Here is a 110,763-nt window from a genome sequence, read left to right on the forward strand (position 1 = left end):
CAAAAAAGAAACATCAGTTCATCCACTCAATCATGCATTAATAATCCATGCAAAACATCAAAAGAAACAATCTTGCAGAGGCCAATGTGGAAAGAGAAATATCTCAAAAATCATCCCCAAAAAACTCTAATTTGGGAAAATTTAGAGCACCCAAATGGACAGAAAAGGGAAAAGAAGCCACCTTTGGGTAATTCAAAGCTCTAGAACTTCCTGAAATCCGCTTTCCCAGGTACTAGAGTGCGCACAGATCCGATAACGCCAGCAAACGAGATAAAAGAAAAGAGAATTTGACGAAACCCAAGACAAATCAATCGAATCAGAAAGCAAATCGAGCAGTATAGTTCCTGGGGGACAAAAAGTTGGACAAATAGAACGATAAAATCGGGAGAAGAGAGACTTCGAGTTAGGGTTTCTACAACGACGAGGGATAGAGGACGATGAGTCCTGAGAGGTGGACGGGGTTTGCAAATGGTGCTAAATTAATCGGACTTTCTGAGTAAGACTCCATTGGAACCCTAGTTGTCGAATATGGAGCCCAATTGAACGACGAATCCGGGCCCACAGTGTTTTTTTTTTTGTTGGTAAATGTAAATTTGTTAATTTATAGAAAAAACTAGATTATCTAATGTTTTTTTTATATATATAATTAGAATTGCATTACTCAAAAGGCAACGCACCCAGAAATAATTACACCCCACTGCCTAATATAAGGTGCTAGCAACATCAAGACATAAAATGGATGTGAACCTAGGCATACCTCAGCCATCCCACAAAAAAGAATAAGCACTCAGCCTAGAGTAAATACCTAGCCAATTAGCAGCAAGATTTACTTCTATAAAAATATGATTAATCATCACTCTTTTGAAAGAATAAATCATGTGTTGAATATCCTTGACAAGGTCTTTTACGATCTGGTTACGATTAGGGGTGCAAATGAGCCTCCGGCTTAGGCTCGGCTCAGTTTAACTCAAGGTGAGTCCGAGCCGAACCAAACCGAGCTCGAGCCTGAAATGAGCCTATTATCAAACCTCATTCAAACCGAGCCGGATCAAGTTGGACCAAGCCAGATTGAACCCAAGCCGAGCCAAAGAAGAAGGAGGACGAGAAGGAGGAGGAGGCGGTGGGCTAGCAAGGCACCGTGGCTGCTTGCCGCTGCCAAAGGAGGAGGAGGCGGGCACCATGGCAGCTTGCCGCTATTGAAGGAGGAGGCGGCACCACGACGGCTTGCCATTACCAAAGGAGGAGGAGGCGGCACCGCTGCTGTAGAAGAAGGAGAAGAAGAAGAAGAAGAAGAAGAAGAAGAGAAGAAGAAGAAGAAGAAGAGGATAAGGAGGTGGGGCACCGTAAAAGAAGAAGAAGGAGGAGGAGGAGGAGGAGAAGGAGGTACACTATGGCGGAGGACGAGGCGACACTCTTTTATACTGAGCCTGAGTAAGCCGACTCCAGCTTAGGCTCGGCTCGATATTGATTTCTAGCCAGTTTTAGCAACTCGGGCTTGGCTCAGCTCTAATTGAGCCAAGCCGGACTCGAGCTTCAGCCGAGTTAAGCCCGAGCCAAGCCCAAGCTGCTCGTTGAGCTTGACAGCCCTAGTTACGATCTCCCTTTTCAAGAAGTGAGATTGGTTGTTTTGAATCTGTTTCAAGCATCAAATTCTAGATGTTGAGACTTTGGATGTTCCAGCGCCTCACATACAGCCCAAGCTTCAGCAAAGAGCACAGACTCACATTTGATAGGAGCTCCACCTGCTAAAAGAATATTAACATCAGAGTCTCTGAAAAGCCACCCTTCTCCACCCACACTATTGGTCTAATCAAAAGTACCATAATAGTTGGGCTTAACCCAAAATTGTGAAGGCGGAGACCAATAGATCAAAGGTAGAGGAACATGCTTTTGTGAAAGATTATTGCTCAAGTTAAGATAATCCATAGTCATAGCAATAATTGTGCGCCAACAAGTGTAGGGAGGAAAGGAAGGCAAGTTGAAATATGTTGCATTTCTATGCTTCCAAAGTTACCAGAATTGGCAAATAGAGAAAGTAAAAAGACCTTTTGATCTTTAAGTAAGTTCCCACCCCCATGTTTAAGCTAGTCTCCATTTTAGCCAACTACCAATGAATGATAGGTGAATGCCCAAGACAGACAAATTAAAGTCCCAGATTTGCTTAGCAGTGCTAACAAGTAATCCAGGGAACGATTACTAGAAGATGATAGTTAGGGTACTCAGATATTTGAGATACACAACTATCTATGGATTGCTCTATTCAAGATATCCAACAGTACTTGAAGGGTACAATGATGCAAATTAAATTTCTGATATAAAAGATATCAAATCCACGAATGGATATGTCTTTACACTTGGGGGTGCATCTATTTTAAAGAAATATTCTAAACAAACATGTATAACTAGATTTACTATGAAATCTAAATTCATAGCATTAGATAAGGCTGAAAACGAAGTCGAGTGGCTTCGAAATTTCTTAGAAGATATTCTTATGTGGTCGAAACCTATGTCTGCAATTTGTATTCATTGTGATAGTCAATCGGTTATAGAAATGGCATAAAGTCAAATGTATAACAGCAAGTCATGACATATATGTCGTAGGCATAATATAGTGTGACAATTAATCTCAAATGGTATAATATCTATTAATTATGTGAAATCAAAAGATAACATTACGAATCCGTTAACAGAAGGTTTAACAAGAGATCAAGTGTATTGTTCATCGAGGAGAATAGGTTTAAAGCCTACCACCTAGAGTAACAACACAACGACAGCCCAACCTAATTGACTGGAGATCCCAAGATTTAGGTTCAAAGGGACAATCGTGTTGTGGTTGTATTCTCTGAAATCACTAAGGAATTAATTTCCTACTCTTTCCTATGATGACATTGTGATAAACTTGTACTAAGTGTTAGTGTAAGCAATATTTTTAATGATCCTTATACTTTGGAATCTAAGTAGAGTATGACAAGATACTCTTAATAAGAGGTTATCTATATGAGTGTAAAGTGGGCCGCTTCTATGAGATGACTAGGCTAAATCTCTAAAGCACCCAAAGAATTATCAAGTGCGCCCAAGGTCGAAATGGACACAATATATAGAACCGACTGTACTGAAAAGAAGCTACGTAGATATTATTGTCTTGTTTTATACTAAAGCTGAATAGTTCAAGACATCATGTTCACTGTTTAGCGTATAAATCAATAATACTTTACTATGGAAGGTTTAAAGCTAAAAACTATCTATTCTGATGCGGTACTTTTTTGTTATACTCTTAATTAAATCTGCATTTCATATGCATTTACAGCCAATCATTTATGTGGAAAATTATTAGAAATGTCATGTATTTGACATAAATATTTATTAACTTTGAGCTAAGTTTAAGTAGGGACCACACATTATTAATGATAGATTAATGGTGGAATTAATTTAGCTTAAAAAGTATTTTATTATCATATATTCACTTAGTAAAATCCATGAAGAGAAGTGAATAAAAATTGGCTCTAAAGTGTGTATTTTAGTAATGGAAAATAAATAAAAGTGAGTTTAGTAGCATATTGGATATTTGAGAAATATTAGTATGGTATATAAGTGACAAACTTCTTATGAGTTTTGGGCACTAAAAAGGGTACCTATTTTATGGGTAAATATTACTATGCAACTTAACTCATATGTGTGCACTGTGTGGCTCGATTTGGTTCGCGCGTGCGGGTCAACTCCAATTTTAATTTTTGCCCGTATCAGGTTCAAATCTGGTATGGTTCGGGTTGGTTGGTTGAACCTGCCCGAAGTCGAAGTAGTGTGTCCTTTCGATTAGAATAGTTAGTTAGTTGAATCCGAAGTGGTGCGTCCCTTCACTTCGAAATTGTTATTCGATTTAGACCCGAAATAGTGCATCCATTCGTGACCAGTCACATCCCTTCGAGCTTGTTTAATCCTATAAATAGGTTGTTAGTCTACATTATGTTTTTACTGAATTTTGGTTCATTTCTTCTAAGTCTGATTCAAGTCTTAAGTTTGTATTTAAGAGAAAATACAGTATGATTCAAATTCGACAAGGCATTCGAATAGTTGCTTCTTTTTGGGTGTAAGACAGTCATTGTATTCTGGGAGACCGACATCCACTATCCAAGAAGCAATTGGTGGAGGACAAATTAGTTTAAAGAAGATAGTGTCCAGTACTAGACTCGACTACAGATTTTATATTTTATAATCTGTAAGTTTATTTTAATTTATTAACTTATTTGAATCAGATTTCTTGTGACTTTTGAAATTATATTGTTACCGCCAGCACTATCATTTGGAGGCAAATTAGCCCTTATTAATGGTGTTCTTAGTTCTGCTCTACTATATTATCATTAATTTTTTATTGATAAGTGGGTAGTCAAAAAGATTTGATCAACTGGGAAGCAGATTTTCATGGAAAGGGACAAATTGTAATGCCATTGAATATTTGGCCAAGTAGAAATGGGTTTACAGAAAGGAGTTTGAGGGTTTGGGCATTATGAATTAGATGAAGGTGGCCTTATTAGCAAAATAGTGGATCAGATTTGGGTTGATACTGTTTGCCAGAGATATTACAGACAGACAAATAAGGATGGATGAATTTAAGTTGTTGATTTATAATAGCACTGTCAGATTTTTGGAGGGGGTGTTACACTTTGGGGCCTCCTTTGAAACTGATAAGTATAGACTTGTAGATATGTAACATGAAAAGGTTTTAGAAGCACATTTAGTTAGATTGGCGAATGCTTCCTGTCTTATTTTGTTTCCTACCGTCCAAAATATAATATAACGAAATTTAAGTCTGATGTGCAAAGAAAACATAAGGTGGACCTACCGTCCAAAATAGAAAATAAAGTCTTTTTGTATGGCAAGTCACTCTCTTATATATCAGCTATTGTGAGACTTTAAAAACTATAATTCCCTCTCATCGATAGAATTTCTAAAGTAAGGATCTTTAAATTATCTTCTTGTCTTACCGTAGTGATATGACTTGGATCCTATCTTATAAGGATACTTTCGTTTTATTACTATTATAATTAACACTATTTATTTGATATAAACTGAAAACATAGTTCATAGTTGTACCTAGGAATGGGGGTTGGGGGTTTTTTTTTTCTGATCTTTTACAGCTTTTGGCATCAAATTTTAATGGAATTTTTTATAACCGGGAAAATTAATTTATAAAACGTTTTTTTTTTAATTATTATTTTTAAAATAGGGCCAGATTTATATGGACATAAAGGCTCTCTTGGTCTTATTGCTGCTCCTTTTCCAGCATTTTCTCCTAGAGCCCTTTCTGGCCTTTGTTCTTGGACTTCAATTACTTCTGAAGAAACTTGTTGTGAGACTGAAGAAATTTAATAGATATTCATTTAAACATATGCATTAATATGGGAGACTTCTTCTACTCAAGGCTTTCATGGGGTGTACTCTGATCCATAATTTTAACAAGGTAGCATGTTAGAATTATATTTCCATCTATACAACAAAGACAAGGCAACATGTAATTTAACCACTAGTTCAGGCACATAGCTGCCGGACAAGTTTTTTCAGCTTAGAAGAAGATTTTCTAACCTTGATGAATGGAAAAGAGAAAAGAAAATAGAAAAGATCAGAGAAGAAAAGAAGAGAATGTCTAAAACGAAAATCTAACAGCAACCAAATAAACTCATTAAACAGGGTGCTCCAAATACCAACAGAAGTATATACATCTTTTCATATCAAAAACATCACATGATACAAAAAAAAAGGCAAAGCGATTACACCAGCATATAACAGCAGCTTGAGACTCCAAAAGGCCTTTACATTTCAGAACATTCTAGCCTACTTAAGAGCAAAAAAAGGGTATCTCATTTCACCAGTGTTTTTGGGGTATAAGGTGCAGCTCTGTGCTCCATTCTTGCCATAGTCAGCTCCATGTTTCGTTTGATCATATCATGCAGTAACCTTTTTGCTGTTGATGCAGCTTTACGTGGGCCATCAACCCGTGCAGCAATGTCATAAGCTGCAATCCTTAAGTCTTCTGATGCCCTTCTACTTGGTTGGTCTCTGAGCAAATCCAAAAGCTTGCGAGCTCTCTTCTGAGCTTCCTCTGTTCCCTCCACAGTTAACAACAGAAGCCCTGGAATTGCCCCTTCTTTAAGGATAAGCTCCTTATACTTCTGTGGGGAACTACAACATAAGGAAAGCAACACTCCCACTGCACATTCTGTGCTGAGCAAAGAGCCATCTTCAACGGTCTCTACAAGTGTTAGGATCCCTCCATCTAGGTCCGAGATTGAGTTCCTTCCTTCTTCTGTTTTGGAGAGAATTTCCAAAAGGGAAGTGGCCTTCTCAGCAAATTTAGAGTATTTCTTGCAGTCTTTCAAAAGGGTGAGGAGAGGCTCAGCAGCGTCCACAGGAAGAGTAAGACTAGAACTATCTCTGCAGGTAGAGAGGTTATACAGGGTTGTGACAGCATCAACCTTTCCCTGGATAGATCCAGATATGAGGATCTTAACCAAATATGGAACTGCTCCAGAGGTAGCAATAGTTAGTTGATTAGATGGTGAAGCTGAGAGTGTCAGAGCTGCTGCAGTGGCTAATTCTCTTAGGCTGCTGGTTTCAGATCTGAGGAGCTCTACTAGATGGGGAAGAGCACCACTCTTTACAACGGTGTCCTTGTTTCTGAAAATAATAAAGATGAAGATTTCAGCTTCATTTCATAGGTGAAGAATCCAAATGTGAGTAAGATGTAAAGTAAAAACATATTAAAAATGCAAACTAGGAAAACATTCAATTTATAACGTCAAGTCACTATTCATCCAAATATTCACCCAACACTGTGAGACTGTTGCATTAACCAAGTCATATAATTAACTCAACAAGTCATAACTTGGAAGACATTCCAAAATTTCTAGTAATAAGTACACAAAATTTTCCTTTTTTACGATGCAGATAATAGTGAAGAAATGTGCACTGGAACACGTATTGGTGGGATTCAAGATACTACTGGGAGGCCTGTTGCAATTGTTTCTCATAGGAACAATATTTTCAGTCTAATAGATGGACTATACCACAGGTATATGCCAATACTTACAAAAAAGAATGGTGATATAAGCATCTTCTGAACTGATCTACAGTAGTGCAATATAGAAAAGGAAAGGTGGTAAGCAACAGATTCCCAATTTACTCAAGAAATCCTTGATATATGTTGAAATTCAGGATATAGATCGATAACCATAATGGAACATAAAAAAGGGCATTTACAATGAAACTCATAAGTATAGTTGTCCTACAGGTGTCCAACCCATGATAGGTGTTATCGCAAGCAAAAATCTATTATTGCTATAGAAGTCTATGCTATAGTAGGTTGCTATTAGACCTAGAAGCTAGTAGTATTGCGAGTCTCTATTTATAGGTGGGTTATATATTCCTCGTTATATGGTTCCTATAGATCATCTTCCTTAGTTATAATTCTGCTTATGTTATCCACCACTTTTTCTAAAAACCTTTTATTTTAACGTTGCTATTATCAAATAGCTATTAGTCATCTTTAAGAAATGTTATCTTTCCAACTATTCTTACAAGTTGTTAGAGAATGATGATTTTATCTTTATTTTCTAATGCTCCTCTTCACTTTTAGGCTTTAGACATTTTAGTATGCCCATGAAATAGACTTGACTTAGACATGTGGAGGTCTTTATTTCATTTAATAGACAAGATAGGCTTTGCTGCTCTAATACCATATTAATTCGGCGGCCACTTTGAAAGCTTAAGATGTTAGAAAATGGTGGTTTTACTTTTAATATTCTAATAAGAAAATTATTAATTATAGTCATCTTCACAGGCCACCTATTGAACATTTAAACAATGTTCACTTCATGAATAACATTTTCTTATTCCATAATATAACTCCTTATTCTAGAGTAATAGCTAAACATCATAACATATTTATTCTAAACTACAAATATTATTCATCAAAATTACATCTTATATTACACACTAACTCAATTACTAATTTACCCTTGATATCTATCCCATCAACCTATTTTATGTTAAATCAAAGGATATTCATGGTAAAACACATTTTTCTCATCTCTTCCTTCAATTTATATCAAATCAAATATAATCATTACACCATTACTCCAAAACACAAGTGAACACAAGAATAATTATTCTTAAAATAAATACCTCATTTTGATAATAATAAAGATAAATACCTATTCTAGAATTAACCTTATTGTTTAAGTAAACGAGGCCTTAGGGGTCATAAGAGTGACAATCTTAAACGCAACATTCCAACCCAAAAACCACTTGAGACTTTAAAATCAATTTAAGTTTAGTATTAATGTTCATGCGATAAAGGGGATGACCTTTTCAACTTGTATAAATTACAGAAGTTGTGTCTGACATGCTTAAACAGTAATTCAGATCAGAATACAAAAGCAGGCTCACTCGTCCAACAATATAATATATCTATTATGTTTGTGGTTAGGTTAATTGTGCTTGTGTGCTTGTGACCAGAAAACCAATTCATCTATTAACTATATCTTGTTTGTATGGCATATCAACCCTAATATTGCGTAGATGAACTTGAAATACCGTTTCGAGCAACGTCAATTTGGTGTTAGATAAGTTGTGATCTAAAAAATACAAAAGCTCAGTTGGGAGGTTGTTATATATCCCTAGGTCTCTCCCTCTCTTCCATATTATGATCATGGACATATCTCTTTCTTACATCACTATAGAGTACAAAACACAACTCTATATTGCAATGTGTGCATAAAAGATAGAAGAAAGTTCCACAACAAGCTGTTAACATAACTTCAAATGATATTCATAAGATGTCCAACCAGCCTGGAGCCAGCAACGATTAGATCTATGGACTAGATAAACATTTATTACTGACCTCTTCAAATTCTAATTTCTAATTTAAAATTTTCATAGAAGAAATTAATTGGCACAAACAAACTCTAGTAGGCTAGCTTATGAGTTCAATTAACATTTTAACTTACAGGATGCATAATGGGGCAATCAAATGAAGTCTGAATTGTTAATAGAAAAGGGCCTTTTGAATAAAGAAGTGGGGCCACCTTCTATTTAAAACCTTCTAAATTTTGTTTCTTTAATATTTAGGGAATTCCTCAATAAGTAAGTAACACATCAAGTATCTTATACATAAATAGGAGAAAAGGTTGTCACAGATCTTTACATCTTCTTATCTCATAATTCCAGAGCAGAGCACGCACGAGCTGTTGGAGAAGAAGACCTGCTATTTTGTAAATAAGCCCTGTATCATTGATACATGGACCGTACTTTTACTTTTTAACACATATCAGTGGCATCTGCATCTTTACTGAGACACCTTTAGTCAAACCGTGCTACGGGGGAGGGAATGACCGATTCCGGTGATTAGGAGGAGAGAGGAGGATCTGACTATATAATCAGAATCTCCAAATCCCTTGTAACCACCTCATTCCCAAATTTTTCCACCATTCAATGAAACAGCTCCCGTTCTCAGCAGAGAGGGAGGTTAATCCATATCGTTCTAGGTTAAATTGCTGCATAATCCAGAGGGATCCGGGCGATTAGAGTCTTATCTGCTGCTGTCCGGGTCTCCGATCCTGACATTATTTTGGAGGAGATCGTATGTATCTAAACTCACCGATGTATAAATTATCATAAATCCCCCACCTTTATCCTATCCTTGTTTGTTCTTATCCCGCAACTATCGGGCAACTAACAGAAGAAACGCTATTTGACTGCCTACTCTCAAGAATTTTTCTTTCCTTTTTTCTTTTGAGAAATTAATAGGGAAAGACCAACTTTAAAGTTACGAAAAACCTAAGTAGACATCAGTAAATAGAAGTATAGAACCAAGCAATCAACACAGAGAGAGAGAGAGGGAGAGAGAGATCACCTCTCATTGCGGACAGCGAGGTTGAGGAGCGCGAGGAGGGCGGACTCGCGAGCGTCGGGATCATGCGAAGGGAGCATGGCCACAAGGGGCTCCACCACCGCTGCCACGGCGAAGGCGGACCGGGCCTTGGCGGATGACCGCGCGAGTCGCCGAACCTCGCGAGCGGCCTCCACCCGGCCAGCGGCGTCGCTGGCGGCGAGCCGCCGAGCAAGGTCGTGCACCTGGGCCAGCTTCTTGCGGTGCCGGCGGGATTGGTCCCCCTCCCCACTACCGCTAGGGTTAGGGTTCGGGTTAGAGGTAGGGTCCGGCGTCGAGCTAGGGTTAGGATTTTGGTACATCGGTTACGCAGTCAGCCCCCTTCTCTCCCCCCGTCTTTCTCTCTCTCCCTCCATCTCTCTGAAGTGGGTCATTTCGCGGGAAAAAAAGGACACAGAGGTACACGTTCCGCAATCTGATTTGATCGTTATGGATATTTGCTGTTCTGGGTGCGTATATTTCCTGAGGGTAATGCCCACTTGCCGAGTGCCTCTAAACGGAGTCCAGGCGAAATAGATCACAAAAATCTACACACGATCAGCTTAAGCAGATTTAGAAATGTTAAAATTATTGAGAATCAATCTCCATAATTGTCTTATCAAACCCGTTAGGTTAAATGATAGGTAATAAACATCAACTCAAATTCACCATAATAAATTGTCACTCGTAGAATGCAATAAGGACCCTAGGATTCAATAATTAGACTTAGTTTCAAGTAAGTTAGTCTATTATACTCGACTAGACGCTAGGGTCTAACCCTTTTTTTTTTTTGCATTTAATATTTAGGAGTTAGTTAGACCCAAGCTCCTCAAGCAAGGGTCGACCTAGTTGATTCAAGTAAGTTCAATTGTGTTTGTACTTCGATCAGGGTAGCTATCTATAAGAGATGTGGTGTGCACCCTATGGGATCACTAATTGATGAATGAATTATTTTCTTGCTTTAGGAGTAGTTGTTAATTAGCTTTCACCAACTCTAACTCACCACCACCCACTACCACCATCACTGAGCACTACCTCCACCCCTTTCCACCATCATGCGTAGCTACTCTCTCGAGCCTTCCGAGCGCTCTACCGTGCAAGTATCCCTAACGATTGCACCTCTAGGATCGAACGGTTATAGAAATGGGCCAAACCAGAGGTAGGTTAAATCAAATTGAATGTTGACAAGGCATTTCATCTGAGGTCCAATCGAGATGGTGCAGACGTGGTCCTTTGGGATGAGTCTAGCATACTATTAGTATTAGAATGGGCATCGGTGCTATGCGAATCGACCATGGACCCGTTAGCCCATTTATGATTTGATAAGCTATTTACTACACGATAACTTCTATGACTCAAATAATCCATTTATCACTCGAATAATATAAATAAATTTGTCTATAATACAAATAAATCTTTGTATAACCCAAATAATTTATATATCTTATATAACACATGAAATTCAATAAGGCTCTTTATGCTCCGTGTAATACATTTAATAAATAGATCAAATTCACATTTGCTTGAATTGACTCAACCGAATCCAATTGTTACCCCTAATTAAGGTACATTAGAAAAAATATTTGACTGGGTAAGTAGTTTAAAAGATATTTTAGGCATGGCTATCATCTTTTACATCATCACATTATTATTTATAATGCTTTTTATAAATAACTATTTATCTTTTTTAAGCATAAACTTATCAGTTAGTAATTCATCAAAATTAGGTTATGCTATCTTAAGATACATACGCTTATCGATTGCAAAATACTCTAAATATTTTTTCATTCACAAAGATTGCCCTCTCTGAATTCAATAACCATCAGATTTCTGGGTTGTATGATAATGTACTCTCAAAGACTAAATCGCCACCACAGGCTTCCGTCTCCACCCCTTCTCTTCGAATAAGCTTTTGCAAAATTCTCGAATCATTGGCCTTGCTGTTTGGCCAAGGAATTTGAATGATATTATCTCACCAATTTAATCAGGCTATCAATAAATTTTCACTTCTTTTAGAGTGAAAATAAAATTTGATGAAACAAGATCAGAAACATGTCTGACCCCAAGGCCCTCTCAAAAGTTGAGGTCGAAGATTGTTTCCAAGATCTCTTCTCTGAAAAAGTTAGCTAGGGTGTGCAAGGAGGGAAGAGATGAAGGTTTTGCAGTGGAATTCTAAATAGATACTAGACCAATTGACTCCACTAGCAAGAGGAGGGAGAAGGTTTTGCAGTGGAATTCTTCCTAGCGCATACCTGGTTGGAGGTGGAGATCCAATCAACTCAGAGGGAAGAGATGAAATTCTTTTTTCTTTTCCCGTTCACTTTTGGATGCCACTAAGCTCACATTCAAAAACAGAATGTCTAACCATGTCATTGTCCAAAAGAGAAGACACCTCACAAAACCTTCTTTCTTAGCATTCTTGATGCCTCTGAAAGTCATAGGCACGCCATGAGATAATATTCTACTTGAGTGTCTAGAGCTTAAGGTGGACAGAGGCCACTATCAGTAAAAGTTTCAAATCACATTTTTTTTTTTTAAATAGAATAGCTTTTATGGCTTATGAGTGCCAAGAGAGTCAAGGCAGACTAATGCGTGGTCAAAGACTCGGCAAGTAGGGCTAAGCATGTGAAGTGAGAGAAGGCATGATCTTGGTACAAGAGGAGTGTTCTGTCCTAAAATTCTTTAATGATATCTCATGGGAGTAAGTCCCCTTTAGAGGCGCTCTATCACACGAGAAGGCGATGAGGACAACATCCAACTGTTGATGCTTGGCCCACCACAAGCATGAAGAAGAAATGGACAGGGTTAAACAATTGATCTTTTATATATAAACCACATTGCATTACAAAATAAAATATTAATTATACTATCACATAAAATTCACAAGCACAAAATATAAACAAGAAACCATAAAGACAGTCACAAGGGGGCCCTCCCTTTTGCTTCCCTTTGTCATTAATGTACTCCATGGCCATAATGTTCACTAGTCAAGGTGAAACAAATCATTTTTCACCTTTATTCTGAAATATGAGAGGGTAAATCTTCTTTTGGACTTTCGACCTATTAGCCTTCTCAACTGTAATTTTAGAATAATCATGAAGGTTATTGTCAATAGGCTAAGATTATTGATGATGAGCGATCTTATCCTCCATAGCCAATTGACCTTCATTAAAAGGAGATCGTTCTAGACAGTTTTGTGCTAGCCCATGAGCTCTTTTCTTTGAACTCGCAGATCAGAAGGCTGGTGGTCCTAATCAAGCTTGATTTGGGGAAAGCTTTCAATTGTATGAGGGATATCTACTTCTATTCTTTATAAGTAGCATTGTGTTCAACCATTAATTATCCAATTCCTACAACCTTGGACGTGGTTAGCAAGTTAACTTCCTGTCTCTTTTGCTATTCATCATGGTTGTGTATCTATTTTCTCGACTCCACAAAATGCACACAAGGGTTCTCATCTAAGAATTGGGGTTGTCGATCAACATGGAAACCTCAATTCTCTAGTTTGTCAATGATATATTCCTCCAATCAAATGCTAGTACTAACTCAATCTCAACCTCAGGTATAACACGAGGTTGTTTGAACTAGCAATAGTCTCACTACCAACTTGCATAAGTCTTGCTTGTATACCCTATCTTTGGATATTGCTACCTTTTATTAGGCTATTATTGGCTGCCTAATAGGCCACATCCTAATTAAGTACTTGGGCCTCCCTCTCAAGTCGACTTTTGTCGTCTCTTAGGATCGACAACCCATCTTGAATGAGTATGAGAGAATGCTTGGATGGCCAGAACCCTTTCCATCAAGTCAGGATTATTTTGCTCAAGGTGATGTTTGCCTTTCCTTTTCTACAAAGGTTATTTCTTGTATTGTCACCTTTTGAAGAGGTTTTTCTTTGAAAGGGGCAATTTTTTTATTTCTAGCTTCCAATGCAAAATTGCATGAAACAAGTCTTCCTATCGAAGAACTTTGACACCTTAAGTTTTTAGGATTTGAGTTTTAACATCTCCTTTCTCAGCGAGTGATAGTCAAAGCTCTCAACCCAACCCCTTCTCTATGAAAGGACATGCTCTTTAAGCTACACAAGGAGGAAGATCCAGTTCAAGGATGTCTCCGCAAGATGCTTAGCAATCTAGCATGGGGTTCTAAGACGACAACTCTTCTTTTGTCGAGGTCTTTTTTCATTAAGGAAGAGGTAGTGGGTAAACTTTTTGGGCTGTCAGATAGAGTGAGGGTGGTTCTCTGCAATCCCTCTTCTCTCTAGCTTTCTTTTCTTCACCCCAACAAAGTTTGCTATTGTTTGAAGTTTCATCCCTAAAACAACCTAAAATGTTAGATGACCTCACCACTATGGATTATGATTTCTCTTTTTCACCTTCTTATGGATCCTCCCTCCCATGAACGACTGCCAAGAGATTGACCCCATTAAAATGCTTCTCTACTCACTCTTTCCTAGGTATCCTCTCCTCGAGCTTTACTTTGACAAACTAGGATGGTCGCCCATGGAAGCAACCCTCCCGTTCAAGATAAAAGTCAATCCTCTAGCTGGCCTACCTTAATAGTGTTCACAAAAAGTTTTTGATGAACCGATTGGCCACCATTTGCAATAAAATCTAGAAAACTTTTCAAATCACACCCTACATTTTCAAGATTTTTTAGCTCTTTTAGGATTTTATAATTAGACCTCTCATTTTTTCTATTAATTTTAAATGACACTCAAATAGTAAATCAAATCATTTTCAAATGGAATAGCATTAGAAAAATTCCAGAGATATTTTAGTTAGTAAATTAATAGAGTTATATAAATCATAAATCTGGGCTAATAATAATTATTTAAAGTAATACCAGGGTATTATATAAAAATTATAGAAAAAAATAAGGGATCTAATGGCAAAATTCTCACAGATTTTAATTGAAATTGAGATTGAAAAAAAAGACGTTAATTGAAAACTAGCAAAAATATAGAGTGTAATTTAAAAATTTCTCATAAATTGAATTGTCACTTTCATTAAAAAAAAAGAAATAGGGTTTTTGCAATTTGATTAGTTAATTTTTTTTATTTATAATAATATACTCTAGTATACACTAGATATGTAAATTATGTGCACTTTATTATAACGAAATATATATTAATTATAAAGAAAACGCATGCACTCAATTTTATATGTTAAATTAAAAAAATAAAATGTAATTAAATTGCAAAAGCCCTGGATAGATAACTAGAAGCCAATTGCCAGATGAATTCAAATGAAATGCTACAAGATTTAATTTCCACCAGCATCTGAGGAAAAATAAATAAAAGTTCTCTCACTTTGAGAAATATATGATATATCTACATCATTTAGCTGAACATATAAAATAAAAGAGCATTTACTGAAAAATATTTGGCAGCAGTTATCAGACAAACAACAAGAAAGATACAATACCCTCAGTTTTCTCCTTTCGCTTTCATTTTCTTTCCATACCGAGAAATGCAAAAGTGAATATGAACTCTTCATTCTTCAGCAAAACTGTACTAGATTATTCTCAAAAGGGAAGAAAGAAAAATAACTGTACTAGTTCAAGTTTTTTATGACTGATAGAGATGCATGGGAAAATAGCAGACATAGAATTAAGCTAGTATTGAGATATGGCAATTATAGCATTTCAGGCAGATGAAAATAAAAGTTTGCATCAAGAAAGCAAATACATCAATACATTGTTCAATTATCTCAACAAAGGAAATTTGTACATTATATGCATGCCTCCTTCAGTTTTCATCCATGGCCTAAGGAAAAAAGATAGGACCCTTTGCAAGTTTTTGACTAAATTGGTCTTCTTAAGTACTTATTTTATGTATTTAATATACTTTAAATTTTAAATATGAGATTAAGTAGGTTTGGGAACAGTTGACCTTAGAAATTTTTAATTCTCAAAAAAATTTAGCAACAGATTTAAAATAGTCAAAAACTCCAAGGACTGCTCATTATATATGTTCTTGTTACTTGACTGACAGTGATAAAGATTTGCTCTCTGTTCTCAATTATCGTTGGTCCAATTGAACTGCGAAGTTAAGTTGTGGCCATCGATAAGCACCAGCAGATGAGCCCAACATTCCAACAGGATCGACTATTGTCTGGGACTGCTGGAGTAGTGGATGAACAGCTGCCAAGCAAGTCTGACTTGGTTGATAGATTCCAGTTTCTGCAAGTGTAAAAGTCAACTTCTGTCCCTATACAAGTCCATGGAAGGAACTAGGATGCAGATCTGATGAACAGCAATAATTCATTAGTTAAAATTGTTACAGCTCGTACATTAGGAATGGTCAAAAGTGAAACACCCATTTTTAAAAATCACGTATTCCTAACATAGAGAGTTCCACATGATTCTCATGTGACCTATCAGTGAAATAATCTCATAAAGTATCTGGATAAGTTTAGAAATACCATAATAATCCAACAAATAATCCAAAGTTATAATTATCACAGGCCTCAACAAGCCTCTAGGAATACAAGTTCATACACAAATTTTAAACATAAAAATCCTGGCAGGAGCTAAGTCCAACTAGAAATAATAGGATAAACAATACTAAATAGGGAAATCCGTATCTTCCATAATTAGCTCTGAAATATTTCCACTAAAATGGCGGTGAGCACGGGGCCCAGCAAGTATAATCCAATAGTAATCTATGAATATTGTATTGCTGCTATTGCATGATAAAGAGAAATGCAAATCAATAAACATGTCAAGGAATGTGTACATTATAACTTTTAATAACTTTTATCATCATAGCTCAATTTACATAAAAATCCACACAAAACCGAGCCACTAATGATATGTCTCACAAAGCAATATAAAATCGAGGAGGACTAGTCATCTAGCGGTATTATCGCCCATATATGCCTGATGACGCTACATATAATCGGTTGTCTGTGGCTACCAGACTAAGGACATCAGTCGTAGGCTCATTAACACCGCTCTAGTAAATCATCGCACAAAGCAGATTCATCACATTCGGCGAGTAAGAGCACACAGCTCGGTAGACGCCCTAACCCTACGTCCTCGGGTATGGCTAGAACTATAACCCTACCTCTCAATCATCTTTTCTAATATCATACTAGACTGGTCTCCAATTAGGGCAGTGTAATCACTTGAATGCTCCGCCAGTTAATGATCTCAGGTGTAAACCGCTAATATAATACTATATAATACACTCTACCCTTAACCCTAGGTTGAGTGGGTAAGAGGGGCACTGCCTAGTTGGGACTCGACTAACAATGATACGTGCACGTGGTGTCATGACTTCTATTATTTATTATATCATGATCATGAAAATAACATGTATTATAAACAATGCATAGAGCCTATCATACATGTGCAATAAGTAGTAAATAATACTAGTAAGAATTTATATGTAATTAATACAAATATGAAATAACATGTAATTATTACAAGTAAGAAATGACATTTAATTAATGCAGGTAAGAAATGACATAACTATACATTTTTCGTAGACTAAGATAGGGTTCTACTCACCTGGAATATCTCTGGAATCCGTCTCACTCTCATAATAAGTCGGTCCCTCCTAAATTTCGAGATCCTCCCCGCACAGTAATGGGTCTAATAATTTATAGATAAAATAAACATAAGAATGATGAACTTATAGGACTAACTACCTTGTTGTATAAATTAAGTTTGATTCTTTAGGTCCGAAAATATTATTTTGTATTAATTTAAAATGGTCATTTATGGTAAAATTAGAGTCATTCATATTTGTAGGTGTCGAAGATAATTGAAAAGACTAATAAATTCAAATGCCTATTTTAATTATGCATTGTTCCTAATTTTATTAATAACATGGTTGAGAAAATAAAATAAATGTAGCTAACAAAAGTTAAAGAAAATAAAAGACTAATAATAATTAGCCTATGATCCATATGTTGGGCTGGGCTTAAGGCCCAGCATTGCTTAGGTGAGAAAGTGGGCTGCTAACCTACCTATAGCCCACTAGACTAAAGGTGGTGGACTGGGCTCAAGAGCCCAGTCCATTAGGGTGAGGAGATGGGCTGCGAGCCTACCGCAGCTCACTAGGCTCTAAGGGGTGTTGGACTGGACTCAAGGGCCTAGTCCAGCAAGGTGAGGAGGTGGGCTGCCTTATCGCAGCTCACAAGACTTTAAGGTGTATTGGACTGGACTCAAAGGCTTAGTCCAGCACGGTGAGGAGGTGGGCTGCGGCCTACCACAACCCACTAAGCCGAAAAAGGGGTGGACTGGGCTTTGGCCCAGTCCAACAAAGCCTTGGTAAAGGCTTGTGGGTGTGGGCTGCGGCCCACCCCACAGCCTAAATGAGAACGCGGTGGGGGTTGGCTCAACCCCCACCCCTTCTCATCGTCTTCTTCCTAGAGAAGAAAACAGAGGAGAACAGAAGAAAAAAAAGAAGAAAGTGGTGCTACTGCCGGTGATCCCCGTCGCCAGCAGCCCAGCTCCATCGGCTCCCCAAAGTCGACGTGGTCGACTTGGGTTGCAAGTAAGTCTGAACCATCGCCCGATGGTGAGAATTGAGGAACTCCATGGCCGGTGGCCATGGAGCTTCCTAATTCAGTGAAAGATGGGCTCGAAGCCCTCATCCCGAGTACCCACCTCTTCCATGTGAATAGGTGAGTTAATCGAGACTGACGAGCAAGGCCACCACCGCCGGTGGTGGCCGCTTGTGTCCAAGTAACCCGGTGGTAGGAGGTGACATGGCATTGCCTCCCTCGCGCCTCGTGGGTACCCAAACATGAATATATTCATAATTAATCATGATTTACTAGGCAAAATTCAAATTAAACTAAATGGGAAATGGAGGCTAACCCGAAGATTGAGATGAGGGGGTTTTGGTTGGTTGTCGGCGCTCCGGTGACCCGCTGTCCGCGATGAGGTCTTCAGTGGCTCGGAGGAGAAAAGAGAGAAAGGGGTGGAAGAGCGAGAGAGAGATAGTGCGAAAAGTAGAAAAAGCTCGAGGGGAAAGGGATTTAAATAGGGATGAGACGGAGAGGGGAGCGGAGTAGAGTTCAACTCCACTCCGACACATTTCTCTCCCACCTCTCGCAACTAACTATGAGAGGTGGGGGGGAGGAAGAAGAAGAAGTCAACGCATGCGCTATTTTTTAATTTATTTTTACATGGGTGTTACAAAAAACATCAATTAATGTGGAAGCATTATTACATGTCACAAGAACTTTATTTGACAGAATATTTGTCTTCAAGGATAACCCATTTAAGAGTGACATCTCATCCAGGTTAAGATTGAATCTTCATAATAAGTAACAAATTTTATATTCATAGAAGTTTCTCCTTCACTGTGCATTGTAGTACATCTTTGGCAGTTGTCAACACGAATAGTCAGTAGAAGTTTTGAACGTGTTGACGATTGACTGACAGGGCACAAATTAAGAGACTTTTGATGCCATAAAGAGGTGATATATTTGTTGTTATAAAAGTCCAAAATCTCAGATAATAAGGAAACCAAGACCTATAGTCATTTGATCTAATCTTCGTAAATGCAAAGAACTAAAATGATCAAAGGTTACAAGATTGTTTTCTGGAATGGTTGTCAAGACAAGAATCATGGACTAGAATTACTGATTATTTGAGTTGTGCTTCTTTCAACACTTGAAAGGCACAAATTGTGAAGGAGAAGTTACTGGCAGTCATGGAATACGAGTGTCTCCTCAAATTATGAAGGCTCAAATTCTTTCAACACACAGCCCCTCTACTTCTCTCTTTTTATCTCTCTCTTTCCATTCTTCCCAATGTATCTCCACCTTGATCTCTCTCCCCTTCCCCATTGTCGACGGCTCCATGCACCTTAAACCGTCACTGGGACACCGCTGCCAAACCTTTATCCTCATCGGTGAACCGTTCTCCTCCTTCTCTTCTCTTTTTCTTGTATGATGAGTTAACATTGTATCAAAATAAATATCATAAGTTTGAATCATGTTAAACTCACTGTCCACTTCTTGAACCTCTTAAAATCCTCAAAAGTTTAGAAGTAAGAAAGAGTGCTAAAATCTAAAACATTAAAACTTCTGTTTTCTAATAATTTAAATTTTAAAAGTGGTTGGATTAACACTTCTCTTCATGTCTTTTTGTCAGATAATTGCTTTCCTTACTTCTACATGATCTTGATTTTAATTAGTATAAGTGTTCGGTGGAACCTAATGTGGGTCATCAAATTTTAATTTATGTAGTTCATTCTATTTATGTCACTATGAGACAAAACCTAAAATGGAATTTTCTCAATATTGTTTGTAGACACCTTACTATCAATATTGCAGCCATATATAATTTTCTTGTCAAGGTGTATGGTTTACTTGTTAATTGTTGGATATTATTTTGGTATGACATAATGGATTGTCATCTTAGACTATCTTAGCACTACTGAGCTGAGCTCGAGCTAGCTTGATTGATTGAGAAGTTGAGCCTAAGTTGCTCTAACCCCAACTCGAGTTTGAGCTCAAATCATTCCTTAATACCCATATCAATTAGCTCAAGCAGGCCATGAGTTTATTGGCTTTTTGTAGATGTGATCATTGTGTGGATCAAGCTAGGTCAATCGGGCTAGGTACCTTATTCTTATACCTACCTACGAGTGAATCAAGCTAGGAAAGAATAGTCTAACTCATTACGGCTCATAAACTCGTGAGAGAGTAGGCTCAAGCTGTGCATAATGAGCCATACTTAGCGAGCGAGCTTTTGCATCTCTATATGGATCGAGTGAAATTTGTATAAAGTTTCATTCTCACTTATTAGTGATCAATGAGCCCATATTTAATATATGATTTTTTGTATCATTTCTTATTTCTAAATGTGCTTCTTCTTTAGGGCTTAACAGATGTTGGGAGCAATCAGCATAGCTCCTCTGTAGCATGTGGACCTAGATCGTGCAAGTCTCATAGGAGCTCTGTCACCTCATATCCTTCTCTGAGCATTCCAGTGAGCTTACAAGTTAGGATTTTGAGCCGGCCCAGCTGAGCCTAGCTTTTGTCGTCTAGGCATCCATTATAATTTTGGGCTCACATCGAGTCAAACTTAGCCCAATTAAAATTAAGTGGGTTCGAGTTAGGCCCATTGAATCACCACTATCTACTAAACAAGCTAATAAGAAAATTAAACTCTTAATTTTTCTTATTTTATTTTTTCTATCATGGGAAAGTGCTAATAATTTGATCCATCTAATAATAACTTTATTACCGTATGGAAAAGAACAAAGAACGGAAATGAGTTTATAACAAAAATCTTACTACTATTAGGTGGCGTTATAACTTACAAGTCCTAAATTAGTTTAGTTATGCTAATATCTTAAACTTAAATAAGCTAGCCTAAGATAATTTAGGCTAATGCCGTGTTCGGATGTAAATCAATATAGCGGTATAACAATTTTTACTTGATGTCACATAAAAAATAATAAATTAAAAAAATAATTTAGCAAATAACCAAAATATTCTAAAAGACGCTGAAATAATAGTTGATTTAAGTAATATCTTTTTAAGAGCAAAACAATAACTAAGAAGAGAGAGAATAAAAATTATTAAATTATTAATTTTGAGACAAACTACTGTTTAGATACTAACTAAATCTAACATAACCCACATTATATTAGAATAAAGTTATGTTCTTATATATATATATATATATATAAGCCAATAGTCCAAAGCAACATTGTTCTAGATGAAGGAACCAAATTCTGGTGCAATGAAGAATGATATAGAGAGAGAGAGAGAGAGAGAGAGAGAGAGAGAGAGTCTTTGATCCTCCGAAGCTCTTCTCTCTCGGCAATCTAACTAGATGATGGAATTTGGAATGTTGGAATTTTCTAATCTTTGTTGACTTTACTTCTACCATCTTCTTTATATTATGATGCCATGAACTTTAGACTACAGAGAGAAAAAAAAGGAGCAATCAAAATTCTTTATATATATATATGTATATTATGATGCTATTAACTTTTGGACATGATACCCACTTTAATGATCTAAGCCCATTCTTCTTTGTCCATGCATTATTACATACAATAAACCTTATATATAGTTATGTATACGTCTACGTGTGTATGTATGAAAGAATATATGTCTATAACTTTATATAGTTTGACTTCATGAAAGCTTAGAATGATCGAATTGGAATCGTTATTCCATCACATGTCGCCACGTAATAAATTTGATTCTTTCTTTTACCACTTATTCGAAAACAGAAAAGAAAAGAAGATTCTTTCACTATCCTTAGCTAAGCGTACATATGGATGATAAGGATGATGATAGAGATGCTCATTCTTTTCGACTTTATTTGAGGCTTATGTTCACATACACTTAAGACTTTCTAAACTATCATTTTATTATACATTCTCTAAATTATATAAAAAAAATTATTTAATTAGTTTAAGAGGTTGTATATTAATATTTTGTTTCGTAGTTTAAGAAATGTACATGAGTATAAAATATAGTGATACTTTAAAGATCTCTAAGTAAAATTATCCAGTAATAAATATCTCGACTAAATAGATACAAAGGCCTAATATAAAGAATGCACACCGTCGAGGGAGATTTTAAAGATATGATATATATTATTGGTACATTACCTAATAATTTTAAACTTTTGGATCAAATATAGTCTTGAATATAATTCTGGCTTTGATCCACTGAGAGAATTTTCTTTTCATCTTGTTCTTTGGCCCAGGCTAGAAGTGTGGCGAGGACTCCATCTAGAGAGAGCCACCAGGAATCTTTGACAACTATGAACTTTTGCTAGGGTTTAATAAGGACATGCCATGCATCTCAATCTCTCCTAGAGGAGTTCTTTCTGCATGCTAATTTTCCATGAGTTAAAAAGAATCTTTATCTTAAATTCTGCATGGTTTTCACGAAAAGCTGCATGAGTTCATCCTCTCTTTTGATGAAGAAAATTTACATCCTCCCATGTCTAACTTTGGCACATTCACTAAAATCTTATTTTCTTTTTGATATAATATCATTTTAACAAAAAAATATATATTTCTAATAGCGAGTCTAAAGTATTTATAAGACATTTGTGTGGCGGTCTTAATTAAATCTTAGTTAAAGACACTGATAAAATATTAAAGATTATATGAATTACTATGATTCATACTTTACCTTATTGCTTTGTCTGAAAAAATATTTACCGATAAAAATGTTCACCCTAATATTTCTCAAATTATCAAAATATCCTTTCAGAGATAGCACTTTGATTATCTACAGAGATATGAACATTTTAAGATTAAAAATATAAAGATTAGTTGAGGAGAAATGAAGCAAAAATTACATACTAGGTCTTACGGGCATTGAGGAGAGTAACTTAAAATTTTAAAAATATCGCTTTGAAAGATTGAATATTTCCTTTTAGATCTTATATATCAAGTTGATGTGGATTAAAATTAACCCAATATATTAAACATGCTTCTTTTCTAATAGATAATGATTTTTTTTTGTTCCAGAAAAAAAAAACAATAAGATATGGTCTGAATAATAATAAGCTCATAAGCTAGTTTTTTTCTCTGCAAAATTTTTAACTTTGTATACATATTAGAAAAAAAGAACACTAATTTTCTGTCTTTAATTAGGACTACTAATAGAAGTCATATTGGCTATTTTCTCTGGGTAGAGAGAGAGAGAGGAACCTAAATTTATAATACTTTAAGTATTATGTTTATATAAAATAATGGTAATTAGAAAAGGTCTTTACTGGACAATGCAATAAGTTCTCTTAGTTCTCAAAAGAGAAGAAAGCATCATATTAAGTGTTGTTAAATTGGGAATGACAAGCATATTATTCCTTTTGATCAATCCTAACTCATGAAAGTTTATTTTATGCGATAAATTATAAATCTATAGACTAAACAAAAGATTCATAACCTTCCAAGTAAACGGACAACATCGGGCTAAATCAGCGGCACAACTCACTAATGCCCTAGTAGTGAAGATCAACAAATTCATGGAATTTAGCAGCCATTTTCATGTCAATAATTCACAAACTTCACAGAATTTTTGCTATGATTTGTTGACCCATGTAGAAAGAACAATACTATATGTATACCAGTATAGGCTGATCATAAAAAAAACTCATATAGTTGTAATCTAGGAATCACATATAATTTCGTCAACTTAATTAATTTCTTAAAAGAATCATATCATTGAGGTAGTCGATTCGAATTAGCTTGTTCCTACCCACTGACTCAGATCAAATGAATTTTATCATGATAGAAGGAATCTATATATTGATGATGTGACCAACTCAAAGGGGGAATATTAATTCTACTATTAGTGTTAAAGAGAGAAAAGAAAAAGAAAAGAATTAGAGATTCTTTGATCCTTTTCCACATTATTCTTCCTACTAAGGAAGAAAAGTCTTGTACGAAATTAGAGCTATTCTTCTAGCTAGACAATCAGCTTTTCTTAATTTTTAGGACAATTTATAAAGAATATGGACTGTTATTGATAAATTTCCTTAATCCCTAATGTTTAAATAACATACTTGTCCCTAATTGATAGTCTAGATAATGACATGGTATTTTGCTTTCCACCTTGCATCTTTGCACCATCATAAACTTCTCTTTGACGGGTAAGAATTGCAGTCTTTTCTACTTCTCTAAAGCGATCGCATATATTGATGCTAAAAGAATGTTGAATAGTATTTATCATATTCAAATTTTAGCGGCATCGGTTTAACTGACAGTGCCGCCCAAGATAACGGAGGCAATCGCTTAAAATAAAATTATAATTACCTTTGTCTTAGTCCCAAAAATGTCTCTGTGTGTAAGTATTTTGGCTCCAATTTTTTATTTCTTTTATAGTTTGATGAAAAGTCGGTAGACTAATATTTATCGGAGATCAAAACCCTAGCAGACTTTAAATACTAAAGTTTCGTTTACTTTAAAAATAAGATAAATTCTAGAGGATATATATCCATCTTTGTTATTTTTAGAATAAGATCTTTATTCTAGAAATCTTGTGTTTACTTATATTTTATAATAAATAAGAGTGTAATAATTATTTTTAATATGATATAAATTGAAAGAAAAGATAGGAAAATATGTTTTATTTTTTAAAAAATTATCATCAAGGGTAAATTAATAATCAGATTAATATATGGTATACAATATAATTTTAATAAATAATATTTATATTCTAGAATGAAGTTATTATGTTATTTAGCAAAGTTGTATTACAAAATAATAATAATAATAATAATAATAATAATAATAAAGCATCAACAACCAATCTAGACCCATCTAAACTAGAGTTCATCAAAACAACTCAGCACCAGTTTAGCTCTCTTTTGAGCCCAGTCTAGCAGAGAAACATAGAGTTAATTCTATAGATAAGTTCCTCAGACCTCCTTTGATTCGTAGAAACTAAAAATTCTAGTGTTCATGTCAAGTACGAGGTACCCAATACAAGCAGCCCACCATGCATGGCTTCCACTATTGCCTTTTCTCCTCGGCCATTCTTCTATTTATCACTTAAAGGCTAAGTTCCGTTGAAAGAAAGGAAAAAGAAGCACTTCGCTAATCTAAGTTTTGTGATTAGGGCTGGTATAATTATCATTTCCCATTGTCTCAGTTTACTAACATGGTTTTATGATGGAAAGATGCTGATATAATTCTATGAAACTCACCTTATACAAACGAAAAATTAACGAGGGAGATCGTTTGCTTTGGAATAGAATTAACTTTATTCTGACGTAGTAACTGAATAATAACTTAGCTTCTTTCTTTTAGTATATTAATTTATTATTCTATCTCCTTTAATTTAATAATAATTTAAAATTACTATTTTGCCCCTCAATTAGACAAATACCTAATTGCTGCTAATACTATCGCTTTACATCCAATCAAGAGTATTTTCGTCATTTGGTTTAAAAAATATCATCAATTCTCAATACAAATTCAGCATTCTTTATTATTTAATATTAAATTTATTATATTAATATTCAACTAAAACAATGGAATAACTTATACTGTAATTAACTCATTTTTTTGATATTAAAAATTAGAATACTTCTTCGAGAATTAGTCTCATTTCACAATTTAATACTGCCTAGTAGTACATTTAGACCTAGTGAGTAAGATGGAAGACTTGAAAGGCTTGTTCGGGAACAAAGTGAATCAATCCTAGTCATTAGAGTACAAAGCAAGAAATTCCAAGTAAAGTTAAAATTTTGATGCTATGATTCCAAAAGTGCAAATAATTGGATCTTCAAATCATTCACGAACAAATTTGAAATAAAAGGTCTATGTTTTTTCCCCCTCAAAACCAATTAATACTAATTCAGCTCAAAGTTTAAAAGTTCTTTTTTATTTTTTAGTTCCATTATCAAGTTGGATTAAGGCTAAGTTCCTCACATGTGATCTTTGATGCCCACCAATCCACCATGACAACCGCAATAGGAGTTAGCACTTATGCTAATGCGCTCATCTTGCTAATGATTCAAGGATATGATGCCCACTTAAATGAATCTAATCCCATGTTCTTGTGCATACCTGTACTTAATATCCCTTTTACAAGCTTCTATTCTTCTTGAGCTAATGCAAGAAAAGGAAATCTAATATCCCTACTCTTAAGTAGGGCTGTCAAGCTTGACGAGCGGCTCGGGCTTGGCTTCGTTGAAGCTCGAGTCTGGCTTGGCTCGGTCAGCCCGAGCTATTATAACTAGCTCAAAATTAATATTGAGTCGAGCTTGAGCTGGAGCCAACTTGCTCAAGCTTAGTTCAATAGGCTCGAGAGCCTAACTAGCTATAACTAAGGATACGTGGCATAAAGAAATATTGCCACATCCCACCCTCACCCATCATGTCACCCTCTCCATCCTCACCAATCATCCTCAAGTCCCACACCCACCCCACCCTCACTCTCACCCTCACCCTCATCCACTCGATCACCACCCATAGTCTCACCTCACGTGCCGCCACCTCTTCCCTCTCTATCGACCATCGACAAGCCACCACCACGGTGCCACCTCCTTCTCTCTGTTGGCCTCCTCCTCCTTCGTCGACCTCCTCCTCCTTCATTCGTCTCTGACTCCTTCGGCAAGCCGCCGTCCACGCAGCCACCGCCTCATCCTCTAATCGAGCCCGAGCTCGGCTCGGACTTGGTTAGGCTCAGCTCGAGCTCGGCTTGAATTGAGCTAAGCCGAGCCTGAGCAGAATTATAAGGCTCGAAAGTAATTTCGCCGAGCTTGAGCCAGAGCTGGCTCGCTCAGGCTCAACTCGTTTACACCCCTACTCTTAAGTGTGTGTGTATATATATATAGCCTACTAGAATGTTTCCGTATATATTAAATTTATGAAGTTTCGAATAAAAAAGAATAATTTTACTTAAATTATTTGAACTATCACAATTTCCATATATAGTTGAATACTTGTTTTATCATATATACTTTTTTTCCCCTTGAACTATTACTCATTTTCATAATGATCCCCTAAACTTTTTTTTTTTTGTTATATAATGACCCCATAAACTATTAGAAACATCTCACTTGACCCCTTCCATTAGAGTTCTGTTATATATTTTCATCCAAATGATGTCATGTAGTAATCAGGTGACAAATACATCACAATTTTACCCCTTATACATGTGCAAGTCACATGCAAGGTCATGAGAAAATTTTAGGTGTTACCTATCCTCATCCTCTCCCTCCAAAGTTGCAATCACCTATTCTTACCTAGCCCATCACCATAGTCGTTGTCTCCATGGTATTGACCGTCATTGCCTCCTCTATAGCCCATTGCCATAGCCACTGCCTCCACGGTGTTGATAACCATTGCCTTCTCAGCAGCCCACCATCTGTCGGGAGAGGTATGCTCGAGCTTGGATCCACCATGCTCATCTACCACAGCTCTAAGATCATGAGCAAGATTCACATCCTCTTTGACTTCAACTATATCGAGATCTCCACTAGAGCTAGATCTTGAATCGGCAGCTTGACCGCCGCCTTCGGCCAGTATGGCCGATCAAGGTGAGACAAATCTGCCACTACTTTAAGACCTGATTGCCATTGCTGGCAAGGCCGTGAAGCTCAACATCACCAACCTGGGGCCCCTCGTCCTTATCCTCAACAAGCAACTCCTCGACTACTTTTGCATCCACTATGGCAACCGTGCCATCATCCACTAGCTGGAGAAGAATATGTAGCTCCTCCACGTCCAATCGAGCCCTCAATATGGCCCTCCACTGGTTTAGAAACACCTCCTCGAGCTCCATCTAGTATGAGCTCACCTACATCGAGGCCAAGGGTCACATTCAAAGAGGCATCAAGATCTTGTAGGTTGACTTGGTAAGCAGCTTCAAATGTAATAATAGGGTTGATTGAGGTGGGCTGGTGTTGACAGTGATTGGCACGATGAGTGGATGGAGTTGGGGAGGTGTTGTCATTGGTGGACATTGAGGTGAAGGGAGTTGCAAGTTGTTTTTGGTAGCGGCGACGGGAAGTCGAGGGGGTCGAGGTTGGTGGGTTGGGGGTAGGGGTGAAAACGGGTCAGATTAACTCCGACCCGACCCGCTATCCGACCCGACTCGGATTGGATTCAGATAAAAAATTTCTATCCGACTCGGATTCGGATTCGGATACGGATAGAATTTTTGAAAAAAATTCGGATACGGATTCGGATACGAGTCAGATAAATTTTTCGGATTTGGATACGGATATCGGATATCCGTTTACCTGCATATTTTTTTAAATGATTTACAGTTTTTAGTTTGCTTATTTAAATAGTAAGTATTAATATTATTACTAATAATACATTATATATTATTTATAGAGATTAATTTCTCTAATTTTATATATTTGATATACAAAAAAATTATTTGTTGTAAAACTCTTAATAATTTTGTGTTAATTATATTTAAATAAAATATTATAATTATTTTAAATTTAATCAATATCCGTTTAAGATCCGATCTTTTATCCGAAAATTATCCTTAGGATATGGTTTTAAATTTTGCTATCCATCCAATATCCGTATCCGAATCCATATCCGAACTAAAAATACGGATCCGGATATGGGTTGAGCACTATCCGATCCGTATCCGATCCGTTTTCACCCCTAGTTGGGGGCAATGAGGGGGAGAAGGCATCTCGAAACTTTGTTATAAACTAGATCTGGACTCATCCAAATATAATAAAATTATAAAAATTTAGGTAGTGGCAGCCTCATGAGTTAGAGTTCTAATGACTCTAGTTTTACCTAAATTGAAGGTTGAAATGAAAAGATATAAATAAAAGAGTGGAGCAAGATCAAAATGAGATAAAATAGTAAATATTCAAAGTTGTGACGATCGTTGGGAAGGGGCGAATGGCCAAGGATAGAGGTGGATGGTTGTAAGATATGGTGGCTCGTGAAGATAATGGTGGCTATAGATTGGAGGTAAAATTAAAATTTCTAACTTAAATCCACTTTTAGAAAAATAAACGGCTATGATTAATTTATTACTACTCTTAAATTATCTTACTATTATTCCTAAGATAGTTTAAGGCTAAAACATAATTTTTAATTCATCATTACATACTTAAATGATTAAATAAAGAAGCCTGCTCCTCTATATAGAGAACGAGTACAATAAATCCTACTCGGACTAGCCCTAAAAGCTTATACGATTTGAACTATGATTTGTCTTATATGCTTACATGACTTAATAAGACTTGCCTTAGATGCTTATATGACTTAATTAGACTTGTCTTTTGAGGCTTACATTTTAATTAAACTTGCCTTAAAAGCTTACATTTTAATTAAACTTGCCTTAAAAGCTTACATTTTAATTAAACTTGCCTTAAATGTTTACATAAGCATAAATTAATTAATAAAATAAATAGACTCAATCTATCAAGTCGATGCCCTCGATCCGATTAGATCCAAATCGTATCAAACCATTAGGGGTGGAGATGAGGCTATTTTAGGTGGGCTGGTGGTAGTGACAATCGGCATGAGTGGGGAAACAAAGAGAAGAGGAAGAGAAGTGGAGAGGCACGAGGGCAATAAAGGATTTTTTTTTTAAAAAAAATTTAATATTAGCTAAGCCTTTTAACTATCCATCATCATAAGTGGAGGAGTAATTTGGCCAATACACTAATTTCGTCAATAACGTCAAGGGATAAGGTATTTTTGATAGTTCAAGGGGTTTGTTATATACTAAGAAAAAAATTCAAAGCGTTATTATATATCAGGAAAAATTTCAGGTGTTACTATGAAAAAAGATGATAGTTTAAGAGTGAAAAGAGATTATCCCTAAAAAAATTACTTAAACTTTTTGAACTATCACAATTTTCTATATAAACAAAAAAGAATAATTTTTGTTTTAGAATATTAGATGTTAGATTCAATACCTGAATTGAACCAAACTGTTAGGTTAAATTAACTATATTAAGAATATTGCCTGAATACTCTAACCTAACCTAAACTCACCTTAACATCGAGAAACCTATCTCCTTTAAAACTTAAAAAATAATAATAATTAATCAATAAAATGCCAAACAAATGGAACCCAATACGAGAATTAATACATGAGTTTTATTCAATTAATTTAAGTTTGAAGAACTAAAATATAGTTCTTAAAAATTTTAAACGGGACGTAGCTTTCTAATAATCAATGGAATAAAAGAGTGGGTAGAGGAGAAAAGGGTGGAGGAGAAGACACAGTCGAGAAGGCCTTTAATTTCCTTCTACTTCTACGTTCAAAATTTTGGCCAAAAGAGGAGTATTATCAATCCCTAAAGAAGAAGAAGAAGAAGAAGAAGAAGAAAAAGAAGAGCACTTCGGATATTTTATTATACAAATAGTTTAACCTATTCCAACTTTTTCTTTTCTCTCTTTCAATGTCATCTATTCAAACAGTGTTACTGTTAAGCCAACTTAGGATTTATAAATATTAAAAAAATACATAATTTAAGTTATAAATACATGAAAAGATAGGATGTTAAATACAAAATTCCTTACATGGAACACTTTCTACGTGCTATGAGGACATGCATGCAATGCATGCAAGTACTTCTCATGTCAATTTTCTCTTCTCCCACACCTTCTTCAGCTTACATTTGTAGGGAGAAGAATCTCAATCTGAAATTTTTTATGCTTCCATGATAGCTCCATTACTATCTCTTGAGATAAGATATTGCATCCACAATATCCATGGCTTAGTTTTGGACAAATCCTTAACTTGATACATCAAATAAACTTTTCTCAAACTAGGAAATGACAATAAAATATTTGTCATGAATTATTTTGCTTCTTTAGTCACACCAATATTGCTGCTGCTGCTGCTGCTGCTCTCTCTCTCTCTCTCTCTCTCTCTCTCTCCCCCCATGATACAATCACCACTAGCTTCTCTCATGAATTTAATATCACTCTCAATTCATATGCTATCAATATAACCACATTGTGGCCTTCATCATCATGGGGTTGGCACTAGTTTTTGTTTATCTCCATTATTACCATTACCAAACTTTTGACTTCCTTCTCTACCTGTTTGTATCACCATTTCTTTATTGACATCTAATATATATTATATTTCCATTAACACTGGTTTTGGTTTGTTAACAATGCTTATTGAACGCAAGTCTCATATTTCTTTTTTCTCTTTTGATGATTTGTGCATTTCAAACGCGATACAAACATTAGGCTTAATTTCAGTATCTGTGAGTTTGAACTATGTGCGAACAAACTTCGAACACTTGCCATTAGGTTTTGGCATTCTGCGTCGTCGAACGCATTCGAATGATTTCTCTTTGTTGATTGCATTATCTATAGGTTCAATAAACCATGAATCTTCACCTCTATATACTTATCTAAGCTAATATGCTGTAATTTGACATCCATTCAATTAGAGTGGATACCAAAACACAGTTTTTATTATAATCTGATGAGAAATTTGATAGCTATTAACCAGCGGTGTTTGCTCAAAATTGTAGATAGTTTCATACATGCAGCATTTATATAACTCCAGCAAAGATAACTCTATGTAATCCCTTAAACTGTGCTTATAATGCCATGCTATCGTCGAGAAAATAAAATAATAACTAAGAGCATATACATGGTATTGGAATAAACTTTAAACAACGTGATCATCTGATCACGTCCATACCACTGATACGAATCATGAACGCTAAATCCCATTAAAAATATAATACTTTTTATTATGATAAAAAGACCATCTACATTTTAGATAATTGTAAATTAACTCCTCGTTTTATTGGGGGTATTTTTTATAAAAATGACTACCTCCCTCGGTAGATAATCAGGATATTTAATATATTTTGATAAAAAATATTCTTGTATTCTATGTGAGAAAAAGTTAGAAAGAAAAAGGATATTTAATATAAAACAAATACATGAATTAAATTAAATAATATACATAGAAGTGATTAGTTTGCAAAAATAAAAAGAAATTTAGATATTTGGATTAAAAAAAAAGAAAAAAGAAAAGCGATTTGGGATTCGCTTAATTTTTCTTATTTTAAACCAATCAACTAACTATTAGTTAACTATTTCCCCCGTCATGTAGTGTCGCCTTAAAAGGAGAGGAGAGGAGAGAAAGAGCGGAGACATCTCGGAAGCCACATCTCTCTCTCTCTCTCTCTCTCTCTCCTTCTTCCACCTTTGATCCGCCCGAGAACGCCATATCCAATTCAAATTTCAGCTCAAACCCTAGATCCAGCTCGAACTTCGCTTCCTAATCTGGCCTCGAAAGAATGGGGAACGCCTCACAGGACGCGATCAAGCAGCTATCCATAATGATGGACCAAGGTCTCCGATCCAGACGCGACGCTAATTTCGCTGAACATTTTTACATTTTGGCATTTTGGTTTGTTTGGTTTTTGATGTTGTTGGGATTCTCCCTTTGTTGTTTGATTTGATTGATGCAGAGGATGACGGGCTGAAGAACACGTTTCAGGTTTGAATCTTTGTTAACTTCGTAGATCTCGTGGGTTTTGATAGAATTGAGCATTGTCTACCTGTTTTTGCGTTAAGATTTGAATTTTGATGTCATTTTAGTCTTGTAGTACTTGTGGAGAATGTGATCGGATCTTACAGTTCAATCGGTTGCTTTATGGATTTTTCAGTACTGTGATATGATGATGTTAGTATTGTGCAGAATTGAGTTATGAAGAAGTGATCTACGTGGTTATCATGTGCTTTGATGGAAATTGAGCTATTTATTCTTTTTTTTTTTTGGATGTTTTTTCTGCTGCTCATCTAGATATTATCATGACAGAGTGCAATGCCTTGTAGTATCCCTGGGGACTTTTCTAAATTTCATGGTTACGTGCGTAGGAACTGTGATTTCTATGAGATTTCACCGATGAATGCTCCTTGATTCTTGTATTAGAGTTGGAATTGAAGATTTCTTATATCACTAAGACAAAGAGCTTTTAGATTGCATTTGTACCGATGTAGTTTATGACTGTGGTCGTAAAGGCACCCTATTTATTGATGACGGGATGGAAAAGAATTTTGTGAATTCCATTGCTTCCACAGTTTGCTATTCCTGCCAGTTAGGAGTCCAGTTCAGTTCTTCTCCACCTTAATGTTTTTTATTTATTTATTATTTATTATGTTTTATGAATTCTCATACTTGGTTCTCTATTCTATGTCTTAGAGTTAATGGCTCTTCCTTTATATGGAAATGTAGAGGAGCTTCAAAGATGGTCTAGCAATTCTCTCTCTTTGCTGTCTACTACTTTAACTTTAATAAAATGTGTATTTGCCTTAATTTATGTCAATAGAGTCCAATCTAAGTTGACATGGCTACAAAGAGAGGTGGATTATTTTTTATCTTTACTTTCAAAGGATACATGAATAGGTGCAATATATGACTTGTGATATCTGTTTCTGCCTATATTGGTCATGCTTTTTAGGTTTAATTAACATTTGTAACAACATGCATCCATTTACTTTTAGGTTTTAATTTTTCACATAAACATGTCAGATCAAAATGTAAAGTTCCATCTATAGCTTTCTATAACAGAATGAAGAAAGTTTAGCCTTTTCCAACTTCTCGTTGATCTTGGATTTATCTCTTAGAGTAGTTCTGCAGCATGCCAGATTCATCAGAGACAGTGGTCATTCCAGATCTTGTTAGTGTTCCAACAATTGTGGACATGGTTGCAGAACATATTTACTTTTGCATTTTGTTTGTTTACAAAATGTCAAGATTCAAGAAAATTTCTATTGTTTGTTGTGTTTATAAACTAGCAAACATTATGGAGACGAGTGTAAAGCACAAGTACAAGAAGGATCAGTTGTAATGCATATTTTTGAATCGAATGTCTTCTGATGATGTAGATGAATGCAGTTATTCTTGGAACTGCCCATCCTTCAAAGAAAGTTGAAGCCCTGTTTGAGATTACAGAAATCAGTTCAAGCTTGTCAGCTTGTTGAAATGGGGAGCGGGAAACTTCTTCTTTTACAGCTCTAATGGATTCACATTCTTACTGGACTTCTCTAATATGGTGACAGACATCTCAGATTATTACAAGGATGATCCCAAATAAAGTTAAAGAATCTTACTAGCATGTAACATTTGATTATTAAGACAATGAGATAATGAGTCACTTATTCAGGCTTTTCTAATGAATATCTCATCTGTGTTTCTTGAATGACCACAAAAGAAAGGGGCAAAGGAATATTTAAAGATCTTTTATTGATTTCACTTGTTATTATGTTAGGGATTTGCAATGATTTTATTTATGTCATGATACTGAATATATAAGCCTTGTCCTTGCACTAGCAGGCTTTATATGTGCCAGTATTATGATTGGCTCAACTTGTTCTATTTTGTCTTTTAAAAATTTCTATGGTTGCACTAGCAGTCCTTTTCTCATGCAGTTGAAACTTTAATCTTTGTGACTGTAGAATTGAAAAACACAGTTCCTTATTGCTACCCTTTCATTTGCAGAATATGCACCAGGGTTATCCAACAGAAACATTGGTCCGCTTCCTTAAGGGTAGAGAATGGAATGTCGCTAAAGCTCATAAAATGGTGATCCTACATATTTGCTAGTTATAATAGGATCCTTCATTCATAATAGAATAACCTATTTAATCGATACTGTTATGACTTGATGTTAACTTTTACTAATAACATTATTCTCATTATTGCCACAGCTGGTGGACTGTTTGAATTGGAGGATACAAAATGAAATTGAAAATATATTGGCAGTGAGTATTCTTTTCCACTACATGATATATGTTATCCTTGATTTTTTTAATGGACTAATAGAGCACTTTGACACTTCGGAATTCTGTTTTTCATAAAAGATATAATGCTGTTTTTTTTTTAAATTTTAGGAGGGAAGGTTTATTATCTTTCCTGCTTTGCAATTATGATTTTACTGTTCTTATTTAGCAGGTATAAATGTCCAATATTACTGGACTGGCCCTATCCATTTTCATTAGTATTTATTGCTAATGAAAATTCTTTAAACCTTATTAAGGATGAATAAAGTTTCTGCATCAAGTGAAGAAATAGAAATAGCCAAATTGTATGATAAAGAGAGAATTTATTTAACTTTCATCATTTCATGCTATCTAGAGCTTGATATACAGGATCTTAAATCACCCCAACCTGCGTGTCACTTTTAAGGCTAGTTAATCTTAATTGGCTTAATAAATAACAATATGATGACCTTGAGTATCTTTTTTTTAATGATCCTGTTGTCAATGCAGAAACCTATAATACCAGAAGATTTATATAGAGCAGTACGTGACACACAACTTATTGGATTATCAGGATACTCAAAGGAGGTAGAACTAAACATTTAATACTTAAATTTTTCTGTTTTTTAGATACTATATTAATATGTATTGCAAATAAACTATTCACTTATTGAATAGCCTGCAATTTTTTCCATTCATAAGTAACTTGTGTCAGAATTTTTCATGCACATACAGTGTCTATGCTAATCATTATGACTACGATGGTACTTCTTGCTGTTTGGTATTATAACATATTTTCTCCAATTTTAACAAATGTATCCATTATTTCAGGGAATTACCATTCTCATTATTGGTGCATAAGGTGATCCTAAAGAGAATAGTTGGGTGAAAAACACATATATTTCTCCATTTTCGTGAAGTATTCCTTTTCTGTAGAAAGATAGGAAAATGAAATCAATAAATATTAAGAGAATCATTCTCTTTATACCTTTATGATTACATGTCAATAAAACATCTGCCTATAGAATGTGCTAACAAACTTTGACCATAAGGACATGAAACATGAAGACTTATTTAAGCAGTCCGAGGTGCCCAACAGGGCACTGCTTTGCGTCAGGTTGTTACTGGGCTTCACATTTACCACTTCCAAGTGAGTCTAGCTTATTTTAGTAGGAATCTTGTAATTAGCGGGGAATTTGTTTTTCCTCCTTAAAACTTCCTAAAAAATTTCTTGTTATAAGTTATAGTTTGAGTATTGTGGGTAGTTTGACTATGCTAACCCAAATCTTTCTTGAGCACCACTGTATCAGTTGGTTGGATAATTTCTGTTAAGTTAGATGTTATTCACTTGAGTTGCTGGTAGTTCATATGGTTGGTATGAGCATATTTTCATCTTCCTCTGCATTACAGTTCTTTGCATTGTAAAGCTATTAAATTAATTAAAACTAAAAGCTCGAAATATATTATACCTAAATTGCACTAGCAGTGGATATCATTTTCAAACATATGGCACATAATGTCCAAATAAACTCAGATATGGTTGAAAGATTTAATGTGAAACGGCTCATAATATTTTGTTGAGTTAAGCAAACAAAGTAAACTATATAAAGGTTTTTCAGCATTAACCTCTAAAGTATCTTTCTTACAGTTCATACTTTTTAATTTATACACCCTCTTAATAAGATCAGGCAGAACTTTGAAAAAGTTCATTTCAGTGTGCTATATAAAAGATTCCACGGATCGATAAATCCAAAAAGTGAGTATTTCCTAGATATGGTTTTAAATATCAAAATTAGATTGACTTGGTAAATACCTGTTTCTGTGCGTGTCTCTAATATTCGGAATGTTAGGGATGTTTGGTAAGGTAATTTTATTCTTCTTTGGAAAAGAATCATGTAACAATGAGGATATTGTTTCACAGTTGTGTAACTTCAGCCTGTGACCTTCTTAGATTCTTCCCTTTAGTAGCCTCAGACAAAGTATTATGACCAAGACTTACTACTAAATAATGCTATTGCTGACACCGACAGAGCCACATATAGCCAGTGGGGACCATATAACCCTCCCCCTCTTGACTTCAGAAATTTTAGCGAATTGTAGATGGAGCCTCCTCCATCTTGTAGCCACAGACGAAGTATTATGACCTAGACTTACTACTAGAATGTTCTATTGTTGACACCGGCAGAACACATATAGCTAGTGGGGACCATATAACCCTTCCCTTCTCAACTTCAGAAATTTTAGCAGATTTTAGATGGAGCCTCAGTTTTTGCATATAATTTATTATTTAATTAATAGATCCTACTACCCCCCCCTTTGTTGTTGATTATAGAGTAACTAGTTCTCCTGATATTAGTTTGTTTCTTTCTCCTTCAATGCTTGCATATTATCTTCAGATTCTTCACTACAAAGAAAATTTCTAATTTTTTAAAGATGTTATGTTTCTCTATCTTATGATATGCCCTTCAAATTCACTATATGTTTCATTGTTTCTGCATTGAGTTCCTTTTCTATTTGAGAGGCAATCTATAATTTAGTAAGCGTTCTTGTCTGCATTTATGTTGATATATTTTATTAGGAACAATAACTGTACCAACTGTGGGATCTGTGCCTGTAGTAGTTACCTGACTTGATATCAGTATATTGAGGGTATCAAATCCTGCCTATCCAATGTCATGGCAACTTTTGCTGATCTGTATTAGCGTGTCCAATATGGGCCTATTTGGCTACAGAGTCATTCTGATTCATGCTAAGAGGTCGGCAGCAGTGTGTCTGAAATAAGACAATGCTTAGTAGAAAATAGACTTTGTAGAAAATAGAACAAAGTCAAGAAAAGCTGCTTTTATGACTTTGTTATGTTCTTTTTGTCTCCAACAGGGAATTCCTGTTTTTGCAATTGGTGTTGGACTCAGTACATATGACAAAGCATCAGTAAGTGCCACTATGGTTTTACATTCTTTGAATATTCAAATTATTTACCAGCTATAAGATATTTGGTGAAATATAGAAATTTATCATTTAAGTGCAAGCAAATGATTTGGAATGTTTTTTTCAGCTTTTGAGTAGTTTGTATTGAGCAGGAGTGCACTAGTTCTACAGCTTCCATCCATTCGACTATTCCATATTATTTTCTCTTCTAGTAACATGTAAAATAGTGCCTCTTAGGCAGTATGTCACTATATTGAGCAACTAGTTGATGCCCTCAATTTTTTAAGTTTGAGCTGTGTGTTCTTGTAGCATTTTGGGCATACCTTGTTTTTAAGAACTGTTTGTGTGAACAAAATTTTTCATCTAAATGATTGATATATTCTAAGTCAATTGGTTGGTGAATGCTCTTTTCAATGGTAGAATCAATATGATTATCTCTTTCTGCTTCTTCATAGCTTATGGATACTTGTTTTGTTTTAATTCTTTTTGAAAAGATTACAACAACTAAGGTAAACAAAGATGGTTTCTACAAGAAAAAGGAAATTTCTTATTTTGGACCTCGATTTACTTTAACAGATAAATTTATCAGCATAATGGGAATTCACGGAGCTAATTACTTAACATGTAATAGGAAATATGGAAAGAGTATGAATTTACGAGAGAAATGAAGTATCACACAAACGCACACACTCTCTCTCTTATTGTTGTTCTGCAACAGTAAACAGGGGGGAGTTAAAAGAGTGAGAAAAAAAGAGAGAAAGAGACGAGAAATGAAGAAAACAAAAGAGAAATAACTCACCTGAGTTCACTAGAGTGCAAAGTAGTCGGTGAAGTTTGCCAGATGAGCTTGATGTAGCACGAGGGATTAGAGGAGTATGTGTGTGAGTAAAAGATGAAAATTTGAAAAAAATATAATTTGGGGGCATCAATTACTGATGTCCCTCTAGGTCAATCAATTTTAGATCTAATAAAAACTTAAGCTATTAGAGAATGATAATTTTATATTTTACAGTTTGGCAATTCCCTCATTTTGAGTTTAAGACATTTTAATGGGTCCAAGAAATGGACTTGAATTAAATGAGTGGAGATTTTATATTTTAGATAACATATATGCCTAATAGGATTCGAACCTAAGACCTGACTCTTGATACTATGCTAACTCATTAGTTAATCTAAAAGCTTAAACTGTCAGAGAATAATAGTTTTCATAGTTTGTATTCTAACAAGAGCCAACCTAAATCCTTTAAAAAGAACTATTTTGGCCAACTTTGACCAATATGACCGATCCCGATCTAGCTAGGATGGCCAAAACTAGCTAATACTAGACTGAAACTAATCAGTACACTTGTTTCAAGTTAAGTGGCCAATCCCAATCCATTTCGGCTGATCCGTATCAGGATCGGCCGAAAGCGAGATCCACCATGATTATAAGAATCCATATCTTACATGAACATATCGAACTCCAAAAGAAGTGTTTCCTCGGTTATTTTCCATTTTTCTAGAAAAAAAAGATTTTTATTTAGGTCTTTGAACTTTAATGCTGTGATTATAGAGCATAGTTGGCATAATTTTATATTGTTGAAAACTTATTATTTGATTGGAATTTAAAAAATGTAAGCGAAGCATACGCATGCTTCATGTATACTTGTATATTGTATCAAGAACCATAAGTTAAAATCCTTCTGTTTCTCAATCATAGAGTTAGAATTTAAAGATAAAAATCATCATTCTTTAACAACTTAAGCTTTAATTTATTTCGTGATAACTGATTTGCATATAGCAATCATATTTTCCAGCTGAAAAGAAGTTGACAATTTTAATAAACAGCTGTTATGATGCCCCATATCTTCCTGCTTTACTAACTTGCATTTTACTTGCTTAGGTCCACTACTATATTCAATCACACATTCAGATTAATGAGTACCGTGATCGTGTAATTCTGGTAAGTAACAATCAACACATTAGGGTGATTTAAGCTTCTGCACCTTCTTTCTTATAAACTTTCATGTCCTTTTCTAGCCTGCTGCGACAAAGAAATATGGGCGATATATAGGCACCTGCCTGAAAGTCTTGGACATGTCTGGTCTAAAGCTTTCTGCAATGAGCCAAATAAAGGTATGTTGTTGATAATGGTAAAGCAATTTTATTTTCTGTTTTCCAGTGTTTTGTAGGAAGCCAATGGTACTTCAGATAAGTTGCTGTTGTTGGGATCAAATGTGCAAATTGTCCATTTTTAATTTACATGTTTTTTTATTTACAATTCTAAAGTTGAAAATTGCTTTGACATAAATGACAGTCCTGTCAGTCCCCCAGTCAGTAAAAGTGAATAACTATGTCATTCTCTATCACTTTATTGTGCTTATAGCTATTGATGGAACAAAAAGTACGAGAAGCCTGTGTCCTGATAAACTGCACGGATCCTTTCCCTCCATTCAACTTGATCCTGAGAATAGCCCTAGTCTACCGGGGGCATTTGGTTATCAGAAAGTACTTTTAGTCTTTGTTTTCCTCCTGTGGTACCTTTTACTTGAAGGGAATGACTTCTCCTTCATGGCATGGTATGCAATCTCTATTGGGATGTTCAAACCTTCTTAATGGTAAGATGTTTTGAACTATGGAGATGTTCAGAGCCAGAGGTGACTGCATCGAAGCTTGCCATAAATGTGGCATGCCTATCAACAGATCTTATAGCATTGTATTTCATGCCTCAATATTGATCCACAATGGTGGACTGCTTCTAGGAGATGTCAAGAGGGGTCCCTACAATGCCCCATGCTGGCCAGCATGATAATTCATCGACAACATCATACATTAAAGAGAGGAGCATTTTACTAAAATAGTTGCCTTGAGAAAGAGGCAAAATGATAGCATTTAATGGTAACAAAAAGCTATGCATTAAGTAGAGCTGAATGGAATAGAAGGATCCATATACACCAAATATGGATTTGCAAAGTACTTAAAAGTAAAAACAGAACTAGTGGCTTATTGTTATAACTATTAAAGGTTACATTATCGTCTTCTTTCTCTAGATAATATTGCAAAAGACCTATATTGTTAAAAATATAGCAATACTGAAGTTGAAACATGATGTTTAAAACATAATCTGATTGAACACATCATTATTGACGATAATTCAATAATGAAAAAAAATCAAAACTAGTGGAAATGTTCATGCTGGTTTCCTATCTGTGCTGGATTAGTTGGGTCATTCACATAAAAAAACCTTATAATTTTTAAATAGCAAAAATAGGCCCTTGTGTGCATATCTTATGTAAATTCATTTCATTATAAAAAAATATGTATTTACTATAAAATATGAACATATTCAGTTTCAACAGCCAAATCTTGTAATTACTAAAACTCAAAGGCTTTTTTCTGCAAATAGTCCAGATTAGTTACTTTTTAAATCAAGTATGTCTTTGTTAGGCCTTTCTGACTTATACGACATGTCAATGAATGACACACATGCTATTTGTAGCTTTCTAATTACCTACAAGTCATGGTTCAGCTGGTGCTCTTTTTTCTCTTTATTTCCCATTACTTGTGGTTCATTTACTTTCAGTTCAAACATGCTTCATTCTTTTGTTGGTTTGGGATTAAAGTTTGTAATCAGCTAACCTATAGTTTTGCTCTATGTAAAACCATGTTGCTGGTGCAGAAATCATAACCTTTATTTTCTATGCCTATCTTTTGCAGTTACTGACTGCAATATCTACAGTTGATGACCTGAATTATCCAGAGAAGACAGACATATATTACATTGTTAATGCCCCATACATATTTTCTGCGTGTTGGAAGGTAACAACGTATTCTAGTTTCACTTTGCATGGCTTCTTTTGTCATAATAAAGGTAATCCATACTCTCTAGCTGTAGATCTTTTTTTTTTTTTTCCTTGCACTGATAGTGTTCTCCAATTGGTTGACCAGGTTGTGAAGCCTCTTTTGCAAGAAAGGACACGAAGGAAAGTGCAAGTCTTGCAAGGCTGTGGTAGAGATGAGTTGTTGAAGGTAACTTTCTGAGTTTTTCTGATATTGAGGACATTGTGGATTTGAATTTGGCTTAAATGATATCTAAACTTTAAATAGAAGAAAACATGGATAAGGATAAGCAAGGTGAGATCTCCTCCAAGCATTCAAAGGATAAAAAGTACCCAAAATTTCCCTTCCACATACTAAAAAGAGGAAAGTTACAAAAACCCGTGCTGCATGGAAAAAATCGAAGCATATGAATATTAAAGAACATAAGTAAATTCAAAATAAGAGAGACATATAAATAAGGTGATTGCTTTCCTTGGATTGAATCTTCAAACTCTCAACTACCTTTATTACCGGTTGTGTTCACATTAAGCAGTGGTTTTTAGTCATGCGCTACCCTTTTTAGTTACTCCCAAGTAAATAAAAGACAATTTCTTTATGGCTCTTCATCCCCTTGAACTATGAGCCAAATATCATATATATACCCCTGAAATACAAAAGAGTACAATCTATCCCCTGAAATATGTAAAACACCATCTCTGCAAGTTATGCTTTCAACAGTATAAAGGGCAAATTGTACTTTTACTCTTCAAAAGTGCAATGAGATATCAGATTATAGTCTATGGGGTGAAAGTGTAATTTAGTATTTCTTCTTTGGAATGTTCCAGCATTAGTTTAACTGAACAGAATGTATTATATAGAATAACTACACTCTTACCATAAGCTGTCCCCAAGTAGAAGGATCAAATACATTCAATTTGCTCCAGGAATTGACTATAATGTTATATAACTCCTTTTATCTTTTAAGAACAGGGTGGGTGTTTTTTAGCTATATACTACACAATGACCTATATGTGTAGAGCTGAGAGTTGACCTAAAAGATTCTACAGAAAGATGAACTCTTTCCTGGCATCAAATGTACTAAGGGCATCAGTGTCAAACAGAACCACGATATTCTAGGTGTCCATGCCTAAAACTGCACGTATAGTGAAAAAGTGATGCTTCTTTTACTTGTCAATCAAGCACATCCAATTAAGAAATGCTAACTTTTTTGTGGTTGATTTTTTTTATTTCTGTAGGCTACTAATTTTTCCACTAGTTTTCTAGATGACTTGTTACAACTAAGGGTGGCAATTGGGTCTGGTTAGTCGGGTTCCGATCGGGTCAAGATACTATAAATATGAATACGACTCGTTTATTAAACATGCCAAATTTTCTAAATACAAACATGACCCGTTTATCAAATAGGTAACACAACACGACCCATTTAATAAACAAATTATATTTTTTATACAAGACATTTAACCCATTTACACAACACACGACACGATTAATCTGTTTACACTTCACACATGACAAGATTAACCTCTTCACACACATGATTAATCACCCATTAGCACAACACAAATCACCCATTAACACCTCACCAGTTTATAAGATTACTAACCAAACTAACAAAAAAATTAATAAATCACACAATTACACAAATCCAAATCCAACAAATTTACAATATTATGGCAATATTTAGTAAAAAAAAAAATTCAATTAGCTCGGCATCCGGCGATGGAGGCATTGGCGAAGCGGTGGCAAGGCTCCAGGAGTAGACCTCCACGGCGATGGAGTCCCAACTCTAGCTCCCGTATTGGCGAGCTCCGGATTTGTCGAGGAAGATGAGGCGGTCGATGCGGTCGGAGACGGAGATGGAGACTGAGAGATAGGGAGGGCTGGGATGACGCCGGAGAGGAGGTTGCTCCTCTAGTCCCCTAGATCTCCAAATCTGCCAAGAAAGACGAGGCAAGGAAGGATCCAGTTTGTGCGGCTAGAGAGGCGGTCGGAGGAGAGTGAAAAGTAGCAGAGGGAGGAGGGGAGGGTGGGGATATCGTCGGAGAGGAGGATTTTTTTTTGTATGAACCGCCGAAGAGGATTGTGAAAGATAGCAGAGAGGAGGGAAAAGGGGAGTGAGAGGGAGGAGAGGAGAGCGGTATGTCGCCGAAGAGGAGAGTGAGGTAGTGTTGGGGAGGGGCTTGTCGATTGTGGAGTGAGAGGTAGACAATGGAGGGGAAAGGATGAGGGTTGATTGCGATTTGGTAGAGGCAGTTGGGTGAGATGGTGATAGTGTGAGATAGAGTAAGGTAGGTTAGAAGTTTTGTTTATATATATTAGCGGGTTGCGGGTTGGTGGGTTGACTCGACCTGACTCGACCCGTTACTTAAACGGGTTGAAATGGGTTACTAGTATAAATCCGAAGACGACTCGATTATTAATTGGGTTAGGCTGGTTGAAATATTTACGACTCGAACCCAATTAGACTAATCCCAAACCCGATTAAGAGCCAGGTTATCGTATTAGGTTATCGGGTTGGGTCAATATTTGCCACCCCTAGCTATAACTATCTTTTCTTTGTGCTTTAAATGAACTATGAAAAGATTGAAACTAGGCACACTGACATTATTGTGGATATGATATCGGAAAGAAAATAATAACAAATGAATGGAATTCTGTATTTAGGAAGCCAATGAACGTATTTGCACCAACAAAGATAACCTTTATTCTTTTTCAACTATTATAAATGAGAAAAAATTTAATGTTCCCTGGAGAAAACCTTTTTGTTGGTTACTTTTTCAGCCAGTCATACTAATGATGTACATTCTTCACCTGTTTAGGAAAATATATGCTTTAAGATCAAGTTTAATAGTAATATTCTGTTTGCATACGTGAGGCTCCATCTGGTCTGGGACAATCAAGACATACATAGTCTTAAGTTTCTGTTGGTTACTTTTTCAGCCAGTCATACTAATGATGTACATTCTTCACCTGTTTAGGAAAATATATGCTTTAAGATCAAGTTTAATAGTAATATTCTGTTTGCATACGTGAGGCTCCATCTGGTCTGGGACAATCAAGACATACATAGTCTTAAGTTTCTCATTGACATACTGTTTCCAGACATTTGTTTACTTCTATTCTTAAATTATAGGCAATTTTCTGTCCAGTCTTACCATCTGTTAACTGCTTAATTTATTAAAGGTTAAAATGTCTCTCAAGAAATTTCGATCTTTTTTGCAGTAAATTTTGTTTTCTAGATTAAGTGAGTTATTAATTAAATATTTAAATTTAGCACTGGGCGCAATCAAGTTAGTTGTGCCCAGGGAAGTCCCTACTATATATTGATATTGTCATATTTGGCAAAGTGGCATACAATCTGTTGGAAGCTATATACTTATTGCTCAGGTACTCACTGTGCTGCAAGTAAAACACCCTAATTTTACCTTGATTTTATATCTTTTTGTTCAGTCCACATAGGAAAACTGCAAATAAGGTGCACAATTTCAAATCAACAGAAACGATCTGAATGTTGGAACAGAAAACTGAAAACCATACTTGGAAACTTTTTATTGCATCTAATATTTACCAGTAAGATGTTGCATGTGGCATGCGCAAGCAATCTAGTACTGATGTAAGTATTGAAGTGCTTTACTTTAGGTTTCCACTTATCTCAGCTGCCCATAGTTCGTATATGGTTGCCTTGTCATGTTAGGAACTTAGGATGTGAATATTGTTTAAGCTTCACCATAATGCTAATCATCTGGTGTAGCCTGCTGTAATATTTAGTTCTCTTGTGTGGAGATGTGAAGTCAAACCATAAAGATCTTTCATATAATTTTACTTATTTTGCCTGACCATGACATGCTGTACCTCCTCAAGGATGGTAACTTTTTAATTAGTTATCCTCTTTATGTTTCATCCTTACTGTCTTCTATATCTTGCATCATAATAACATATGTTGGTTGCCATATATAGATTATGGACTATTCATCCCTCCCCCATTTCTGCAAAAAAGAGGGTTCGGGTTCGTCTCGGCATTCATCTAATGGAGCTGCTGATTGCTTCTCCTTTGACCACCCTTTCCACCAACAACTATACAACTACATCAAGCAGCAAGCATCAAGCCAAGATTTCATTGTACCCCTGAAACAAGGATCCTTCCATGTCGATGTGCCTGAACCAGACCCAGAGGACAGGATGATTGTTAAGACCATAGAGTCCGAGTTCCACAAGATTGGGGACAGCAACGGGCTAACCCACTCCATTAACGGCCTTAAGATTGATAGAGCATGAGAAGCAGTTGATTAGGAGATATCTGAAACTGCAGCAATGATAGTTTTGGATTTGCTGAGGCGATTAAATATGCCATAAATCAGTTACTTTCTTTGTTGTTGATTTGACCCTCAAAGATATTTGGGGTATAGCAGCAAGTAATTACAATTCCTCAAAGCAAGCTGAATTGGAAATACTTGAAGAGGGCAATAGAGGCCTGTAAAAGCCAACAGTTGTGGGGAATTTTGAAATTAGTGTATCTTATATGATATTAGTAAAGCTTTTAGAAGTCCTGTACCACCATATGCAAATTGAAGTATACCGTGTACTCATGAACTACTCTTTCTGATGAAATGAATAAAAATATTCAGATGTCATAGAGGGTAGTACTAGTTGAATTTTTTTCTCTCTGACCTGAATATTTCAAATTTATCTCAATGTCTTCTACTACTACTTGCATGGCTACTGGAAGACCTTTGCATCTGCCTCTCTCCAAACTCTCTTTCTTCTATATATTTATGGAGTTTTGGGTTTGATTTACAAGGTTTGTAGTAAAAAACTGACTTTTTTAACAGGTAGAAATAAGCTCCTCATTATCGAATTACAATTTTAGGTCTTTTTTACTAATTTAGCTCTAACAAATTAAAAAAAAAATTATAGTATGTTAAAATAACATAACTAATACCCACAAAATTATCTCATTACCTTATTTACTAATTTAGGCCTAACATACTAAAAAAAGACTTTTGTATCTTCATGATTTCCTAGATACCTACTCCATTCCATTTTTTGTCTTCTTTCCTTCTTCTATCTTTCTCCTCTCATTCTTTTGTCATTTTTCATCTACTATTTTCATCAATAACAATTCAATTACTCTTTATCATCTAAAATATTCTCATTTGGCAATTCTAGAAGATAGTTTATTCATTTAATATCTCTCTTATCTTGTTCACTATACATCTTCCTCGTCTTATTCGTTGGTGATTGAAGTATTCTCAAAGACAATCTAGAGATCACATACAATGTAAGTACATAGATTCTAAATGTCATCGATGTATATTATATATAGTGCGTACTATGTTGTGTCTATACGAGGCTATTAATTTATATAAAAACACTCTTATTTTTAATATAGAAAGTTTGGGATCTTGGAACTAAATATGTTATTTTATATATGAGATATACATCTTTTTGTAATGAAATACACATATATTACATACGAGATGCGTAGAAAGACATATACAATATATGGTCGAGAAAACTAGAAAAAAAGTAGCAGTATATTTTTGAAAGTGCTATATATTGCAACAAAAATAAATATTATGCTAATAGAAAATAATCATGAATGTAAGAGAAAGGGGAAGACAATATGTAATAAAGCTATCAAAATATTTAAATTTTAAGTTATAGATATTGAAAAGATTTATATAGTCAATCTAGAAAAGAGGAAATTCACATATAATACATTCAGGTCAATTTAAAAATATGATTATTGTAATAAATAGTTCATTGCAAATTTATTTAAAAGCACTTATTATAATTAGGTATTGATTACTACATCAAAAGAATTTGGCCTAGAGGTGATACTCCTAATCATCCAATTTTGCTCCTATAGTAAAGGTGAAGTTTCAACATAGACAAAAATAGAGGCAGCTATCACTTGCGAGGCTCAGGCAGATAGCAATAAGAAAAAATAAAAATAAATGTTCAATTTGTTATGGAAATAGACATAACAAAATAAGTTGCAAAATAAGTTGCAGCCAAACTACGCGTGTTCGAGGATTGACATAGTGACATTTTAATATTTTGTATTATCAAGTACATGATATACATTTTGTGTAATTAACATAATATTTTGGTGACTATTTAATTTTGCTCAAAAAAGTTGTATCACCTATTGGAAATATTGCTAATGTTTGTATATTATTCTGTCAATATTTTCACTACTCTAATTTTGTAGAGCTACCGCTAATTAAAATTAATATGTGCACAACCTATATAAAGTTTGTTGTAAAATTAGGCAAGTTGTGCATTGAAAACGATGAAAAAGTCTTACGCATCACGCATCATGTAAGTAAATTATACGCACTGCCTATATAAATGTGCGCTTTAAAATTAGGTAAGATACGCATTAACAATAGTGAGAAATTCTCACGAATCACTTATATAAATTATATACACTCTCTAAAAAATGTGAGATTTATAATTAGGCAAGGTATGCATCAAGGTTCCAAAAATCGGTATCGGGATTGGGATCGGTCGTCCGGAAAAATGATATGTATCGGCTATATCGGCCATATCGGCCGTATCAACCACCTGTATCGGATCAGACTATTTTAATAAAATAAAATTCTATATATTATTAAAAATGTTGAGAAATTTCTAAAAATTTAGAAACAATTATAAGAAAATTAAAAATAATAATTACTCACATATAAAGCTTAAAAAGTAAAAATATTTTTTCCTCCCCCTCTTCTTTCCTATCCCTCTAATTGTTAGTCTGAAGTATCCATTCTTTCCCACACTCTTTTTTTTTCTATCTTTCTCTCTCTCTTTCTCACCCTCTTTTTTTTTATCTTTCTTTCTCCCTCACTCTCTCTTCCTTTTTCCCCCTCTCTCTCATACCTTCTCTTTTTTTCTTTCCCTCTCCCTCGCTCTCTTTTCCTTTTTCCCTCTCTCTTTCCCTTTCTCTCCCTCACTCTCTCTCTCTCCCTCTCTCTCTCTAGCTGCTGCTGACAGCAATAGCTGCAACTAGGTTAGCAGTAGACAGCTGCCTGCTACAGCCGCCTACAGCCGAAACCGGATCGGGATCGGTCGAAATTGGAAACTATGGTATGCATTGACAATAATGAAAAAATTTTACGCATCACCCATGTAAATTAAACGCCAGTCTATACAAAATGTGTGCTTTAAATTTAAGTAAGTTATGCATTGATAATGATGAAATTTTTTTGCTTATCACCTATATAAATTGGCAAAAAGAATTTTTTTAAGTAATAAAATATATAGTTGTGTAAAAAGATAAAATGTTAAGAAAATAAAATTTAAGATAAACATATCATCCTTAGGCTTATTTGCCAAATATTAAGGGGATAAGACGATAGTGAAAGATTGCATATATTTTAGATCTAACACTATTATATTAGTCTAGGTATGCATCTAAACCTAGTAAAAATTATACACATCACTTATATAAAGTATTCTTAAAGAGTATACAAAACATGGACAAAAATTTTAGTCAAAGTATGCATCAAAACTTTAAAAAAAAATTAACATGATATTAAATAGAATAGAAATCAATCCTCTTGATAAATTAACACTCACAAATTTTAAAATACAAATATGTGAAATATATAATTTACACGTATTTACTATACTTAATATACGCTATATGGTTGAACGAGGTATGCATCTAGACTTAATAAAAAAGTAACACGTATCACATGTTTAACTTATACATGTCGACTATGCAAAATATACATTATAATTATAAACAAGATCCATATCAAGTTTTATAAAATACGCCATGCATCACTTATGTAATTTATACGTATCGCCTATTCAAAATGTACATTGCGAATTTTAAACAAGGTATGTATTGAGATTTCATAAAAAAATCACACATCATTTATGTAATTTATACATATTGTGTATGCAAAATTTGGGATCTAATTTAAAAAGAGTTACGCATTGAGGTTTCATAAAAAACGTCATACATCACCTATATAATTTATATGCATCGCCTATGTAAAATATATGCTATAATTTTAAACAAGATATGTATTGAGATTTTACAGAAAACATCATGCATCACTTATGTAATTTATACGCATCAACTATGCACAATATATCTACAGTTTTTAACAAGGTAGGTATCCAGCCCTAAATGAAAGTAAAAATATCACTATACTATAAACACATATTTACACAAATTAAAAATTTGTATATGTTTAACAAACTGAATGTACTCATCTTTCAGAAGTTAAAAAAAACTAATAGAAGATCAAAAATATTGCACTCATGTTTTAGAAATTAATACATTGAGATTGTAGAAATTTGTATCTATTTCCTTAGCAACAAAAAATTAAAAAAACTACATAATATTATGTCCAAATTAAAAGGTCTGTATCTGTTTAACAACATTTATGCACTCATCTTCTAGAAATTTGTATCACTTTTTATAATAAAATACTAGAATCATCATTAAGTATGTAGCCGGATTTGCTAACCACTTATGATAGAGTATTTATTGACAAACACATATAATATCATATGACGAGTAAGAATATGAACTACTTGTTGCTTATTGATAGTAGTATAATTATTGCATCATATGATGGTGGTAGTTCAAGAGAAATATTAAGAGGATTTAAAAATATTAAAAGAGTATAGCGTACCAAATATGAATAAAGTTTATAAGTTACGTATCAAATTGGCTCATCTATCTTTCTTTAACTCATATTATATCTCTAGTATTTTTCTGATGTTATTGTGCTCATTGTTAGTGATATAACTTTCTCTGAGGGTATCCAAAAATTTAGTCACATGTTTCTTAAGAAATGACATTTTATTAGAATTATTGAAATAAGTATCAAACTTTTTCCTTCAAACTGTTTCCCTTTTTAGGAGTCATATTTCACTATTCTTTCTCACTTATATTTCTTTTGTAATTCCTATTATTGTATTATCTGATTGCCTTGCTATTTTTATCTTGGATCATTGCCAAGGAGATATAAGATCAAACAAAAATAATTAAAAAATAATTAAAAAGAAGAGAAGAGAACTATGAAGGAGAGAGACCTCCATCGCAAATTTCAATTAAGCAAAACAATATAAAATATTTATAATATCTTACTTTGTACATCATTTAAAATTAGGAGAAAAGCTAAAGAACAAACTATATGAGTCAGCTTATCTGATCGAGACATAGCTAGAAAAATACAAAAAAGAAAAAAAATATATATAAAAGGAAACAAAAGTCTAGCTAATAGGATTTGTAAATCAAGGAAGAAGGTATTAAAAAGTACCAAAGAGTCTTAGTATAAAAATAAATTAACTAAATTACTTCACACCAAATCCTTAAAATAGACATAACAAAAGAGATCAGCAAGAGGTCACTCAAATAATTAAATTTAAAGAAATAAAAAATGAGAAAATAGAACTCAAGAAGAATTACTTTACAAAAACTTCACAAATGACCAAATGAGTTTTGAAACAAATATCAAACTCAATTTGAATATAATGAGTAAAATTGCAAGAAGAATAAAAAAAAAAGAAAAGAAACAAAGCAACAACAGTGTGATGATAGTTACTCATGAGAGAGTAGAAACCTTCAAGATGGTGCGGGCAGAAGGCAAAGCACTCACGGGTGCAAAAAAGAAGAAAGGAGGAAGAGGAAGACAGGCTCGATGCATAAGAGAGAATGTTGGGGTTGATGATAAGAAGAAAAAAATCAATTTGATATGTGTGAAAAAAATAACTAAAAGAAAAGAAAAGAAAAGGATTTTGAGGATTTAGATATTTAAATTATTAATAAATTAGATAAAATGGTTGGGTTGAGTTAGAGAAAGAATAAATTGGGCTTAATTAGTAAAGAAGACTCAAAATTATAATTCGATAATGGGAGAAACCTATTTCTATAAATTGAAAAACTGAGAGGCTTTTTGGGTGTAAATCACTCCCATAAGATAGTAGACATTATTTATTGTTTCAGAAGATTTAAAGATTTGAGATATCAAACTTTTAAAAAAAAGTGTGCTTAAAATGTCATTCGGTAACATTGACAATAAAATTTGATACTACATAGAAATGATCACTTCACATAAGTAAATAGTCTTAAGTTAAGGAAACATATATCATGCTAGTTTTGGTTTCTTAAGGTTAAAAAACAGAAATAATCACGTTTGAGACGTTTGAGAAATAATCATGTTAATTCAAATAATTTCCATTCATTAAATTATTTAAAAGAAATGATTTCTATTACAATATTACAGAATACAAACAAAACCATTCTTCTCTTCGTGTTATTTGACATCTATGCCTAACTAGAATAGTTTGTCATTAACGATGACAAAAAAAAAGCATATCTATCATATTCAAAAGAATTAATCATTCTTATTGCATCAGCACTTCTCGTCCTCTAACTTGGCCTGTTCAAGTTCAACTAGTGCCAGCCATCAAGGCAGCAACTGGTTTGTCCAAACTGCAGCTATTACCATATGTCTCCATCTCTATCTTATCTTCTAAGGAGTAGCAAATGTTCTGAAATGTAGGAAGCTTGCTCTCAAATAAGGGCACATAGGCATCAACGCTTCCATCTTCTCCGAAGAAAGAAGGCACGACAAATAGCAGTCCTTCCATGGGGAAGTAGGACGGAATGAAATAGAAAGGCTTGCCCCCACCGAAGTCCATGAAGCGCATCGGAAACCCTAGCCAACTGTTTACGTCCACGTCCGGATACAAGGCCTCGGCATCCGGATCCGTCAACGGTACTAGATCCTCCTCCTCCACTACTTTGGAGCTCGCAAAGTCTATGAAGGACCTAAAGTAGCGATCATTCAACCTGGTGACCTGGCTATGGATAACCTCAGCCGCGTAATGCAACGGACTATTGACGAGCTCGCCAACCTTGCTGCTGCAATATGCCCATAAGACCAAGTTGCCGAAATACTCTTCAGGAACCTCCGGGTCCATCCTGTGGCGGCCGTTCACGGCTATGCGAAGGCGAGTGGTCTCCCCGGCCTCAACGCCGCGAGCCATCGTCACCGTCCTCCACAGGTGAGCCATCAAGCTCTCGAATGTGCTGTACTTGGTATTAGCCCTTGAAGAGACCTTGTCCTTCAGCTTGGCGATGAATTCTTTTGTGAAGTGCACCCTGTGAACGACAGTCTCCTCCGTCGGCTTGTATCCGGAGAGGAACCTAGTCCCCTTGGGCCTGTACTCCGCCATACGATGCTCAAATTCAATTTGAGGCGGGTCTCGGGGTGCGAAGAAACTCGTGCGGTCATGCATTGGGCCTGCGCCGATGTCCAAACCTCGACATGCGCTTGCCCATGAGACTAGAAAGTGGGTGGTTCCGTAGCCATCGCCAAGCTTGTGGTGGAAGGTGAATCCCACGACAAGTGTTCCGCAAGCAAAACGTGTGAGTTGAACCTGGGCCAACTCCTCCACACCCCATGGGCTCGGATGTAGGCCGAGCAGTGCCGGCGACGGCTCGGATGTCATGACATCGTCGTGGATTGCATCCACTGAGGCCTCCACGAATCTCACTCCCTCGTCGTTGAGGATGATGGCAGGATTCCCATCGGCGTCCTCTCCGAGTCTCCCGGCCCACTCCCTGAAGGTGGTGAGGACTTTGGCGAGGCTGCTCTCCCACACGGAGTTGGGAGGGTTGGGTGCACGGAAGGCGCAGATGGCAGCGAAGTGGGCGTCGTCGGTTACCTTGTCGAAGAGACTCAACTTGACAAGTTCAGGGGTGGTACTGGAATGAGGATCATCAATACCCTCGTAGGCAGGCTTGAGGAGTCTTGAGCTCTCAATCTTCACTTCCATCTCTAAACCTGGAAGAGCTAGTTGTGGTAACAATTCAGTAAATGATAACTTATGTGTTAGTTACAAGGCTATCTAAGCTTGTTCTGTTGGTTGTGATGTTTGTGCGTCGAGTGACTAAGGACTATATAGTGAAGAATTAAGTGCCCGTGTCAAAGTTGGCAGCAGTTGAAACAAGTAAAAAATGGAAGATAGTATTGTAATATATTGACCCTTTCAAATCTTTCGGGCGGTCCTTGCGGACTTCTATCTATATAATGATACTTCCGATGTAGCTTAGTTGACATTAAGCTGCGTATTAGTTGCTCTCGACTAAAGTGGGGTCAATTTTATGGGGCGTCAGTCTGAAACAAAATTACAAGAAGAGACGTTTTTCGTTGAAAAGTTCAAACCCATCAAATAATCTGCAAGTCGTTTCGATCCATTTTAATAATAGTCGATCTGCACTAACAAAGAAGCAGGAGAAATAATGGTCTGCAATACTATTGACTGGTCAATAATTTTTTTTAATTTAACTGGTCAAGTCTTGCTTGTCTTATTTTTGCTCGTATCCTTTGGATAATGCGCTTTTCAAATTTTTATCACTTCCCCCAAACAATTTTAATATTCTTCACTTCTATTATGGGGCTTGTTGTTAAGACACTTGTAATCTTTAAATCGATGGCTCGCCAAAGTCTCAATTTGATAGTTTTAATTGCTGCGATAGTCTTTTTAAATCAATTTTTATTTAGTTTTCTCATCTAGACTTGATTGAGAGTACAACAAAAATTTACTATATTAGGTTAGGTAGCTCGTAACTTTTAATCTTCCCTAGTAAAGTATTATCGAATCTATTCACTCACTAATGAACATGATGTTTCAAACTATTTAATTTTTTATTTAAACAAAGGCAATAGTACTCATATGACTCCTTTTTAATACTATTGATTCTATATGTTGTGTCCATTGATTTTATACTTCTTATTAAAAGTATCTCACCAGACTTCACTTAGTTTCTAAGGTATAAGAGTCATTAGAAGCATTGCTTACTCTAACAATTACTATAATATTATGCACCAAATTTGGATCGATCTGAACATAAAGAAATTGTGATATTTTATATGGTAGTAGCCTTGTGAGTTGGAGTTCTAATGACTTTAGTTTTACCTAAATAGGAGATCTGGATGAAAAGATATAAATAAAATAGTGGAGCAATTTCAAATAGAAAATAATGGTAAATAACCAACGTTGCGACGGTCGTCGGAGGGTAGCAGAGGGCCAAGGGTGGTGGTGGATAGCCGTATCATAGGGTGGCTGCTAAATAAAGATGAAGATGGTGGTTAAAATTTAAAAGTTTAGGAGGTTTTACAATTATGATTTACTTCTAAAAAGATAAGAATGATTTAACGGCTATAGTAAAGATAAATATGAGATAATGAAATAACTTAACTTAATCTTCATTCCAAATTTCCCCTGATCAACATATAACTACTCCTATTTATAGGAACAGAGTCCTAACAGATTGGATCTATATACGGATTATTCAATTTATTTAAATTTAAAATAATAAGATAAAGCTAACTAACCAACTTGACTCTACTCGACTTGATTCGACTTAACCCATGTGGTCGGATTGTAATAATCCACCATGCTTCTAACACTTTATCCTTAAGGTGACTAGTATGCGAGCTGGATCTTTCGGTTAACATTGTGCTCATAGGCTTATAGGTCTACATGTAGATACAACTCAGTTCGATAGCAAGGGCCCACAGGTTCATTCCACCGGTCATCCTTGAGCTCCAAGTTGTGCTCATGACCTCCTAACTGGTTCATGCAAGTTGATCTAATCGAATCACGAAGATTTAGCATGCCTCAAGATACATGCACTTCATATCTTCCACTCAATAGCCAAAAACCTAACCCTATGGCTAAAATTAGATTTCGGCCTAGGGGCGCTGCTATGGGCATTGACCGCAGCTAGATAAGGTTGTGGGTCGCCGGTACTCGACCTCTAGGTGGTCCTTGTGGCGGCGAAGTGATGGCGAGCAGCGCTGGAAGCCTATTATCAAGCTCAAGCTCGGGTTGAAGCAACGGTGGCCATAGCGCATGGTTGATGGGTCCCTTAACCCCCGGTGGCTGTGGTTGGTGGTCGTAGTCCCACCCTGTAGAGCCATGGCGACGGTGAGGCCTATGGAAACCACCCGCAATAATGCTACGAGCGTGGCCATGAGGTTCGACCATGCAGTGGTCTCCGACGGCTGCGGTGGCCATCGTTGGGTGGCAGTAGGCCCGAGGAAGTTGACTGTGGCCGTCAGTGGTCGTTGGAATGCCAAACTCGTGGCCACCTACCGTGGTTTTGTTGCAGCAAGATGGGTCATCGATGGCGCTCTTCTAGCCTTCTACTATGGCTACCGTCAGCCTAGCTCGGGTGTGGAGGTCCTGTGGAAGGGACTGGATCTGGCGGTAGGGGTTGAGAGCTGCTGGATGGCCTCCGATGGGAAGCTAAGGTTTTCATCCCAAGACTGAAGGCCGTCTTTGTTAGCTGCTTAGACATCACTACGGTGGCGGGCTCGGCCTGCAGGGATGTGAGGCGCTCCTCCTCCACTAGCGGAGGGTTTTTGATTGTTTGTTGGGTCTCCCCTCCACCTCCCTCATGGTTTAAAGTTGATTGGCATGGTTGGGCTATTTTCGCCATAACTAGTAGTACTGGCAGCATTGGTTGGCCATGGTGAGCTAGGAGAACTGCCATCAAGGCTTGGATTGAGTCCTTGATGGCAGTTTGGATCTCCTTCACGATCCTTTTAGAGCTCTCCTTCAATTCAGACAAAAATTCTTTAAAAAATATATTTGCCCATGCTAGCGGCACATCTTCGACAGTTGCTGGTGATGGAGAAACCCCTATAGAAACGGAGATGAGTTATTAGTCCTCCATGTTGATCCGTTCTTGTTCGTCTTAGTCATATATTAACCATCTTCAGAGGAACGTTGGCTCTGATACTAATGTTACGCACTAGATCTGAACTAATTTGAACATAAGAAAATTGTGATATTCTATATGGTGGTAGTCTCCTGAGTTAGAGTTCTAATGACTCTAATTTCACCTAAATCAACGGTCTTGATGAAAAGATATAAATAAAATAGTAGAGCAAGATCAAATATGGTAGAATAATAAATAACTAATCTTGCGACGGTCGTTGGAGGGTGGCTGATGGCCAATGGTGGTGGTGGACGGTCATATGGTAATGTGGCTGCTAGAGGAAGATGGTTGCTCGGGTTTGAAAGCTTAGGAGATTCTACGGCTATGATATACTCCAAGACGAGATAATAAAATAACTTAACTTAATCTTTATTCCACGATTCCCCTAATCAACACATGACTACTTTTATTATAGAGTCCTAGTGGATTGGATACACATGTAGATTATCCGATTTATTTAAAATTCAAAACAATAAGATAAAACTAATTAACTTGACTCGACTTAACTCATGTGGTCGGATCGTAATATACAAGTTTATTACTATATCATCATAGAAAAAGTGTAGGAAATAATTCCTTAGCGATTTTAGAGAATGCCCTCACAATTCGTTTGTCTTTTTGAACCTAAATCTTGGGACCATCAATCAATTAGGTTGTGTTGCCATTGTATCCTTACTTTCGGTTCTAGACTTTAAATCCATTACCCTAGATGAACAATAAACTTAATTTTTTTTTGTTGAGTCTTTCTTTAATAAATTTGCGATATTATTCTTTAAGCTCAATTGTTGCAAGTTCGTGTACACAATGTATATGTTATGACTTGCCATTGTACATGTCACTATATCCCTTCTTATAGTCAATTAATTGTCACAATATATGCAAATTACTAATATAGGTTTTGATCAGATAGGAATATCTTTAAATATTGCTAGATATCATTTTCTTCAAGCATGGACTCTAGGCCATGTTCATCTCTTGCTACATTTGATAAGTTTTATTTAGGGAAGTTAATTTTGATGTAGATTTACATGAAAATATGTTCTCAAGGAATGACGCGATCCTAGACTAATTGTATTCTCGTGTACCTTAGAATTATCTAATTTGTAGAATAGAAATTAATATGTATAACTATTATGAGCATAACTAATGAATATACAACTAATAGTTTTAGGTCCAACTTTTGTCCTTTTAGGAATTGAACTTGTAATCTCCAATAGGCACCCCCACACTCTTCAGAATTTATAACTAGGTTTTCGACTTTTTCATAATTCATATAGTGTTTTATCTAATTTTTATGAGGTAACTGATTGAGAATGCGGAAAGCAAAACTTCCTCCCCACGAATTCTAATTTAAGTCGGAATTTATTAACGTGACATTTATCATTTCTTTCAAAGTTTTATTCTTATAGTCAAGAATATCATTTTACTATAGAGTCTAAGGAGTCGTTATTTGAGAAATAATTCTATGTTAAATAATATTTGTGCAAATGGTGATTCAACATTTATCATTTCTTAGCATTTAGATTTTTCTGCTAAATTAATTCTCAATCTCAATTTTGAAATGTATAAACATTTCAAATGTCTTGTTTTTGCTTCTTAGTGAATACATATAATAGTATCTTATACAATTGTTATTAATTATAATATATTTTTTTCATTACTGATTTGAACAAATTTTAAATCACATACATTCAGCATGTATAAGTACTAGAGGTTTTATACTTCATTAATTAAGTAGAATAAAATAAAGTTAGCCAATTTGATTCAGATTTAACTTTTCATATCTTCTTTAGACTGTTTAGGTTTATGCAAGAGAGGGACTTTAATTGAGGCCATCCAGAGTCCACCATCCAGAGTCTAGTTACAATAATTATAGGAGAATCTTGTACTAAGTTTGAAAGTGAAATAGATTTATCTAAAATATTAATTAGATTTGTGATTTTTTTTCTCTTTAATGATCATTAAGAGACTTTTTTTTTATTTGAAAAAATTACATGTCTAGATTCTTTGGCTCCCACTCTATTTCGGATTTATGATTTACGTTAATTACTTTGTTTTGGTCATCTAGCTTCAATTTTGATTTCGCTTTTCAAACCAAGTAAGATTTGACATTTCTTAGCTAATTTGACTTAGATTTAACATTTTATATCTTCTCTATTTAGACGGTCTAAGTTTCCTATATACCCCAAGATTTCACAAGTAATAGTTATTTAGAATCTTGATTTGATTTTAAGTATGATCTATAGGAGTTCCTACCCACTTGAGCGAATTGCTCTACTTCTTGGATCTGAATCTTGACTTCTTTTACGACCATCGACCTCATAAATTAAATCTTCTTTTACTTTTAAGGTTAAAAATATAACCCACTAATACACTTTTGCACTTTAATAGGAGCATGATTTGCATCATTTATTGTCAGAAGTTTCACATTTGATTTAAATAATGATCAATATTTTGAGAGAATGATCAAATATAGAGTACGAATGGAACTTAAACAGTAGTAAGTATATACGAAGATGAACGTTTAAAATACAATGAACCAACAATAGTATATATGGGGTTTATTGTTTACTAACAAATTAGATGAACAAAGAAGACAATGATAACCAAAACTGTTACAAATACTTATATTAATAGTAGTAAGGCTTGAGATATCTCGATAAACCTAAGAAGTTGACGAAACTTAAATTGACAGAGGTTTTATATTTTTAGACAAAAATGGGTACTGTATAATTTCAGCATGCGACCTCTTATTATAATATTGTGTTAATTTACTAACTACTTTAAAAGCTTAAGCTATAGAGAATAGTTATTTTTATATTAATATTCTAGTAGCTCTGAGGTGATTGTGTAAATTGTTCAATTAATGTTAATTTATTTTTTTCCAACATCATCCATATCTGAATAAATAGTAGTTAGATATGATGACAGCATTTAAATATGTTAATTCAAATAATTTCCATTCATTAAATTATTTAAAAGAAATGATTTCTATTACAATATTACAGAATACAAACAAAACCATTCTTCTTTTCGTGTTATATGACATCTATGCCTAACTAGCATGGTTTGTCATTAACAATGATAAGGAAAAAAAATACATCTATTATATTCAAAAGAATTAATCATTCTTATTGCATCAGCACTTGTCGTCCTCTCACTTGGCCTGTTCATGTTCAACTATTGCCAGCCATCAGGGCAGCAACTGGTTGCTCCAAACTACAGCTGTTAGCATAAGTCTGGGTCTCGATCTTATCTTCTACGGAGAAACAGATATTCTGGAAAGTAGGAAGATTGCTTTTGAATAAGGGCACATAGGCATCAACGCTTCCATCTTCTCCGAAGAAAGAAGGCACGACAAATAGCAGTCCTTCCATGGGGAAGTAGGACGGAATGAAATAGAAAGGCTTGCCCCCACCGAAGTCCATGAACCGCATCGGAAACCCTAGCCAGCTGTTTACGTCCACGTCCGGATACAAGGCCTCGGCATCCGGATCAGTCAACGGTACTAGATCCTCCTCGTCCACTACTTTGGAGCTCGCAAAGTCTATGAAGGACCTAAAGTAGCGATCATTTAACCTGGTGACCTGGCTATGGATGACCTCGGCCGCGTAATGCAACGGACTATTGACGAGCTCGCCAACCTTGCTGCTGCAATATGCCCATAAGACCAAGTTACCGAAATACTCTTCAGGAACCTCGGGGTCCATCCTGTGGCGGCCATTCACGGCTATGCGAAGGCGGGTGGTCTCCCCGGCCTCAACGCCGCGAGCCATCGTCACCGTCCTCCACAGGTGAGCCATTAAGCTCTCGAATGTGCTGTACTTGGTATTAGCCCTTGAAGAGACCTTGGCCTTCAGCTGGGCGATGAATTCTTTTGTGAAGTGCACCCTGTGAACGACAGTCTCCTCCGTCGGCTTGTATCCGGAGAGGAACCTAGTCCCCTTGGGCCTGTACTCCGCCATACGATGCTCAAATTCAATTTGAGGCGGGTCTCGGGGTGCGAAGAAACTCGTGCGGTCATGCATTGGGCCTGCGCCGATGTCCAAACCTCGACATGCGCTTGCCCATGAGACTAGAAAGTGGGTGGTTCCATAGCCATCGCCAAGCTTGTGGTGGAAGGTGAATCCCACGACAAGTGTTCCGCAAGCAAAACGTGTGAGTTGAACCTGGGCCAACTCCTCCACACCCCATGGGCTCGGATGTAGGCCGAGCAGCGCCGGCGACGGCTCGGATGTCATGACATCGTCGTGGATTGCATCCACCGAGGCCTCCACGAATCTCACTCCCTCGTCGTTGAGGATGATGGCAGGATTCCCATCGGCGTCCTCTCCGAGTCTCCCGGCCCACTCCCTGAAGGTGGTGAGGACTTTGGCGAGGCTGCTCTCCCACACGGAGTTGGGAGGGTTGGGTGCACGGAAGGCGCAGATGGCAGCGAAGTGGGCGTCGTCGGTTACCTTGTCGAAGAGGCTCAACTTGACAAGTTCAGGGGTGGTACTGGAATGAGGATCATCAATACCCTCGTAGGCAGGCTTGAGGAGTCTTGAGCTCTCAATCTTCACTTCCATCTCTCAACCTGGAAGAGCTAGTTGTGGTAACAATTCAGCAAATGATAACTTATGTGTTAGTTACAAGGCTATCTAAGCTTGTTCTGTTGGTTGTGATGTTTGTGCGTCGAGTGACTAAGGACTATATAGTGAGGAATTAAGTGCCCGTGTCAAAGTTGGCAGCAGTTGAAACAAGTAAAAAATGGAAGATAGTATTGTAATATATTGACCCTTTCAATGCTTTCGGGCAGTCCTTGCGGACTTCTATCTATATAATGATACTTCCGATGTAGCTTAGTTGACATTAAGCTGCGTATTAGTTGCTCTCGACTAAAGTGGGGTCAATTTTATGGGGCGTCCGTCTGATACAAGATTACAGGAATAGACGTTTTTCGTTGAAAAGTTAAAACCTATCAAATAATCTGCAAGCCGTCTCGATCCATTTCAATAATAGTCGATCTGCAGTAACAAAGAAGAAGAAATAATGGTCTGCAATATATTGACTGGTCAATAATTTTTTTTAATTTAACTGGTCAAGTCTTGCTTGTCTTATTCTTGCTCGTATCCTTTGGATAATGCGCTTTTCAATTTTTAACACTTCCCCCAAACAATTTTAATATTCTTCTCTTCTATTATGGGGCTTGTTGTTAAGACACTTGTAATCTTTTGCTATGATAGTCATTTTAAAGTTAATTTTTATTCAGTTCCTTTTATGAGTTTAAATAAATAAATATATGACATCTAAAACACTTTTTGAGCTATTTTAATTTTATCATTAATTTATTATTAATAATATGTGGATCCCATTTAAATTTGGGCTCAAAGTTTATATGAAATTCATGTTCTAAATAAAAGATTGTTCCCACGGTCTCCCACACGAATGAATTGGATATAAATACATATGAAATATAGATATGATTAAGAGTACAACAAGAATTTACTATATTAGTTTAGGTATCTCCTAGCTTTCAATCTTCCCTAGTGAAGTATTATCAGATCAATTCAGTAACCAATGAATATGATATCTGAAACTATTTAATTTTTTATTTAAACACAGGCAATAGTACTCATATGGCTCCTTTTCAATACCACTGATTCTATATGTTGTGTCTATTGATATTATACCTCTTAATAAAAGTATTTTACTATACTTTAATTAGTTTCTAAGATATAAAAGTCATTAGAAGTATTGCTTACTCTAACAATTAGTACAATGTTATGCATCATATGTAGATTGATTCTGATATAAGAAAATTAAAATATTTTATGTGGTGGTAACTTCATGAGTTAAGGTTCTAATAACTTTACTTTCACCTTAACAAGAGGTTTAGATGAAATGATATAAGTAAAATAGTGGAGCAAAGTCAAATAGGGATGAACAGTAAATAATCAACGTTGCGGCGGTTGTCGGAAGGTGGTGGACGTCCAAAGAAAGTAGTGGATGGCTGTATAATAAGGTGATTGCTAGAGGAAGATACTGGCTAGGATTTGAAAGCTTAGGAGGTTCCACAGCTATAATCTATTCTTAGAAAAATAAAGATGATCTAACGGCTATGGTAAAGATAAATATAAGATAAAATAACTAATAAAATATCTTAACCTAATCTTCATTTCATGATTCCCCTAATCAATACATGACTACTATTTATAGGAGAAGATCCTAGCAAATCCGATTCACATATAGATTATCCAATTTATTTAAAATTTAAAATAATAGGATAAAACTAATACATTTTGCTGAAGTCTTTTCTTATTGTAATAGTTGTTTATTTTCAAAAAAATAAGATTTCTTTAGTTCGCGTTTGAATGCGGAAGAGGGCATGTCTAAACGCCCTTATGAACACCTATAGGCGTTCAGATTGACAAAGGACGCAAGATGTGCATTCAAATGCGCTCGGCCCCGTTCGAACATGATCGACGAGAGTCTACTGTTTTTAGGGTTGATAATTATCATTTTGGCTTGTTTGGTTAGCCTCTTAAGGTTAGGATGACAACTAAAATCATTATGATGAATGAGTATTAATTTCTATCTCCCTTCTATCCTCTCTACCCTAATCTCCTTTCGCCTTCCTTCAAGCTTTAGCCATGCGCCATCTCGACGTCAATGTTCTTCTAACCTCCCTCGTCCATCGAGTCCTTCCTCCTCTTTGAGATCTCGGCCACTTCTCCCCCTTCATCCTTATCCCTTAAACTCTACAAACCATCTACCATCATCTCCACTATCATTCATAACCTTATCATCACCTCGACCGTCACCACCACCATGACCCTAACTCTTGCGTATTTTCATCCCAGTTGCAATCTGAATCTGTAAAGGGTGTAAATACTAAAAATATAGATTAGGAAGTTATGGATCTATCACCCTTAGTTTATAATTTTCTAACTACGAAAGAATAATTTATGAATATTTTCCATCGGTTGTGCGAACTACTTTCCTGCACCCGATCCAGACATTGAAGAGGATGTTTGTACCTATCAAAAACTAACTAACTTGATTTTACTCGACTTAAGTCGACTTAACCCATTTGGTCGGATCATAATAATCCACCATATTTCCAACACCTTGTTCTCAAGGTGACCAATATGCGAGCTGGATCTTCAAGTTTACATCGTGCTCATAGGCCCACGAGTCTGCATGCAAATATGACTCAGTATAACAGTGTGAGCCCACAGGTTCATTCCAGCAGTTGTCCTCGAGCTCCAAGTTATGCTCATGGTCTCCAAACTAGTTTGTGCAAGTTGATTGAACTAGATTGCAAAAGTTTAGCATGCCTCAAGATACGTGCACTTCATCTCTCCTACTCAATAACCAAACACCTAACCCTAGGGCCGAAATTAGATTTCGACCGAGGGGCATTGTTATGGGCTATATGGGCACCAGCGGTGGCTGGACAAGGTTGTGGGCCACTAGCAGTCGACCTCTAGGTGGTCCTTGCGGTGGCAGAGCGGTAGTGGAAGCCCATTATCAAGCTCAGGCTCAAGTTGAAGCAAGGGTGGCCATGAAGCATTATCGGTGATCCTTTAGCCCTCGGTGGTTATAGTTGGTGGTCGTAGTCCAATTGTCGTGGAGTCGTGGTGACCGCGAGGCCTATGAAAGCCACCACGCCATGGCCTTGCTCAAGCAATAACGTCGTGAGCGTGCCTGTTGGGTTCGACCAAGCGGTGGTCTTTGGCAGCTATGGTGGACACCATTAGGTGGCATTCGGCTCGAGAAGGTCGACCATGACTGTCGGTGGTCGCTAGAATACCAAACTTGAAGCCACATGTCGTGGTTTTGGTGTAGTGAGGAAGGTCATCGACGACGCTCTTTGGGCTTTCTATTGTGGCTGTTGTCGGCCTAGCTTTGGTGTAGGTGTCCTATGGAAGGTACCGAACTTGGCAGTGGGTGCCAGGAGTGGCTAGATGGCCGCCAGCGGGAAGCTAAGGTTTTTGTCCCTAGCTCCTACCGCAGGTAAAAAAGATGACTCGGGGGTCATCTCTATCGGTTGCTTAAGCGTAACTACAGCTGTAGGCTCACAGGGATGGAAGGTGCTCCTCCTTGACCGAAGGAGGGATTTTGGTAGATGATTGTGTCTCTTGTCCACCTCTCTTATGGTTTGAAGTTGATGGCCATGGTTGGGCTATTTTCGCCATTGCTAGTAGTGCTAGCGGTGTGGATTGGTAGTGGTAGGCTAGGAGAACTGCCATCAAGGCCTGGATTGAGTCATTGATGATAGTTTGGATCTCCTTTACAATCTTTTCGAAGCTCTCCTTCAATTTGGCCAAAAATTCTTTAAAAAATGTCTTTGCCCACGCTGACGACTAGTCGTCGATTGTTGCTAGTGGTGGAAAAACTCTCATAGGAACAGAGATGATTTCATGGTCCTCTATGGTTGATCCCTCCTCGTTTGTCTTAATCACATATTAACCAGCCTTGTAAGTTAGGATTTTAAGGGCTCTAATTTCACCTAAATCAATGGTCTAGATGAAAAGATATAAATAAAATAGTGAAGCAAGGTCAAATATGACAGAAAGGTAAATAATCGATGTTGCAATTGTTGTTGGAGGGGGGGCAGACGGTCAAGGGTGGTGGTGGTGGACGATCGTATAATAGAGTGGTTGCTAGAGAAAGATGGTACTAGAGTTTAGAAACTTGAGAGGTTCTACGACTATGATCTACTCTTAGAAGGATAAGAATGATCTAACAGCTATGATAAAGATAAAGACGAGATAATAAAATAACTTAACTTAATCTTTATTCTACGACTCCTATTTATAAGAATAGAGTCATAATGGATTGTTTCCACATGTAGATTATCTAATTTATTTAAAATTTAAAATAATAAGATAAAGCTAACTTACTTTACTCGACTTAACTCATGTGGTCGGATCGTAACATACAAGTTTATTACTATGTCATCATAGAAAAAGTATAGAAAATAATTCTCTTTGAACCTAAACCTTGGGACCTTTAATCAATTAGGTTGTGTTGCCATTGTATCCTTACTCTTGGTGCTTGACTTTAAATCCATTCCCCTCGATGAACAATAAACTTAATTTTTTTTTTCAATCTTTTTTTAATGGATTTGTAATATATAACTGTTAAGTTCAATTGTTGTATAGTTTGTCTCCACGATGTATACGTTGTGACTTGCCATTGTATATGTGATTATATCCTTTCTTATAGCCAATTGACTATCACAATATATGCAAATTACTAGATATCATTTACTTCAAGTACGGACTTTAGGTTATGTTTGTCTCTTGCTACATTTCATAAGTTTTTTAGGGAACTTAATTCCAATGTAGATTTACATGAAAATATGTTCTTAAGAAATGACACACTCCTAGACTAATTGTATTTTCATGTACCTCATAATTATCTAATTTGTGAAATAGAAATCAATATGTATTATTATTATGAGCATAATTAATGAATATACAATTAATAGTTTTAGGTCTAACTTTTGTTCTTTTAGGAATTGAACTAGTAACCTTTGGTAGGCACCCCCCACACTCTTCAAAATTTATAACTAAGTTTCGACCTTCTCATAATTCATATGGTGTTTTACTTTTAGGGTTAAAAATACACTTTTGCACTTTTATATGAACATGATTTGCAGATTGTCGGAAGTTTCAAATTTGATTTAAGTAACGATAGATATTTTGAGAGAATGATCAAATATAGAGTACAAACGGAACTTAAACATTAGTAAGTATATACGAAGATGATCATGTTTAAAATAAGATATACCAACAATAGTATATATAGGGTTTATGGTTTATTAACAAATTAGATATTGAAGAGGACAATGATAACAAAAACTGTTAAAAATACTTATATTAACAGTAGTAAGGCTTGAGATATCTTGATAAATCAAAGAAGTTGACAAAAGTTAAATAGACGATGGTTTTATATTTTTAGACAAAAATGGGCATTGCATAATTTCAACCTGTGGCCTCTTGTTATGATATTATGTTAATTTACTAACTATGTTAAAAGCTTAAGCTATAGAGAAAAGTAATTTTTTTATATAAATATTGTAGTAGCTATATGGTGATTGCTTTAAATTGTTTAATTAATGTTAATTTATTCATTTTTTCTTTTTTCCAACATCCTCCGTATCTGAATAAATTGTAGTTAGTTATGATGACAAAATTATTTAAAAGAAATGATTTGTAAATTAATTCAAGTAATTTCATTCATTAAATTATTTAAAAGAAATGATTTCTATTACAGTATCACAAAATACAACAAACCATTCTTTTTTCATATTCTTGACATATCTCCCAAACTAGTAAAGTTTGCCATTAACAAGGATAAAAAAACACAAATATTCTATTCAAAAGAATTAATCATTCTTATTACATATAGCACTTGTCGTCCTCTCACTTGGCCTGTTCATGTTCAACTAGTGCCAGCCATCAAGGCAGCAACTGGTTTCTCCAAACTGCAGCTTTTAGCACTAGTCTGGGTCTCGATCTTATCATCCAAGGAGTAACAAATATTCTGGAAAGTAGGAAGATTGCTCTCAAATAATGGCACATAGGCATCAACGCTTCCATCTTCTCCGAAGAAAGAAGGCACGACAAATAGCAGCCCTTCCATAGGGAAGTAGGACGGAATGAAATAGAAAGGCTTGCCCCCACCGAAGTCCATGAACCTCATCGGAAACCCTAGCCAGCTGTTTACGTCCACGTCCGGATACAAGGCCTCGGCATCCGGATCCGTCAATGGTACAAGATCCTCCTCCTCCACTACTTTGGAGCTCGCAAAGTCTATGAAGGACCTAAAGTAGCGATCATTCAACCTGGTGACCTGGCTATGGATGACGTCAGCCGCGTAATGCAACGGACTATTGACGAGCTCGCCAACCTTGCTGCTGCAATATGCCCATAAGACCAAGTTGCCGAAATACTCTTCAGGAACCTCCGGGTCCATCCTGTGGCGGCCGTTCACGGCTATGCGAAGGCGAGTGGTCTCCCCGGCCTCAACGCCGCGAGCCATCGTCACCGTCCTCCACAGGTGAGCCATCAAGCTCTCGAATGTGCTGTACTTGGTATTAGCCCTTGAAGAGACCTTGGCCTTCAGCTTGGCGATGAATTCTTTTGTGAAGTGCACCCTGTGAACGACAGTCTCCTCCGTCGGCTTGTATCCGGAGAGGAACCTAGTCCCCTTGGGCCTGTACTCCGCCATACGATGCTCAAATTCAATTTGAGGCGGGTCTCGGGGTGCGAAGAAACTCGTGCGGTCATGCATTGGGCCTGCGCCGATGTCCACACCTCGACATGCGCTTGCCCATGAGACTAGAAAGTGGGTGGTTCCGTAGCCATCGCCAAGCTTGTGGTGGAAGGTGAATCCCACGACAAGTGTTCCGCAAGCAAAACGTGTGAGTTGAACCTGGGCCAACTCCTCCACACCCCATGGGCTCGGATGTAGGCCGAGCAGCGCCGGCGACGGTTCGGATGTCATGACATCGTCGTGGATTGCATCCACCGAGGCCTGAACGAATCTCACTCCCTCGTCGTTGAGGATGATGGCAGGATTCCCATCGGCGTCCTCTCCGAGTCTCCCGGCCCATTCCCTGAAGGTGGTGAGGACTTTGGCGAGGCTGCTCTCCCACACGGAGTTGGGAGGGTTGGGTGCACGGAAGGCGCAGATGGCAGCGAAGTGGGCGTCGTCGGTTACCTTGTCGAAGAGACTCAACTTGACAAGTTCAGGGGTGGTACTGGAATGAGGATCATCAATACCCTCGTAGGCAGGCTTGAGGAGTCTTGAGCTCTCAATCTTCACTTCCATCTCTAAACCTGGAAGAGCTAGTTGTGGTAACAATTCAGTAAATGATAACTTATGTGTTAGTTACAAGGCTATCTAAGCTTGTTCTGTTGGTTGTGATGTTTGTGCGTCGAGTGACTAAGGACTATATAGTGAAGAATTAAGTGCCCGTGTCAAAGTTGGCAGCAGTTGAAACAAGTAGAAAATGGAAGATAGTATTGTAATATATTGACCCTTTCAATGCTTTCCGGCGGTCCTTGCGGACTTCTATCTATATAATGATACTTCCGATGTAGCTTAGTTGACATTAAGCTGCGTATTAGTTGCTCTCGACTAAAGTGGGGTCAATTTTATGGGGCGTCAGTCTGAAACAAAATTACAAGAATAGACGTTTTTCGTTGAAAAGTTCAAACCCATCAAATAATCTGCAAGTCGTTTCGATCCATTTTAATAATAGTCGATCTGCACTAACAAAAGAAGCAGGAGAAATAATAGTCTGCAATACTATTGACTGGTCAATTTTTTTTTTTTCAATTTTTTAACTGGTCAAGTCTTGCCTGTCTTATGATTGCTCGTACGCTTTGATAATGCAGTTTTCAATCAATATTAGAAAAGATTACCTAGGACTTGAGCAGAGTAATCTAGCACTTCTCCCAAACAATTTAATATTCTTCTGTTCTGTTACGGGGCTAGTTGCAAATACACATATAAATTTTATTCTTGATCTATTTGCCTAAATTATTTCCCAGCCTCAATTTTAAATTGTATAAACATTTATAGCATATACACATAATAATATCTTGTGTAATTGTTAATAATTATAATAAAATATTTTTTTCACGTCTAGTCTAAACAAATTTGAAATCAAATACATCGGTATCTATAAGTTCTAGAGGTTTTGTTCAACAGAATAAAACGAAGCTTAGCCAATTTAATTCCACACATGTTTGATATTTATTATGAATTAAACATCCGAAGTATCTACCCACCACACTTTAGAATTTCCACCAACCATGGTGATTTCAAAGACAATAATAAAAATGTGCATACCATCGACATCAGAACGAGGTAAGCCACCATCGCACCTTTCAATTATTTATGTATGTATTGTTTCAATTGATCGGAACCGGATATGGCATGAGTTTAGTTTTTGAGACTATATTAATCTGTCTTGGTGTGTTGTTGGTGATTTTAATTATATCCTTCATTCATGTGACAAACTTGGAGGGTCTGCCTGCATCTCTATTTTCTCTATTAGAGCCTTAAGTTCCTTTATTTCTAATGCTGCCCTGATCGATCTTGATTTTTCTAGTTCTCCATATACATGGTGTAACAATAGACATGGTGATGCTTGTACTCTTGTATGTCTCTATCATGTTTTTGGAAATGCTAAATTTGTATCTTATTTTACTAAGATTTATGTTAAGCACTTGCCCTACATTGCTTCTGATCATGCGCCCCTTATTGTGTTTCTTGACTCAACTGACAATTTGTGCCAGCCTCTGTTTCAATTTGAGTGGTTCTGATTTGAGTACCCAGAGGTTAGAGAGATTATTTTTGATTATTTATGTTAAGCTCTAACTTGGCGATTCTCTCACGTAAGTGTACGACCATCCTCCGCTAAATCAACTTAAAGTGGTAGAGTAAAGCCTAGGATCAACTAGCTTAAGGGAGGTGATGAAAATTCTACCTTTTTCCACTTGACTACCAAGATCCATAAGCATAAGAACTAATTTTTGAGATTGTAGACCACTTTAGTCATTTGATCAGTGACAAGGTTGGAATCCAAAATGAATTTATTAGCCATTATAAGGATCTTTGGTGCTAGGACGTCGGGGAAGATGCTTCTCCAAATCACTATGATCCCATGTATGAAAGTTGTTTGTGATGATGATTTTACCAAGGATTTTATGCTTGTGAAGGTGAAAGAGGCCTTATAGTTTATAACTTTTAGGGAAGCTCCTGGGCCTGATGGATATCATGTTGATTTCTATAAACATTTTTGGGATATTATTGGTAATGATCTTTTAGAGGCTATGCTATTTTTTTCGACATTCTAATTCTCTACCTTAAACTTAACATCATACTTATGTGATGTTTATCCCTAAGAGGGAAAATCTTAATAAGGTTATAGACTTTAGACCTATCCTTGCTACTAGGATCAAGTATGTCATTGCCTCTTTGGTGGGACTTGAACAAACGACATTCATATTCGGTAGACATATACATGATAACATTGCCTCTGCTTAAGAACTTGTTCATTCTTTGCTTCTTGCTACTTTAAAGATGATATTGTTATGGTGAAGGTTAACCTCAAGAAAGCTTATGATCACCTAAAATGAGAGGTTGTTCTAGAGGTTATGCTTCAAATGGGTTTTTTGGTTGTCTTTGTGAATTGGATTTTTACTTGCATGTCCTCTACGTTGCTATTTTAATTAATGGCTTACCTTTATCTACATGTCGTGAAAAAAGAGGTATTAGGTAAGGGGATCCTCTCTTCTCTTACCTTTTTATTCTTATCGTTGATATTTTTTTCTTATTTGATAAAAGATGATATCCTAGTTAACAACATCAAACTTTTCTTGATAATAGCTCATCCTCTATTAGTATTAGCCACTTGATGTATGCTGATGACATATTAATTTATCTCAAAGTTAGTGATCTCTACTATAATAACCTGATACATGTTTTTAACAGTTTGAGTATGATTATAAATCTTAAAATTAGTTTTGCAAAGTCTAAATTTTATTATAATCCAAAGCTCCATGTTCTACATCAAAGCTACCTCCTTAGCATCCTTAGTATGCAAGAAGGTAGCTTCACTTTTCAATACCTTGGAACAAAAATTTCCCCCAGTAGAGTGTTTACATAAGAAAATAAAGAGTTTTTGGCTAAAGTTGAATCTAAGATAGTGGGTTAGAAGTGCGCCTCGCTCACTCAAGTAGTGCAAGTTACCTTTTTTAACTCAATGTTCAACTCTATGTCAATGCACCTCTTATCCTCCTCCTAGATGCCCTTTGCTATTGTTGATAGTGTGGCTAAGCTATCCTATAAATTTCTTTTGGAAAAATCTAATGTCACTCAAGGGCTTAATCTTGTTGGTTGGGGCTTGAATGGAAAACTATATTTCACATATTTTTGGCACTAGCCTTTACGAGGACATCCTCTCTATGCAGCTCCCTATAAATGATAGATCAGACTGTTAGGTTTGGTTACCTAATCCCAAGGGTATTACTATCACCAAGTCTATCTATGCCTTTCTTGATAAAAACACTATCCATACTCCCTCTTTATAGGTTAGGTGGAAGAATCTACGGGACTTGAGTGTACCTTCTAAGGTTAAAATTTTCGTTTGGAAACCTGTTAGGCCAAGTTGCCTATTTCCGATTTGCTAAATCGTTTGCATATTGGGACGATTAGCATGTGCCCAAACTGTGGGGTTGTGCCCGAGACTATTAGCCACTTGTTTTATAATTATTCCTTTGCTATCAAGTTGTGGGCTTATGTAGAGACTTACTGTGATCATAATCCCTTAAATTTGTACCTTTGGGATAACAGTCTTTGGATCTTGTATTGGAGGAAATGGGCCCGACAGACCCAAAGAAGAGATTATATAATGTTGTGCAAGCTATGGCTCATTTGCAAATTTGGAAAAGGCACAATAATGTTACATTCAATGAAACCCGTGAAGAAGACTTTAACATTTGGATTGCCAAGTTACCTTATTGTAGAATATAAGCAAAAGATGTTTAGATCTATCAAATCTAAATCTTCAACCCTATTTATTAGGTGGGTTCCCCCATCTCAAAGGTGGGTCAAGTTAAAAACTAATGCCTCGCTTATTGATATTTACAAGGTTGGGGGCTTAGGTTTCTTGGCTAGGCTACCTAATAGGAACCTCATCATTGCAAGAAATTGATGCTCTCATTTTCGTTCCATCTTGGTTGCTGAAGCAACAAAGGCCTACACGCGATAAAGGATTTGGAGGTAAACTGTCTAATGATTGAATCTAATTTTCAACTCTTAGTAAACATGGTCAATGGCAAAACAACTGTACAATAGATAATCAAGTCCATTATAGTTGATATTTGTATTCTCCTTGGAAACACCAACATTTTAAAATTAATCATATTTATGGCCAAGCCAATCAAGCATCTGATTGGGTAAAACTTAGGGAGCTTTTAGGGCTTTGGTTGTACTTGGTCCAAGGCCTACCTGCCTATCTTTTTGTCTCACCTCTAATCTCAATGGGGCTTTTTGTAATCATGAGCCCTTTCAAAACAGAAGAAAGAAACCTAGCAACATATATAATATTCAATCTTGTAGATATCAAATGAGCTCTTTTAGCTCCATCATCTCTCTTTAATTTTTCATTTAGCATATGTGGTGTAGCCACAATCTTGTAATCTTGTATTTTAAATTTGTTCAAGATATTCTCCATATGATTTTTCTTCACTATGGGAAACTTCAACTCCCAAAACATAATGCACTACCTTGAGGTAAGTCATCTCATACATCTGCATCATATCCTTTTTTAAATTCTTTTAGCATCTTCTCATTATAGCTAATGGATATAAGATCATCAATATATAAAGAGAATAAGAACATTATTACCTTATAATTTTCTACGTTCATAACTCCTCAACAACAACAAAAAAAAAAAAATCTTGGAGATCCCACTCTCCAGCTTCTCCCTCCCTTCCAAGAGCTTCTGCCCCTCCCCCTCCTTCTCATCCTTCTCTCCTTGACCTTTTCTCTCTCTCTTCACTATCCCCAAGTTACCTACCATCTCCAACTACTTTCTGCACCCGATCTCTTCCCTGTAGCCCCTTGCCTTTCCTTACTACCATCACTTCCCATCTCTCCCTATAGCCAAATCTCGCTGTTACCCTAAACCCCCCACCTCTTAGCCCTCTTCCCCTAACTCTGTCCTACACCACCCGTTCTCCAATCCCTCTCTTGCTAGGAGTGCCTTCTCATCAATGGCTGACGATGAAGATCTGCTCCATAGCTTCTCCTCTCTTCTCAAAGAGGACGCTATGGAGAAAACAATCCCATTAGTCAAGGAAAATATTATGCTCAACCACAACCCGAGCTTATGTCTCGTTGGAAAGCTAATCACTAACCGCCCCTTCAGTCCAATGGGGCTCAAGGCCTCTCTCACCAAAGCTTGGTCTCCAGTTGGCACCTTAGCCTTTATTGAGATAGGGAACAATGCCTTCCTGCTATCCTTTGAGTTGGAAAGTGACGAATAGGAAGTTTGAGTGGGAGCTCTTTGGTCAAACAATAGGGATCTCTTTGCCCTAGACAACTTTACCCCAAATAAACCCCGTGAGGCTTGGATCTTCAATCATTCTGAGTTTTGGATTCAATTCCATAGGTTGCCACTGGAATATCTTGCAAACTCAACAGCTAAGGCGCTTACAGCAAGGGTAGGCACCCCAGTCATCTCAGACTCCTTGGACCTGACTAAATAGGCGAGGTTCATTAGATGTAGAGTAAACATAAACATCTCAAAATCTCTAATAAGCTCGCTCTTAGACTCTCTCTTGGATGGGTCTTGTCGAGAGATACAAGTGAAATATGAGAGGGTGCCAAGGTTTTGCTCTTTTTCCAAGAGACTTGGGATGATCTCACTAAATGCATGTACCATTGGAGATTGGAATCCAAGATAATGCTAAAATAACCTAAGCACATTCGGCCCAAGCTTCTCACCTTTCTCCGGCCTCGGTTCACCAACCTAGCTGGGGTGCAAGGCTCACTGGACTCAGGAGCCAAGGGTGGCTAACGTGCTCACTACTAAAGTAACCTATCACACCTTAGTCCAATTAAGAGCAGGAAAGCCTACCGCAGCATGGAGCCCCTATCCCTTCTAATAGAGGCAAAGCTTAGACTAGTTAAGCGTCGAGCCAAGGACTGCCCTTGCCTCGGGATCTAGCACGAGAGGAGGGATGGATCACTCTAGATCCACTCACCATCAGACACGTCAATAAAATGACCAACATGTCACCTGTCACTAATACGATTAAAACCAGTGGACAATCGATCGTTGCCGCCCTCGAGAGGAATGCCACAGAAAGGGATAGTTCACTAGTTAACATCCCTGTCAGAGATGCCTACATCCCTTCTCCCTCCTTGACATGTGCACCTAGCGTGACAAGTAATCTTGTTAGCCTAGCAAACAACCACATTTCACACATCCATATTTTCATCAGATCCCTAGCCCAACCATCCCCACCCTCACCATGCTACGTAACTCCACCACCCCCATGCAAACCACATGCTCACCTTGCCAACTAAGCCCCAACAAATGAAGCTCCCCTCCAATCCGGGCAAAAGGGAACTCGGGCCGGAATTGAAAGAACAACCTCTATTGGCTCCCCCCTCTTAGGCAGGCTGTGGAAAACTAGGAATACTCTACCAGCTTGCAGCACACCTACAATGAGGGCAAAACCCCATCTACGAAGCAGATAAGTGCAAAGTCAAGCCAGTCTACCAATAGCACAAATGCCCTGCTCAATTCGCCAAGAAAAGGAAAGCTACCATAGACCTCGCCCTGCATCCTAAATAGTCATCACCTCTTGGCTCTCCCTAGCAATTCTCTGAGAAGACAATCTTTTCAAACACTACGGTCATGGTGGCAAAGTCTAATATGCTGCGGGATAAGAGATGAAGATCTTTTCGTGGAACTATTGAGGGTGCAGAGGCCCGACGATAGTTCAAAAGTTGACAAGCATCCTCCACAGCACCAAAGCCAACATTGTGTTCCTCTCGAAAATGAAATGCGGCAAAACAAAATCTTTGGAAATCATCTCTTATCTTCCTCTAACCAACTACTACTTCGTCCTCTCGTCAGGCCATGCAAACAGGCTCTAGATTTGTTGGGACAGTCTTAGTGCAAACAGAAGTCCTGTCCTCCACACTAGCGCCATCTTTGCTAGGAGGACCCGGTTTGAATCAGGACTTGGTCCTTTGGGGGGGAGGGGTGTCTATGGCGACCTCTATCACTCCACCAATGATCTACCTTGGACTCGTAGTGCTCCATCTACTAGCTATATCAAGCGATCACAACCCTCTTCTTTAGACTGTGTTCTCACGCTCTTTAAAACGTAAAATGTTCAGATTGAAAATTGGTGGACCACCTTAGAGTCATTTCTACCCACTTATAGAAAGGTTTAGAAGGACTCTGATTTACCGAGGGTAGTTTTCTCTGAAAAAACCAAAACTCTAGCTAAGCAACTCAAAAGCTAGGTCATAAGCCATGAAAGGAATCTTAGAAGAAGGATCAAGGCAATTGAAGAAGAAATTGTGAGCATTCAAGCTGTCAGCCCTATTGAGGCCAACTGGGACTATGAGAGTTCTCTCCAAAGTATTCACGACGACCTCCTCCACAAGGAGGAGGTTTACTAACACCAAAGAGCAAAATTCATATGATAGCCACAATGCGGAAGAAAAAAACTTTATAGCATCATTCAAGCTGTCGAATGATAGTTGGACCACCAACCAAAAAGAGATCAAGGAAGCATTCATAAGCCACTTTAAGACATTGTATAATACAACTAATCCATCTTTTGTCCTTAACTACATGTAGCGCTGAGGAATTCAGGTCCCAAGAATTATAGCAAACATTGGAACTGAGCTCACTGTTGTGCCATCGGAGGAAGAAATAGTGGAAGTGGTGAAGAACCTAAGCCTCGACAAGGCACCTGGTCCTGATGGATTAAGTGCAAGGTTCTATTAGATCTTCTAGAGTGAAATGTAGCTTGCTGTTAATAGCGAAATCAAGAGATTCTTCAACACAACCAAGATAGATGAAACTCTCAACAGAACCATCATAACCCTCGTCCTTAGAAAAGCTACTTCAACAATGGTTGGGGATTTTAGGCCTATATTCCTGTGCAACACTCTCTACAAAGTTATAGCCTAGATCCTAGCTTAGAGAATCAAACCTCATCTCTACAGCTAAAAATCCTTTTGTGCCGGGAAGACAAATACTGGATAATCAAATAATAGCCTAGGAGATGGTTAGCTACCTCAAGCGAACCAAAAGCAAACTGAGTTTCTTTATGATAAAAGCCAACCTCTCAAAAGCCTTTGATAGAGTGGAGTGGGCTTTTGTAAAGGACACTCTTAGGCTATTGATTTCTAGTAGGTTTCACTGCCCTTATCATGGAGGGTATAAGAACCTCCTCTCTTGTCGTGAATGTTAACAGATCTGCCGATGGCTACTTCAAACTAGCTACAAGTATTCGATAGGGATGCCCCCTTTCCCTCTATATTTTCATCATGTGTTCGAACGTGTTGTCTATCTTAATAGAGGAGAAGCACTCTCTCAAAAGCCTCGATGGTGTCAAGATAGCTAGATTAGCTCCTTCCCTCACTCACTTGCTCTTTGCAGATGACCTCCTACTATTCAGTAGAGCAACATTCAAGAGTATCCACGCTGAAAGAGGTTATCAACAAATATTGTGAAGTTTCAGGGCAAGCCATAAACTTTGAGAAGTCTGCAATTCACTTTAGTAAGCATGCTACAGCTATAACTAAAGACCAAGTCATAGGTGCTCTAAAGATCAAGCAACTATCTCAGGGAGATAAATACTTAGGTAGTCCCTTAATCATGTCGGGCTTGAAGAAGGAAGCTCTTATCTTTGAAGTGGAAAGGCTAAAATACAAGCTTACTAGATGGAAATCAAGTACTCTTTCACATGCTGGCCATCTGATCCTTATCAAAACTGTGCTTAGCTCTATTCCTATCTACTTTATGTCAACAATGCTCTTCCCTAAAACCACTCTCAAGAAGATAAGCAGTATGCTCAAGGATTTATGGTGGGGCTTCACTAACAACAACCTCCACTTATACCTTAAGAGGTGGGACAAATGCTGCAGACCCACCACCTTTGGGGGTCTAGGAATAAGGCACCCAAGTTGGCCAATCGAGCCCTTATCACAAAGCTGGGATAGAGGTTTATCACGGAGCGCAATAGCATGTGGGCAAGGATAATTTAGGCTAGGTATTACCCTAGGATGCCGCTAAAGGTTCTGCACCCTCTTAGTTTTGGAGGGTTATCATGCAGATAAGAGAAGGGCTCTAAAAAGGTACCATATGGCTTATCAACAACGATGCATCAGTTCTAATCAGAGGCGAGCCATGGCTGTCGAGACATGATCTGTCTAAGGTGGAACTACCTGAGGGCATTAGTAAGGTGGGTGATTTGATACAATGCAACATTTGGAAGGAAGATCTCATAAAATCCATCTTTACGGTAGATATAGCCGAGGACATTATGAATTTGTTTCTAAGCACCAGCGCAGCAGTGGAGGAAGATAGACTAATCTAGACCCCAACCAAGAATGGCCTTTTCTCTACTAATTTGTTTCCAATGGCAATTATGACAGTTCCTCATCTAGTGAGGAAATTAGTAGTATCTGGAAAATAATCTGGAGGTGCAAAGGGGTATTCTTTAGCGTTGCGTAGCAGATGCCCTCCTAGTTCGAGTCTCCCTTAATAGGAAAATACCTAAGATAGATTCTACTTGTCCTATGTGCAATGAGGAACCGGAGACTGTCACCTATCTGATACTTGGATGTAGTTTCAGGTAGTATGGTTCGCTGGTAGGTTAGGTCAAAGAACTAACCTCCTCCTTAATAGATTGGACCGTTGGATTTTAGCCCTACATGAAAAGATCTCGATGGAGGATTTTGCTTATGCCTTCTCCACTATTTGGCTATTTGGAAAGGAAGAAATATCTGGGTTTTTGGTCAGAAATAACCGCTCCCTATAGTAGTTGATGATAAAGCAGCCAAATTTATGAAAAAAGTTCCCCTCCCTACAAGAATCAAAGGGATCTTGGCACCTATGGCATGCAAGCAACCCTAGACGATGGTGCAGAACATAATTTCTCGACGGGAGACCTAATCTGCTAGGTTGACGCATCCTGAAGAGGTTCTTTTGATGGAAGGATGGGCATCCATATAATCAAACTCCCAAGCTCTAAATACCTAGACAAAGCTATCTACTTGATGCATTGTAATAATGCCCTCATCGGAGAGGCGCATGCCCTCCTTCTAGGGCTAAAAGAGCTCATCTCACTCCCCTATAGCACTAATAGATGGATCTTCAGCGACCGCATGTAAGCAGTTAATGCAATCAATGGAGATGGTGGTCAGGTAAACTAGTTAATAGCCGGTATAATCCAAGACTGCAGAAAATTGGCAGCAGTCAACATTGTCGTTAAGGTTTTGTTCACTAGTAGGACAAACAACAGTGTAGTGCAATCTCTTGCTGGCGTAGCAATAAGGAACTGTCAAAGTACTGTTTACTCTAGCCAAACTGATGTATCGAACCACTTCTTAAGTTGATGGAAAGTCTACAGACCTCTTAGTGAAAAAGAAGAATATTATTACCTTCGATCTTAGTGTACAAAGACTACACCAAATAGCATTTTATCGGCATTTTATTTGTTTGCTTGTACATATATGTAGCTTAGCATGTATCTAAATGCCGACCCATATACTTTCCTAGCATCTATAAATTTTGGCAAACCATCTTAAACTGATTTGATTGATCGATAGTAAATATTAATTGGCATTTAGTATTGCTGGCTAAATATTTACGTTGGTGACTATTTATGACAACTTGCATATTTATTTTGGCATTTAAACTGTTAGGGCGGGAAATATTTTTTTCATCTGCATGTATAAGTGTTAGAAATGACTTTTCGCCTAGGATTTACAATTAAAATACTGGCAAAACCTTTATTAGTTAGGATTTACATGGCGTTTTCATATACGCAGAAAAAAAATCTTTATCGGTGTTTATATAGTTTTGTTGCGGCATATAAAAACACTAGCAAAAACTTATTTTAACGTAGTAAAAGTTGGTTTATTTTTGTTTTTCTGGTAGCATTCTAGAAAAAAATATTTATCTATCTAGCTATACCAGGCTCTTAGTGCTTGTTTCAATCTGTACAAGACCTTCTTCAATTTGAAGACCTTATTCTCTAGACCTTAATTAGCTAGGAAGTGTTGATGTTGATCTACATAAATATCTGCATCTAAAATCCCATTTAAAAGGTTGATTTTAGATCAAGTTGATAAATATCCGTTGTTTTGTGCAGCAAAAGAAAACAATGTTCTAATTGTTTCTAAATTTTTAACTAGAGCAAAAGTTTCGAAAAAAGTCAATAGCTTCCTTTTGCATAAACCCTTTAGTGGCAAGCCATGACTTGTGTTTTTAGGTACTTCTATCATGATTAAGTATTGTTTTGTCTTTTACTCTAACTATTTCTTTGTCTTTTACCCATGTGTTATTCTTCTCTATCACATAAATTTTATCCTCCATGGCTTTTATCCAAGTGCTTTGTTTTTCTGCTTTTCTAAGCTTTGAGGCTCTACAACACAAAAGTTACGTTATTCATAAATATCTCTCAAGTTTCTTACTTTCCCAAACACTCGATTTTGGATAAGTTAAACTCTTGTTGGAGCTTGAACTTGAGCTTGAGCTTGAGTTAGATGATGACTATGAGGAGTCATTGGCTATTCCTCTTCCTCTTCTTAAACATTCGAAGGTTGTTCTTCTTCTATATTCACAATTGCACTCTTTGCAGTTTTATCTCCAACTCTAAGAATCTTTGCATAAAAAATTAACATCTTTGCAAGGGATTAGCTTTTTTGCTTTCAGTATTATAAAGTATGTATCCCTGAGTACTAGCGCTATATCGGACAAATATAAACTTTTTACTTTTATTATCAAAATTTTTTATCTTTCCGGTAGGAATATGAGCATAACATAAAAAATTTTAAAGTGGGGTACCAAAAGTTTTATTCTAGACCATGTTTCTATTGGAGTCATATCCGCCACTACTGCTCTAGGGAATATATTCACAACATACAAGGCTATAAATCATTTCTATGACTATTTTATTCTTCTCTTTTGCAACACCATTTTATTATGGGCTAGTTAGCTATCGATGGATATCTTCACTTTCATAAAATTTGTTGAAGTTCTTTAATGTAAATTCTTCATCTCTGTCACTGAACTTTGATAGCATATCTACTATGCTTCTCGACATAAGCTTTAAATTTCTTGAAAACTTAAAAAGCTTCACTTTTATCTTAAGAAAATAAGTCCATGTAATTATTGCATAATCATCTATAAAAATGATAACATATCTATTCTTGTTGAACAATGGTGTCTAATTTTCTCGCATATATCTGTGTGAATAAACTTTGGAAGTGCTTTTACTCTCCATGCATGCTATGTTTGTGGGAAAAAGTGAGTGCTGGTTCTTTTCCAATACACATGCTTAACATGTTCCTAGCTTGTTCTCGATTTTATGCAATCCATTCATCATACCTTTCTAACTTAAGTATTTTAGCCTTTGGAGGTTAAGATGACAATATCTTTTACGCCACAACTATGTTTCATCTATAGCATCACCTTTTAGTGCAATATGTGATGCATAGTTAAATTCAATAGGAAAGTTCCTATTCTTCTCCATTTTGATTTCAGCAATAATTTGCCTTCTATTCTGCTTGCCAAATACTTCATAAGCATTATCTTCAAAATGGGCATTGTAGACATTTTGAATCTATTGCCCAACACTTAACAAATTTTGTGGTAGGTCTGGCATGAGTAAAAGAACTCTTATATCTTAATTCCTTCTTTGTTTCCATGGCAATAGTTCCCTTCGCATTTGATTGCACTATTGAACCATTTACCTTGGGTGCCTTTGAAATTACTTGAAGTTTCCATATCAAGGAAAATCTTTCATCTACTGGCATGTAATTACTACAGCCACTATCAATATAGCAACTATCTTCTTTTTCTTATAAGATAGACTGGTATGCATAAAATAAATTTTGTTCACTATTTTTTCTCTAGAAAAATTAACTTGCTCAGTTATTTTCAGCCTGCAACTTTTCTCAATATGACCATACTTTTTGCAGTTATAATATTGCTTTTTCTGAAGCCAGCAATTAGAAGTAGCATGATTTGATTTCTTGCAAACTATTGCCTGGGATTTCCTCTACTAGGATATCCCATTATTCGTTTGCTTTCAAGGATCCAATAAGAATCGATAATATTGTCTCTACTAAGATTTTTGGCATAAAAGGATCAAACTTATGATTTCTATTACAGTATTACAACATACAACATAAATAAAAGAAAAAAAAAATCGTATTCTTTGACATGGCTACTACTAAGGTATGGTTTGTCGATAACTTGAGTAAGAAACATAGCTATTCTATTCAAAAGAGTTATTCTTATTGCATCACCACATCTCGTCCTCTCTCTCGACCTTGCCATAAACTGGTGAGTCATGTTGATCAACTAGTGCTAGCCATCAGGGCAGCAACTGATTGCTTTAAACTGCGGATATTACCGTATGACTCCGTCTCTATCTTATCATCGAGGGAGTAACAAATCTGTTGAAAAGTTCAAAGCCTTTTAAGGTTATTCAACTATTCAAGCCTTCTTATTCCAATGGCTACGAATAGGCTGCTATCGTTAGCCAAAATACATATGAGATGCAGTATTGACTTGTGAAATTTGGAGCAGCATATATATGACTGACCGTATGCTTTGGGTATTCTCTTTTTTCGATTAGGAAAGCTTACCTTGGACCGAAGAAGATGAAGTAAACATTTGCATTCTATAATATATATGTATAAGTAATCTAATATAAGTATAAGTCAGCTATATAATGTACTAAGTCTGTATTATATAAAAATAAGTATATAAATATAAATCTGCAGTGCATAGTATAAGTTCATATTAGATAAAAAAAAATATTCGCAATGGGTATAACTAAAGGATACAAATAGATCTTATAATAATGATGCCTCATAGATCAAATATTCAAGTGAAAAAAAATCATAATGACATCTCCCAATATTAAATGGAGGGAGATTTTATAATTACTTTACGGGCATAAGATATAAAGAAGATGATGAAATAAATGCAAATGAAATAAAAAAGAGCTTTCTCCTTTCATTTTGTGATGTTCTATAATATGAATAATAAAATTTTGACATACAAGAATGTTAACTTAATATGCAAGAGTACAATTCAATATGCAAATTTACTTACAATCTGCATTTTTACATACAATAGTGCAACTCAAGCTGTATTTGACAATTCAAAAATATTTACAGTTTATATAACATCATACAATATTATAATTCAATTTGTATTTTTATTTACAATCCAATACATAGATGTATTTATGGAATCTGTTAATATTATAATGCATTTTGTAAATAATATTCTCAAAATTCATAAATGTATTTACAAAATCGACCAATATTATAGCAGATATATAATATTTCTAGAATATATATATATATATAATTATAGAATCCATAGATAATAAATTGGTTAAATCATATTAGAATATACAGATCTCTAAACCAAGAGCATTTTTAAATTAGATGGTGTATATTGGTAAAAATAGTTCATAAGTGTATGCAAAAAAGGTGATACTTCTGAAGTCTAACAAGAGTTACAAAATAGAAATCAATATTGATTAGTCCTTAAATAGTTCATATTCTACACGCGCGGGTTAAATTCAATTTTAATTTTTTGCCTAATACAAGTTTAAATCTGATCAGGTTCAGGTTGGTTGGTTGGTTGAACCTGCCCGAAGTCAAAATAGTGTGTTCCTTCAATTAGAATAGTTGATCAGTTAGTTAGTTTGAACCCAAAATAGGATGTCAATTTGTATAATTTTATAAACTGAATTTTGGTTCATTTTTTTAAGTCCGGTTTGAGTCTTAAGTTTGTATTTGATAGAGAGTACGGCACGGTTCAGGTTCGACAAGACATTCGAATAGTTGCTTCCTTCCGATTGCAAGTCGGTCGTTGTATCCTAGGAGACTAACGTTCACTATTCCAAAAGCAATCGTCGCTTCGACTCGACTTGGTTCGCACGTGCGAGTAAAGTCCAATTTTAATTTTTTGCCTAATATGGGTTCAAATCTGATCAGGTTCAGGTTGGTTGGTTGGTTGAACCTGCCCGAAGTTGAAATAGTGTGTTCCTTCAATTAGAATAGTTAATCAGTTAGTTAGTTTGAACCCGAAATAGGATGTCAATTTGTATAATTTTATACACTGAATTTTGGTTCATTTATTTTAAGTTTGGTTCGAGTCTTAAGTTTGCATTTAATAGAGACTACAGCACGGTTCAAGTTCGGCAAGACATTCGAATAACTGCTTCCTTTCGAATGCAAGTCGGTCGTTGTATCTTAGGAAATCGATGTTCACTATTCCAAAAGCAATCAGTGGAAGACGAATTGGTCTTAAGGAGATAGTGTCTAATACTAAACTTGACTATATAAGATTTTATATTCTGTAATCTGTAAGTTTATTTAATTTATTTATATATTTTCGATCGGGTTTTTTTATAACTCTTTGAAATTAGATTGTTACCACCAATATTTAATGTCTTAGTTAATGGTTAACTAATAATTTTAATTTGGTTAGGATCATAAGGAGTTTACTCGTTTAAGTTTAAAATATTGGAAGATAAATTAAAATCACACCAACTGACTACGATAAATTATAATTTCCTTTATTTTCTAATAATAGTGTACAATATTATACAAATATAAAATACACGAGTATCCTACTCACATTAACTTACGCTAACTCAAACAACCCTTCCTACAGCGCTACACCTCTTTTATTATAAATAGTGGCAGAGTACGGATTAATATTCGACTGGGGATTCATCAAATCACTATTAAATTATTACAAATATTATTTAAAAAATGAATGCTATAAGTTTATATTGCCCCTCTGCGGATATTTTTTTTCCAATTAATTTAATAAATTTATGTTATAGTCATATATCCTAATTTTTAACCAAGAATTTGGAGATAATTTTAGGTCAATTTTTTCCGAAAAGCGTTCCTCATCATCACTAGTTTCTGTCTATCTATTTTGCAACACCCAGAAAAAGGTAGCGGGCGAAATATAATTTTTCTAAAATAATAATAATAATAATACTGATTTTTGATTTAAATCGTTTTTTTTACAAGAGAAATAGATATATTTCTTCCATGTCACGTGCCAATCACCCTCTCCTCACATGTCCCTACCGGCCTCACCGCCGGCTACTTTTTACGGTGGCAATCGGATAGTGGGCAGCGGCCAGCGAGCGAATACCGATGATGCTTAATAACTTCTAAATCACGACAAATATATGCAAACGAGGTGTGGTTTCGCATTAACCCAAAAATGTGGGAGCGAACATGCAAAAGACCCAATAGCAAACTTCCTTGCTAGGAGGGCAAAACTGTAATTTAACACGCAATTGCCAGTTCCCCATGTAGTACCATCAACCGTCAGTGACATATGCTCGAAAGAGAGAGAGAGAGGAAAAGTTCCGGCGATGGCCGTGAAGCGGAAAGCTGACGTGCCGATGGCCGGAGATCAGCCTCCTCCGGCGAGGGAGTTGGACTTCCGTGCGCCGCAAGATGACGCATGGTACGGCGTGCGGCTCCACGCGGAGAGAGACGGAGTACTTCGCGTGATGTATCGCGAGTTCTCCGAGGAGTTCGACGAGCGATACGTAAAAGAGCAGTTCAAAGATATGAATGAGTTGGAGGAGTTCAAATCCAGGTTTCGGCCCTCGTCGATCCAGCTCCAGGATTCCGAGTGCTGGAAAGTGGTCGAGGGTGTCAAGGTCTGCGCCGCCTACGCTGGTCGGGACGATGACGTGCGGTTCTACGATGCGGTTGTGGATACGGTGAGCGAGAGTTTTCTTATTTTTATCTCCTGGATTGGGAAAGATCCGGGTTGCTTGTTGTTGATTCCGGTTGGGTTTAGAGTTTGGACATTTGGGTCGTGTTTGTGCGGAAAATTTGGGTATTTTACCTTGAATTTAACGTATATTTTGGGCATTCTTGATTCTTTTGTAATGGAATTTAGTTCTATTTCCTGTTCTTGGTTGGGAAATTTGGGTCTCTTATTATTGAATCTAGTTGTATCGTAGATTTCCGTTTATTTGGTTAAGGGTTTTCATTTCCGTGGTAACATTTGTTGTTGGATTGACGTTTCTTGCGGGCAAAGTTTCGTCTTTTTACTTGGAAATTGAAGTTGAGTTTTTATTCGCCATTCGTATGTGGATGCAAGATAGCAGCAAAGGGAGCATTTGATATTAAACTTGTTGATGTTTCATTCTTGGAGTAATTGCATAGGGGTAAAAAGCCATCTTTATATTGTTTATAGAAATTAAGTCTATTCTCCTATCCGAGTAAGCTGGGTGATGGACATTTTTCCAGCATTTCCCTGTAGATTAGATTTTGATTTTAGATTCTTGTTATAACTATTCTTTTAGCCTGTAAGGACTTAATGAGCTAGAATGAGAATTTTCTTCATTATTATGTTAACTTTGTAATCCAAGTCAATGTCTTTTGCTGATATTGGATCCATAATGTTGTTCAAGTAGGTTGTCCAGTTTAACCTCTTAATTGTACAATCTATAATGTGTTTCATATTTATCTTTTTGCTTGATTTCCAATGTCTCTCTTTCATCCTTGATAAATTCTTTCTTGAGTGTTTCGTTAGTACCCGAGTCATAAGAGATTTTAAATGCTTTTATATATTCCTTGTATTTAATATAGAATTTATGGTATCTATGTAAAGAATTGATGTGTGTGTACACATGCAGACATGGTCTAAGCTTTTATAGGGAAATTATAGGTTCCGATACTTTACTACATGCACTCCATTTCCTCTTGCTAATAATACTATCTGTTTTGGAGAATTTGATGCATAGGCAATAGGGTTCCAGTTTTCAGACATGTAAGTTCCTGGACTACATCTAATGTTATAGAAGCGATAACCTCCCTTTTCATATTTGATGGTGGATATAAATTCTCTGTATAATTTATACATATTCATGTTGCATATGTGGATATCAAATATATTATGTATATTTTTTTAGGTGCACTGCAGTAGAATAAGGTTGATTAGTTTGATGGCACTTGGAAGCTCAAGATGTTTGATCTAAAGGCAATGCTTGTCCAAGATTGGTCTAAATAAACAAAGTTGCAAACATAGAATTAAGGGAGATTTGCATTTACTACCCTGCCTTTTGGGATTTTGATGTTTCAGGCCATTTTTTGCATGTTGCCAAAGCGACCCATCTGTTTTGAATTAATGTTTAATAGCACTCTACTGTCTATTTTGCTAACAAAGGATAAACCATATGTTGGTTAATTTAACTAGAGAATAAAAACGTCAAGTATGCTTTCGTCCTGTTGTGACTTGTGATTAACCCAACCCAGGATGGTTTCCTAAGCCCAATAATCCAACCATTCGATCTGACTGACTAAGCCTACTTTCTCTTCTTAAAAATAGCAATAAAGATAGATAGATGATAAGTAATTCAAGAGGAATTATAGGTGCTCTAATATTTTACTTGGAAAGGAATATTCTTCTTCTATTGCATACCATCATCAGCTGTTGGTTAGATGTTTACTCAGAGTGTTCTTTGGACATCAATTCTACACATAGTTCTGTACATGTAATTCTACATGTATGCAAGTATTTACACATACACGAAGGCATATATACACATAACATTTGGCAAAAGGCAACCAATAATGTTGGTCCCATTGTATATATCAAGGTTCATCGAATCGGCTAGTCCAGTCAAATGACTGGGATCGGCCAGGATTGGCCGATCCGGATTGGAATCGGTCGGTTTTGATTAAACCTGGCCAGATCTATTATAAATTTGACCTAGATCTGACCCGGGAACATTAATTATTGATGTCCCCAAGCTCTTTTCCTTTCTCTCTTTATTCTTTTCTTCTCACTCTCTCTCTTTCACTCCTTTCTCCTTTTATTCTCACTCTCACTTTCTAACAGAGAGATCTAGCTCCAATGAACTCTGACGAATTCCTGCGATGCAAATCTTACTCCAGCGAATTTTAACGAATGATGGTTCATCAAGTATTCATTGTTTGGAACAATCATATGATCCATATGCTGGTTATTATCCTTCTCAGTATTCGTACATACAAGATTCATATATTGATTATTATACTCCTCAGAGACAATAAGAACTATTTGATATGAATGATATGATGCAATCACTCTTTGGAGCACCAGACCCTAGACATTATTATCTTCAAACTTATGATAATTATGATGATGACCATAGGGATTTATGAGAGCAAACTCGTTATTCATCGGAGTTTTAATTTTTGAGTAAATTAGTACTTCTGTTTAATTTTTAAGACTCATATATGAATAATTATTATTTTGTTATTTTTATCATGTTTTTAAAATTTTTAAAAATGTTTTTGTATTTTTAAATAATATTTAGAATTTTATGTAATTAAAAAAATCCGATCCAATATCCAGGCAACTGATACGGCCGATTCGGCCGATATATATCATTTTTTCATAAGGCCTATCCCGATCCTGATTCCGATTTTTCAAACCTTGGTGTATATGTTTATCTTCTATTCAACTTTATTTTGGGCTAGGTTCTCCGTCAACCAAATGCAATTATGTGTCTTCTTTACTTCTGCAGCAGCTATGGTTTTCCTTCCCTGCACAGCACATTTTAATTGAATAGAATTGGTCAGCTTGCCGGTGGCAGTATGTGGTCTTCATTGAACATGACAATACTTCAACCATCTCAATCAATATTCTATTCTCACAAATTATGCTGAATCGATAGATAATAACATAGAGAGATAAATGACTTATTATAAAACAAGGTATAGGAGAAGTCCTGTCATAATAAGGTTTCCTAGTGATGTTCTGGGGCTTCATTCTCTTTCAACTTCTTAATTTTTCTATAATCCTATATGAAACTCTGATTTATTGTAACTTGTTCTCACCCCTTGGTTTAATCATACTTTTTGGTCTTATCTAACAGTAGGATGATTGCAATTTTTTTGAAGTTCTGGACTTTCCCAAGCATGATAAATGTCTGAAATCAGGAGATCTAGTATGCTCCCTCTTCCTTTTTTTTTTTTTTCCCTTTTGTAATGATTTTTAATACTGATAGCCAAATTGCAGGTTCGGTTTTCACAACACAAATTTTTTGGAGGAGAAGGTTCTTGCACATGCAAATTTATAGTATTATGGCAACATGGTTCCCATGCTGGGGAGAAGACTGCAGTCGGCATTGAGCATATATGCTTAATAAAGTCTTCATCCCTACAGGAACCCATATTGAATGACTTTTTGGATAATGTTAGGAAGTTACTTGAAGCTAGAATATGCCGCATGGACCAAACGGTGAGTTACTTTTCAGAGATATCAGGGCAAAATGTTGGAACTTCCATGCATCAAAAGGTGTCTCCATCTACAGTTTCTAGAAGCTGTAATGAGTTAGAGCGGTCAAGGGATGACTGTTCTTTGAAGAAACCTCTACATTTTCGGTATAATTTTGAGGTAAAATGCACATCTATTTCAGGATTCTCATTTGTTTTTTTCTTATCATCTTGAATTGTTCTTTTGACTTTCCTACCTTTGTAGGAAACAAGATCGCCTAAATGGACTACTGGTCTAGGGAGCAAATCTAGAGGTAGATTTTTTGTTTTTGTTTTTCTTATTATTTTCTCTCTATTAAGGATGTTGCATGGGAACTATGAATTTTTACTGACTTATTTCTAATATGTTGAGGGCAGGGAAGACCTTTAAAAGATGGGTCTGCAAAGAGAACAATGATTTTGGGGGGCAATTGGCTCAAACAGATAGCCATAAAATGAGCTACTTTTCCTTCTGGATAGAAAATCTGGAAAATGATTTATTGCCCTCTACAATAATGGAATTTCTCCATAGAGAAGTGTCCATATCTTCACAAGTTACACTCTATCCTGGTTTGTCGCAAGATGCATATTGTAAAGCTGCCATCTTTATGGAGAGTAAGGAGCAAGCTGACCAGTTGTTTGACTTTTTATTTGACCCAGGCCACATCATTGTATCCTCAAAAGGAAGGTAAGGAACAACCTTGCCTACTTTCTGCTCTAAAAGATGTCTTCATTTTCTTCTGATTTAGGCAGTTCTGTTCAGTCATCAATTCTGTGGATCCATGGATTACCATGTTGCATACGTAATAATTTGGAAATCCTTCATTGAGAGATATGAGGGCTTCATATAACAAGCTGACATAGGTATCACAATGCATGTTCACTTGTTTTAGTTTTTGATGTCACCTAAAAAGGGTGTTCTAGTTCACGAGCCTCCTACCAAATGCAGGTTCTAGGAATGACAAGATGTACACGCTAAGTAACCTTCACCTTATTACAGGATGCTTCAATAATTCAATTGTTGATGTCACATGAAGTTTATAAATTCATATATTCAAAAGGTCTGAATAAGGCTAGGAGGTCCATATCTTGTTTGGTTGTGCGACTATATACCTGCAGTTTTAAATGGAAGCTAGTGCCACCTAATATCCTTATTACTGCAAATATTTTCCTACTTTCTTTAGACAATTGAATCTCAAATAATATGGACTCACCATTTGTAGTAGATTTTCAAGTGCGTGCAAATTTGGATTCTGCCTTGGGTAAGATAAAATGTTTGCCACTGATTTTGGGTGAAAGTAATATCACTTTTAGAATATAGAATATAAAAATTACCAGTTTACGCTTCAAGAGCATTTGGCGCGTTAATATGATATCAACGCTGAGATCTTGAGTTCGAGTCCTGTCAGGTCCATCTATTATTTAAGATGTAAAACATTCACTAGTTTAAATCAAGTCCACTTCTTGAGCTTATTAAAATGTCTCATCCTAGAAGTATGAGAAAATATTCAAATATAAAATATAAAAATTATAGTTCTATAATATTTTAAGATTTTAGAGCAGTTGGTGAGTTATTAGTGTTAAATATCAATTCCTGGCGGATCTTCAGTCTTGCAGACTGCACTATTAAAGGAAGCTCTGCTGAATTTAGTTGTTTATTTTGGAACCTTCCTCTTGATTTGTAGTTGAGAACTTTTCAGTTGTCTTTAGATACTGTGTCAAATTCTAATAAGGCTCGCGTTCTTATCTGAGATGTTGTAAGACAACTTCTAATCTTCGTTAGCCATCTTCCTAGATAGGAACCACCCCAATTAGGAATATTTAGTTAACATTTAGCAAAGGTTTCTTTGGAGAAATCGTAATTTATCAGGTGTAGCAAGGGTATCTCTGGAGAAATTGTAATTTAACTGGTTTGTATTGAACCATTATCCAAGTGTTATCTCTGCTCAAGGACTATTGATTGAGAAACATTTTGAGTGAGAGGGATGATTCCTTGAAAGGTTGGGAATCGTTGAGGATTTTTAATGCAGAAGACTTTATGGTTACTGAAATATCCGCATTGCTCTACATTGTTCAACCTTCTCTAGATTGAAACACTTGAAGATAGTTGAAGAGATACATAAATAAAGACCATAAAGCTGGAGAAAACATAATAGATATTTTTTGAGATGGTTTTGCTGCTGCTTTAGTTTGTCTTGTTGCTCTATTTTAAGTTTGCCAGTCATCTTCTCAACGATGAGTTCTAGAAGTGATGAATCATGTCTCAGGTCATTGGTTAGCGTATTAAGTGCCATTCATTAAAGTTTCCTGAAAGACAGAAATATGATTCTCACCAACAGGATGAGAAATTGTTGATTCATTAGCTGCACTCCCCTAGCATTGTGGTTCAAGAGGAGTAAAGGAATTTGTTGGCTTGTGGCACTTATTGATTCAATTAACTTCTAAATTGGACACTTTAAAGCTTCTTAAAAGAACTATAAATGCGACACATTATAGCTTCATAAAAGAACTATAAATGCAAGAAGCACAGCATAATGGAGAAGATGCTTTACCTTTTAGCTTGCATGTACCAAGGTCTAGTAGGGTGAATGACTCATCATGTTTTAGGTGTCTAATTACCAGCTGATAGTCATGTCTCACTTCTACTTTTGCCTCTATTGAGCAAATTGATCTACTAAGTAACCTTCCTTCCTTTTCCCTTTAAAAAGTTTTATTGTATTGTCATATATCAAAGTGATGCTAGAAAAGAAAAAGCCTTTCAATTTGCTTTCACTTGATTTAGTTCAGTTCTTCACATCAATGATATTTTTGCAACAAATTATCCTTCATTCTCCAATTGGATCAAATCTCTGGCTTCTAAAAAGAAGAAATCAGGGTTGCAGAGGTGAAAATCAATTGAAGTGTTGATGGAAAAATCAATCTTTTAGGTAAACCCTTCGTCATCTATGGCATATTGATCCAAAGATGCCCACTTTCTTGAAGCCATGATATTGAAGGCTACATGTTAGCACGTTTACTAAATGGGTTATTGATCATTAAGTTCTAGCAATCAGAAAGAGACTTAAGCTAAAGCCGTACTTTCTTTAAATGGAAGAAAAGCAAACTACTACTGCCTACCCCACTTAGTTGATTTCCAATTCCGAACAAGAATTACACATTAGAAATCTAAAATATTGGAAATGGAATCACACCTACGAGGTGGCTCACTTGTTTCACACCTATGAGGTGGCTCACTTGTTTGTTCTAGGTAACTCCCCTGTTATCCAACTAGCAACCTAATATTTATGTTCGTCTTTCTAGATCTTCACCAACCTAATGTTTCTTTCCTTTCTTATTTAAATTATTGTTCGATTATTCATACTCTTGGAAAATAGTTCAGATGATATAGTGTTGTATTAATCAAGGTTCCTAGTATCAGGATCGGGATCAATAACGGCCGTTTGGAAAAACGATACGTATCAGTCGTTAGTATCGGATCAGACTATTTTTTAATTATATATAATTCTAAATATTATTTAAAAATGTAGAAAAATTTAGAAAAAAAATAGAAAAATAAAAAAACAAAAAATTACTCACATATGAAGTCTAAAAACTTAAAAAATATATTAACTTATTCAAAATTTAAAACTTTAATGATATCGAGCTGGTTCTCATAAAAGTTTGTAAATAATGATGTTTAAGACCTGATGCTCCAAAAAGTGATTCCATCATATTAATCATATTGTATGGATCTTGTTGTGTGATTTGCATCTGAGGAGGATAATAACCAGTATTTAGATCTTATGTCTAAGAATACTGAGGATAATAATAGCATATAGATCTTATGATGGCTCCAAATAATAAATGCTCGATGTATCATAATCATATGAAGCAATATTTTCATGACGTCGCTGATATATATATACAACCTTAATTTCTCTGTCTTCAATTCTTATGCCTACTTGACTTTTCTCAACAAATATAGATGGGACGATCTCACAACCAGGTATATCATTAGGATTATGACTAGTACTGGTAGGTATACTATCTCTCACTGCTGAACGATTCGTACTTGCCTCTGTCCTCGTCATGGTCTCTCATAATATCTTATCTAATCATGGGTTATCTTTGTCAAATAATAACCTGTTCTCTATATCTCTGATCCATGGAGTCAAGGGGTTTTTTTTACCAAAAATATGATTTAAATCAATCAGTTATTTATTTTTTGCCTTTTTTTTAAATTTCTCTCCCTCAATCTCATATTATAATGACAAAACACTAACTTCTCTAATCTTTCCATTGTTAATCGGTTACGTGTTTTTGTATGGATTAAGGAGACTGTCCAATTTCTTTCACACTATGATGAATACATAGTTTGACTAAAAATCTTCTTTGCTATTGGCATCAAATTTGGTACCTCCTCCCATCCATAGATAGACCAGCATTCAGTTGGAGTGTTATAAGATATAGCTATAACAACTTTAGTAGTACTGAATTGCCTAGCTCTCAATATATATATCTCTCTATCTGAAATCATAAATATATTATTGCATACTGATTATATTGAAAGTTAATATTTAAAATAAATAATAATAAAATTATTTAATTGAATCATAACTCACTTCTTTATCTCAAATGATTTGTTTATGATTATCAAGTTCAAGCTTGCTTACAAGATGTTTATGAATCACCCTCCTAACTCCCAACAAGACTTTACTATCATTATTAATATTTATAGAGAATTAAAATTTTGAATTAAAAAAATACCTTGTAGAAATTTAAAATTTGTAAGCATTTAAGTTTTTAAATATTCATAAATAAAAGTAAATTAGTAAATTAAACTTAAAACTTAAAAATATGCCTACCAGCAGCGTGTATATCTCTATATAGTTGTCTGTTCCATCTAGAATCAATCATCTTTCACCATTTCGTATAACTTTGGCTCATATTTTTTGATTGATTCTTTTGTTATGTCCATTGCCTTATATAGGAAATATATCTCAGATTTGTAATCACTGTCTACAAGTTGTAGTACTTTGATAAGAGACTCAAATACTACGGTGGTAATTATAATATCATCCCAAAATATATTTCCAATAGCCATATTTTAAAGTTTCACCTAAAGATTTATTTTTAGGTTTCATATTCTTAATTTTTAAAGACCACTTCTGTGATGTAATATCCGTATAATATCATTCTTGTAGCGTATGATGCTCTCCAAGGTTAAAAAAGGACTGACAAATCTAGTGACGCCGGGTATAATTATCTCGCTACCACTAGTCATTTGCCTAAGTAAATTAAGAACCCAACTATGGTTATATATAAAATTTGTCAACCTCTAACCTTCATGTATGATCATATTAATTTCAAACTCTTTTACAATATTCTCTAACATTAGATCAATACAATGTGCAACACATAGCATCCAATATAAATGTGGTATTTTTATCATAAAGTAAATTTCCAGCAGCTTTATAATTGACCCCATTATAAGTAACCACTTTGACTACTCTTATTTCACTAATTTTTTGTACCACCTCATCCATCAATTGACAAATATAATATGTATTTTCGAAATAAGCAGTAGCATCCACAAACTTTAGAAAAATTGTCCTCATGCCCGAGTACACTAAGAAATTAATTAAATTTTTTCTGTTTTATATATTCCACCTATCATACATCAGTGTACAACCAAATTCATCTTAATACTATTTAAATGTCTCAATGTAAGTACGAAACTCATCTACTTCTGAGTCAAAATATTTAGTAGCAATATCATTTGAACTAGGAGTTAGAATACCAGACTCTACTAATTGTATAGCATCCACTATAGTGTGATAATAAAGACTATCAGTTATATTGAAAGGAATATGGTTGTAGAAGAAAAATTTAGAGATAGCTCTACCAATATGTTTCTTTGTATTTTTAATTTTTTTAAGAGCTATTTTGATGGAAGTCTGTGTACGATTCCTTTTTTCTAAAGATATGTGTCTATTGGTTTAATATTTTTAGACTCTACTGTAATACCAAGAGTTCTAGAGGTAGAATTGCTACCCCTATATTTTCTCTCTCTGTATATTTACTGATTTAGATCTCTGAAAGTTACCGCTAGTGCTTATTTTCATCTCTTCCTCTTTTTTATGCATATTTTTGCTCTCTTTCATTGCTCTCCCCATATGTTTCCTCCTTATTCTTTCCACTCTACTTATTGCTATTATCATCAACGTGTATAAAATTATGCATCAATTCTTTACGAATCATTGATTCTCTCTGTTGTGTAGATTGTTTATCTTTCTTTTTGCCAATTAAATGAGCCAACATCTGTTTTTTAACTTCCAAAGACACTTAATTGGAAGCTGCTATATTTCCTTGCCTTTCAGCTAAATATTATTTCAAATGGCTAATACAACTACTCATTTTCTTTCCACATAAATTGTATTTATTACGTCTTTTATCTTGCCCAATAGTACTGCAATGTTTTCACCCAATATCGGTATTATATGACTTCTCTTTTGAAGCCATTGATATTTTAATTCTATAACTAAAAAATATAAACAAAAATATTATGGATCGATCCGAATATAAAAAAATTATAAAAATTTAGGTGGTAGTAGTCTCACGAGATAGAGTTCTAATGGCTTTGGTTTCACGTCAATTGGATGTTTGGATGAAAATATATAATTAAAATAGTGGAGCAAGATCAGAATGAGGTAGAATAGTAAATATCCGATGTTATGGCGGTTGTCGGAAGGTGGCGGACGGCCAAGGATGGTGGTGGATGGCCGTAGGGTAGGGTGGTTGCTGGAGGAAAGTGGTGGCAATGGTTTGAAAGCATGAGAGGTTCTACAACTATGATCTACTCTTAGAAAAATAATGACGATTTAACGGCTACGATAAAAGATAAGGACGATAAGTAATGCAAGGTAAATAAACTTAACTTAACTCTATTTATTCTATGCCTAAACAAAGAAGGCCAACCCCTTTATATATAGAGGTCGGGTACAATGAGTTCTACTCGGACTAGCCCTAAATGTTTATGTAATTCGAACTAGGACTTGTCTTAGACTAATCCTAAAGGCTTATACAACTTGAACTAAGACTTGCCTTAGAGGTTTACATGAATTAATTAAACTTACCTTATTGGCTTACATGACTTAACTAGACTTTCCTTAAGTGCTTACATAAGAGATAAACACGATCAAGAGATAAACATGACTTAGCTAAATCAGCATTCTTTATCCTTCTTGGAATGATTCTTCGTTCTGCTACAAATAGAGTCCGAATCTGGAGAAACCTTGAATATGAAAGTTGTAGATCAAAACGTCTTCGATCTTCTCCAAGTGGTTTCATAATATTTGGTCGTTTGTAAAATATCCTTCGAATATTTTCCTGAAACTGTGCAGAGCTGAATTAGTTAACTAACAAATTCTAACCTAATAAGACTCTAATTAAAGAAAATAGATAAAATAACTAGACTCAATCCAATGGGCCCAATCTCCCATTGATGTGATCCGGTTTGATCCGATTTGTATCAAAAAATCAAAATAAAATATAAAATAATTTAAAATTTATGAAAATAAAACCCTCTCAATTTTTTTTCTATTTTTTTTCTTTACTTCTTTCCAGTTTTCAGTTTTCACCCCTCTTTACCTATCTCAGCCTCTCAAGTTCTTAGCAGCAGCAGGTGCTGCTGCTTTAGCTGTGGTGAGTTCTTCACCACAGTGTGCATAATGAAAAAAAAAAAACGAGAAAGAAAAGAATTAGAAAAGGGAGAAAGAGAGGCAGGTGGGTGGTGGGACATCAATTATTGATGTCCCCTGGGTTGGATCTAAGTCGGATCCGACCTATTCTCACCCATTTCGGTCGGGATCGATTGAAACCCCAGCCAAAACCAGCTTCGGCCAAGATTGGGATCGGCCGAAACTAGGAATCTTGGTATTAATTGAGACCCATTCTATTTGCTGACAGAATAGTTACACTTTCTTAAGAGGCTATAGTTTATGCATAACTCTAAGAAATTTCCTATTGCCATTAGATCTCTTTAGCTTCCACAAGACAAATTTTGTATTTGTCAGCCAACTATCCCTTTTATTTTGTAAATGGACTAATCAACTTGAGACACCAATGAAACTCAACATTCTTGCTTGCAGATTCTTGCCATCATTCTCTGCCATTGCTTCTTATTATTGTCTACCTTCTTCTCCTATTAATTTTAGTGTTGTGGAGCATTTGAAAGCTTGCCATTTAAGATAAAAGTTGTTGAAATGTATTTTTTCAGTTCCATCTTTAATAGCTTCCTTACTTCTATGTCCTAGCCAGTCCCAAAAGCTTGCAATTGTATTTCAAAAATGAAGACAGATCTTTAAACTAGAACTATCATTTTATACCACTTCTAGATAATTCCCATGTCTTGAAGATGATGCGGAGAGGTTTCTTTTGGGATGCATGAGCCTTTAATACAACCAATTTTGAAACCTTTGTGTCAATTCCCTTATTGCCCGATTTTTATTCGACTTGGAATTTGGCATTGATCCCTGGAGGGCTGATGTCAGTTAGACAGCTGAACATCAAAATCTATCAACTCTTTTTGAGCCTTTTCATATTTCATATCTGAATTGTGCTGTAAAGAAGTCTTGGATGACCGTGATGTTTCTTTTTCCATAAAATGATTTGTCCTTTTCACTTTATTATAATGGAGGTTTATTCAAGATATAATTGTTTTTAGAGCCATTGTTTTGTTTTCCTATCATCTCCAGCCATTATCACTTCACCATATGTTCTTTTCAACAAGAGAGATTGATAATTATACACTAGGCAAGGCCCTTTATTGCTGCTCTTTCTCTGATCTACGCAGTCCCTGGGTGACAAGTGAAAAATGGTGTGGAGAAATCGAAGGATTAATGCCTAGATATGAGGTCAGTTCATTCTTTAATGGTAACATGAATTGGTTCATTTTTGCAGATATTGGCCAACAAATTACATGTTGTATAGAAAGTTATAATTAATATTCTATTCCTCCCAAAATGTAACTTGTCTGGAGCAATTATGGGGAAAAAAATGAGATAAAGTTACTTTATTCTACCATTTCTTGATCAATTTGTCTGATCCTTCATGCAAGATAACTATGCCATATTATGTACCATTGTACCCTTTGACACATATGTAGAGGAAGGAAAATTTGTGATACATAGATGGTACTCCTATTCTTAGTTACTATATTTGAGTGAATAATCCTTGGCTGTTTCTTTTTTGCTAATAGAAGAGGCAAAAATAATTGCTTCATCACTCTACAGTCTAAATTCTTTCGCACTTTTTCATCACTTGTTGTAGAAATCCACATGTCGTGAGAAAACTCTTCTTCCAGTAGACGATTTCTTACGTGCAGTTGAATAGTTGTTGAGATTCCACATATGGAACAATCTGTCAACTCAATTCTAGATTTGAGCGTGTGTTGGGAATTTCCATATCTTGCTCTTTTGGAATGACATTCTTCTAGAAACAATCATTAGGAATGTAAAATTCCTTCAGATTTCTGCCATGAAGTTAGGGGACGGGTCGGATAATATCTGATCTGAGGTTCCATATTTAAAAATATAGGATATGAGTTGCAAAATTCCTATCCAACTAAGATTCTAATGTGGATAAAATTTTTAAAAATTTTAGATTTGGATAAAAATTATATGAATTTCATTCGGATATAGATTTAGATATATATACTGATATGGATTCAGATTCAGATTCGGATATCTCTTTATCCATAAACATACAACTTGAATCACTACTATTTATTAGATTTTGAAACTTTTTACCTCTCCTAACAGGTTCTAGTTATAACTTGTTTTGCTTTTCATCTTCCATACTCCACATTCTACTATTATATATGAATTATTCAAATATTTGTTCATTAGTAAATAGAAAATAAATAAACTTATTAGTACATTGCATATCCTCAAACTTTCTAGCTCTTTCAATCTCAAAATTTGGATAATCCCCATTTTATTTGTATTTGTATTTGTTTAAGGTATTGTTGGTATTCATTTTGTATCGAAATCCATTTAAGATTTAGTTTGTATTTGAATCCGCTTATGATTTGGTTCATATCCGTCTATCCATATCTGTTTAAGATTTGATCATATTTGATTAAAATCTGTATCCATTTTAGTTGGACATCGTTTTATATTTTGTTATCTAGAGAAAGATATGGATCTGGATATTAGTTGGCCAATCCGATCTGTTTTCACCCCTAGCCATGATGTTTGTTTGTAACTTATAACTAGTGTCAAGTCCCAAACACGTAAAATAGCAACTGAAAAGAAGTTGCACTTTTTGTCTAGTTAGAAATTCATGGTGAACCTGACATCTTTTATGCAAGAATATTATCCTCTGGAAATCCATCTCTTGCCTATGTTCATTAAATCTAGACTTATATAGCTATCACTAAAGGTCCAATTTCAATATCTTCCAATGTGCATACACGACTGAGATTTGTTATGTATCTCAGATGCAACAACCAATTGAAACTAAAGGGCAGTTAAATGATATAAAATTGGTCCCCGTTGGATCTGAAGAATATCAGCAAGCCAAAGAAGTGCAAGATCTACATAGGCAGTTTCATAACTATGTACAATGTCAACAGAAAAAACTTGCACAGGAGGATAAAAAACTGCGTGGACTGTAGATGTAGTTGAAATCAAATTTCAAAGACTCCATAGAATGTCAGTGGCATAGTTAGTTCAGGTACTGCTTATTTCTTCATTTTTGTATTAGAAGATCACTTCGCATTTTGTTGCATGCTACTGTTCATTTCTACTTCGTTATTGTGTTGATTGTTGAGGCATTATCTTCTAGCTATTACATGTAATATTCTTCTTGTTGCCAATATTTGTAAATGTTAGGTCTCCTCTATAAGTTATGTGCTTTATGACATGTAATTTCTACTATCATAACCTTTTTTTTTCTGAGGGTTTTATTATGTTCTTGAATTCTACAGAGCAACGATGATTGTGTCGGTCAGCATGCTCCGTGCTGATCGACACTTGCCGTCTCGATGGTGGCACATCAAGGCATATGCCTTTGGCATAGTTGTCGTTGCTACACAGTATATGCTCATTGCAATATAGCCTTGGAGGCCTACACTATCACAACGCATTAAGTGTTGTTGGTATACTTTTGATCCATGGTGTAGATAAATTGACTGGATGATGAAATGACCCAAACATTTTGAATCCCATGTTTCGTTCTGGATCGAACTTTAATTTACAATATATGATAAAATCATTCCCTATTTTGTAATCTAAATCTAACACAAAAATTCTCATAATGACAATCATGACCACTGGAGCTTGCTTTTACTCATTGATGGACTCTATTACCAAAATTTGATCGAGGAAATTAATGTCAAGGAAGATCCTTTAGTTGAGAAAATGTGATTAATTTAGGTCTATAAAATCACTAATTGTCTGAGACATTTTTAACAGAAATAAGTAGTCCTTGTTATATGAATCTTGACCTACATAATTTATCTTAATTTGATTAATTTCACATCGCTAATCTTAGTTAAACATTACTTATTTTTGTTCTTATATGTTATAGAAGAAGGCATCACTTGATGTGATGGTAAGGCTTGTCCTTTAGGTCATCAGAGAAAAGATTTTTTTGCAATGAGGGGAAGGCTGCATGTATCTTCTCTTCTTAGACAGGAAACCTCATGCTGTTGTGACCCTTTTGTTTATATTTTGATCTTATAAAACCGTTATCTACTTTATGCTTAGATGTATTTTGTTTTGTTTCCATTCATGTCATTCAGAATTTGAATTTCAAAAAGAACTTGGAAAGAAGACTGATTCTTCTCCACGTGAATTGTGAGATCTAATTTGATTCCCTCTAGCAGATATGATTCAGTTGCGATTGCACCAATATTAAATATCCTTATAGTTTTTCATGGCTCAATTCAATACCTATTTTCTCAATGAGTAATTCTTAAACTTATGTTGCTCTTTGTTGAGTCTATATGTTTGGTTCTTTCCTCATGCAACTTCAAAATTTATGATCATGTCTGTCTGAACAATTTTAATGCAGTAAAATTGATTTGCAAGCACTAACAGGAAGCTATATTAGATCTCTTTAGCAACTAGCAACATTGGTGGCTTGCCGTTTTGGAAGTATTGACCTCTTTCAGTAATTAATCTAATCAATCTGTAGTGGAGTAGACATTGTGCTACTTCTGAACTCTGTAGACAGTTGTAATTAAAGACTGTAATCACATGTCCAGGTGAATGTGGTTTTAATGTTGAAATGAATCCTTTCTACTCGTGATTTGTTTTTAGCTTTATTATGGATGCCTTAGTTTATACATATAGTGAGAAGTAATTTTATGCGATGAACAATTTTAGAGAATGAAACTTGGAGATAAATAATTGGTTAATAAAATTTGAGTTCATCAGATGGAGATATTATATCATTTTATATTGCAATATAACTTCTGTTCAAATAAACTATGGAATTATGTGACATTAATGATTTCAATTCCATGATAGGGTGGAAAGCTTAACATAGTTTTCCACCTTGAATTAATCATCTGTTCCTTCGAATTCTGGTAATTCTTAGAGGATATCTTTATAGACATTCCAAATACTCTTCAGAGAAATATTAATGTGATCAAATCTGTAGCTTGCAGCAAGACTGTTCATTCATTAACTTATTCCTGTTGTTGTTAGTGCGTGTCAAGCTAAGGGTCCATTTGATCATGATCTGAGCAGTTTTGCTATGGAACAAATATGGAATAAATGTCACCTATTTGAGAAATTGATTATTTTGCAAGATGGTATATGGAATAAATGTCTCCATTGAAGTTCTATGTGAAAGTGGTATATTCCAAATTCAGGGGACACAAAGATCTTAGAAATCTTAGTAGATAGAAGGAAAATGTAAATAGAGGATTCCTTTACGAAAGGATTCAATAAAATTTCCATTGAATACCAATTAGTTGATCTAGTTCAGTTCAAATTCATATAGTAATGTGATACCCAGTAATAAATTATCTTTGAGTTCATGGGTAGTCCTTGAAGTTCTTCATGGGGAAGATTCCTCTACAATAGGATTCGATAAATCTTAGTAGTTAGAAGGAAACTGTAAATAGAAGATTCCTTTACGACGGGATTCGAGATTAGTTGATCTAGTTTAGTTCAATTTCATATATAGAAATCTTAGTAGTTAGAAGGAAAATGTAAATAGATGATTCCTTTACGATAGGATTCGATAAATCTTAGTAGTTAGAAGGAAAATCTAAATAGAAGGTTCCTTTAAGATATGATTCGATAAAATTTTGATCGAATACCAATTAGTTGATCTAGTTCAGTTCAAATTGATATAGTAATGTGGTACCCAGCAGCTCCTAGTAAGCACTCCCAAAAACTCTTGCTTTCTTTACTATCTTCTGTTCCACATCCTGATATCTATATGAAGCAAGGCTACAGAGATCGAATTATTCTCATATTATGAATCCCTCATAGTGCTCAAATAATTAAAAAGGCCCATGTAAGAATTTATACAAGAAAATTCTAGAACTCAAACTAATGAACTTATAGTATTGGACTTTAAACAGTATTCATCAATTACAACTGGTAGTAACAAACACATATTGACTTATCTTGAATGTAGTAAGCAAGGCATTCTTTAAAAATTAGTCTTGAAGTAGATTAAGTATTAAGTTTTTCCCATTCGTCTTACATACCTATTCCGCATTGGAAAATTCATAATGTTTACAAATGATGTAAGACTATGTACCGAGAAGAATCTCAGGGCCTCACCTAACTCGGAAGAGCCTTTCATTATTATGGTTCTGCCTATATAGATATAGTACATAACGTGACTACAGCCAGCAGGCATTACTAGTTACTAAAATAATCATGGACAAAGCTAAAGTGAGACTTCTTGACTTACTCTGCTAGTTGAAAGCAGGGAGCTTGCACTTTACTCCAGAGAAAGTGGAGCTTTCACCTAGTTTAGCCTAACACAAACCACTGAGTTCACCAACTAGTTTTTAAGAGCGACAAGTTGAAGTTGAAGTATCCCTTTTTGCTGGTCCTACTTCCTATCTTTCTGTTTGATCTTTTAGTTTAAAAATACTAAGCAATTTAAAGCCACAGGTTAAGTAACCTTCTTTGGTCCTACTTCCCCATAATAATGTTGTCTGCATGAGTTAGCCCATGCACTAAAAGTTGATTCTATATGACCATGGATGGCTTGCAGTTCTTTTCACAACACCAACGATTTAGACCAACAACCATTCAAATACCACGTGAGAATTGAGTTATAACTTTAAAATGCAAAGTTCTTGTGGCCTTATCATCATGGTTGTTTCCTGGGAAAAAATGTATGAGGTAAACTTCTTCTAGTTAGGCATGCAGAAAAGCAGTGAGCTTCAGAATATTTGGCATTTTGAAGATTCATCACGATATCTATACCATTCTTTGAGCTCACATCACTCCAATAGATATCGACCATTCAAATTCAAACAGTTGGTATGATATCTCGAAATTGTTATTAGCTCAAGGGGAGTTCTTTTCCCCACTATAAGTTGAAGAGGTTCGTGTCCTTTAAGCTGAGCAGCTCTCATACTTCACAAGACTCAGAGAGAGAGAGAGAGAGAGAGAGAGATGGGAGGGAGCCAGTCCTGCATATCCTTCGCATCACACTCCCGGGATGAGGAAGATGAGTACGAGCCAAGGTATGCGTCGAGAAAGATACGGCCAAGTCTTGAGGATCGAGGACGATACATCGGCGAGCCCGATGTCGACAGGAAAGCCGCTGCCTTCATATCTAAAATCCGCAAGAGTCTATTGGATCTGGAGAGAGAAAATGCTACACTTTAGCTTGACGCGATAACAGCCTTCATGTCTTTCTACATGCTTGTTGTCATTTGTTCTACTCGGTGTGTGCTTGGTAGTTTTATCTTGGAAGTGCAAGGAAAGAATTAAGAGTTTCTTGCGATATCCATATGTTGCTTTTCTCTTGGCAAGATGGAACTCGGTAGCAAGAATTACCGAAATCTAGTCATAAGTGGCAATGAAATCCAAATAAAGGGCTTGTATATATATATATGATACATACGTTGGCAGAGCTTTTTAAAGTGTTGAAGGGTGAAGCCTGGATGGGGTAAAGTCCCAATCCCATCTGTGATACTGACCAACTCTCCATTCGTATGAGAGTCCAACATCAACTCAAACTGTTAGAAGGGCTGTTCTCCAGAACTCAACCTCTCAACTCTACCCCTACTATCTTTTATTTATTTTATTTTATATTGCTGTCCTTTCTAATGCTCCCATTTGGTGGACTTTTAAATGGGTTCAAAACTAACGATTCAATTGAAATTCAAGTAATTGAGTCAGCTTGAGTTCGGCTCAGGAGGCGCAGGCCTAAATTCCCTCGGCACTCAGAATAGACGTCGGAGCACAGGGTTAATCTCCCAACAAACCAAATAGCCGAGGAGAAATGACATTTTGATGCTAACCATTAGCTCGGATCATATCAAGGGGACGTTGGACTCAATGGATCAAGTCCAGTTATCTTAATTATTATATATTTTTTTGATTTAGTTTGAATTTAATAGGTTATAATTTTATTTAATTAGCTAAATTTAGCTTTGTGCAGTTTTAGAAAAATATTTAGAATATATTTATCAGGTATCAGAATATTATTAAACCAACTGGAACAGATCAGTGACTTCATATCTATAACTTTTGTATTCAAGATTTCTGAAATATGAAGAACTAATCCGAGATAGATAAAAAAGACTGGTTTAGTTAAGTTTGTCTATGACTCTTTTGATTTAATCTTTATAAATATGGTCTTATGGCTTGTATCTTAGGTATTCATGCTTGAATGGATCAAATTGAATGAATTGGCTTCGCCACAAGACTCTTCTCCCTCAACTCCTCCCTCTCGTGCGACCTTGTTCTTCATCTCCGAGCATCGTCCTTGACCACGATTAATGCCATTGCCACCCTTTCCTTACGTCAGATCATCCCCTCTCGCCTTTGAGAGTACAGTTCACTTCTCCCACTTTATTCAGCTTTATGCTTTATCCCATTATTGTTGCAATCTTCCACCTTCCATAAACCTAACTTTACCCACAACTCCATTATTTACCTTCCACATCCATTTCACCACACCCTAACATTTCATCAATATTTTGATCATATCTCTTGATCTACTCATCTGATCAACTTGATTTTTATTGTATTGCATCCTTGACTTCTAGAGGAAAAACCATCAAAATTTCAAGTCTTTTTGATGGGTAGATTGGTTAGCATTGATCTTCAAAGTTTCATATTCAAATCTGTCTAGAATCCGATACTAATCGGGTCAAGCTAATTCGTAACACACTTAAATAAGAGGCGCTTGACAATCTCATCCTTCTCTTCACATATAGAGGCATAGGGCATCCATGCTCGGCAGATGAAGCTTTCCTAACTGATATTGCATCGAATAGACATCGCCAAATGAAAGTTTGCACCCTTAGCAATGATCCCTTACAGCCTCACATAGCCTTCCAAAATTCGTGAGTGAGCAGCATGATTGGAGGACGACATGCACAAGTGCATTTAACAACTAGGCCATAAGCCATTAAAGTCGAGAAACTTCCAAGCTTGGCTAACAAAAATGGTGCATATTGCATTGGAAATCTCAACATGGAAAATGGTCTTCACTAGTCCTCTTTTCCAATTTAAGTAGGCTTGATCTAAAAGATCCACTATAACTTTCATGATGCGAACTCCCTTCAAAGCTTCTCGATATTATTTGCAACCAATTCTAGATAAAATTCAGGGCGAAACTTGCGAGAGCCATTCTAAAAGATCTACTTATTAGAACCTCTTAATTTTGGATATATTGTCGCTCTAGAAGAGAGCTTTCCAAATGCTAACTAGATTTAGAAATATTGTCTAAACAGTGCCTAAAGGTCTAGGAGATTTGTGGATTCCATGGGTGGAGGTAGGGATTCCTAGGTGTTAGATGGAGGTGATAGGTCGATGGTGATGGGGTGGTGTTGATCATGATGGTGGTGGTAGAACATTACTGAAGGTGGAAATGGATATCGCATTGGTAGAGGAGAAAGAAGAAAGAGAGGAGTGGGCCGCCCGTAAGGGATTAGGGTGCTTGGCCGGTCAACGAGGGTTAAAAATGATGGACTCGGTTGCCTCAATATAGAGAACAAGAGAGGAGAAGGAGAGGAAGAGAGTTAGAGAAAAAGAGATCAATTCATTCAATTTATGTCTAACCTGGTTGTACTGCACAATATTTAAAGGAGGCTAACTGAGTTGACCCATCCAGCTAATTAAACAAGACCCAACCAATTAATTAAATAGTTTAATTCATAGCAAGCTAAAATAGAAATTGACTCAACTAAAATAGAAATCGACTAAGCTAAGATAACTAACTCAACTAGGCGAGTCCAATGCCCCATAATGTGATCTGACCTGCCAATGCCCCCTAATGTAGTTTGACCTTTTAATGCCCCCTGATGTGATTTGACTTGACCCAGTTTACATCAATCAACCATGCTTCCTTTCACTTTGTCCCCAAAGTGAGATCCAAAGAAGCGGTCTTTTGGTGAAGCCACCAATAGGGGTGACATTTCTTGCAACTCCATGTTCTCCCAAAGTGGCTTGGCCTCCTCTAGTCACCGGCCATCCTTGCTGGTCCAGGTGTAGTGTACAAAGGTCCATTAATATGGCGTCTTCAATTGCTAGGTTTAGATCCCTTGGGCGCAATGCCTTGTTATCGGCTTGGATATCTCACCACAAGCTAAAACTACAAATCTGGGGGACACATCTTCCACTAGTGGACTTCAACTACAAATCTGACCATGAAGGAATACATTTTCCACTAACTCTTTTAAATTCATCTATGTAGACATCTATCATTGTCTTTTGGAAGGTCTTGGTCAGCAAAGAGTGGAATTCCTTATACCGGAGGTACCCATCGATAGATCTTGTTGCTGAATTTCTCCCATATTTTGATCTTGTTTCATCTATGTAAGCATCTATCATCATCTTTTGGATGGTCTTAGTCAGCAAAGAGTGGAATTCCTTGTATCGAAGATACTGACACACCGATAAATCTTGTTGCTGAATTTCTCCCACATTTCGATCTCATTTTATGTATTTGCCAGTTGAAACCAGAGGAGAAGATGAACAGAAGTAAGTAAAACTTTCTAATCATTAGGAGTACCTTGCCAAGAGAAATATTGTTTAGCCTTGTAGATCCAATCCATCAAGACTCCACTTTTGAATTTTGGAAAATCCACTTGGGCAAATCGCCCAAGAATCACATTCTCCCAGTTTAGATCTAGTCCCAAACCTCCTCAACCAGCAGGGGTGCTGTTCATATCTGTGGTAGGGTCTCCTCCAATCTAGGTTGACGGGAGGTTAGTCGTCATGGTCTAAATACTTCCACTCATCTAGGTCACTCGTTAGTTCGCTCTTGTTTGGTACTAAATGATGAATCAACTCCACCATGGCTGGTATAGGGGGTGCCATGTGCTTAGGCCTAAGGCCATAGGTGTGGGCAGCAAGGCTTCACACCATGGAGGTGCCTCCACTCAAACTCGTGGTGGTTTTGATGTCACCCTATGGATGGAGCTCTTCGGTGTTAATCGATCCTTGCTCTTGATTGTTTGATCTTGCTTTTCACTCATCCTCCTCAATTAATTTAACAAGTATTCTCTATGGTGTTGGTGATGAGAGCTTAAATGAGAAAGGTTATATCAACATTGTTGACGGTCGGAACATCGAAAGGAGTCATCGATGACGTCATCTCCCTGTGGTAGCCGATCGGCCACGGTTGAGTGTCTCCTTGATGAGTCTTTCTTCTTCTCTTATTCGAGCCATAGGTTTGGTTGTTGCCATGTAAGGAAGTGCACCAAGGACTAAAAGCTTTGATACCACTTGATATGAACTCCCGTCAAAGTAGCTTAATCTAATCCATAACCACTTCTGGATAGAATTTAGGGTGGAACTTGCGAGGGTGATTTTAGAAGATCTACGTGTTGAAATCTCTTAAAATTTAGATATGTTGTCGCACTAAAAGTGAATTTTCAATGAATAATATCGCATGAACAGTGACCGAAGGTTGGGGAGGATAAACCTACGAGTTCAAGTCTTAAGCTAATTTGTAGATTTCATGGTTGGAGGCACTGATTCTTAGCTGTTGGATGGAGGTGATGGGCCGATAGTGATGAGGTGATGCTAGTAGTGATGGTGGTTGGTGGAGCCAAGAGGTGGCTACTATTGTGGGTAAAGAGAAGGAGGAGGAGGGATGGGCCGCCCCTAAGGGACTAGGGTGGTTGGTGGTGGAGGAGCCAAGAGGTGGCTACTATTGTAGGTAAAGAGAACGAGAGACGAGAGAGAATGAGAGGAAGAGAGCTAGAGCAAAGGAGATTAATTCATTTGATTTATCCCTAACCTAGTTGCACTCCACAATATTTAAAGGAAGTTAATCGACTTGACCTAACCAGCTTATTAAACAAGACCCATCTCTTTGTGATGAATTAGCTTCCTTTGCAAAAGACTCTGTCACTCCTATCTGCTATCTTGGTGACTTTAACCAAATAGTTAAAAATACAAAAACAGACGTGGGTAATGCCCTAAATAATCATCGTATGGAAGCTTTCAATGCTTGGATAAGTAATTTAGGTCTTCGTAACCTCACTTTTGTTCGACCGGGCTACACTAGGTCTAACGGAAGGGCCTACATGTTGGCTCATTAGGGGGGCATTTGGATAGATGCCTTGCAAACTCAATTTGGTGTAGCAGGCACCACAATGCTATAAGCCTTCATCTCCTTGTCATTTCGAGTGATCACAACCTGCTGTTGTTAGACACCCTTCCTAATCACCACTAGGTAGTTTAAGATAGAAAGCTAGTGGTTCCCCAATGAGACCTTTGTGCCCTTGTACAAAAATGCATGGAATGAGAATAATAGTAGTGGTATGGCTATCTCGGTTAAATTCAACTTCCTCATCTCTCAAATCAAACATTGGGCAAAGAATAATATTGAAGTCTTCACAAAAGCATCGGTAGAAAAGCAAATCTCGAGGATCCAATCAAAGAGCACTATATCTAAAAAAGCTTGGCTAAGAGAGGAAACCCCGAGAAGTGAGCATGACGATTTGTTGCTCAAAGAAGCGCAAAACTAGCATTAGCGAGCTCAAGCTCGCTAGCCACTAAAGTGCAATGACCACAATAACCAATTCTTCCATAGCCACATCCAGAAGTAAAGAAAGTTCACCACCTATCTTCAACTAGAGGATGATGAATGGATGCTAGATATAGTCATAGAATCAGTATAGCATTTTCTGTATAGCATTTGCTTCCCAATTCAAAGAATTATTCAAGTCAACTAATCTTACATTGATATTTGATTTCTACTCTATCAGGATGAGAATAGGTAGAACCAATTCCTAAATCTAATAGCAACTAGATGGTATCTTTGTAACAACCTATCTCAAAAAAAAAAAATTCATGGCACGACGCGGCCGGCCTCATGCCAAGCTGAGTGTTGGCGCGCATTGAAGGCGCCACGTGCCTCAACTGCCAGCCCGGCCAACCTGGTTGGGGTAGCTAACGCGATGGGCCCCGCCACCTCCATCCTCCCTCCCAATCGCCTCTCTCCCTCTCTATATCTCTCCCTCAGACTCTCTTTCGTTCTCTCTCTCTCTCAAACTCTCTTCCCTTCCCAGCACTGGTTTGCCGCCTTTATAACAGTCGCCATCACCGAGGTGAGCCTCCTCTTCCTCTTCTCTCCCTTCGTCTCTTTCTTTCTCTCTTTCTCTCTTCCCCTCTCTCTCCCTCTCTCTTTCTTGCTCTTAGGCTCGGGCTCGTCGAGCCACCGGTGAATGGCCGACTGCTGGCTAGCCAGCAGCAGCTGGTACCCTTCCTGTTGGCTCGATCTGCATCCCCTGGCTCGATCTGCATCCCCTCCCTTCCTTTCTTCTTCTCTTCTTTCTTTCTTTCTTTCTTTCTTTCTTTGTTTCTTCTTCTTCCTCCTCGGTTCCTTCTCCTCCTCTTTCTGCAATAGTGCAGTGCTCGGCCCAGCACTATAGCAGAGGGATTTTTACTCTTTTTTTCTCTTCTTTTAGTTATATAATTATTTTCTAAAAAATAAGCTAAATTAGTTTATTTAGTTAGTAAGTATTTTGATAATTTATACTCTCTAATATGATTATTAGCTAAGTATAGTCAGTATAATAATTGATTATTATAATCATAAATATTGGCATATAAATATATCTATAGCTTATACATAGTTATAAAATTTTTATATATAATTATATGGATAATATCCTATATTATTGTTTATATTATATGTAACTATTTTAACATGTTATTATTCTATAATTTTTGTATAAAATGAAATACTATGCTATGATAATTATCTTTATATAATCGGATAGAAATTATTTACGTACAATTAGCAATTAAATAAGTTAGTATAGTAATCACAAAATAATTGAATTAGATATTGTATGTATTATGTCTTGAATTATATTATTATATATTTGGTCTTTTATGTTTTATGTCAAAGAGATTAATTACTATATGCATAATATATGATTAGGAAACTAGAGTCCTTAATAAACAAATATAATTTATAGTAACAATATTTTAATGTTATTATTATATATATCTATATATATGGTCAACTAGTTATTTAATAAAATCTAATAAATCATTATACGTTACATGAATGGTATCTAATTGAATAAATAGCTAACGTCATACTACTTAAAACATTTTTAGATTCCGAACCGTTTATTTGAGATCCCCTAGGTCCCACTAACAATAAGTTGATGCTTGGTTGGCAGATATGAGGGACACATGTCTTGTATCTTTTGAACAGACCGTGAGTAGTCTTACTACCTAGAGAGCTTTTCGATACTAGGATATATTATACTTATATGTATATACATTTTGCTTTGGTGTCTAGCATGATTATATGATCTTATATAGAGATAATTTTAATCAAGTATATTTTATCATTCATTTGATTAAACTGATCTTGGATATAAATATACTGATGATATCTAGAGAT

General features: G+C 36.1%; 7 protein-coding genes across 9 annotated transcripts in view; 2 read left to right on the top strand and 5 right to left on the bottom strand.

Annotated features, from left to right (window-relative positions):
* LOC140770194 (protein phosphatase 1 regulatory inhibitor subunit PPP1R8 homolog) overlaps positions 1-498 on the bottom strand; it is a 2,990-nt gene extending 2,492 nt beyond the window's left edge. Inside the window, exon 1 of the mRNA XM_073111249.1 lies at positions 182-498. The gene's annotated coding sequence lies outside the window, so the exon portion shown is untranslated. The remainder of the gene's footprint in view (positions 1-181) is intronic.
* Positions 499-5,642: 5,144 nt separating this feature from the next.
* LOC140771509 (U-box domain-containing protein 17-like) lies at positions 5,643-10,327 on the bottom strand. Its single transcript, XM_073113109.1, has 2 exons — positions 9,908-10,327; positions 5,643-6,672 (listed from the first exon to the last, which is right to left on the bottom strand). The coding sequence occupies exons 1-2, from the start codon at positions 10,243-10,245 to the stop codon at positions 5,856-5,858; spliced, it is 1,155 nt and encodes a 384-aa protein (XP_072969210.1). The 5' UTR covers positions 10,246-10,327; the 3' UTR covers positions 5,643-5,855.
* Positions 10,328-32,446: 22,119 nt separating this feature from the next.
* LOC140770285 (SEC14 cytosolic factor-like) lies at positions 32,447-46,504 on the top strand. 2 transcript variants are annotated; one of them, XM_073111383.1, is made up of 11 exons: positions 32,447-32,693; positions 32,813-32,841; positions 34,846-34,929; positions 35,055-35,108; positions 35,616-35,693; positions 37,983-38,036; positions 39,916-39,975; positions 40,053-40,148; positions 41,730-41,831; positions 41,961-42,041; positions 45,810-46,504. In XM_073111383.1, the coding sequence occupies exons 1-11, from the start codon at positions 32,639-32,641 to the stop codon at positions 46,125-46,127; spliced, it is 1,011 nt and encodes a 336-aa protein (XP_072967484.1). In that variant the 5' UTR covers positions 32,447-32,638; the 3' UTR covers positions 46,128-46,504. The 2 variants fall into 2 exon arrangements, with proteins under 2 accessions (XP_072967484.1, XP_072967485.1); XM_073111384.1 differs by lacking the exons at positions 32,447-32,693; positions 32,813-32,841 and adding an exon at positions 34,281-34,442.
* A 5,761-nt stretch (positions 46,505-52,265) lies between these two features.
* On the bottom strand, positions 52,266-53,657 carry LOC140769874 (agmatine coumaroyltransferase-2-like). The gene has a single exon (XM_073110762.1). The coding sequence runs from the start codon at positions 53,655-53,657 to the stop codon at positions 52,266-52,268; it is 1,392 nt and encodes a 463-aa protein (XP_072966863.1).
* A 5,900-nt stretch (positions 53,658-59,557) lies between these two features.
* LOC140770854 (agmatine coumaroyltransferase-2-like) lies at positions 59,558-61,259 on the bottom strand. Its single transcript, XM_073112162.1, has one exon. The coding sequence runs from the start codon at positions 61,176-61,178 to the stop codon at positions 59,787-59,789; it is 1,392 nt and encodes a 463-aa protein (XP_072968263.1). The 5' UTR covers positions 61,179-61,259; the 3' UTR covers positions 59,558-59,786.
* A 5,624-nt stretch (positions 61,260-66,883) lies between these two features.
* On the bottom strand, positions 66,884-68,514 carry LOC140770866 (agmatine coumaroyltransferase-2-like). Its single transcript, XM_073112179.1, has one exon. It carries the CDS (start codon positions 68,434-68,436, stop codon positions 67,045-67,047), a length of 1,392 nt encoding a protein of 463 aa, XP_072968280.1. The 5' UTR covers positions 68,437-68,514; the 3' UTR covers positions 66,884-67,044.
* Positions 68,515-84,738: 16,224 nt separating this feature from the next.
* On the top strand, positions 84,739-100,935 carry LOC140771005 (uncharacterized). 2 transcript variants are annotated; one of them, XR_012106085.1, is made up of 7 exons: positions 84,739-85,163; positions 88,457-88,834; positions 88,919-88,967; positions 89,071-89,380; positions 97,526-97,586; positions 99,173-99,408; positions 100,750-100,935. XR_012106085.1 is itself a non-coding variant. In XM_073112352.1 (7 exons), the coding sequence occupies exons 1-7, from the start codon at positions 84,807-84,809 to the stop codon at positions 99,347-99,349; spliced, it is 1,401 nt and encodes a 466-aa protein (XP_072968453.1). In that variant the 5' UTR covers positions 84,739-84,806; the 3' UTR covers positions 99,350-99,843. The 2 variants fall into 2 exon arrangements, 1 of the variants encoding a protein (XP_072968453.1); XM_073112352.1 differs by lacking the exon at positions 100,750-100,935 and adding an exon at positions 88,317-88,385 and having other exon boundaries at positions 99,173-99,843.
* The last annotated feature ends 9,828 nt before the right edge of the window (positions 100,936-110,763 follow it).

Source organism: Typha angustifolia, chromosome 11 (genome assembly GCF_048772165.1).
Source record: "Typha angustifolia cultivar Huaian chromosome 11, ASM4877216v1, whole genome shotgun sequence".
NCBI lineage: Eukaryota > Viridiplantae > Streptophyta > Magnoliopsida > Poales > Typhaceae > Typha > Typha angustifolia.

Coding starts and splice junctions, on each gene's coding strand:
- LOC140771509 (XM_073113109.1), bottom strand. CDS start 10,245: ATGTACCAAAATCCTAACCCTAGCTCGACGCCGGACCCTACCTCTAAC. Junction 6,673..9,907: donor CTCGCTGTCCGCAATGAGAG/GTGATCTCTCTC, acceptor TATTATTTTCAG/AAACAAGGACACCGTTGTAA.
- LOC140770285 (XM_073111383.1), top strand. CDS start 32,639: ATGGGGAACGCCTCACAGGACGCGATCAAGCAGCTATCCATAATGATG. Junction 39,976..40,052: donor ACCGTGATCGTGTAATTCTG/GTAAGTAACAAT, acceptor GTCCTTTTCTAG/CCTGCTGCGACAAAGAAATA. Junction 41,832..41,960: donor TATTTTCTGCGTGTTGGAAG/GTAACAACGTAT, acceptor TTGGTTGACCAG/GTTGTGAAGCCTCTTTTGCA.
- LOC140769874 (XM_073110762.1), bottom strand. CDS start 53,657: ATGGAAGTGAAGATTGAGAGCTCAAGACTCCTCAAGCCTGCCTACGAG.
- LOC140770854 (XM_073112162.1), bottom strand. CDS start 61,178: ATGGAAGTGAAGATTGAGAGCTCAAGACTCCTCAAGCCTGCCTACGAG.
- LOC140770866 (XM_073112179.1), bottom strand. CDS start 68,436: ATGGAAGTGAAGATTGAGAGCTCAAGACTCCTCAAGCCTGCCTACGAG.
- LOC140771005 (XM_073112352.1), top strand. CDS start 84,807: ATGGCCGTGAAGCGGAAAGCTGACGTGCCGATGGCCGGAGATCAGCCT. Junction 88,386..88,456: donor GTCTGAAATCAGGAGATCTA/GTATGCTCCCTC, acceptor GCCAAATTGCAG/GTTCGGTTTTCACAACACAA. Junction 89,381..97,525: donor ATTGTATCCTCAAAAGGAAG/GTAAGGAACAAC, acceptor TGATCTACGCAG/TCCCTGGGTGACAAGTGAAA.